At 41.0% G+C, this 144179-nt stretch overlaps 1 long non-coding RNA gene and 3 pseudogenes across 2 annotated transcripts, besides 3 other annotated features; all 4 read left to right on the top strand.

Annotated features, from left to right (window-relative positions):
* The first annotated feature begins 30987 nt into the window (after positions 1-30987).
* On the top strand, positions 30988-47172 carry ANKRD20A12P (ankyrin repeat domain 20 family member A12, pseudogene; annotated as a pseudogene). The gene is made up of 5 exons (NR_046228.1): positions 30988-31632; positions 33185-33334; positions 44275-44556; positions 45161-45374; positions 46720-47172. The product of NR_046228.1 is annotated as an ankyrin repeat domain 20 family member A12, pseudogene (transcript).
* Positions 47173-53736: 6564 nt separating this feature from the next.
* LOC124900509 (uncharacterized) lies at positions 53737-56790 on the top strand. The gene is made up of 2 exons (XR_007068487.1): positions 53737-54290; positions 54444-56790. It is a non-coding gene; the product is annotated as an uncharacterized LOC124900509 (long non-coding RNA).
* On the top strand, positions 55674-56069 carry SNX18P16 (sorting nexin 18 pseudogene 16; annotated as a pseudogene).
* Positions 81031-81530: an enhancer, noted in NCBI's record as "H3K4me1 hESC enhancer chr1:142663063-142663562 (GRCh37/hg19 assembly coordinates)". NCBI's record gives its function as "activates a minimal SCP1, AML or CMV promoter by ChIP-STARR-seq in primed H9 embryonic stem cells {active_cell/tissue: H9 hESC(primed)}" and the evidence as "EXISTENCE:reporter gene assay evidence [ECO:0000049][PMID:30033119]".
* Positions 83193-83692: an enhancer, noted in NCBI's record as "H3K4me1 hESC enhancer chr1:142660901-142661400 (GRCh37/hg19 assembly coordinates)". NCBI's record gives its function as "activates a minimal SCP1, AML or CMV promoter by ChIP-STARR-seq in naive H9 embryonic stem cells {active_cell/tissue: H9 hESC(naive)}" and the evidence as "EXISTENCE:reporter gene assay evidence [ECO:0000049][PMID:30033119]".
* Positions 83693-84194: an enhancer, noted in NCBI's record as "H3K4me1 hESC enhancer chr1:142660399-142660900 (GRCh37/hg19 assembly coordinates)". NCBI's record gives its function as "activates a minimal SCP1, AML or CMV promoter by ChIP-STARR-seq in naive H9 embryonic stem cells {active_cell/tissue: H9 hESC(naive)}" and the evidence as "EXISTENCE:reporter gene assay evidence [ECO:0000049][PMID:30033119]".
* SNX18P15 (sorting nexin 18 pseudogene 15) lies at positions 83830-84783 on the top strand (annotated as a pseudogene).

The raw sequence follows: 144179 nt of genomic DNA, 5'->3' as shown, positions 1-144179 counted from the left end.
CGTGCAGGACACTTGCTTCCCTTCTTCCTGCCCTTGGACATGAGACTCCAGGTTCTTATGCCTTTGGACTCTGGGACTTGCACCAGCGGCTTCCCCGAGGCTCTCAGGCCCTCGGCCTCATACTGAAGACTGCACTGCGGGCTTTCCTGGTTTTGAGGCTTTTGGACTTGGACTGAGCCACTACTAGCTTCTCTCTTTCCCTACCTGGCAGACAGCCTATTGTGGGACTGCCTTCTAACCGTGTGAACCAATTCTCTCTCGTAAACTCCCTTATACATATACCTGTATCTTGTTGGTTCTGTCCCTCTGGAGAACCCTGACTCATACGTTTTGTTTATTTTTTCTCCATTGCCCTTTCCTCTGCTTCTAGGCTTACCTAGACCACCACCATTCTTTCCCCCTTTCTAAAGTAAAAGTTGTTTTTTTCTCACTAAATGCATGGCATTCTGCCCGTTTTCCATGGCTTTCCTCAGCCCTGCTCTGTTTATTCTTGCTATCTTAAGAGGAAATCCCTGCCTCTTCCGTGGCTTTTCCCACTTGGTCTACATACTGGTTTCTGTTGTTCTCAGAGACACACTGAGACCTTTCACATCTCACTGTCACTTCTTGGAAGGGCTCTCTACCTCGTCTGCCTGCTGAGCAACCTCTTGGGGAGACGCGGGCCCTCTTGAGTCACTGAACTTGAGCTATTTGGTGTTGGTATGTTAATTTATCTTCTTAGACCACTTACCACTTCTTTAACTTCAAAAGAGAAGAATAAGTATTATTTTCCATGGTTGATATGAAGAGTAGAAATAACTTATACAAAATGCATTGCAGTTAAGTGATAATAAATGGCCGTGAATGCCCTTATTAATGTTATTCTATCAGTCTCGGCTCAGATACCATCTGCTCTGTAAGCTCTGCTCTGAATCATATCTGCTTCTTCTCTGGGTTCCTTGTGCTCTGTTCTTAACTACTTTAAAGCAGTAATTGTTCTGATTCTAAATAGTGATCCTTCCGAATAAAATTTTAAATTTGTAGATCTCTTCCCCCCACCCATGCCCCAGCCTAACCAGTGTTTTCTTACTTTTTTGTGTACAGGCTACATCACTGGTCTTTCATTTGTGGCTAAATAAATGTTGTGTTAGAAGAGTAAAGAGTTCCCAGTTACATGGGATCTATAGTTCTACAAAATGAATGTATACATAATCCATGTAAATATTCCACTTATTTTAAAACAATTTTTTAATTTTTAAATTAAATTTAATTTGTGCATGTGTGTGAGACCAGAGTGAGACCAGAGATGGCGGCGGTGAGGGACGGTGGTCTCACCATGTTGCCCAGGCTGGTCTTTAACTCCCCTTGAAGTGCCCCCCTCCTCACCTGGCCCCCCTCACCTTGCCTTCTCCCCCTCACTTTGCCTCCTCCCCCTCACTCCTATGCCAGTCCCTGCCATTCCCTACCCCCTCTGTTGACTGCAAGACTCAACAAGTGACTTGCTGAGCAAACCCTGCTGAGAAGAGGTCTGTTTAGGGACACAGGAGGCCAAGTACACAAAAAAGCAAAAGAACTAGCATGCCTTTTTCAATGGATGTCTATTTTACAGGGCTGGCTTCAGATTATTATTATAGCTTTAAATAAAAGGACCGTTTTGTCATCTCGGCCCATGGCCTACATTATTTCTTTACTGTCCATTGCCCTGGGCGCTTGACTAATAATTTAACAGCAATTTTTTTTTTAATTTTAAATCATGATTCATCGCATTGCTGTAAGAGTAATTAGAGGTAAATTAGGGCTTGAAACTGCCTGTAGTGGGTTACTTTCTGAGATCTTAGCATAATTATCAGGTGAGAGGGTGAAGTTTTAATTAGCGCTAAGTGGGATAGAAATTCAATGCACTGAAACTGCAGTGTCCAATTCAGTAGGCGCTAGCCACCTGTAACTATTGAGCACTTGAAATCCTGGCTAGTCCTAATTGAGATGTGTTGTGTTAAATATACTGGATTTTGTCATTGGAGTGGGAAGAACAGCGTAGAATATCTGCTTGATAATTTTTTATATTGATTACATGTTAAAATTATTACTATGATTACTATTTGGGACATACTGAGTTAAGTATATTTAAAATTAATTTCACCTTTTAATGGGGCTTACTAGTACATTTAAAATTACATATGTGGCTCACATATTTATTGGACAGCACGGCTCTAGAAGTTTAGGAAGAAATAAGAAAAATATTGAGAATAGGTAGCGACAGTAGGAAGTTTGACCTCCTGTAAGACTGATTCCAATAAAACTAATAGGTGATAGTTTTAATTGGCTTTTTCCTACTAGAAAAAGTAAGTGTACTTTACATGTCTCTTTGTTCTCCCTCTTTCCCCTTCAATTTAGTGGTTAGCGTGTATTTACTATATCAGGCTTAATATTCACTAAGCAGTGTTAAGAAGACTTAGGTAAATGATTCCCTGATGAACACACTTGATTTTCAAAGCACTTTCCTAACCCATTTTTAATTGGAATAGAGTCAAAGGTAGATGGCTTATTATTAGTCATCTCATTTAAACCTCATGGAATTTTCCTGCTAAATCTCAAAGTAAACAATTTGTTATAGGCTGTTTTGTCAAGTGCATGGAAGGGACAGCATAAGACATGTGGTACTTCATTTCAACATTGCTTGAGATGGTTTTCATTATAATCATACATTATTTGCTTCTGGTTTTCCAGAAAAGCCAGCTAAACCTGTGGTTCATTTAGATATAAATGAAATATCCTCAAAGGATTGCTCAAAGTGACTTATGCAACTTGAATATATATTTTTTTCTGTAGGGTGTTTATTCCAAATTATCTGGCCATTTGTGGCAATTTGCAGTATTTTAGAAAACACCAAATATTTTTCAAGTTAGAGATGTTTTAATAAAAACAGTCATATTGAACTGGAAGCAGCCAAATAAAATGGTCCTTTATTTCACAGTTGAGAATTTGAAATTGGAAGGTAATTAACATATGTAAGGATGATGTATTTGCTGCCTGGCTTATAGGAATGAGCCAAGGTGTTTTTTGAGGGATGTTGTTGCTGTGTATGTCCCACCTATTTTGCTTCCTTAATGAACAATGCAAGTTTGAGACAGAAATATTTGAGAACATTTTTATCAGTTGCGACATTTTGATAGTGAACATTTTATATCTTCTGTCAACTTAAAATGTTTGCATCTTCTGTCTGCTTAAAATGTTTAATTTGTTATAGCCAAATAATTTGGCTATAATTGATAATTTAATTTATCAAATTAAATTGCTTTTTTTCCCTTTAGACTTTCTTCAGTCACAACTGAATAAATCACTTAGAAGTAAGCTAGATGTAATATAATGAAATGCTTAAAAGGGCTGTGTATCTTCATATTACACTTACAGTGACTTTCTGCTGTACCCATTATATTCTACCTGCAGCTAGTTGAGGTAAAGAGAGGGCATTTAACTGTCAAGGGAACCTCTGAGGAGACTGTAGAAATCTGGAAAGTCTCTTGGGTCTTTGAGGGATTTTGGGATGCAGAGAGTGGGGCTGGGATCTCTGGCTAGGTTGGAGCCAGCCTGCATTTGTATCTTTATCTTGGAAGCAAACTTAGAATGCAGAGATAGATGTGGCCTGGATGCTGCTAACTCTAGCCAACCACTAAATCTTAAGGTGGGAGAGATGCAGGCTTTGGCTGGGTGCTAAGCTGCTGTAGCTGGTTGAATGTAGAGGTCACTATCTTTTCTGAATACTTGTAAGTAAATTAAATCATTCTCTACTCCTGTATGCCTGCCAACCAAATGGGAAATCGCTATAGAAAAGATGGTTTAAATTTTAGTCTTTGAAGTGGTTAATGCACGTTTCTGGAATCAAGATTTAATGTGGACTTGGATTGGATATTGAATATTTTTTATTTGTCTACTTTTCTCTCCTTAGGGAGCTTATAGCTTCATTGCACTGTGTGTGGCATTTGGGTCCTGTTTGGCAGCAATGACTGCCTTTCTGTTTAGTGTCTGTGTGCTATGAAGATTGCACACAGGGGTCCAGATGCATCCTGTTTTGAGAATGTTAATGGATACACCAGCTGCTGCTTTGGATTTCACCCATTGGCGGTTTCTATAAAAACTTTAGACACAGTGAGCCACTCTTCTCACGGAATGGTGGAAACCCTCCCAATTCCAATTTCCTAAACACCAGCCAAGGGCCAGCCTTGCATGCAGGCCTTTCTAAGGATGGCAGTCTCTTGCCTGTTATATGAAATCTTTTCTGCACACTTTGTATAGCCCCAACTTAATTTTTGGTGTTGTTTTAAAATTTCATTTTAATAACATAATATTATAAGATAAGGTAACTTGGTACTAATTTCTGTTGTATGATCCATTTTAAGTTGCAGCGCTGGTTACTTTTTTGACTTTCAGTGACGAACAGCTATTTGTACATAAGTTACCATAGCAATGTTAGGTAATTATAATCTGTCCTATTTATCTCATTTACCTTTCAGTAAAATTGTTAAATAAGCAAAATAAATTCTGAGTTAAAATTAGAATAAAAATTGTCTTTTATTTGGATTACATGAATAATCTAGTTTTCATATTGTGCTAAAGCCCTGCTTAGAATTATGAAATAAGATAAAATATTCAATCATTTTTATCAATATTTTCTTACCTAAGCATGCAATTAAATTTATTTATTTTATATATTTTATATACTTCAATTTGAGAAATAATGACCACGTGTTGTTACTTTGGTCTTCAATGATCTCTAATTTTTAGGGTCACCGTGTCTTGCTTAAATATATCATAGTAACAGGTTCAGTGAATATCTTTATTTTTAATTTTATTTACTTATTTTTTTTTTGAGACAGAGTTTTGCTCTTGTTGACCAGGCTGCAGTGCAATGACACAATCTTGGATCATTGCAACCTCCACCTCCCAGGTTCAAATGATTCTCCTGCCTCAGCCTCCCAGGTACCTGGAACTACAGGCATGCACCATCATGCCCGGCTAATTTTTTATATTCAGTAGAGATGAGGTTTTACCATGTTAGTCAGGCTGCTCTCGAACTCCTGACCTCAGGTGATCCACCCACCTCAGCCTCTCAAAGTGCTGGGATTACAGACATGAGCCACTGCCCCCAGCCATCTTTTTTATTTATTTATTTTAATTGTTGTTCTGGAGATCCTGGGATGCATAGACAGTGAATATCTTTTCTGTTTTTTGAGACAGAATCTCACTCTGTCTCCCAGGCTGCAGTGCAGTGGTGCCATCTTGGTTAACTGCAACCTCTGCTTTCTAGGCTCAAGCGATTCTCCTGCCTCAGCCTCCCGGGTAGCTGAAATTACAGATGCCAGCTACCATGCCCAGCTAATTTTTGTATTTTTATTAGAGATGAGGTTTTGCCATGTTGGCCAGGCTGGTCTTGAACTCCTGACCTCAGGTGATCCACCCACTTTTGCCTCCCAAAGTGCTGAGATTACAGGCATGAGCCACTGAGCCCAGCTGAATATTTTTTTTAAATCAATAACCTTATTTCTTAGAGTAGTTTTAGGTTCACAGCAAAATTGAGAGGAAGGTACAGAGATTTCTCATATATCCCATGCCTCCCACACACGCATAGCCTCCCCCATTATTAATATTTTCCACCAGAGAGTGGTCCATTTGTTACAACTGATGAACTTACATTGACACATTATAATCACTTGAAGTTCATAGTTTACATCAGGCCTCACTCTTGATGCTGTACATTCTGTGAATTTGGACAAATGTATAATGACATGACATGTATCTATTACTGTAATATTATCGACAGAACAGTTTCACCGCCCTAAAAATTCTCTGTGCTATGTCTGTTCATCTCTCCCTTTCTCCCTAGCAACTCGTGACAACCATTGATGTTTACTTGTCTTCATAGTTTTACTTTTTTCAGAAGAGTCATATAGTTGGAATAAGAAGAGTGGATATCTTTTTGAGTAGTTAAAAAATTAAAGCTCCATGGCAGTTGAATGTAGTCATTTAAGATGTTCTTTGTCCTTTTGTTTTTCTTTTGCTTCTTTATCATTGTAAAGAATGATGTATTCTGATGAGATATGATTTTACATACTTAGAAAACATGATTTTTATAGATATGTGGCACATAATAGAAAGGGTTGAGGAAAAGGACATCACGCCGTACTACACAGCACAACCTGGAGCATCTTGCTCTGTGAGGTGGGTCCAGATAGACTCTTTAGCAATGGAAGGGGACAAGTGTAAAGGGTTGTGCTTTATAAAACTGGAATCACAAAGTCTTTCATACTTACCTTCGGTTGGAAATAAGACCAGGCAGTGAATGCTATTAGGTAAATACATAAGTTCCTCACTGATCCTCTTCCTTTGAGGGATGAGGTTGACAACAGCCTGTATTATGATGACATGACTCACCTAAAAATAGATTCTGTCATGAGAGATGACAAGGGAGTTTTGCTTTATGCGAGGTGAAAAAAATTTTTTCTCCTACTAGGGAGATGGGCAAGCATTAGAACATTCTGGTAGTAAAAGGGCATTGATAATTTTCTTTCTATATATTTTTTCACATCAGATAATATTGCCCAGCAGCCTGCCATACCTCCCCAGTGTTTATTCAGCTTCTCTCTGAATGTGGATAAGCTCTTAAAGGAGTGATCTTTCCAGTGGTTCTTTCTGTGGGAGGTAAAATGGCAGGTGAATTTGGGCCTTGTTATACGTAGGCCAGAGCAAATAGCTACAACTAAGGAAACCACCCAGCACCTTACCCAGAAGAGTATTAGCCAGAGTAACACACTGATCTCTCTTGAGATCTTCTCCACTGGTGGCTGGAAAGTCTTTGCAAGGATTCCTGTTTCTGGTCTGATTCCTATGTTTTGTTAGTTTCTGGTGATAGCATGTTTTATTCTAAACTAAACAGTTTGAACTGAAGAGCTAGAGAGACTGTGTTGCGTTATAACAAAATAAGTGCAGTAACTACACCTTAACTGTGGGAGATACATTCCAAGACCCCCAGTGCATGCATGAAACCATGGATAGTACTGAATCACAAGCTGTTTTTCCCTATACATACATATCTATGACAAAGTTTAATTTATAAATTAAATTAAATCCGATGTTATCTGTAGATAAGGTGTGAGAATTGAATTGTGTCATCAGCAGGAATGATTGCTTGTTTGTTGGTGGGGAAAAACTCTCCACACATTTGGTCACAGAAGCCTTCTTTGTTGATGATTGTTGCTGTGGTGTGACAGCAGAGAAAAACGTGTCAAGTATGTCTTTCTGCACATATAGTGGATAAGGGGTACTAGTGTATACTCTGTTGTAATGGCCCCTCATATTTTGGTCCAGAAATCATGCTCTTTGACACTGTTGACTCATCACACCTGTTCTGCTAACAATACCATTTTTACTCAATCTCATAGGGTTTGGCTAGGATGACTTGTATACTGCAGTTCACTTGTAGATACCAAATTTTAATAAATGTATTCTTCTTTGCATCTAATAAATACAGAGGGAAGAGTTCTTACTGCATTAATTACCTACCAATACATATAATGAATGTTAATTCTAATAACGTCCCAGGCATGCTCCCAAAGGAATGCTTTGTAACAAAGCGTCAGTCTTATGCTTTAAAAAACCAAACCAAACCAAAACAACAACAACAACAACAACAACAAAAAACAGGATCTAAAGCATACACACAAGTGTGCACAATTTTTTTATGAAGGTAGAGTCTTACTATGTTTCCCAAGCTGGTCTCAAACTTCTGGGCTCCTCAAGTGATCCTCTTGCCTCATCCTCCCAAGTAGTTTGGATTAGAGGCATGCATCACTGTGCATTCTTATGATTTTAATATTCTGTACATTTATTATTGATTTAAAATGCATTTTACCTTTTTCTTTAATAGATGTTGGAATTTCTGATGAATCTGCAGTCAGGTAAGATTTCATAGATTTAAAAAATTATGTTAACTAAGAAAATATAGATGGAAGAAACTAATATCTGTTGAGTGTTGTATTCTGGGCTAGACATCCTAATATGTTCTATGCATTTATCATCTCATAAAGCCATCATAACATCTGTGTTCCTATAACCTACTGTTAAATAAACAACTATGGATTAGAGCTGATTAATTGCCTCATGATCCCATAGTTAACAAAGTAGCTGGCCTACAGTTTGACCATCAGCCTGCCTGCCTTCCAAATCCTTTCTCTTGCTCCTCAGCATAGATTGATAGATATCTGTGCAGCCCTTGGATCAAAGTATAGGTCTGAATCAGATCAATCGGATTCATTAATTTGATTAACTTCTAAATTAATGAGAGTTTAAATACCTTGAACTCTCATTTAAGTTTATTGTTAGAATGTGGTTAGTCCTAATAAATTTGACGATTTCAGTGGTAACTAGTATCTTATTTTTACCTTCAAAGGCTCTAGGGCAGATCTGACTTAGCTTTGGCCATAGGACTGTAAGTTTTACCAAAGCAAGTTTAGGCAAGTCTTAGAGACAAATTATTTGACTTCCCAGTTTGGTTTTCCATTTAGGCAAGTATTTCTGCTTACTTCCATAATACATTTTTTAGTCTTGTTGCTTTTTCCATGACTTTTATATAATCTTGTCTTCATTTTTTAAAACTTTCTTCTCTGTTATTCTTGGTGTTTCTTTTGTTCTATTATTTTTTCAAACTCTGCTGCCTATGTATTCCAAGTTTTCCTATAGACAGAATCAAGAGGACATAGAATTACAGAATTTTAAGGAATCTTGGAATGAATTAAAATACCTTCTAGTATTTTTATCTGCGTTGAACATTCTGGTCAAGTGATTCTCTAGATAGAGAATGTGAGGCTCAAAGAGATTAGGAAGCTTTTTTTTTTTTAGACATAGGAATTGGCAGAAATGAGATTTGAACTCATGGTAAAGCCCAGTACTCTTGCTTCTTTTTATGTCCTATTGGCGTGTGTTTTAATAATACAAACGGGAGTGAGCCTGTGGATAGAATGAGAATGGAATTAGCTGGTGAACCCAATGGAAGTAGATAAGAATGGAATGAGCAGGGGAAGTCCAAGTTTGAAGATAAACAACACTGGATTGGATAGGAGTACGGACTCTTCTACAAGAGATCAAAGTATTGGGGTTTATGACAAGTTTGATAAAGATAAATTATAAAAATGAAGGACACAAGATGTTGGCAATTATCTACAAAGGCACATTAAAATAGAAGGTTCAAGGGAGCTCTAAAAATTTTGCTGCTTTTTTTTTTTAAATCAAGGACTGACAAACTTGAAGATTTTTACTGAAAGATGCCAAAACATTTTGAGACACTGGGAAGAATGTCTACAGCAGATAGAAATGTGGTGTCATCTACTTCCATCCTGACTTACAAAGGGGTGGCTTAGAGCCCCTGGAGTACTAAGGGGCTGGAAATTGCTGAACTACATAGATGTGTGGCACAGGGCAGGTGTCTCCTCACCTCTGCCTCTTTTCACAGTTCACTGATGTCCTTCCCATGTCCAGGTGGGCTGGGTCAGGGGCATGATTAGCTGGCAAATCAGTCATGGAGTTCAGTTGGGTAGTTGGTAGTGTGTATAGCTGGTGGCAGGTGATGGAGACTCCAGTTAGCTTGTTTTTCAGGAGCAGGGATATAGAGAGCTCCTACTCCTGGTCATTTGAGGCCATTCTTTCAGGAATCTGTGCTTTCATACACTGAAGATTTGAAGATTGGAGACTTCTGTGGAACCCTGCAGAAGTAGAATCTGGAAGTGGGTGTCCATAGGAAGAAATATACTTAGATAGTACTTAGGGAAATAGAGGTACAACTATCATGACACTGTTTCTTTTCTCGCAGTCTCTCTCCTTGGGTGTCTGAGTGCCTATGAAAATTTTTAAGGGCTTGCTAGTTTATGTGGACCTGAATAAGGTAGGACCTATAGAGTGAAAATAATGGGATTTTATAATTGTTAATATTTTAATCTTTCTGGGAAAAGTATTCTCAATAAGAACATACACCTTTGCTATTTGACTTCTGTACATTTAGCTTTCATACATTTCAAATATTGTGGGGGCTTTCCTGTACCAATTTAGGGTAAAGGAAAGCAATAGGACCTTCCTAAGTTGGATCCAGGCTGAGGAATCAAGACTACCATTTTGAAGTGATGTAGATTAGTCTTTTATCCAGAGACAGATCACGGAAAAGAGACAGTGGATCTTTCTACCTTGTTTTAGGTCATCAGTTTTATTCCAGTTTAGGGAACAAAATTTATGTCATCCATTAATTGAATTTTAAGTTCAGCTTCAGGACAGATAATTTGTGAGGGCACATTATTGTCAGGCTCTGCCAATATATTGACTGTCACTATTTGTTATAAACCTCAAGGTTAGTTTTCATTGAATATTTTATAGATTTAGACAGGTGGAGGCAGAAATAGGTAACTAAAATCTATTTTTAGAACAGAGGACATATTTTAATTATATCAAGAATCATAATTTAATATATAGATCACTGACCTTTCCCCAGATTATGTTTTCCTTTTTTTGAGGGGGAAGCTGGATATAAACTGGCAGTTGAAAAAATTATAAAGAAATCAACTTGCTCATTTTCATTGTGTATTTTTGCTCTCAAGCATTTTGCATGAACTGTGTGTGGATTCATTGCCTACATTGGATGATGAAGACTTGAGTGTTGCTACTAAGGTAAAGTGGTCTCTTGTAAAATTAATCTTCTCACTCTGAGTGTAGTTTTGCATAGTATTTACTTTTCAAATTTAGCAGTGGTTTACCTATCATTGTTTTATGGTGTTAATGGAAAGCTGGTCAGAGAAAAACATACACATGGCTAGTTGATTCAAAAAATGTGTTTAACTTTGGTAACTAATAAAGATTGGTAAGTACTGTGACAGGGTGGGAGCTGAAAAATAAATGAACTGGAAAATAAGTAGTCACAGGAAAATCACATTAGGAAATGCTTTCTCCAATAGAGGAAATATGAAATTTGGTTAAACTTCATTTGGATAAATACTAATACTTTGACTTTTAAATCATACGAGTGTGACTTTCTTAATATTTATTCCTGTATAAATCTTCAGTGGATCAAATTGTTTGCAGTAATCATGGAATCCTCCTGGTAATTTTTAGTGGCAAAAATGTTCAGCACATAGCATATAGCTTTTGTTCTTGGAAACTTATCATTTTGGTGTCATATAGTTTTTAGGAGAGATTGTTTCTCTACTTATATTATTGGTTCTGTAGTGAGACTAAAAATGTATTAAAAATTGTAGAAAAATAGCTGAGTTTGGTGGTGTACACCTGTAGTCCCTGCTACTTGGGAGTTTGAGACAGTAAAATTGCTTGAACACAGGAGTTTGAGAACAGCCTGGGCAACATTGTATCTGATTTAAAAATATAAATTGTGGAAATGTAGAAATTTAAATTTATGTTCTCAAGATTTGTATTGCAAAGGGGTTTTTATGTGATTTATGAGTTGTCCATGAAGAGTTTATATAAAACACTTCATCTAATTGAATAACATGTATTTTCCTGAAAATAACCAGTTCTAGAAGCAGAGACTCTTAATACCAATATGGTAAGTCTTTATCATGATAATTTTGTCATTGTAGTTTATTTAAAATATTTACTTGGCCAGGCGTGGTGGCTCACACCTGCAATCCCAGCACTTTTGGAGGCCGAGGTGGGTAGATCACCTGAGGTCAGGAGTTCAAGATCAGCCTGGCCAACATGGTGAAACCCTGTCTCTAAAAAAAAAAAAAGCACAAAAATTATCCAGGCATGATAGTGCATGCCTGTAATCCCAGTTGCTCAGGAGACCAAGGCAGGAGAATCGCTTGAACCCAGGAGGCAAAGATTGCAGTGAGCCAAGATCGCACCATTGCACTGTAGGCTGGGTGACAGAGCAAGACTACATCTTAAAAAATAAAATAAAATAAAATAACCACTCAAAGTCCTTATATCATATTCTGAAAGTTTGAATGTCAGAAGGTTTTCTATTTAGTTTTTTAAATGATCATTGGAAGCTCCTGCATACCGTAAGCTACTGGAGGTCAGTAAACATATTTGTGTGTATCCTGGAGTACCTAGAATACAGTCTTCCATGTAAGAAGCATTTTACTTGTTGTTTTTTGAGATGGGGTTTCACTCTGTCACCCAGGCTGGAGGGCACTGGTGAGATCTTGGCTCACTCCGATCTCCATTTCCTAGGCTCAGGTGATCCTCACACCTCAGCCATCCAAGTAGTTGAAACAATAGAGCTATGTCACGATAGACTTGTGTCACCATGCTGGGCTGAGTTTTGTAGAGATAGGGTTTTGCCTAGTTGCCCAGGCTCTTCTTTAACTGTTGGGCTCAAGTGTTCTGCTCGCCTCAGCCTCTCAAAGTGCTGGGGTTACAGACATGAGACATTCAGCCTTAATAGCTGTTTAATCTGAATAAATAAACAAATGAATTTTTATATAATGGAATGTTATAAGTAATATAATAAACCTAATGTATCTAATCATTAAATATTGTATTTAAAATATTGCTTACATTGTATTATTTTTTAATATTTAAGGGTGTATAAGTTTTGACATGTTATGTTGAGAAATTATGCCATAATTAAAAAAGAAATAAAAGAGAAATAGGTCATCGGTAGCAAAGAGGGTTACAATATATTTTCTAGTATCATTCAACTGGAATCTTAACATTGAGATTTTAGATTAACATTTCTTAAGCTTTTTATTAGACCCAACTCATGTTCCATTAAATATACCGTTTCAAGCCATACATTACTCTTTATTATTGTTATTATACTTTAAGTTCTAGGGTACATGTGCACAACGTGCAGGTTTGTTAAATATGTATACATGTGCCATGTTGGTGTGCTGCACCCATTAACTCGTCATTTATATTAGGTATATCTCCTAATGCTATTCCTCCCCTCTCCCCCCACCCCATGACAGGCCCTGGTGTGTGATGTTCCCCATCCTGTGTCCAAGTGTTCTCATTGTTCAGTTCCCACCTATGAGTGAGAACATGCGGTGTTTGGTTTTCTGTCCTTGCAACAGTTTGCTCAGAATGATGGTTTCCAGCTTCATCCATGTCCCTACAAAGGACATGAACTCATCATTTTTTATGCTGCATAGTATTCCATGGTGTGTAAGTGCCACATTTTCTTAATCCAGTCTATCATTGATGGGCATATGGGTTGGTTCCAAGTCTTTGCTATTGTGAATAGTGCCACAATAAACATACATGTGCATGTGTCTTTATAGCAGCATGATTTATAATCCTTTGCATATATATCCAGTAATGGGATGGCTGGATCAAATGGTATTTCTAATTCTTGATCCTTGAGGAATCTCCACACTGTCTTCCACAATGGTTGAACTAGTTTACAGTCCCACCAACAGTGTAAAAGTGTTCCTATTTCTCCACATCCTCTCCAGCACCTGTTGTTTCCTGACTTTTTAATGATTGCCATTCTAACTGGTGTGAAATGATATCTCATAGTGGTTTCGATTTGCATTTCTCTGATGACCAGTGATGATGAGCATTTTTTCATGTGTCTGCCATACATTACTCTTTAGAATTCTGGTGATCAATTCTTTTTCTGGGTGGAAAGTTGATGGAAAGTTCCAGTTTTCTCTCTCTGTTATAATAATGTTCTTTCAGGTAATGGCAGATGACCATATTTAGCTAATTGAATGTCTTATAGTAAGAAACACTATCACAGAAGTACTTACAAAAAAGTAATTGCAGCATAAATATTAATTAGTATTATCAGAGTTATGAAAGACCGAAGGCTCTGTTATAGATCTATTTCCCCATGTACTTTATTGTACTTCATGTTTTTCATTTTCTTTCTTGGCTTAAGCTCATATTTCATTGACTAATTAGGTTTGTTTTTTGTTTGTATCTCTCTTTGTTCTCACATTTTAAATTGAAATTTTTGGGGAGGCAGGGTCTTGCTCTGTTGTCCATGCTGCAGTGTAGTTGCATGATCTTGGCTCACTGCTGTATCCACCTCTCAGGCTCAAGTGATCCTCCCACATCAGCTTCCCAAGCAGCTGGGACTACAGGCACACACCATCATGCCTGACTCCTTTTGGTATTTTTTGTGTAGAGATGTGTTCTCATTATGTTGCCCAGGCTGGTCTCCAACTCCTGAACTCAAGCAATCCACCCACCTTGGCCTTGCAAAGGGCTGAGATTACAGGTGTGAGCCACCATGCCTGGGCAACATTGAGATTGATTTAAAGAAATTGATTAGGGCTGGGTGTGGTGGTGCAAACTGCTTATCTCAACATTTTGGGAGGCAGAAGTGGAAGATTTGCTTGAGCCCAGGAGCTTGAGACCAGCCTGGGAGGTATAATGAGGCCTTGTCTCTACAAAGATAACAATAAAAACATTAGCATGACATGATGGTATGCACCTGTAGTTCCAGCTATTCAGGAAGTTGAGGTGGGAAGATTGCTTGAGGTCAGGAGTTTGAGACCACAGTGAGCCATAATCAGGCCCCTGCATTCTAGCCCTGGGTTGACAGAGTGAGACCCAGTTTCATAAAAAGAGATTGATAAGAAACTCTTGATGCAACTCATTATAATTTTAAATGGAAACTAATTCTTGATATTACCTTAGCAGTGTGTCCCCGAGAAAGTGTCAGAGCCTTTACGTGGACCTTCTCATGAAAAAGGAAACAGAATAGTCAATGGAAAAGGAAAAGGTGAGAACCGTATTTTATTTAAAAAGTCATTTGATGGAGGCCAGGCGCGGTGGCTCACGCCTGTAATTCCAGCACTTTGGGAGCCTGAGGTGGGCGGGTAATGAGGTCAGGAGATCAAGACCTTCCTGGCTAACATGGTGAAACCCCATCTCTACTAAAAACACAAAAAATTAGCCGGGCATGGTGGCGGGTGCCTGTAGTCCCAGCAACTCGGGAGGCTGAGGCAGGAGGATGGTGTGAACCTGGGAGGTGGAGCTTGCAGTGAGCGGAGATCGTGCCACTGCACTCCAGCCTGGGTGACAGAGTGAGACTCCATCTCAAAAAAAAAAAAAAGGCATTGATGGAATGTTTCTTTTAAAATATGAGCACTAATAGAGTTTAATAGCTAAAGAAAATGTCCTATTAACTGTATCATAAGTAAAAGAGAAATGAAATGGTGATAAGTGGTGTCTCTAACCAAGGGTCAGCAGTTGATTCTATTGGAAGTACCACTAAAGGAGCTGAGTTATGAGTTCCATTTTAACATACTCTTAAGACCTGAGGCAAGTCAGGAGAGAGGGAAGAGGAAATGAATAAAAGAGAAAGAAAGAATGAGGAGGGCAGAGTGTACATGGAATAAATAAAAAAAGTGGATGTATGTAATGGAGGGTAGTAAAGTCAAATTGATCTGTAGAAGAAGGAAGAACAGGGTGTTAGAAATAGGAAGGAAGATAAAGTGAGCTTCCAGTACCAAAATGTGTCATATAGTTACAGTAACATTTTCCTTCTCTTGCTGTCATTGTCGCTACTGGGGAGGCATTAAGGATTGAGGTACTTTACCATGCAGACCTGTGTTTTATCTACCATAGATGAACATCACCGTAAATGGTCAGCCATGTATGGCTATAATTTGTTTTTATAGAAAATGTTGTAACTTCATAGGATAGTATCATATTAACATAGTTGAAAATAATAGTGTTGGGTGATTTATTGGGAAGAAATTAATTAGAGAAGTTTTGCCTGATTAAAAGTTCATTAGAAACATTATGGCTTATAACGTAGTATTAAATTCAGGGACATAATAGGAAAGAAGTTGAGGCTAGGCCAAAAAGGCCAATTAGGATAAACCAATATGGAAGCACACCAGTGTAGAACAGGACATTCAAATTGTCATGAATTCGTTGAGGAGCTTCTGGAAAGTGCACATTCTGACTCAGCAGGTATTGGAGTCTGCATTTCTCATGAGCACTCAGGTGATGTTTGTGCTGGTCCTTGGACACAGCTCTGAATAGCAAGGGAATAGCCTTCCTTTAGAGAAATCTGGAAAAAGAACCACTGGAGAGCAATTTAAAAATTAACAGAATCCAGGGAAAGCTTTAATTTCCTTTTATTTCTGAGCATGATTCTAGCCACAGGGGAAGGAAAATGAGATGAAAAAAGAGAGATTACAGGTGTATACTACTGCTGAATACGGATGAAAAAAGTGGTCACAATCATCCATAAAAAGCAGTTAGGAAGGGAAGCATCAGGATGAGAGTTCTGATAATCATTTTTTCAAAGGAAGAGGGATGGTGAAAGGACACAAAAGGAGGAAAGAAAGACATTTGCTGGGGTCTTGGGAGTTAAAGCCAAGTAAACTTGAGACAACTCACTTCCAGTTGCTTCAGCATATGCCCAGTCTCACAAAAGAGGTTATTGCTGTGGAGAGTACTGGAGACAGGAGGGAGTGCTAGAGTTGGGGTAAACCACAGCAGCTCATTTCACTTGATAACTGTCAGGCCTCAGGGAGAGAAGTTTCACTGACATGAGTGAATAAGATATGATTAAGTTGCATATAGATGCTTTGGCGAAATTTTTTTGAGACAGCCAGTTCTTTGATATGATAGCTGTTTTATAAAAGTCCTTTACAGTGTAAGATAATATACCAAACTTAGTTAATTTTAGAAGTAATCATAAAATTCATTCCATGAAAACCAAAATTATCATTTTCAATAAATACTGCACTGATTTTGAAATATAAATATGTATTAATATCCAGCAAGTCTGTGGTCATTCAATGTTTTCTTTTTTGATAAATATTTTGATATCAGAAGCTTATTCGACATGGTTTATTTGATGTGTTTTATGGACCACCTTGCATGAGTGGATCAAGGAGCTCTAATTCAAGGCCAAGTGAGGGGATAGGAGAAATGTAGGTGCTGCAGTAGCCAGTAGCCCATGTGATCATGGGAAAAATGAGTAGTTTGATTAGCTGTTATTTCATAAGTGTGTATCCTAGCTGATCAATGTAGAACCCTTTCTTTGATGAGAGGTGAATCACACATTCACCTGAACTGTCATCCCAACTGCGTATTTCCTCAGTGACAAGACAAGGGGAATTTGTTTGTGCTGTGCTGGCAGCAGTGCCTCTGGTGTGTGGAGTTAAAATACTCTGTACATTCACCATCAGCTTTGACATTGATTCTCTCAGGTTTGATTTGTCCCTCTGTTTAATGGTCCCTTTTCTCCTCATCAGTCCACGTGTTCACGGTTATATCAATGCTTTTCTATTTTAAGTATAGGCATTTGAAACATAATCTCACTACTGAAATGTAAACTGTGCATTTTGGGAATCCTATATTCCTATTTTCCTCATTGTGTTTCTGTCATGTTGCTGTCCTAGGCAATGAAAATAAGAAGCCAAGAAGTAATTATTTTTATAGTCTTAAGTAATTATTTTTATAGCCAGGCCTGAGAATTCAGCTCGACAGTAACACTGCATGAATGTTTGGTTGGCCCTGTCATACTTACATATAATTGATGACATATCCCCTTTGCTTTGTAGGGCCTCCTGCAAAACATCCTTCCTTGAAGGTAATTAATTATGTATATTTTTGAATCACTAACTCCATGTTGTATAAAATATATGTGATTTATGAATCGTTTTCTTTTAAAACTCATTCAGCCTAGCACTGAAGTGGAAGATCCTGCTGTGAAAGGAGCAGTACAAAGAAAGAATGTATAGACATTGAGAGCAGGTACATTTAATAGAATACTGGAAATAAAGTACATTCAATGATTGGATGTACTCATATTATTCTTATTCCTAATTCTATTTGTTCAATATTGAACACAAGGCATTGACATAAATGTTATTGTTGGTATCTATATTTGAATAGAAACAAATTTAGAAGCATAAAAAAGATTTTAAAAATGTAAGCTTTAAGTCAGATGTTTCTGTTTTAATGTTTTGAATAGCATGAAGTTTTCAGTATAAAATTTTTATACTTGTCAGTGATTCAAAGCAGTGAATTTTGAGATTCTTAAGATATTTCCAGTGAGTTAAGTGCTAGTTGGAGTTCTGATCTTTACCTAGAGGAAAGCTTTACTTATTAAAGTGTTAGTTTCTGTTTTAACTTCAGAGGCTTGCTGCTAGTGTTATTACACTGATGATCTGAAGCCTATCAGATGTTCTAATGAGCAAGACTGTGTGTGTAGGTGTATATATAGATGTGTGTATGCGTGCGCTTGTGGCATCTTTGACTATTACAAATGACGAAAGTAATGATTCATTTATGACTGGTAGACACAGTCTTTTAAAATGGTGATTTTGAGCCTTTTTGGTGTTAAAGTTTTTAAAACATGATTGCATAGAGGCTACCAACATCATAAGTTGGTTGTTTTTCATTTCAATGTCCTTTTGAAATCTTTAACTACATTGTGATGCTCAGAAATAATATGCAGAATTTTTTGTGTCCTAAAGTGGTATGTGAGTGGTTATATACTTTATATACCTTTCTGCCACTTTCTTTGGTGTGTTTTGTATTATATTTTCCACTTGTACCCACATTGGTGTGATTATCTCTGGTTTAATTCATTTTACACTGTTCATTGTATTCCCTCATACCACTTTACCACATTTAGTTAGACTCTCCTGTTGCTGATAAATGAAGAAATAAAAAGAAAAATAATGTCAGATTAAGAGGGCTTTTCTTTAATCGGTTTGTATCTATTAGCATTTACTATATGAGAGTTTAAACCTGAAAAGTTCAGAATACAAGCATGCACCACCATATTTTATTAATGCCCTTAGAACTATGACTCATGAGCCTTTAGCCTATGAAGTTAGGACAATTCATTTCTCTGAAGAAGAATGCTGGGCTGTTCTCAGAAAAGAAAACTGAAAATAGCAAGTGATATTGTCTTATTTTACCTCTTGGACATCCTTGAATGAAACTGCTACTAAAGGGATACTTGGATCAAAATTCAGATCTAATGTTTTGAACAGTATACTTTGTGAATGTCCAGTGATCATGAGCCCTTGATGGGGAAATGACCTTTTGAGTTTCACTTTTGCATTTTTTGCTCTTTTCGTTGACTTGTCTTGAAAGCTTAAATTCGACTATTTTATTTTTACAGAAACCAGGAATATAACTTTTAAAATATATGTCTGTCCTGTCTCACGGTGTTGTGTACTCTTCAGATCTTGTATGAACATAGACTTATATGGGAACAATTAGGTTTTTTGTTTGTTTGTTTGTGTTTTTGAGACAGAGTCTTGCTCTGTCACCAAGGCTGGAGTGCAGTGGCTCAGTCTTGGCTCATTACCACCTCTGCCTCTCGGGTTCAAGCAATTCTCCTGCCTCAGTCCCTCGAGTAGCTGATACTACATGCACGTGCTACCATACCCTGCTAATTTTTCTATTTTTAGTAGAGATGGGGTTTCACCAGGTTGGCCAGGCTGCTCTTGAACTCCTGACCTCAGGTGATCTGCCCACCTCGGCTTGCCAATGTGCTGGGATTACAGGTGGGAGCCACTGTGCCAGCTACAAATAAGATTTTTAAGGCTATTATATTTTATACAATTCGTTGGTCTATGTGAATTCTGAAGGTATTCAGCATTGAGGGAAGATTATCTCAGTTTAATGAAAGCAGTTTTTAATTTAACGTATATTCATTAAACTTTTTTTTGAAGTTTTTGTCTCTAGTACACAGAAACACACAATAATGTCATGGGTATTTGACCTTAATGTGTTTATGCACAAACTTAGTTATTCAAATATTTTCTTATCCCTGAAGAATCTTAATTACTAATAAACAAATTTCTCATGGAAAACAACGTATATAACAGAGCTGGTTGAGTGATTGAAAGTAAACTGTAGTAAATACCAGAAGCTTAGAACAAGTTAAGTAAACTTGTCTGAGTTAATAGCAATTACAAGACTTTTAAAATACATTAGACCACGGGGGAGTAGTGCATTTGTGGGGTAGAGGACAACATGGTACTGCTTCAGTGAAGAAAGAACTTTTACACCTTATTACAATTTGTATTATTATTTACATTCTAATAAATAAAAACTTTATTTTCAGATATTTTACATCATGTTTCTACTAGTTGAACCATCAATAGTAAGACTTTTCAAAGATTTGGGAAGTTGTGAGTTGATGATAAATATCTGTATCACCATCAGTGATCAAAAATCAGACAGCAACTACCAGAGATTTTGGACACGCGAACTTCATAGTTAAAGAAAGGATTAATCTTGGAGCTGTGTTTCTATCAAGGAATTACACTCTTCATTACCTGTGTGAATCGCAGTTATTAGAGTAGAAAGAGAGCAAAGAAGGGAAAGAATCATAGAAAATTTTATTCTAGATTACCTCGTTTGGCTTCATGCTACCATATTTCTGACTTTTAAAAAGTCATTTTGTGGTCAAATGTACTTTGTGTTTACTCCCCTTACGCAGCCTACAACCAAACAGAATGGTTCTTAGCAAGGCATTTGTATTCTTCCCTTAAGGAAAGCAACATATAAATAACAAAGAGAATGAGAAGAAAGAGTGATTTCATTGAGGTTGGTATTTAACATAAATTTGAGTGCAGGTACCATGATTATATTTAGAATTTTGTGGCTGGATGTGAAAACCAGCTAGATGTCTATAGATTTCCTACTCAAACACAATGTGACTTTGTTTTACTTTTACATCTCTAATTTAGCAATTATTAGGTACAACTGTATGCAGTGTCACTAAAAATACCTCCCAAAGCCAAATATTAAATAATGTCTATGGCTTTCTGTTTTATAGGGTTGATTTTCCCAATATTAATGGGAACCACTGAGCATCTGCCTTGTGGTGTCTCCTCAGCTGTATTCACATATTCCATCACCTTTTCTTAATGGATAATCATGCACTATGAGTAAGGGTTTTCAGAAAAGCTGTGTCATTTAAAGATAACACAGGAGCATCAAATTTAATTCTGCTAGGACGCCTGGTCTACTGATTAACTGCAGCTAATATGAGGTCTACTTCACATCCAAGTTAAATTCAGTGCCCTTAATCAGTCATATGATGAGGTCAACAGTAATAAATTATGCAATATTTTTTCACCCACCCCTATAGTTTTAATTTCTTTTTCCCCTTATGTCTGTGTTTAACATTTTGCTTTGCAAAACATGATGATAATCTTCTAGAGTAGTGAGGAAAAGCTATAAATCCAAAGTTTCTTACCCATGCAAATGACTTGTTTGCTCTATTTTCTCATGAGATTGGTAGATCCAGGAAACAGAACTTTTAAAACAAAATCCCCATATGTTGCTGGGTGCGGTGGCTAGTGCCTATAATCCCAGCACTTTGGGAGGCTGAGGCGGGCAGATAACCTGAGGTTGAGAGTTTGAGACCAGACTGACCAACATGGAGAAACCCATCTCTACTAAAAACACAAAATTAGCTGTTCATGGTGGCACATGCCTGTAATTCCAGCTACTTGGGAGGCTGAGGCAGGAGAATCGCTTGAACCCAGGAGGCAGAGGTTGCCATGAGCTGAGATCACACCACTGCACTTCAGACTGGGCAGGAAGAGTGAAATTCCATCTCAAAAAACAAAAACAACCACAACCACAACCACAACAACCACCACAAAACACAAATGCATTTCCTTGGCACAGTAAAACTGAAACAGAAAAAGGGTAAAGTAAATACAAGTAACTGAAAGAGTTTATGTATATTATTTTACTTCTCATTTGATAAAATTTGTAAAGTAATGAGCAGAGTGTATTTCTCCAGGGACCCAGATATATACATGTATTTATTCAATAGAAATTCATTCTTATAATGGCCACTGATACCTATATCCTAAATATTTCTGAAAACATCTCCTCAGGCCTGCATCATCTTTGCAACATTGCCTTATATTTTATCTTTGTTCATTGATTTATATGCCTCAGAATTTTATGCTCCTCACAGTATTTAGAGTGAATTATCCCTAATGCAAATAGATCCGTGAACCACTCCTGAATACCTAATGTCCAAGCATCTTAAAGGTTTATATAAGGATTTCAGAAACTGACTTCTGGGTTGGGCACGGTGGCTCATGTCTGTGATCCCAGCAATTTGGGAGGCTGAGGCAAGTGGATCATTTGAGGTCAGGAGTTCAAGACCAGCCTGGCCGACAAGGTGAAACCCCATCTCTAATAAAATACAAAAATTAGCAGGTGGTAGTGGCACGCGCCTGTAATTTCAGCCACTCAGGAGGCTGAGGCAGGAGAATTACTTGAACCTGGGAGGCCGGGTTGCAGTGAGCTGAGATCATGCCACTGCCCTCCAGTCTGGGAGACAGAGTATAACCTTGTCCCAAAAAAGAAAAGAAAAGGAAACTGATTTCTGCCCAAATCTCCATCTGTATCCCTTTCCCCATCTGCCTTTTTCTCTGGAATTACTGAGCTGCTGGTAATGGCCCCCTCACCATTCCTCTTCTGCAGAGAAATACATACTCTCTTGGAGGCTTCTCTTCCTCTCTTGTTGCTGCCTGGCATGTGCTCACCCTTTCCTGCCCTCTGCCTCGCTTAATCTGGCTAACCTCACTCTCTAAGTCTCAGCTCATGGATGATCTTTAGGAAAGCCATCCCTGACAGCTTCTATTTTCCTTCCTTATTCCCCAGTGCCTAACACTTAGCAGGAACTCAATAAGTAATTATTTAGCAAAATTAAGACTGTTTATACAAAGATGATTCAAAAGATTGTCCTCTACAGTCTAGCAGCAAAGGGGGTCAACATGTAAAGACATGATGTGCAGGTCAGGTGGTAAAGAGACACTAGAAAAATTGACAAGGTACTAAGGGACCCCAACGAAGCAGACACCTGTGTGTGTGGAGAAAGATAGCTAGAATCAAGGAAGATTTCACATAGCATTCTGAGCCTTTATTTTTTCCTCTTTTTGGAGACAAGTTCTTACTCTATCACCCAGGATTGGAGTACAATGGCACGATTGAGACTCACTGAAATCTCAGACTCCTAGGCTCGAGGGATCTTCTCATCTAAGCTTCTTGAGTAGCGGGGACAACAGGAACATATCACCATACCTGTCTAATTTTTTGTAGAGTCAAGGTTACCTATGGTTCCCAGGCTGGTCTTAAACTCTTGGCCTTGAGCAATTCTCCCATTTTGGCCTTCCAAAGTGCTGAGATTACAGATGTGAGCTATTATGCCCAGCCTACTTTCTGAGTTTTAAAAGATGAAAATAAATTTTTCAGAATAGCAGGGGAAAACATTTGTGATGTAAAAAATGGGGTGCACACTAATTGAGGTATAAAGAACAATAATTTTGCAAATTATTAGTAACTGCCAACTCAATTAGAGTCTTGTTAAAAAGATACTGTTATGAAGTATAGTAAAGCATTACATTGTATATTTTGACTGTATTTCAAATTTCTGTTTTGTTTCCAACAGTTTTGTTGACTTATGTTGGGTGGAACAATTTGTGAGTGACCCTGAGATTTTGCATGGCTTGAATCTGGTGATATCTGGTGTCTCCCCAAGTGTTTTGTTGAAGTTTTGGATAATTAGAAGTATTTCTTACAGAAGTAAATATTTCAGTAAACATTGTTTCATTCAAACTCTCAAAATATAAAATACAAAGAAATGTTATTCTCTATTTATTTTTATAAAGATTATAGTCTTTATCTAACTCTTCTTAGTTCATTTGAACTAAATCAATGAATTTGTCAACAGAACAAACCTTACCAGTGGCTTAGAGGAAGAGCAAGAAAGGTGTGAAAGAAGTGAAAAGAAGCAATCACAGGTATATGAAAATTTAAGTTCTTGTTTAATATTAGTTTTTTTTTTGCTTTACTAACAAAGCATAGTACAAATGACATGACCTTTCAGACTATACCTTTAGAATCCAATAGATCATAATTTTATATTTAATTTTTAAAACATCTTAACCAGTTATGAAACTTAAGTTATTCTTACTATCTCTAGTAACTATTAGTTATTCTAGTAATTCTTAGTATCTCTAGTAACTCATAGCTGTCTTTACCCTTGGAATTGAGGCAAGAAATTTTCAGAATTATCTTGCTGTTTTATTTATATAACCTTACTCATAATACACAAGGTAACATGAAGTATTGGGTCATATTACTGAGGAATAGAAATTATGAACAGTTTAACAACAATGGCCACTGAGTTAAACTAGTGTTAAAGGAGTCATCATTGCCAGTGCTTCAAATGTTGCAGTTTTATATTGCTGGTCACCAGTGCCGAGGTTAAAGATTTATTCTGTTTTATGGTCACCAGTTGACTTCTGTGTCTGTGTTCAGGGAGTGAATGGGGTCATAAAAGTCAATGCAGTTGCCTATTAAGAGAATCCTACCTTGCAGAATGGGACCTTTGGTGTCAGGGTGTGAACAATAACTTTATTTCAACATAAATACATAGTAAGCATTACTAAAATTTAAAAAATCCAAACCCTATCACTACCGGAACTTAAAATATATTAGAAGTGGATATAAGCAGAAATTCTATCTAGATACATAACACTATCATAGTATAACATTTGAATTAGAATTTAAAATTTTGCTTCTCTTTCTTACTGGTGTTCAGTTTAGCTCTTAATAATTTAGTGTTTGCCTAGTGCTCTAGTTAATCTTCAGAAATAAACATGCACTGTAGGGGCTCACTCTTTCTGGTATGCTGAGGTAAAGTCTTTGTAAGAGAGGAAGCTTTTATAATACTACCTATCATCTTTGAATTCATTTCTGGTAGATTTTACACAAATGCATTAAGTTTAGTCCAAACAGACACTGAGAGTTCAGATTGCTGGTTCATGTTTCTGTCCTATGTTAAGCCAAGGCAAATTATTTTTCACTTTTTAGTTACAATCCCATAATTTAAGAGTAGCAACACATAGATTAAGTTTCACAGTTAAATTTTAATTATTTTCTAATATTTCTTTGTTTATACTTGATTAAAGCTAATTTTACAACATGCACTCTGACAGAAAAGACATCTGAGAAACAAAACAAGCAAATTTGTTTTCCATTTTGCACCTGCCCCCCACCAAAAAAAGTCTCAAGAACCAGAACTGGGTAAGAACAGTGATAAAGGGAATCAATCTATATATTCATGACTTTCTTTAAAATTCATTACAAACAAGTTCAAGCTGAATATTGGTAAAAGTTCTGAAAACTCCAAAATTACTGCTTGCCCTGAGGAAGAGCTCCTACATGGTAACTCTAAAGAGGGATGAACAAAAAAGGAGTGCCCTCTAGTCTGATGAATCATGTCCCTGATTGTGAGGAGAAAAATGTATCTGGAGGGTCTAGCTCTGTGGCAGTCCAGGCAGCGCCTGAACAGAGGAAGCCCATGTCAAATATCTTTTTATTCCATTCACACTCCAGGTCCCTGAAATACACTTACCAGTCATCTTCTAAGCTTCATTTAAATTAAAATAAATCAGACTATAAAAATGATAACAAACCAGACACACAGCTTGTTTCTAACACAGATGATGGAAATTTTTGTTATGATATAGAAACTGAAAAAGTAAGGAACCCAGTAATTATGATTGAAATGAAAGATGATTAAGAGTTTGACATGCAAATGGAAAAATATATAAACCCAAATACCACTAATTGGAAATTAGGCATTGGTCTCAGTCTAGAGATCCAGAAAGTCTTTTTGATTTGTGGTTTACCCACCCCAAAGAAATGAAGCATATGATTCAGATAGAAAGTCACAGTATTTCTGCTGCTACAGATACTTATAAAAACAGAAAACCAACACAGTGCTTATTCCAGAAGCCGCTGTATGACAATCCCAGTGTTAATAACTACAAAACCATGAATCTTGAATTATAAAATGCGGGTTATTCTTTGCCACATAGTGAGAGAACATCAAAAATATAGCTAGAAGACTTACAGCAAGATATTCCAAGGTCACTAACATAGCACATGTATACATATGTAACAAACCTGCACATTGTGCACATGTAACAGAACTTAAAGTATAATAATAGTAAAAAGAATGAGGTAGGCATGTTACAAGTAGAGTTCCTGGCTTTGGAGAAAGAGAAAGTCCAACTTCAAAAAGACAGAGGTTCACTTGCTGCTTCTTTTTTCTCTTTATCAATTATTTGATTTAGTCAAATTTTCTATTCAAGAAAATCTCATGTGTACAGTTACAGCGGGGTTTTCTAAATGTGTAATCATGTGTCAAAGTAGATTAGTCCTGCTATCTAAACAACGGTTCTGGAGAATGTTCTCATAATGTTTCTTCATTAATCAACCTAAGTCTCACTCTCAGTCTTCCAAGTGGCATATGAGCTGGGAAACTAATTCAGCCATATACCATGTGACCTTCTGAACCAGATCAACATAAAGAAATTGCTAAAGAAATAAGCTTTACATTCTAGATTCTTTTTTTCTGTATTCATTTAGAGATGAATTACATTTATTTAATGATAGAATGGGAATACAATGGGAGGGAAGCAATGACTGAGATGAGCCACAAAAACACGTCTAGCCTTGAGAGTTGCAATGAATATTCCCAGCCAAATGAGTCTGTTTAATGTGTTTTCATGCACGCCAGTTTATCTGCTTAGCTCAAACTGTTTGAATTTATAGTTCCATCATGGTTATTTCCAATATTTTGAAAACAAATATATACTTCCACATATTTTAAAAAATCACCACTCCAATATTTCTGTTGAATCAGACCTTACATTATGTTGTTTAATAAAGTATGGTAAGTTTTGGCATGTATGATTTTTATCATGTAAGAAAGAAGCATAATTTCTTAGCTAAAAATTTAGCCTTTGACTCTTTAGTAGAAAGTTGAGTTCTGTACATTGTGTTCTAAAGATAGACAAAAATCTAGAGATTTTCTTCTTTCAAAGTAAAAGCAGATGAGGCCTTTTTCCACGCCTTTTTCCACCCTCTGAGGTGTTAAATTGCTTTGCTCAAGTTAGACTTTTAATATATCTGACTAATTTGATAAATTTATCTGGTAATTTATGTAATTGAGCAATATGGAATTGTATCATGTTATTTGGTGCCATGAAATGCTAGGGAATGCCACCTCAAGAGCTCTGGATGAAACATTTCATATGTCTTGGTTGGTTTGACTCCCATTTTCAGTAGATAATGGGGCTAAAGTAGTTAGCTGTACCATATGTTTTCCACCTATAAACGTTTGTGGTAATTGAATGTGAAATCTGGGAAGCATCTCGTTTTCCAGAATTCTGCATTAGAAACTCAGCAGTTTCACTCTGCTTCTTGTGTTGTGGCAAACATTGGTTCCCATAGTTCAGGGAGAACTTTCACTTTTTTGATATCCCAGGATCCAAAAAAAAAAAAAAAAAAAGAGATAAAAGGCAGTGGGGAAAAGAATAGCTCAGTGCAGAAAAGGGAAAACTTCTTTACTCTTCCTGAAGGCCTACAAGGTCACATCCTCTTAATCTGGCTATTTCATGTAAAATCCAGGTGGCAATGACAGAAGATATATGTTATGCCTGTGTCTTTTTATTTCTCTGTTTCTGCCAGTCAGATAGCATAAACATTTATATCAGATAGCAAAGAGTGGATGCGAATAAAAGCACAAAATGGAGAAGAGTCCTTTTTGAAATTTTGGAAAATTATTCCATTCACTCAAACAGAAATGAGCAGACTTGACAAAAATTTCAATGATAAAATGATAAGTGTCTTATAATTATTATGTATAATGATAAAATTAAAGTAAGCACAAAATACTTTTATCATTAAAATGGTGATAGTTAACCTGAATCAAGTGAAAAAATCAGGGAAAAAGTTTTTTTATTGAATAAAATAATAATTATTATTCATATTACTTTTATTAAAGGTCAAAGAAGGAAATAATACAAACAAAAGTGAAAAAATACAACTATCAGAAAATGTATGTCATAGTACATCTTCTGCTGCTGCTGACAGATTAACCAAACAAAGAAAGGTTGGGAAAACGTATCCTCAGCAATTTCCCAAGAAACTGAAGGAAGAGCATGATAGGTAAGTAAGCCTATAGCAGTGTGTTTTTGTTTGTTTGTTTGTTTGTTTGTTTTTCTGAGATGGAGTTTCTCTCTTGTTGCCCAAGCTGGAGTGCAATGGTGTGTTCTCAGCTCACTGCAACCTATGCATACTGGGTTCAAGTGATTCTCCTGACTCAGCCTCCCTAGTAGCTGAGATTACAGACATGTGCGACCATGCCCAACTAATTTTTTGTATTTTTAGTAGAAATGAGGTTTCACCATGTTATCCAGGCTTGTCTCGAACTCCTGACCTCAGGTGTTCTGCCCACCTCGGCCTCCCAAAGTGCTGGGTTTACAGGAGTGAGCCACCGTGCCTGGCCACCTACAGCAGTATTTCTCAGCAGATAATTGTCATTGTGCTATAAACTAATTCAAAATTGGACTAATGTTCCTTATGATTAACAAGTTTTATAGTTTTACCAGGGATATTTAGCCCTGTCTGGTAATCAGAAAAATACAAATTAACATAAAATAAGATATATTTTGTAAAGTCATGCTGATATTGAAAAAGTAATTACTACCATTGAAAATGTGAGGAAAAAGGCATTCTCATACACTGTTGGTATATGAAATTGGTAAATTATTTCTGAATGGTAACTTAGTGCTGTGTATCAAAATTTCAAATAACCTGACATCCCTTTAACTCAACAACTCCACTTCTGGGACTAGATTTCACAGGAAAACATAACTTGTGTAAACATACACACACTTATTAAGGGCATTAATTATATATTACACATAATGAACAATAGCTTAATAAATATATAAAATATATGTAATAAGAAGGTGAATTGGAAGTATTAAGAAAGAATTATAAAAAGTGTGGGGTAACAGATGTTATACTCTTTAGCCTAGTTTTAGATGACAATCATCTGCAGATATAGTTTGTGTGAGACACATCTTACTCTGTAAATCATTTGGAGAGACACCTACAATATTTCATAGAGATGAAAATTTATTTCTAGTGAACTTATACGCTTGTCAATAAATAGTAACTTTAAAAATTCAGTTGATTGTAAATGACCTTTTCTAATCGGGGAGTAATTATGACTGTGTGATTTGAAAAGGTAATTTTGAACTTCTAACTATACTGAATTATTTCCAGTATCCTTTTTTATAATACATACTAGAGTGACTAGTAACAAAAACTTTAGCAGAATATTCTTTCCTTACTACTTTTCAAGTATATACATTCGTTTGAAGATGTTGAAGTGAGAAATTAAATATCTGAGAACTACAAAGGAAAAATAATCCAGAACATAGAAATTTTATTAGGATGATAAAGAGCATCTGCAGAGGTAGATCACAGGATGATCTCTTTGTTTTTTAACAAAATGAATTTTAAGATAAATGTCTTTATCTGCAGATGCATCTTAAGACAAGAAAGTGAAGAAAAAACAAATGTTAATATGCTGTACAAAAAAATAGAGAAGAATTAGAAAGGAAAGAGAAACAATATAAGAAAGAAGTTGAAGCAAAACAACTTGAACCAACTGTTCAATCACTAGAGATGAAACTGAAGACTACAAGAAATACTCCAAATCAGATAAATCAATCTTTGTTAAAAATTCTATATTTTAAACTTTATTTTATCAATGTTACTTATAATATCCTCTTGATTTAATATATAATATTTTGGTATAAAACAAACCAGAAATGTTATCTCATTTTCAAAAAATGAATGATGACACTTACAGGTACAATTATTAATATTTATTATAAATCTTGGCATCCACATAGGATATTATTTTATTACAAAGAGCTTTTGAAAACAATAATATGCCATAATATATACTTAGTGATAACCTATTGATAAAGATTTTTTTCCCAGTAAAATTGTTCCTTGTACTTCCCGCTATTTCATATTGATTACTGTACCTAATACTATAAAGAGGAAACAAATTATTGCAATCACAAATAATCTCATGATATTCTAAGAAGAGCTCTATAAATTTTATCTTATTTACCATTGGTGTTTTGAAATAAAAGTTTTCTTTCGTATTGATACATTTACACCACAGAAGTAACTGTGATCTGTCAGAGAACTAGAAGTAGAGTCAGAAGTCCTGGGGAAAATCCTGTATCTTGCTTATATTTTTAACATTTCTTTTTCAAAATTCTGGTAACTAGATGAGTTCATCAATGAATGTATATAGGAGTGACTAGTATAATGTCTAGATTTATGATTTAGTAAATGTAATTCTTACAACTGACTATAAAAGTGTTAAAAGAGTCAAATTGAAATAGAATGTTATCAGTGAAATAGAACTGTAGTAACTCTGGGAAATTTTATCTGTCCAAATACATGTGAAGTAAAGTTCTTACTATAGGGTGGTGTAAGGGTTAGATATCAAAGTGTAAATGCAATTTTTTGATATATTTTAATTTAGTCAAATTTGTTAATGCTTTAATTTATGCTTTTGAGTTTGTTGTAATTCAGGGAAATGCTTTTCTAATTCTGAAATTCTTAAAAATTCTCTGGTGTGCGTGTGTGTGTGTGTGTGTTTACTTTTATAAATTCATTGACTTTAAATAAATTTCTGAACTTTTTGGAACTTATGCTCTATAAGGTTCAAAGTTTTGCTTCAACTTTTTCTCCAGTTGGATATCCACTTACAGTAACCTTTTTAGTATATGGATGTGCAGGTTACTCTTTAACTTCGGAGGTAATCATGATATGTTATTTTATTGCATACTAGCTAAAACTTTCTTTTGTTTTATTTAGGATTTTCATAATCAGGAAGAAATGAAAGATCTGATGGATGAAAATTGCATTTTGAAGACAGATATTGCTATACTCAGACAGGAAATATGCACAATGAAAAATGACAATGTGGAAAAAGAAAATAAATATCTTAAGGACGTTAAAATTGTTAAAAAAACAAATGCTGCCCTTGAAAAGTATATAAAACTCAATGAGGAATTGATAACAAAAACAGCATTCCGGTATCAACAAGAGCTTAATGATCTCAAAGCTGAGAATACAAGGCTCAATTCCGAACTGTTGAAGGAAGAAGAAAGCAACAAAAGACTGGAAGCTGAAATTGAATCATCAGTCTAGACTGACTGCTGCTATAAGTAAACACAGTGAAAGTGTGAAAACAGAAAGAAACCTAAAACTTGCATTAGAGTGAACACAAGACGTTTCCGTACAAGTAAAAATGAGTTCTGATATTTCCGAAGTAGAAGATAAGAATGAGTTTCTTACTGAACAACTTTCTAAAATGCAAATTAAACTCAATACCTTAAAAGATAAGTTCCGTAAGAAAAGAGATACTCTCAGAAAAAAGTCATCGGCTTTAGAAACTCTCCAAACGACCTAAGCCAAACACAGCAGCAAATAAAGGAAATGAAAGAGATGTATGAAAATGCAGAAGATAAAGTGAATAATTCCACTGGAAAGTGGAGCTGTGTAGAAGAGAGGATATGTCATCTCCAACATGAAAATCCGTGCATTGAACAGCAACTAGATGATGTTCATCAGAAAGAGGATCATAAAGAGATAGTAACTAATATCCAAAGAGGCTTTATTGAGAGTGGAAAGAAAGACCTCATGCTAGAAGAGAAAAATAAGAAGCTAATGAATGAATGTGATCATTTAAAAGAAAGTCTCTTTCAATATGAGAGAGAGAAAGCAGAAAGAGTAGTAAGTATCAAGGAAGATAAATATTTTCAAACTTTTAGAAAGAAAATTTAAACATTTGGTTCTGGATACATGTTGAACTTAGTTGAATATAAAAATCAATGGATAAAAAGTGTGTTTACCATACTGTATAATTCCATTTACATGAAGCATCCAGAAAAGATAAACGTATAGGGACAAAAAGTAGACTAATGTTTGCAAAGGGCTGGGGCTGAAAGCTGGTAGTGACTGCTAATGGGAGTGAGGGATCTTGCAGTGATGGAAATGCTGTAAAGTTGGATTGTAGAGATGGCTGCACAACTCAGTAAATGGACTAAAAAATCTTTTAACTTTAAGTTAAAACAGATACATTCTATAGTATGTAAATTATATTTGAACAAAGCTGTTTTAATAAAAAAAAGGAAAACCGTGTTTACTATACCAGCTTAGAAACGTGCCTCATTTCTAGGAAATAAAAGGTAGAGGTGAGAGATGATTTACTTTGAGAAAAGACATTGTGTCACCTATGAAATTTTATTAGGGACAGAGTCATATTTTAAGGTAGATAGTTCTGTGCTGCTGAAATAATAATTTTAATGACTTTATGTTGCCACATGTTAAGACCATAATGTAAGTATAAATGGAAATGTTTACACCTGAAATGAGTATTTTCAAATTAAAATTTAATTGATTTTCTTTAACACTTAATTCTAGATTTCCCAGATGAACTGAAGTGTATTGCTGTGTCTTGTGATACCTTGCTTTAAGTAGCTTTTTATGTATTTTAGTTGGTATATCTTTGTTATTAATCATATTAATTTAACAAATCTGAAAATATGTCAAATTACATATTTTTATGACTATGTAATGTTTCAAAGGCACCTACTTGTTATAAAATCATAATTTAGGATACATGTGGTAATATTTAGCAAAACTATATTTGGTTTAGTCTTCCCACTGGTATTTATAGTTTACTTTGAATATTTATATTAATAATTAGCTCCTAATTTTTATTTCAAGGCTCAATGACTATCATTGGAATATAATTTTGTTCAGTACAAAGATACTTGTAGCTGCCTGTGATTTATGAGTAAGGCATTAGATCCCTATTTTCAGACTGAGGGGTGGCAGGCTTCACGTACAGTGGGAATGGAGTAATTACAGGAGGGAGTTGAAGGAGCTTTGAAGTCAGAGAGAGAGGTAGAGACCTGTTTACCTAGGACCTCAAAGGCCATGGGAATTTTACCTTTATTCTGAGATAGGAATCTGTTGGAAGGATTTGAACAGGTGATTGAATATGTCAGGAACTTTGAGGTTGAGTTGAGCTTCTAAGATGATTGAATGGTGGGATGAATCTGTTATGTAGGTAAGAGAAAACCAACTTGGCAGGAAGAGAACATATTGTGCATCCCTCACTGAATTCAGTAATAAATAAAAATGTGTACATGTGATTAAAAGAAGGTGAATTGATATGTGTGGTGATAATTTTCAAAGTAGGTATGTTAGAGTTAAATATTATTAACATAATTTAATAATAAGGCAATTTATAAAATCAGTAACAAAAATATTTTCTCAGGTGGTTGTGAGACAACTTCAACAAGAAGCGGCTGACAGCCTAAAAAAATTAACTATGTTAGAGTCTCCACTGGAAGGCATATCACATTATCACATTAATTTGGATGAGACACAGGTCCCAAAAAAGAAATTATTTCAAGTGGAAAGTCAAGTATGTATGGAACTTAGCATGTCAACTGTTATTCTGTAGCTAGTTGAATTACATAACATGTTTTAGGATACTAATTATGGCAGAAGCTTGATTTTTTATTTTCATTACAATGAATTATTTCCATTTTACTATCTCTATAATGTACTTATTTTTTTATATAGTGACTTTCATTCTACCATTTTGAAAAACCATTGCATATCTTTTCTCTTACAATATGTACCCTTGGAAAAGTTGAGAATTATACATCATTCCTCATAGAAAACTGACTTTTGTCCTGTTAAAACAGTATTTTTAAGTAATTTTTGTATTGCTCTGATGAGGCGGGCCAGATTAAATCAGAGAAGAATGTTTCATGGAATGTTCCAGAAAATTGTCTTATTTCTTCACTTTTGTGAGTGGACACAGAATCTGTGTCTATTTATTTCACAGATTCTAGGTTAACTTGTACAGAAAGGCCATTATACTATTCTTTTAAAAGTGCATGTTTTAGGTTAATTTACAAACTATTTGAAAAGTTAGGCATTTTCTTTATCTTTTATTTAAAATATACTATAAAACTGTGGAAATAATTAAATTTGAGATAACATGTACATCAAAAATTGAGAGTTGAGAAAATTATCTTGATCCTGCCTTTGGATTTTAAAAACAGTTTCACTGAGATATCATTCACATTTGAGAGAGTTCAACCATTTAAAATGTACAACTGAGTATCTATTAGTATATTCACAGCATTTTCATCACCCTGAAAAGCAACCCCACATCTCCTAGGCATGACTGCAGCCTTCCTCCATGTCCCTCCACCTACCTCTGTTGTAGGCAACCACCATCTATCTACTTTTGTCTCCATATGTTTGCCTGTTCTGCTTATTTCATATACATAGAGTTATACAATACATAGTCCTCTGTGACTGGCTTTTTCACTTAGCATAATGTTTTCAGAATTCACTTAGCATAATGTTTTAGCACACATTGGTAGTTTATTTCTTCTTATAGTTAAATGATGTTCTATTCCATGGCTATACTGGTTTTCCATTCATTCATCAGTTGATGGACCTTTAAGTTAGTTTCCACTTTTTAGCTCTTATGAAAAATGCTGCTGTGAACATTCACTTACAGGTTATTATGTGGACATGGGTTTTTATTTCTCTGCCATTGGACCTTATCCTCAGAGTTAATTGGGCAGATTTCAGCACTTATCTTGCTCATGCTATTCTTTCTACCTTCTCAGTTTCTGTTCATCTAGCCTCATTCACTCAGACGTGGCAGACAATTTATTGTTTTCATGAAGCTTTCTCTGACTGTTCTCTCATTGACCTTATGTGTTAGCAATCATTGTCTAGTCTGTGCAGAAAAACTTAGTTCTTAATTTTACATGGCTTTTTTATGGAAGATAATTTTCTCTCATTATAAATTTGCTTAATGGGGGAATAATATATAATATGTATGCCACCTATCCTTGCATACATTGAAAATATTTTAGCTTAGAAGTTTGTAGCATACAATTCAATACTTTATACCATACCAATTATTTCTTCTTTGAGACCTTGACACAGTAAGGTTTATATTCTAAGTGTGTTTTTAGCAATTAAATATTAAATCTAAACCAATTAGTCTAATACAGGAGACTTGTTAAATCACATGTTTATGTTTTTCTCTCTATGAAAAAGAATCTAAATTGGCCTTTTTTCACTATGCAGCAGAACTGTATTTCTGGACTGCTCCCAGTTTGTCAGCTGAACAGTTCTGGGTGCAGCTTGTCCGATGATGGATAGCACAGCCCCTCAATCTGAGTGCTCAGCAGAGTGCTTGTGAAGGCAGCACCACAGCAACAGTTGCTCAGAGGGAACGGATTCAGGAGCCTTGATTTAGCAATAGAGTCCAGGGTTTTCAGCTCAGTGTCTTTAGCCTGTCTCTGCTGGTCATGTCAGTTATGTACTATTCAATCCAGGAGGTGCTGTTTACATTGTAGTACATACATAGTCATTGCCTAATGAGTCATACAGAGAGAAAAGTAAGTTATAAATTATGTCCCCCATTTGCTGCAACTCTCAGTGGTAAGAATGATTCAGTGCAGCTATAGGAGAGTACTTCCATTGGCATGCCACCTGCCTAAAATACACAATTTTGTTAAGATATACAATAAAATTATTATGCTAATAGCAAATATTTTATGTAGCTCACTGTGTTCCACGTAGTCTTCTAAGTGTTTCATGTTAGTCCCCAGTTAAACACCTGGTTTTGGAAGGCTGAAGCAGGAGGATCGTTTGAGCCCATGAGTTTGAGACCAGCCAGAGCAATATAGTGAGACCCTGTCTCAAAAAAAAAAAAAAAAAAAAAAAAAAAATTAAACACTTATCTGAGGCATGGTGGTGCACGCCTGTAGTCCCAGCTACATTGGGAGGCTGTGGTAGGAGGGTCGTTTGAGCTTGGAATATTGAGGCTGTAGTGAACAGTGATCAAGCCACTGCACTCCAGGCTGGGTAACAGAGGGAGACTCTGTCTCATAAATAAAAAGTTTTGTATAGATTCCCATAGAAGTGAGTTAGACATCAGTCATAGAATTATTAGCCACTTTGATGTCTACCTTGGGAGTAAAACATATAATGGGCAGCGTTAAACCATCTCAATCAATAGCCTCCAACTTCTCGAGAAGGTTCTTATTTCATGAATTTCTAAACAAGCGATTACCTGGATTAAGACATTTGGTGGACACCATTTTGAGATGAAGAATCTTGAGTGAGAAGAAGGGAGATCTCTACTTACTGAAGCTTCCCAATGACATAGTTAAGTGTCCCCCAAAAGAAACTTTAGAACAAGACTTTCATCATGCCATATCTCTACGGAAAAGGAATTTCTTTAAAAGAAAACAAAGGCAAACAATTGATAATATGATTCTCATGGGAAAGTTTTCATCATAAAAGAAAAAGAGGGCTGGGTGCCATGGTTCACGTCTGTAATCCCAACACTTTGGGAGGCTGAGGTGCGTGGATTACCTGAGGTCAGCAGTTCAAAAACAGCCTGGCCAACATGGTGAAACCCTGTCTCTACTGAAAATAGAAAAATTAGCCAGGTGTGGTGGTGTGCACCTGTAGTCCCAGCTACTTGGGATGCCGAGGTAGGAGAATCACTTGAACCCAGGAGGTGGAAGTTGCAGTAAGCCGAGATGGTGCCACTGCACTCCAGCCTGGATGACACAGTGTGACTCCATCTCAAAAAAAAGAAAAAAAGAAAAACAAAAAAGGGACAAAGTATACTGGTCCAAAAAAGAAGAAAGCAAGAAAAAAAGGACAAAGTATACTGGTTAGTATCATAACAGTGAGATAGTACCCCTTTGAGATTAGAAAATAACAGTATACTCAAAGTAACATTAATGAGAACCAACATAAAATAGACAACATTCACTATATCTACAAAAGTAATCTGCACCAATTAGCAATGTATGAGCATGTGGTTGAGAATATTTTCTATAATATGTGTACTAGAAGGAAGAGACCTCAAGAAAATGGTCAGAGCTGGAAATGTAGATTAGGGAATCTAGGTCAAAGTTTTGAGATTTTAGGAGTCCTGAGAGAATTTAAAAAGAGAAATAGCCACCAGGCATGGTGGCCACACCTGTAATCCCAGCACTTTGGGAGGCCAAGGCAGGAAGATCATGAGGTCAGGAGTTCAAGACCAGTCTGGCCAACAAGTTTCTTATATAGGTAAACGTGTTCCATGATGGTTTGCTGCACCTATCAATCCATCACCTAGATATTAAGCCCTGTGGGCATTAGTTATTGATCTTGATGCTCTCCCTCCTGACCCCAACAGGCCCCAGTGTTTGTTGTTCCCCTCCCCGAGTCCATGTGTTCTTATCGTTCAGCTCCCACTTATAGGTGAGAAGATGCAGTGTTTGGTTTTTTCTTCCTGCATTAGTTTGCTGAAGATATCAGCTTCGGGTTCATCCATATCCCTGCAAAGAGCATGATCTCATTCATTTTTATGGCTCCATAGTATTCCATGGTGTATATATACCACATTTTCTTTATCCCATTATCACTGATAATGTCCATCTGGGTTGATTACATGTCTTTACTATTGTGAATAGTGCTGCAGTGAACATGCAAATGCATGTATCTTTATAGAATAATTTATATTCCAAAGTATGGTAATTTTAAATCAGTTTTGGTATTAAAAATCATGCATTTTGGAAAATATTGATAATGGAAAAATCCAAATTCTGCCAAAATATGTTGAGAAAATAGAGGGTAAATATATCTTTTCAAACTTTAAATGCCTCAGGCTCTTAGTTAATCTTCCCCAGATCTGGGAAGACCTAGAAGGGGAGAGATTGGGCTACCTTAATGAGGGCCATTTCAATCTCTTGGCCCTGCAGCAGCCATTTCAAAATACGTCAAAAAATATATTTGGGGGTAAAATATTTTGATTTCCTTCAGCTTCTTCTCTCTGTGATGCTGCACCAGAATCAGATTAGAAAGGAAGCCACATTATAAGTGTTAATAAAACCCATCTGATGAGATTTGATAGTTTGAAGGGTGTGTTTCCCAGACCTTTAGATAGAAATTGGGGCCAAGGAAAACAAGGTGTTATTCCTCTATATAAATCTGTCAGTGCTTTAAGCAGTGAAAGAAAGATTTTTCATTGAATTTTACAGACTTGATACTAATGAAAAGGATAGCTTGTAAAATATAAATCTCTTTTTCTATAAAAAGGACATGTTGTTGATTCTCTTAGACCTTGAACCCTGGCCAGTGATTTGAAACCAAGCAGTACCTATCTGCAGATCTCTAGTACCAAATTAATTTGGGGTGGGGGGTAACAGGTTTATTGAGAAATAATGAACACGCCATGCAATTCACTCATTTAAAGTATAGAATTCATTAACTTTAGTATTTTCAGAGAGCTATGCCATCATCATTACAATTAATTTTAGAACATTTTCATCACCCTAAAAACAAACCCCACGTCATTTAGCCATCTTCACTAGCTTTCCCTTCCTCCCTCAGCCCTAGGGAACCACCCACCTTCTTTGTATAGATTTGCCTATAAGCCTCTGAAATAAAAAGCAAGTGGTCTGCTGGGACTGGCTTATTTCACTTAGCATAATTTTTCATGCTGCATCTGTGCTGTAGCAGGTATTGATGCCGGGTTTTTGCTCCTTAGTTCAGCTACATCTGGGTTCTTCTCTCGTGACCAGGAAAAATTAAGCATGCAGACACATTGAGGAGGGCAGAATTTATTATGTGAAAGGACAGCTCTCAGCAAAGAGAGGGGTCCTGCAAAGAGGTTTCCACCTCACAATTGAATACCAGGATCACATGAGCTGAAGCGGCCAGGCTCCTCCTCTGCATAAGGCGTGAATTCCTGGTGACTCCACCCCATCCCCCCACTGCATGTGGGCCTCCGGTCTGCTGTGGGCATGTCCAGGCAAGACAAGTCCAGGTTCCCTTATCTGCACATAACATCTGGTGTAAACACTTGTGGGGCTGGTTGGAGATTCTCCGGGGACCCTTCCGTATCTGCCTAGGCATTTTGCTGTCTCCTCCTAATACGGTATCTGTACTTAATTTCTTCTTATTGCTGAGTAATATTCCATTGTATGGATACATCAAACATTTTATTTATCCATTCGCCAGGTGATGGACCTTTGGGTTCTCTCCCACCCAAAGGTGACAGACGTTCTGGTTCTTTCCACCTTTTGACTACTATTAATAATGCTGCTGTAAACATTTATGTATGAGTTTTTGTGTTTGCGTATGTTTTTATTTTTCTGGAGTATATACTTATGACTGGAATTTCTGTGTCATATGGTAACTTCATGCTTAACCCTTTAAGGAGCTGCCAGTTTGTTTTCCAAAGTGGCTGCATCACTTTACATTCCCAGCAGCATTAGATAAAGGTTTTAATTTCTTTACATTTTTCCTAACACTCTTTTTTCTTGAACAAAGATTTTATCCTGTGGTGTGAAGTGATACCACATGTGGTTTTGATTTACATTTTCCTAATGACTAATTACATTAAGCATCTATTAATGTGCTTATCCATCTTTATATCTTCTTTGCAGATATATCTATTCAAAATCTTTGCCCATTTTTTAAAATTGGCTTATCTTGTTATTTATTAATTGCAAGAGTTATTTATATTTCCTATATATGTAAGTCCCTTATCAGATACACGCTTTTCAAATACTTTCTTCTACTTGGCGTCTTACCTTTTCACTTCTTCATACTGTCTTCTGAGGCACAGCAGTTTTCAATTTTGAAGTCCATTGAATCCATTTTTCCTTTGGAGTCATAGCTAAGAAAACACTGGCAAATGCAGTCACAAAGATTTATGCCAGTGTTTTCTTCTGAGGGTTTTATAGTTTTAGCTTTTACAGTTAACTATTTTATTTTGAGTTAATTATTAAATAAGATATTTGGTCGAACTTTATTTATTTTTTGCTTATGGATACCCAGTTGTCCCAGCACCATTTGTTGAAAAGACTATTCTTTTCCCATTTTGTTCTTTTGTTAAGCTTGTATAAAATCAATTGACTGTAAAAGTGCAGGCTTATTTTTAGATTGTCAATTCTTAGCTTGTTTATGTCTATTCTTATGTCAAGGCCCAATCGAATTGAATGAGAAGTTTTTTTCAATCATGTTGCATATTACCAGTTATCTTATGTCATAATAAAAATTAAATTTAGTGGAATGTCTGTAACTTCACCTTTTGTGTCACAAAGGAGTCTCTGGCCAGCTTATACCTTACTTCCTCTAAGACATGATCAGACGCCAGGCTTACAAGACACACTTAATTTCTTTTTTTCTCCATTCAAGCCTTTAGTCTCTTTTCCATTACCTCCCACTATAGTTATATTTTCAGTAAGTTTTGGTTACAGGATCTGCTGACATAGTCTAATATTCAGTGCATTATGTTTTACTAACTCATTATAATTCATAGAACCTTCCATAGATGTTTACCATCTAGGAAGGAGAAGTTTAAGTCTGAGCCACCAGCTTTCCTCAGTGGAAATCAAGTGAAGTCATCATCTTGCAGTTTACAGACCCTCTTTTCTCCTGGTAGCTGGTTCTCTTGGGTAGCACTGTGGCTAATCCTTTTCTTAGTGCAGATCTTGCATTCTCAGAAACCACAGTTCCCTGTATTGACCTCCTTTTACTGAAACAGAGATGCACAGCTCTGCTTTCTAGCTCAGTAGAGGATTCTTGGAATAAAACGTTTAATTCATTCCAAGAAAAAGTCTTAGGAGTGCAGCACTTCAAAATCAGGTAACGTTCAGGCAATTTATCAGAGACACATAGTAGATTAGTATTTTGAGTTTCAAAATTTCAGAGCCAAGTTGTGTGCTATAGAGAAGCATTGTGGCATAACATAGAGATGGGATGGTTTTTACTTCTCCATACAAACAAGCTTGGAGTAAGGTAAAGGAGAAATTGCATTTGTGTCTTAACACTCAAAACACACTATGCTTATTTTACTTCTGTGAAGAATAAAAATCATTCCATAATATTCTCCTTATTTCCTCATTTAGAAAAGAAAATGAAAATTGAATACTAGGTTGATTAATAAATACTCAAAACTTCTTCTTTTAGAATTTTAGTTAATTGAAATCAGGTAAATGTCTGATTTTGCCTATGTCACCCAGTATTTCTAGTTGTTTTTCAAATCATACATCTTCTTGCTTCCCAGTCTTACTTCCTAACTTGAGGGGAAATTGTAAGAAGACACCCTTGCCTTGTTATCAGAGTTCATAATTGAAGTTGTTTTAGGAAAATTCCTCCTCAGCAGCTTATGTCTCTCTCCTGGTTATCTACTGCTTCTCAATAATGTTTGACATCAATAAATATCAACCTTTATTAGATCCTGCTTTAAAGGAGACTCTTTTCTGCTGCATAAGTTATGTTTCCTGTTGTCTCTTTTTAAAACTTATTTTCCTAACAATTACCCAGAGTCTTGTGGCTTGAAAGAAAAACATTTATTTTGTTCATGAACCTGTGGTTGGGGAAAAACTTGGCCAAGACAGCTTGTCTCTGCTCCCTTCAGCTTCCCTAGGAACAGCTGATCAGTTGGGGAAATGGAATCCTCTGAAGCTTTGGTCACCCACTTGTTTGATGGTTGATGCTGGCCATCGGCTGTAAACTTGGTTGGGACAGGCAGCATGAACACTGACACAGGCACTTTCAGGCTCTCTTTGTGGCCTGATGGCTCTCACAATTGGGGCAGGGTTCCAAGGGAAAACAGTCTGAGATAGGGAAGCCACATGGTATCCCTTTCACTACATTCTACTCATTAGAAGGAAGTCAGTAAGGCTGGCCCATATTCTGTTTTTTAAATGGGATGAATGTAGCTTCTCTTTTGTTTTAATTGACACATATATACATAATTGTGGGCTATAGAGTGATATTTTTATACATGTATATAGTGTGTAATGATCAATCTAACTAGCACATTTACTACTTCAACCATTTTTCATTTCTTTGAATTGTGAACATTCAAAATTTTCTGGCTTTTTAAAAATATACAATAAGTCATAGTTAACCATATTCACCCTACAATGCCACAGAACACCAGAACTCACTCCTCTTATCTAACTGTAATTCTGTATCCATTAACCAGCCTCCCCTCCCCTACTTCTGTGAGCTTTTTTTTTGTTAAGAGACGGGGTCTTGCTAGTATAGTCTGGACTCTGGGCAACTGTAGTCACCCAGACTGGAGACAGTGGTTTGATCATAGTTCACTACAGCTTCAAACTCTTGGGCCCATCTGATCCTCACACCTCAGTCTCCTGAGCAGCTGGCATTATGGGCATGCACCATTGCACATGTCTGATTTTTGACTTTGTAGAGATATCTCCCTATGTTGCCCAGGGAGCTCTGGAACTTTTGGCCTCAAATGATTCTCTTGCCTTGGTCTTACAAAGAGCTAGGAAATTACAGGCATCAGCCATATTGCCCAGCCTTCAATTTTCCTTTAGCTCCCTTACATGAGTAAGAATGTGCAGTATTTATCTTTCTGTGTCTGCACTTAACATCCGTCAGACTGATCCACGTGGCCACGAATAACAGGATTTAATTCCTTTATACGGTGAATAGTATTCCACTGTGTTTGTGTGCCACAGTTTTTCGTCCATTCATTTGGTGATGGACATGTAGGTTGATTCCATACACAAGCTGTTGTGGATAGTGCTACAGTAAACATATGAGGACAGATATCCTTTTGATCTATTGTTTTCTTTTCTATTGCCTGAATACCCGGTAGTGGGGTTGCTGGATCCCTCGGCAGTCCCATTATTAGTTTTTTTGAGAAAACCTCCTGTTATTCTCTATTGCGGCTGCACTAATTTACCTTCCCACCAACAGCATGTAAGAGTTTACTGTTCTCTGGAGCCTCACCAGCATTTGTTATTTTTTTGTATTTTCAATGACAGCAATTTATTCAAATTGAAGCAAGATTATATCACATTGTAGATTTGATTTGTATTTCCCTGAGGATTAGTGATACTGAGCATTTTAAAATTTATTTATTGGCTATTTGTATTTCTTTTTCTAAAAAAAAGTATAGTTAGATATTTTGCCCAATTTTAAACTCAGATTTTTTTTACTGTGAAGTTGTTTGAGTTTTTTTGTATATTTTGTATATTAGTCCCTTATTAGGTGAATAGCTTGACAATATTTTCTCCTATTCTACAGGTTTTCTCTTCGCTCAGTTGTTTGCTGGACAGAAGCTCTTTAGCTTAATGTAGTGTCTTTTGTCTATGATTTGTTGTTTGCCTATGCTTCTGATGTCTTACCCATAAAAATCTTTGTGCAGACTAATGTCCTCAAGCATTTTCCCTATATTTACTAAGAGTAGTTTGATAATTTTGGGCCTTACATTTCAGTCTTCAATCGATTCTGAGTTTATGTTGTTATATGGTGTTACATAGGAAGCTAGTATCATTCTTCTCCATATGGATATTTAGTTTTCCCAGTGTCATTCATTTGAAGAGGCTGTCCTTTCCCCAGCGTATGTTCTTGGCATGTTCGTCCAAAATCAGTTGGCTGGAAATATGTGGATTTATTTCTGGGTGCCGTATTCTATGGTCTTTACCCCAAGAATCATTACTTCTTAAAATGCAATTCAAATTAGCATGAAACATTTGCAGTTTAAGGAAAGGCTTATAGCATCAGAATCCTTAATCATAGATTTCATTATTTTGTGGATTTTTTTTTGAGATAGGGTCTTTGTCTGTCATCCAGGCAGAAGTGCAGTGATAATAATTCACTGCAGCCCTGAACTCTGGGTACAAGCCATCCTTTTGCCTCAGTATCCCAACTAGCTGGGTCTACAGGCATGAGCCACCATGCCCGGGTAATTAAAAATTTTTTTTTTTGTAGAGAGGGGGGTCTCACTATGTTGCTCTTACTGATCTCAAATTCCTGGCCTCAAGTGATCTTTCTGCCACAGCTTTTTAAAGTGCTAGGATTACAGGCATGAGCCACCATGCCTAATATAGAGTGTAATATCATTTTCAAAGTCTTATTCCTAGACCCATTTATTGACTTTGGCCTAAATAACTCAATATGATATCTCTGAAACTTTTTTTGACATATTGTGGGGAATAATAATGAAGGAAGGGGGTTAGACACTTTTTACTAGGAGATAACTTTGTGCCATTTAAGGAGGAACAAAAATGAATTATCAGAAAAATAAAAGTAAAATGAAGTACAAAAATTCTGTGGCAAAGATGGTGATAGTAAAGAATATATTTTTATGACTCATGGTAGCTTTAACTTTGTTCTTAAAATTCTGAGTAATTTAAGGGTTCACATTTGAAGAATCTGCTGCATTACAGATAACATTTTATTGCAAGTAAATGCATTTCAAAATTTGCTATTGGTTTTGTATTAGATTATTCTCAGCCTACTTCATTATCAAGCTATACTATTTTATTCATGCAGTTTGATGATCTTATGGTGGAGAAGGAAGCTGTATCTTCAAAATGTGTCAATTTGGCTAAAGAGAATCAAGTTTTTCAACAGAAGTTATTATCTATGAAAAAAGTACAACAGGAATGTGAAAAACTTGAGGAGGATAAAAAGATGTTGGAAGAAGAAATATTAAATCTTAAGACACATATGGAAAACAGTATGGTAGAACTTAGTAAACTACAAGAATATAAATCAGAGCTAGATGAAAGGGCAATGCAGGCAGTAGAAAAATTAGAAGAAATCCATTTACAGGTGAGTTGTTTAAATCAGGTAAGTTTACTTGTAATGTGCTTTCATTTATTTCACTGCAAATTATATTTTGGATATATATATATATATATATATATAGTGTTTCCTCTGCCTCTCTTGTAGCAATCTGCTTTGTAGAGTTCTAGAAAAAAATGGTATCTGTTTTTTCTTTTAAATATTTAAATTTCCATTATTATTATAACAAAATCAATCTTTCAGAGTAATGATTCTCATTATGGAGTCATTTGATGATTAAGACCAGTTGGCATAGGAAAAAATTGTGATTTAGAAATTATGTGATAATTATGAATTGGTCTTAAGCTACAGTGTTCATTGATCACTTTTTAAAACTATGAATGGATGCTATTACTTTTTATATGACCAGATTACATTAATACTAGCATAATTATGATTTCAAATTTTTACAAATCAGACTTAATTCTGAATTCAGTTATTAGTTTTGATATTGCTGAAATATTTTAAACTTCATCCTCTTTTTTAACATATTCAAAAATGCTCTTTGAATCACTGACTCAAAATGAAAGGCAACAAACATAATAATTAGGTTATAATTGTTTTAAAAGTGTATTCTTTTCCTCTGTTTTAGGAACAAGCACAATATAAAAAACAATTAGAGCAGTTAAACAAGGATATAATACAGCTTCACTAAATAAGAAGGAACTCACACTTAAAGATGTGGAATGTAAATTCTACAAAATGAAAACTGCTTATGAAGAGGTTACAACTGAGTTAGAAGAATATAAGGAAGGCTTTGCAGCAGCATTGAAAGCTAACAGTTCCATGTCAAAAAAATTAACTAAGTAAGTCAAAACATACACTCATAGAAAATGAATTAAGCTCATTAATTTGTTTCAAAAGCATAATTTTTAGTGAGATGGCTTCAGGAGATTAGAAGGAAGTGAATGCTAATTTGACAATGTAATTTTGAAAAATAATGTTAGTAAATAATTTTACCTTTAAAATGTTAGTCAAAGATAGTTTTTGTCTCTCCTCTCATTTTTTTTTTTTTTTTTTGCTTTTGTATGGCTTTTTTTCCTGAAAAGTCTCATGTAATTAACCTGATCTATTAGTTTTTTTCACTAAGTATTTTTGAAGTTTTATAATTAATGAAGTGATCTTGTTATAAAATTACTTGTCAGAATTTCCCTAAATAGAAATATTAATGTGTTTAATTTACTTTTCAGTGGATCACAACCTAAATGTAAAGTGGTACTGCTACTCTGGGCACAATTGTTTTTGATTGTGATCTTTAGTATTATCACCAGAGGGTGCCTCAAGAAAGACTATTTGTGTAACATATTCAAGATGTTACAGAAAGGCACCCTTGTGAAATAGGGAATAATTATCACAGGAATTTAAAGAAGTGTAATTCACAAAGCGGTTAAAAAATAACACCTTGTTCAGCCTGAAGCGGTGTGTGGAAGGCAGAAAGAACATGCCCCCACCTCCAGGGCCTTGGTCACAGTGTTGGGGGCTAATTGCCTTCAGAGATGCTTTAGTTCTTTTTGATCACCAACCAGACAATCTAGTTCTCCCCTAGGAGTTGTTGCTCTGAATTATTCCTCAGTGCCAAATGTTTAATTGGTCCTAGATAATGGGTGAAATGTACAAGAGTGAAATCTAAAACTGGTTTACTAAACACAAGTATTCCTAGATTTTTTTTCGTTCATTTTAGTTTTCTTAACCTACATTAAGGAGTACAACATGATGTTTTGATATAATTATTTCTAGTGAAGTGGTTCTTATAATCAAGCAAATCAATATATTCATTTTCCCACATTATTACCCTTTAAATACAAGTATTTCTAATGGAATCTTCAGAATCTTACAAGTAGAGCCATTTTAGAAGGCAGGAAGTTTTACCTGTTGAGCCATACATCACTGATAGCCATTTCTCTTCCCTGTCTACTTTGTTTGAACTGCTTGTTCAGTAGAAATCACCTTAGAAACAATGGTGCTTCTTTAGAACGATTTTAAAATTATAATTCCTTACAACAGGTATGCTCTTACACATCTTCTCTGTGAAAACACTATTTAGTGGGTAATTTGGTTTACTCTCAGGGTAAGTTTTTAAAAACTGCAAGTCATTAAGAATCATTTAAGGAAAAATGAAATATTAAGCATTTGTCTTTGCTATCTTTACAGATCGAATAAGAAAATAGCAATGATCAGTATCAGCTCTTTATGGAGAAAGAGCAGGTGAAATATTTTCTCAGCACTCTTCCTACAAGGCGAGGTCGAGAGTCACCTTGTGTTGAAAATCTTACTAGTATAGGACTCAACAGAAAATATATTCCCCAAATGCCCGTAAGAATTCCTACTTCAAACCTCAGACTTCAAATAACTGCCAGAACTACTTGACTGATGTTAGTTATATGACCGTTTCTCTTTAGGGTTTCATTTGTCTAGCGTAATTCTTGTTTATAATTTGGTGAAACACTGAGTTGTTCTGTTGACTTTTGCATGTGAAGTAAAGATCATAATTAGCTGTGTTAACACAGAAAGGAAATGGGAACTTTACATTTTTTAATTCCCTGGAGCTCTCATTTTCAAGAGATATCCATTTGCTAACTTTATTCAATAAATGTGACTAAACTGACACGTTTGAAATGTCTTTAAAAGCTGCATTTAAGTTAGGTTTTAGAAATTGCATGTTATTGCCTGATAACTGATGATATACTTTGAGATGCTTTGGCTTACTCTCTAATTGATTGTAGTTTAGCTGTGGTTCATACCACATTTTTTTTTCTTTTTTTTGAGGCAGTGTCTCACTCTGTCACCCAGGCTGGAGTGTCTTGGTGCCATCTCCACTCACTGCAACCTCCACCTCCCGGGTTCAAGTGATTCTCCTGCCTCAGCCTCCTGAGTAGCTGAGACTACAAGCACCCACCATTACACCCAGCTAATGTTTGCATTTTTAGTAGAGACAGGGTTTCACCATATTGGCCAGGCTCTTCTTGAACTCCTGACTTTGTGATCTGCCTGCCTGAGCCTCTCAAAGTGCTGGGATTACAGGCATGAGCCACCGCACCCAGCCCATGCCACTTTTAAAGTTTCTTTGCACCAGCCAGGTGTGGTGGCTCATGCCTGTAATCCCAGCACTTTGGGAGGCTGAGGCAGGTGTATCACGAGGTCAGGAGTTCAAGATCAGCCTGGCCAAGGTGGTGAAACCCCATCTCTACTAAAAGTACAAAAAAAATATTAGCCTGGTGTGGTGGTGGGCACCTGTAATCCCAGCTACTAGGAAGGCTGAGGCAGAGAATTGCTTGAACCTGGGAGACGGAGGTTGCAGGAGCTGAGATTGCACCACTGCACTCCAGCCTGGGTGACAGGGCAAGACTCCATCTTGAAAATAAAAAAAAAAATCAAAAAAAGTTTATTTGCACCATCTCAATTCTTCCCACCCATAATCACAACTGAATGATTGGCATCCAAACACTTTGCCACATATGGATGTTTATTATTTAGTAGAATCCAAAATAATTGCATTTTATGAATTAAATAAAACACTAAAATGTTCATTTCCCTTTTTATGTTAAAAGTTTTGTGCTTGGCCAGGCATGGTGGCTCACACTTGTAATCCCAAAATTTGGGGAGGCCGAGGCAGATGAATCACCTGACGTCAGGAGTTTGAGACCAGCCTGGCCAACATGATGAAACCTGTCTCTAGTAAAAATACAAAAATTAGCAAGGCGTGTTGGCAGGCATGTGTAATCTCAGATACTCAGGGGGCTGAGGCAGGAGAATCACTTGAACCCAGGAGACAGAGGTTGCAGTAAGCCAAGATCATACCACTGCACTATAGCCTTGGTGATGGAGACTCTGTCTCAAAACAAAACAAAAAAATGTTTGTGCTTTCCTTACATAAGAGTACATCTTCTGACTATAAAAATCCTGGAAGAAAACCTAGGAAATACTCTTCTGGATATCATATTTGTCAATTAATTTATGGCTAAGTCCTCAAAAGCAATTGCAAGAATAACAAAAATTGACAAGTGTGATCTAATTTAGCTAAATAGCTTCTGCACAGCATGAGAAACTATCGCGGGATTAAACAGACAGCCTAAAAGAATGGAAGAAAATATTCACAAAGTATGGATATAGCAAACGCCTATTATCCAGAAACCATAAGAGACCTAAACAAATCAACAAGCAAAAAATAAATAAGACCATTAAAAATGGGCAAAGGACATGAACAGACAGTTCTCAAAATAACACACGTAAGTGGCCAACAAACATTAACAAATGCTTACCATTGCTAATCATCAGAAAAATGCCAAACAAAACATCAATGAGATACCATTTCACACCAGTCACAATGACTTTTGTTAAAAACAAATAATAAATAAAAACTTAAAAAAAGGGTGTTGGGGAGGCTGTGGAGAAAAGGGAACACAACCCGTTTGTGGCAATGTAAATTAATTCAGCTACTATGGAGAGCAGTTTGGAAATTAAGAACTAAGAATGACTGTTGGATGCAGCAACCCCATTACTATACTAGGGGTATACCGAAAGGACAATAAATCATTGTAACAAAAAGATGAATACACATGTATGTTCATTGCAGCACTATTCACAATAGCAAAGACGTGGAGTCAATCCAGGTACATCCAAGGTAGATTGAAAATCCAAGGTAGATTGGAAAATTCCATATGTACCATGGAATACTATGCAGCCATGAAAAGAACAAAATCACGTCATTTGCAGCAACATGAATACAGCTGGAATCCACTCTCCTAAACAAACCAACGCAGAAACAGAAACCAAATATCTCATGTTTTCACTCATGTGGGAGCTACATATTGGGTGCACATTGTCATAAAGGTGGGAATAATAGACACTGGGAAATAAGAATGGGGAGGGACAGAGTGGGCCAGGGTTGAAAAACTACTTCTTGGGTCCTATGCTCACAACCTGTGTGATGGGTTTAATTGTACTGCAAACCTCGGTATCCCTCAATATGCCTTTGGAAGAAACTTACAGAGGTACCACGTTAATTTAGAATACAAACTAGAAAAAAAAAGAAAAGTTTCCTATAAGTGGAGAACAGAAATTTCTTTTTAAGATAAAATTTATTGAAGTAAAAAATGGATTAAACTTTTATAAAGGGCAGAGTTTTCTGAGAATTTCAAAGCAATGCATTCATTGCAAAAGATGGCTTTAGTTACTTAATCTTTTTTTTTTTTTTTTTTTTTTTTTTTTTTTGTGAGACAGGGTCTCACTCTGTCACCAGGCTGGAGTGCAGTGGTGCAGTCTTGGCTCACTGCAACCTCCACCTCCTGGCTTCAAGCAATTCTCCTGCCTTAGTATCCCAAGTAGCTGGGACTACAGGTGCACATCACCACGCCCAGCTAATTTTTGTATTTTTAGTAGAGATGGGGTTTCCCCATGTTGGTCAGGATGGTCACGATCTCCTGACCTTGTGATCTGCTTGCTTTGGCCTCCCCAAGTGCTGGGATTACAGGTATGAGCCACCATGCCTGGCCATTGTTTAACCTTTGTACTAATAAAACACTACCTTTCTAAAATCATGTATATGCAATAGATCAATATTAACTGCATTTTTGTCAGATTACTCTAAACCGCATTACACATATACATCCTCTGTTATCTAAACTTAAAATAAGTAGAAATTTTATTTTATTTATGTGATTATTTTTCTATTTAAGCAAACTTCAAGTTATGTCTAGTCACTAAAAATACTAAAGGCCACATTTTGTAAGTGATACATGATTTTCATTATAATGTTTCTTGTTTAATTTAGACATTATTATTATTTTTACTTACTTTAGATGGGGCTGGACTGTGTAGAATAAATAATTAGAGAAACAAAGAGAAGTACGTTGACAAAATTTATTAATTAAATTTAGGTTTATTTTAGAAATAAAGTGTAAATAGCAAATGGCATTCCTTTTCATTCTTGGGTTAGTAGATACTACATCAATATTTTTTTTCTTACACACATCTAATGAAAGATGTGAAAACAAAAACTTTCACAGAGAAGACTGTACTTATGCACCATAAATTCATCATGTTCCAAAGCTTAAACAGTTCCCAAGAAGTCTGTGCATCTCTTTTTCACTGGCTCTACACTTTCTTAAGTTTTGCCATCCTCATGGAACTGTCAGCCAGCACACTGAAACGATTCTCAGAAAACAAAAGCATCATCAAGTTCTCAGGGTTTTGGTAGAGATTGAAGGCCAACAGACCTAAGACTCATTCAGAAATACTTAGCTGAGCAATAACCCTTCATAAGCAGTCACTTGACAGGTGACATTTTAAATCTCCTCTAATTTACTGTGTCATTGGCTTACACTTGTTCTCAGGAAAAGTTCCAAATTTTTCACCATGAAATAAAAACACCCATGTCAATGTAATTCTTGCCAAGTTACTCAGCCTTGTTTCTCACCACTTATTGCACTCTGCCCTTTGCTGTAGCACCAAACTGGATGGAGTGGAACTCTGCAGGGCTCTTCCTCACCTCAGGCTCTTTGCCTTTGCCTCTTTCCTCTATCTGGGAAGCTTTTCCTTGTCCTTCAGGCATCAACCTATGTTATCTCCTCCACCAGAAAGCCCATGATATTGACATAAAAGTGGGTAGATGTCCTTTCTCTGTGTTCCAGTAGTGCCCTGCTGTATACCTGTCATGGTATCTATGACTCTATATGGACATTTCCTGCCTGTCTGTTTTTTAGGTTATAGCTTATGACTGTTGAGAGGTGGACCATGCCATCTTCATCTTGTAATTCCAGTGCTGGTTCTAGTACCTTAGCATGTGGCTGTTGATTACATGAATGAAGACTGAAAAAGCTCTGATATTTAAACACAGTTAGAATTAATGCCATGTGTAAATTATTAAATAGTAATTTTGTGTTGTATATGTACATACATATTTCTCACTTATTAACTCTGATAAAGTTCTCAAGTCTTTAGTTTTTAAACTCACACTTAGTTAACTGAAGTGTTTTAGGTAAAGAACAAAATTCTTTATTTTTCTTTCCAGCTGTTGCTGTATTGGACACTTGCTCCCATCTACTTTCTTCTCTAGAATCCACGGGTAAGCCACATCTAATGAAGAGAATATTTAACCATAAAGTCTTAAGGAAAAATTCTATGATGATTTAAAAGATTATAAAACTTTATTACTGGGCTATTTACACATTTTAATTGTTTCTCATGAAATATATAACATTCCAATGTTTACTGAAGTAGGATATTTTTGTATCATATGTATGATTATAATTTATAGGGTATTTTAAATGATGTTTTTTGGCCTCCTTAAGTTTTAAGTGGATCTTGCAAATGAAAACCAGTATTATTGAGTTTGACATATTCAAATTGCCCAAATGTCAGCTGTTTAAACAACCAAGTCATCATTGATACTTTAGTAAAGGTTAGTAAAGGTCATCGAAGGCTTATTTGCATTTTACAGTTTTTATTACTTAGGAGAGTTAAGTAGTACCTGCAAGGTTTGTCCATGCTAATGTTACAATTTTCTTTTTGTAGTTCAACCGTATTTTGTATGGAGATACTTTGAGGCTCTGTAAATATCTGGTTACTCCTCAGAACCCACTAGATTTAGCATTTCATGGATGACTTGTGTTTGAACAATTATTACTATGATAGTTACCAGATGATTATTTTCTTATTCTCCTCTTTGTTCTACATGGAGAAATAAAACCAATAAATAAGGGAGAAGGAAAGCTCATGATTCTGATGCTCCAATTCCCCAAGATTAGGCCAGTAGTAGACATTCCAAGCTGACTTTATGTCTCTTTGATTTGTCTCCATTACTCCGTCGGCACTTTTTTACTTTCTGGCAGAAGATGTTCTAAGCTCAGCTTGTATTTTCTCTGCGCCAGCTCTGGAATGAGTAATTTTTTTTAGAAGCAGAGGTGGAGCCACTGAGGAAGCACAGGTGAGCCCTCCCCAGTGTGTACTCACTGGTCCCCAACAGAAGAACCACTGCCACATCCACTGAAGTACCAAGAAACTAGCAAAGGGCCTTCTGCCTGTCTGGGGAGAGTCCTCATGTGGTCCCTGGCTGTCTCAGAGGTTCTGGATTAGTCTTCCTGTAGCCTCTGTGTTGTGTCTTTAGATCGGGGCTCTGTGGGAAGGGCCCTGAGAGACCCAACAGCACAGCGTGCCTTATCTGCCAAAAGTCCCTCCCTTCCTCACACTCTGACACTCAGGAATAGGGTAGATGGTGTGTCCAGGCAGTGTCAGGCCACCTCACTTTCTCCTTTGAGACGGGCCCAGAGTGCCTTTGGGGTGAGTGTGGATCTCGGAACCTGGAGCCTGAGGCCAACTGTCTCTCCCTGTGTCTTGGAGGAAAGGCCACGTCCCAAAAAAACCCCCAGGGCCTGACCTCTGGGCACACATGCAGGGAGGGAGGGTCTATGAGCTGAGGGGGACATTGTAATGAGACTTTGAACCCCATTGCTCCGGGGCCTGGTCAGTGGACCATGGTCAGAGATGACCTGGTCATCAGGACCTGGTCATTTGGGACCTGATCAGCAGGGGCCTGGTTAGTGGCGGCCTCCTCAGTAAAGGCCTCATCAATGGGGACCTGGTGACCTAGTCATTGGAAGCCTGGTCAGTGGGGGGACCTAGTCAGTGGTGGCTTTATTAGTGGGGCCTGATCTGTTGGAACATAAACAATGAAAAACTGGTTGGTGGGGCATACACAATATATCACGGGCCTGGTCAGTGTGGGGCCTTAGTGGCTTGGAGCCTGGTCAGTGAGGGCCTGGTCAGAGGGGGCTCAGTCAGCTGGGTACTCGTTCATGGAGAATTGTTCAGTGGGGGGTCGGTTGAGCAGCAACCTGGTAAATTGTGGTCTTGTCAGTGGGAACCCTGTCTTGTCAATGGGGACCAGGTCAGTGGAAAATTGGTCAGTGGGGTCTGGCCCATGAGGCCTATTAAGTGTGGGCCTGGTTAGGAAGACATGGTCAGTGGGGACTTGATCAGTGGGACCTGGTCAATGGAGGAGTGGTCATTAGGGGTCTCATCACTCATCACTGGGAACCTGGTCAGGGGCAGTTTGTCAGTACCTGGCCTGCTGGCCACTATGTGACCTCAGGCAGGGGGGTTGTCTGTGGAGCCTCCTTGCCTCCATCTGCAGGGAAAGTGAGTCGGGGCACCCTGGAGGGTGGCTGGAAAGAGAAGGTGAGAAGATGTGTTGAATCCAATACTGCTTGGCAGACCTACAACTTTACAAATGACCTGTGTTCCACCTAGAGAGGGTGCCAGCCCTCTCAGCATTATGCAGTGCCCCTCCTCTGTCTGCATCCCCAGGACCACCATGGGTGGGGAGGGCAGAGATTGGGGAGCACCTATAGAGGCTCTAATGCTCTAAGGTGACAGTGATGAGGACCTGGGTGCACCCATGAGTGGAGAAGCTAGGCCTGTCCAGAGAAGCAAGACAAACACACACATACACACACACACACAGGCACACATGCATACACAAATACATTGCATACACACATGTCAGTTCAGGGGATAGAGGACACTGACTCTGGGCCCTGTTGACCCAAGCAGACTCCCATGGTGGTGGGTTGTGTCACCCCACAATGTCACTGTTGCTGAGTCCCCATCACCTCTGTGTTGTGGAGCAGTTAGAGACACACAGCAGTGTCTGTGAGTAGCTCTGCGTGAAGGACCATTTTCTAGATGAGAGGCACATCTCAACACAGCTCACTGATCAGATTCAGGTGAGTGGGACCTGCTCTTTTCTCTTCCTCCTGGCTTGGGAAAAGTCACTATCAGGTGGATGGTTTTGGTCTCTGGGCAGCTACTGAGGGTAATCCCTGAACACTCACCAGCTGCCTGTTATGTGCTGACAGTCATCTCATTCATCCTCGCAGCAATTCCATTCTGCATCTTTTCTGATCACCTCCGTGACCACACAGGACAACCCCATCAGGGCCCTGTCACCAGGCCCAGTCTAGCTCCATGATAACCAAGACACAGGTCCAGAGACAATCGTCCTACATTGTGCCTGCATCTGACCCCCCTTGGTAGGTAGTGACCAGCACAACATGGAAGAAGCCAGGGCAGCATGCAGCCAGCTGCTCTGCAGCCCCAAATGGCTCCTGGGCCTTGGAAGTCATTCATAAAGGGGAAGCTGGTCACTTTGAGGTCCCTGAAGGGAAGGGTGAACGTGCATCCCAACAGCCCTGGCAGCCAGCAGCATGCCATACATATTCTCACCCAACGTGTGTGACAGAGGTCCCCTCCTGGGGCACAAGCCCCATACCTAAAGCATCCTGTCCCAGTCGGACCTCATCCTGAGCCCTGGGAGGGGAGGGGCACCATGGGCCCCCCTGCAGCAGCCAGGATTACCACCCAGGGGACTCGGCCTTCTGTGGCCCTGGCCAGACTTAGAATTTGGCCCAAGACAACCTTACTCGGAGCAGCTTCTCAGTACCTGGGGCCTGTGCATGCCAGGCAAGGCCAAGCTGGCTCAAAGAGCAACCAGCCACCTCTGCAAGGGTGTGCCAGGAGCAGGTGGAGCAGTCACCAACCTCACCCACTCAAGGAAATAGGGATGGCCAGTTTCCCACAGTCTGAGTGACCACCACCTGACAGCTGATGGAGTGGAGGCCTGAGGAAAAGCAGATGGCACTGGGGCTCCACCTCCAGGGCAGAATAACTGATTTACCCTGACTGGCAGGGAGTGACGTTGGTGGCTGGTCCACTGGCTCCTGGCACACCATTGCAGAGGTGGGTGGTTGCTCTTTGAGCCAGCTTGGCTTTGCCTGGCATGCACAGGCCTCAGTGCAACAAATGTGCTGCAAATGGAGCCACAGAGAGGAAATGAGCAGCAGGCTCAGAACTGGGGTGTGTGCCGCCTTTGGGGCTCCAGTCCAAGCATCGGGGCTTCTACAGCACTGTGGGCTTCTCGGGTGCCAAGAGGCAGACCACAGGCCATCTTGAGGAGGACTCTGGTAAGAGCTTCCTTGTGTATGTGGATGATGTCCAGAATGTTGGCCTGGTGTCCCTGAGACAGCACTAACAGGTCCATGACTGGGTCCAGATCCTGCCTGGGCTGATGGGCAAAGAGCTCACTGACAGTGTGGAAGCATCTATTTTGAAGTAGGATCTATGTTCAAGTGCAGAAAGGGCCCAATCTTGTAGATGAACCACACAGCCAGCTTCTGGATGCAGGTGCAGTGCCACATTGTTTGTCACTTCCTGATGTGCCCCACCAGCACTGAAGAGATAGCCTGGAGACAGGGCAAGAGGAAGGCTGAGAAGGATGAGATGGTGAGTGCCAGATTCTTCCTGGCCCTGAGCCCACCCCCAGTGTGACACTCAACTTTTAGGAGTGGGAGAGCAAGATTGACGGCTTCAAGTGCTTCACCAAGAAGATGGACAACAGGGCACTCAGCTCAACTTCACAGCCAATGAGTGGTGGCAGGCTTTGAGAAAGAGCATCAGAAGCCTGACAGTTCTTCTTCAGCCTCAGCCAGGCCTTGGAGCTGGACCAGGCCATCCACTTCAGTATAGATGCCTTCCACTCTGTCAGTGAGCTCTTTGCCAGTCAGTCCAGGAAGGACCTGGACCCAGCCATGGACCTGTTAGTGCTGTCTCAGGGACACCAGACCAACACCCTGGACATCATCCACATACACAAGGAAGCTCTTACCAAAGTCATGGAGAGCAGACAACATGTGGCAGAAGGGAAGACACAGGTGCAGAAGAAGGTGCAGAGGCTGATGACGTCAGAATCACAGGAACAGGATTTCTTTGGCCACTTTGGCTGAAATTCACCACTTCCATCCAATTCCAGTGAGAGACATGGACTCACAGATGCAGCATTTCTTGCAACAAGAGATACTACTTTTTCAAAAAGTCACCCAGGAATTGATAGTGTTGAATGACTCAATACTCGATCGTGGACGGTTTCCAGTTCAAGGATACTTTCTACAGCAGAATAATAACACTAGCAAAGAGCTAGTACAAGGATGGTTTTGTGCTCAACTGAAATCCAGTTGAATACAGAATTGTATAGGAAACAGTTAATATGGTGATAGAATAGAAACAGTAGCAATCGTGAACTAAATCATACTATGAATGCCTAAACTACTGCTGTAACTTTTGGAAAAATGATAATACCACTTTATTGCTTTTTGAAGTATGAATATTTTAGTGTATATGCTCTAGACTTCAAACTCTATAAAGAGTCTCAAAGAAGTTGGCTGGATAAAACCTGCTGTGGATGTCTTTATATTCAAAGATTGATGATGCAATTTGAATATGTGTCCCCACCGAATCTCATGTTGAATTATATTTCCTAATGTGGAAGGTGGATCCTGGTATAATGTGATTGAATTATGAAGGCAAATTTCTCATGAATGGTTCAGCACCATCCCCTTGTACCATCCTCACAATAATGAGTGACTTCTCATGAGATGTAGTCACTGAAATCTCTATATCACCTCCCCACTCTCCGTGTTTTCCCCTTGCCATGTGAGACAATTGATTCTTTCTTTGCCTTCCATGATTATTGAAAGATTTCTGAGGCCTAGAAGCAGAAGCACTGTGCTTAGAACCATGAGCCAATTAAACCTCTTTTTCAAAATAAATCATACAGGAAATGGCAAATGAGGACTGGAGCTTTGCTATAAAGATACCTGGAAATGTGGAAGCAGCTTTGGAACCAGGTAATGGATGGAGGTTGGAAGAGTTTGGAGGGCTCAAAAGAAGACAGATGAGAAAACTTTTGGACCATCTTAGAGTCTGGTTCAATGGTTGTGACAAAAATCCTGACAGAAACATGGACAGTGAAGGCCAGGCTGAGGAGGTCTCAGAGAGAAATAAGAAGCTTTCTGGAAAATGTCTTCCTTTTGGAAATGGAAAGCTTACACAATGCCTGCTTTTTATTTCAGAGACTCATAGGCAAAAGAGACTGTAGCCTTGACCCAGATGAGACTTTGGACTTTGTAACTTTGAGTTAATCCTGAAATGAGTTAAGACTTTGGGAGACTGCTGGCAAGGCATGTTTGTATTTTGCAATGTGAGAAGGACATGAGATTCATCGGGTCAAGGACAGAATAATACGGTTTTTGTCTATGTCCCTACCAAAACTCATGTGGAATTATATTTTGTAATGTTACAGGCAAGGTCTAGGTGGAAAAAGATTTAGTCATAAAATGGTGCAGGTAGATACTTCACGAATGATAAAGAACCATCACCTTGATGCTATCCTCCTGATAATGAGTGAGTTTCCATGAGATCTGGTTGTTTAACAGATCTCATCCTCCTGCTCCTGCTTTAGGAGACATCTCATTGTCCCTTGGCTTTCTGATATAATGAGGAGGCTTCCTGATTCCTCACAGAAACAGAAGACACTATACTTCCTTCACAGCTTGCAGAACCATGAGTCAATTACACCTCTTTTATTTACAATAATACAGAAAAGTAGAACTGCAGAGAGGAGCTGTGAAATGCCTTCAAGGCCTTTTTCCCTTTGTTTTGGCTATTAGCACAGGGCTTCTTTATATGCAAATTTCTGAAATCTTCTTGAATGTTCCCCTTAAATGGGATTTTTGTTATTGCTACATAGCCAACCTGCTATACAGATTTCTGAAAAAGTAGAAGCAGGCTCAGTAGTGGGTAGCAAACAAAGATTGGAAGGGTTTGGAGGGATTAGATTATGACAGGGAGTGGGAGGGAGTGATTTAATCATGGATGGGTGGGGGTGGATGTGGAAGGGAAAAAGGGGTGGGTAGGGTGCGAGGGAGTAGACTGACTGTACGGTGGTGGGAGGGTGGTGGGTAGTAGGAAGGGGTAGTAGCCTGCTGCAGAGGCAGAGTCTCATGGAAAATCCCTACTAGGGAAGCGCACCTGTGGCTTTGCAGGTTTGAGCCCCAATGGCTGCTCTCATGGACTGGACTAGTGTTGAGTGCCTGTAGCTTTTCCACACGGAGGGTGCAAGCTGTTGGTGGGTCTATGTATCTGGGGTCTGGAGGGTGGTGGCCCCCTGCATGGGGGCTCCAAGTCCATATTTTCCTTCTGCACTGCCCTAGTAGAGGTTTCCCAAGAATGCTTCATCTGCAGCAGGCTTCTGCCTGGAAACAGTGGGAGGTGGGGGTGGGAGGCAGATCCTTCACCAATGGTTAGGCAACGTCTTCTTGATGCTCTCTTCATGATAGTGTGTTCTCATGAGATCTGGTTATATAACAGGGGGTGGCACCTCTTTCCTCTCTCAGTCTTTCTTCTACCCCTGCCATTTGAAACATCTCATTGCCCCTTGGCCTTCTGGTATGATTGGAAGGCTTCCTGATCTGATCCTCCCAGAAGCAGAAGCCACTGTGCTTCCTTTACAGCCTGCTGGACCGTGAGCCAATTAAACCTCTTTTCTTTATGATCATGCAGAAAATTAGTACTATGAAGTGGAGCCATGAAATGCCTTCAAGGCCCTTTCCCCTTTGTCTTGGCAACCAGCACTCAGCTTCTTTTCATGCAAATATCTGAATCCTTCATGAACTTTCCCCCTGAAAATGGACTTTTCTGTTTTACCACATTGCCAGGCTGTGATAAAGATAGCTGACAATGTAGAACCAGGTTCAGAAGTGGGTAAAAGACAGAGGTCAGAAGAGTTGGGAAAGCTTAGAAGACAGCAAGATGAGGAAAATATTGGACCACTATAGAGAATTGTTAAATACTTGTGATAGGAAGGCTGACAAAAGTGTAAACACTGAAGTCCAGACCTAAAAGTTCTCAGATGAAAATGAGGAATTTCCTATGAACAAGAGACAAGATTACATTTGATTGGCCTTAGCAAAGAAGCTGGCTGCATGGGGACCCTGCCCTGGAGATCTGTGAAACTATGAACTTGGGGGTGATGATTTAGGATGTATCTGGTGAAATGAACTTCTAGGCAGCATAGCACAAGAGGTGTCCTGCCTACATTGAACAGCTTGTGTTCTTATGGGTGACCTAAGAAGTGACTTCAAGTTGGAACTTCAAGTGGAGATCTAAAGTTTGGAAAATGTGGAGCCTGGCTAAGTGGTCAAAAAGAAAAGCCGATTTTGAGGGGGAAAATTCAAGAAGGCTTAGGGTATTTGTATAAAAAGGAACCCAGTGCAAAACGCCAAGACAGTGGGAAACCGGCCTTGAAAGCATTTTAGAGATGTCTGCAGCAGCCCTTGCTGTCACAGGCCCTGGGGCCTAGGAGAAAAGAATGGTTTCCTAGGCCAGTCCCATGGCTCTGCTGCTGTGCTCAACCGCAGGACACTGCTGTCGGCATCCGTGCAGCTCCAGCACCAGCCATGGCTGAAAGATGCACAGGTACAGCTTGGGTCATTGCTTCAGAGGTGCCTCAAAGTCTTGATGGTTTCCATATAGTGTTAAGCCAGTAGGTGCACAGAGAAAGAGATTAGAGGATTGGAAACTCCCGTCTAGACTCCAGAAGATGTACAGAAAATCCTGGATGTTCAGGAAGAAGCTTTTCCAAGAGGCAGAGCTTCATGGGGAACCTCTACTAGAGGAGCAAAGAAGGGACCTATAGGGTTGAAGCCCCCACACAGGGAGGCATCATTCTCTAAACCCCAGATTCATGGACCCATAAACAGCTTGCACCCTCAGTGTGGAAAAGCTATGGGCACTCAACAACAGCCCTGTCCATGAGAGACATCCGCGGAAGCTGAACGCTGCAAAGCCACAGGTGCAGATCTGCCCAAGGCCTTGGGAGCTCAGCCCTCACAGCCCTGTGCTATGGATATGGGACAAGGATTCAAAAATGGTGATTTTGGAGCTGTAGCATTAAGTGACTGGCCTGCTGGGTTTTGGACACTTATGTATCCTGTGAGTCACCCACTGCCTGTACAATCATTGTACCTTGGAAGTAGTAAACTTGCTTTACAATTCACTGGCTCATGGGCAGGAGGGACTGTAGACTTGTCTCAGATAAGACTCTGGGCTTTGTGCATTTGAGTAAATGCTGGAATGAGTTAAGATTTGAGAGACTCTAGGGAAGACATCATTACATTTTGCAATGTGAGAAAGACATGAACTTTGGGGGACCAGAGATAGAATAATAGGTTTTGGCTCTCTGTCTCTACCAAAGCTCATGTGGAATGTTAATGCAAAATGTTAAAGGTGGGGGCTGATGGAAGGTGATTTAATCATGGTGGAGAGTGGAGGTTGGATGGTTGGGGGCACCGGGAGGGTGGGGGGGATTCTGGGGTGGAGAGGGTTGGAGGGAATCGGGGGTGGGGAGGGTTGGAGGGGATTGTGGTGGGGTTGGGGGTGAAAGGCAGGGGTGGGGGTGGATCCTTCACAAATGGTTAAACACCATCTCCTTAATGCTGTCCTTCTGATAGTGAGTTCTCTTCATGATTTTGGAGCTGTGAGATTGAATGAACACTGACGTACTGGATTTTGGATGTCCATTGGGCCTGTGGTCCCATTTGTGTTATTTTTCTTGGAAATTTCTTCCCTTTGGATTGAGAAAGTTTACCCAGTACCTGTACCATCATTGTACCTTGAAAGAAACAAACACCCTTTTAACTTCAGGGACTCATAGGCAGAAGAGACTGCAGCCTTGTCTCAGATAAGACTTAAAACTTTTTACATTTGAGTTAATGCAGGAAGGAGTTAAGCCTTTTGGAAACCTTTGAAAAGGCATGATTGTATTTTATTCTGTGAAAAGGATATGATATTTGGGGGGTCAAGGTCAGCATAATATGATTTGGCTGTGTGCCCCTGGAAAAACTCATGTGGAATTGTAATCCCAAATTTTGGAGATGGGGCCTGGTGGGAGATTATTTAATCATGGATGGGAGGGGTAGGGGTGGAAGAAAAAATGGGGTGGGTAGGGTGGGGAAGAGTAGGCTGGCTGTAGGGCCGTGGGAGGGTGATGGATAGTAGGAAGGGGGAGTAGCCTGCTGCAGAGGCCGAGGCTCATGGAAAACTTCTACCAGGGCAGTGCACCTGTGGCTTTGCAGGCTTTAGCCCCCATGGCTGCTCTCATGGGCTGGGCTGGTGTTGAGAGCCTATCACTTTTCCATACTGAGGGTGTGAACTGTTGGTAGGTCTATGAATCTGGGGTCTCGAGGATGGTGGCCTCCTGCATAGTCAGTCAAAGCCCTTATTTTCCTTCTGCACTGCCATAGTACAGGATTCCCAAGAGCCTCTGCCTCTGCAGCAGGCTTCTGTCTGGAACACTAGGAGGTGGAGCTGTGTTGGGGGGCGGATCCTTCACCAATGGTTAAGCACCATCTTCTTGATGCTGACATAGTGATAGTGAGTTCTCATGAGATCTGATTATATAACGGTGTGGCACCTCTTTCCTCTCTCAGCCTTGCTCCTACTCCTGCCGTATGAAATATTTCATTGCTGTTTTCCTGTTGGTATGATTGGGAGTCTTGCTGAGTCCTCCCAGAAGCAGAAGCCACTATGCTTTCTTTACAGCCTGCAGAACCATGAGCCAATTAAACCCCTTTTCATTATGATCATACAGAAAATAAAGTACTGCGAAGTGGAGCTATGAAATATCTTCAATGACATTTCCCCATCGTCTTGGCTATTAGCACTGGACTTCTTTTTAATGCAAATATTTGAAGACTTCTTGAAGTTTCCCCCTGAAAATGGACTTCTTTTTCTTCTACATTGTCAGGCTGCAACAAAGATAGCTGAAAATGTAAAGCAGGTTCAGAAGTGGGTAACAGCCAGAGGTTGGAGAGTTTGGAGAGCTTGAAAGAAGACAGGAAGATGAAAGAAATTTTGGACCATCGTAGGCACTTGTTGAATAGTTGTGATTAAAAGGCTGGCAGAAGGATGGACAGTGAAGGCCAGGCTTACAAGGTCTCAGATGAAAATGAGGAAATTACTGGGAACAGGAGCCAAGGTTACTTATGTTTTGCTGTAGCAAAGAACATGGCTGCAGCGCGACCTTGCCCTCGAGATCTGTGAAACTTTGAACTTGAGGGTGATGATTTAGTGCATATCTGGTGGAATGAACTTCTAGGCAGCATAGCACAAGGGGGATCCTGTCTGCATCAAACAGCCCGTGTTCTTGTGTGACCAAGGTTATGTGTGACTGAGGAAATGACCTCAAGTTGGAATTTATATTTAAATGACAAGCAGAGCTCAAAAGTTTAGAACCATTTGCAGCCTGGCCAAGTGGTCAAAAAGAAAAGCTGATTTTCAGGGGGAAAATTCATGAAGGCTCCAGAAATTTGCATAAAATGGAGGCCAGTGCTAATAGCCAAGACAATGGGGGGAAAAAGCCTTGGAGGCATTTCAGAGATGGTTGCAGCAGCCCTTGGTGTCACAGACCCTGGGGCCTAGGAGAGAAGAATGGTTTCTGGGGCCAGCCCCATGGCCCTGCTGCTGTGTGCAGCCTCAGGACACTGCTGCCTGCATCCCAGCAGCCGCAGCTCCTGCTCCGACCTTGGCTGAAAGATGCACTGGTACAGATTGCATCACTGCTTCAGAGGGTACAAGCTATAAGGCTTCACGGCTTCCACATAGTCTTAAGCCAGCAAGTCCATAGAGCACTAGCCCAGAGGCTTCAGAGCCTTCATATAGATTTTGGAAGATGTATGAAAATGCCTGGGTGTCCAGACAGAAGGCTGCCAAAAAAGCAGAGCCTCCTGGGAAACCTCTACTAGGGCAGTGCAGAAGGAAAATAGGGGGTTGGAGCCCCCACACTGGAGGCCACCATATGCAGACCCCAGATTCATAGACCCACCAAGAGCTTTGTACACTCTGTGGGTAAAAACTACAGGCACTCAACACCAGCACAGCCCATGAGGGCAGCTGTGGGGACTGAAAACTACAAAGCCACAGGTGCAGACCAGCCCAAGGCCTTGGGAGTCCAGCCCTCATGCCCTTGTGCCCTGGATGTGGGACAAGGATTAAAAAAGGATGACTTTGGAGCTGTAAGTTTGAGTAACTGGCCTTCTGGGTTTTGGATTTTCCTGGGACCTGTAAGTCCCATTTGTGTTTCGTTGTTCTCTCTGGCAAAAATCTTCCTTTAGGGTGGGAATTCTTACTCAATGCCTGGACAATCATACCTTGGAAATAGTTAACTTGCTTTGTATTTCAGAGGCTCAGGAACAGAAGGGACTGCATCTTTGTCTCAGATGAGACTTTGGGCTTCAGATATTGAAGTAAATGCTGGAATGAGTTAAGACCTTGGAGGTCTTAGCCAAGACGATGGGGAAAAGTCATTGAAGGCATTTCATAGCTTCACTTCACAGTACTAATTTTCTGTATGATCATAACAAAAAGGGGTTTAATCGGCTGATGGTTCTGCAGGCTGTAAAAAAAAAGCATAGTGGCTTGGGGAATTGTAAGTAAGGCATCACTGTATTTTGCAAAATGAGAAGGACATGAGATTTGGGGAGGCAGGGACAGAATAATAAGATTCGGCTGTGTGTCGCTATGGAAACTCATGTGGAATTGTAATCAGAAATGTTAAAATTGGGGCCAGGTGGAAGGTGATTTAATCATGGAGGGCACTGGGTGTTGGAAGGTGGAGACTGGGGAGGATGGGTGGATTATGCTGGGGGTGAGGGGTGAAAAGTGGGGGTGGGGGGATGATCCCTCACAAATAGTTAAACACCATCTCCTTAATCCTTTCCTCATGATGGTGAGTTCTCGTGATGGTTTTGGAGCTGTGAGATTTAATGGATACTGGTCTCCTGGGTTTTGGACTTGCATTGGCCCTGTGATCCCATTTGTGTTATTTTCCTGGCAAACCTCTACCCTTTGGATGGAGAAAACTTACCCAATGCCTGTACCATCATTGTACCTTGAAAGAAAAGAACTCCCTTTTAAATTCAGGGACTTGTATGCAAAAGGGACTGTAGCCTTTTCTCAGGTGAGACGTGGAACTTTTTACATTCGAGTTAATGCTGAAATGACTTAAGACTTTTGGCAACTTTTGAAAAGGCATGATTGTATTTTACTCTGTGAGAAGGATATGATATTTGGGGGATCAGGGTCAGAATAATATGGTTTAGCTGTGTGTCCCTACCTAAACTCACATGTAATTGTAATCCCGAATGTTGCAGGTGGGGACTGGTGAGAGGTGATTTATTCATGGATGGGAGAGGGGTGGGGTTGGAAGTAAAAACAGGTGGGTAAGGTGGGGAGGAGTAGGCTGGCTGTAGGGTGGTGTGTAGCAGGAAGGGAGTAGCCTGCCACAGAGGCAGAGGCTCATGGAAAACCTCTACTAAGGCAGTGCACCTGTGGTTTTGCACCTGTGGCTTTGCAGGGTTTAGCACCTGCTGCTGCTCTCATGGGCTGGGCTGGTGTTGAGTACCTGAAGCTTTTCCATACTGGGGGTGTGAGCTGTTGGTGGGTCCATGACTCTTGGGTCTGGAGGATGGTGGCATGGGGGCTCCAAGCCCATATTTTCCTTCTGTACTGCCCTAGTAGAGGTTTTTCAAGGGGATCTGTCTCTGCCTCAGGCTTCTGCTTGGAAACAGTGGGTGGTGGATATGGGGAGGTGGGCGGATCCTTCACCAACAGTTAAGCACAATTTTCTTGATGCTGATCTCCTGATAGTGAGCTCTCATGAGATATAGTTGTATAACAGGATGTCTCACCTCTTTCCTCTCTCTGTCTTGCTTCTACTCCTGCCATATGAAATATTTCATTGCCGCTTGGCCTTCTGGTATAATTGGGAGGCTTTCTGAGTCCTCCTACAAGCAGAAACCACTATGCTTTCTTTACAGCCTGAAGAACTGTGAGTCAATTAGACCTCTTTTCTTTATGTAGATACAGAAAATTAATGCTGTGAAGTGAAGTTATGAAATGACTTCTAGGCGCTTCCCCCATTCTCTTGGCTATTAGCGCTGAGCTTTTTTCAATGCAAATATTGGAAGCCATCTTGATGTTTCCCCTGATAATAGACTTTTCTTCTTTTACCATATCGCCAGGCTGCAACAAAGATAGATGACAGTGTAGAAGCAGGTTCCAAATTGGGTAATGGCCAGAGGTTAGAGAGTTTGGAGAGCTTGGAAGAAGATAACAAGATGAGGGAAAGTTTGGACCATTGCAGAGACTTGTTAAATAGTTATGATTAAAAGGCTGACAGAAGGATGGACACTGAAGGCCAGGCTTGTAAGGTCTCAGATGAAAATGAGAAACTTACTGGGAAAAGGAGCCAAGGGTTTTTTCTTTTGCCTTAGCAAAGTAATTGGCTACACAGTGACCATTCCCTGGAGATCTGTGAAACTGAACTTTAGGGTGATGATTTAGGGTGTATCTGGTGGAATGAACTTCTAAGCAGCAAAGCTGAAGAGTTGTCCGGCCTACGTCGAAAAGCCTGTGCTCCTATGTGTGATGAAAGAAATTACCATAAGTTGGAACTTATATTTAAATGAGAAGCAGAGCTTCAACATTTGGAAAATTTGTAATCTGGACAAATGGTCAAAAAGAAAAGCTGACTTTCAGGGGGAAAATCAAGAAGCCTTCGGATATTTGCATAAAAAGGAGCCCCGTGCTAATAATTCAAGACAATGGGAAAAAGGCCTTGAAGGCGTTTCAGAGACCTTTGTAGCAGCCCTTGCTGTCACTGGCCCTGGGGTTTAGGAGAAAAGAATAGTTTCCTGGCCCAGCCCCATGGCTCCACTGCTGTGTGCAGCCTCAGGACACTGCTGCCTGCATCCCTGCAGCTCCTTTTCCAGCTCCAGCCATGGATGAAAGATGCACAGGTACAGCTTGCGTCACTGTTTCAGAGGATGCAAGCTCCAAGCCTTGGTGGCTTCTACATAGTGTTAAGCCAGCAGGTGCATAAAGCACAGGACTAGAAGCTTCAGAGCCTTGGTCTGGACTCCAGAGGATATATCAGAAATCCTGAGTGTCTAACCAGAAGCTTTTCCAAGAGGGAGAGCCTCATGGTAAACCTCTACTCGGGCAGTAGAAAAGGAAAGTATAGGGTTGGAGTCCCCATACAGGGAGGCACCATTTTCCAGACCCCAGTATCATAGACCCACCAGCTGCTTGCACCCTTAGTGTTGAAAAGCTACAGGCACTCAACACCAGCCTAGCCAATGAGGGCAGCTGTAGGGGGAAGATTCTGCAATGCCACATGTGCAGAGCTGCCCAAGGCCTTGGGATCCCAGCCATCACAAAACCCTGTGCTCTGGATGTGGACATAGATTCCAAAAAGATGATTTGGAGCTGTATGATGGAATGCCTGGCCTGCTGGGTTTTTGACTTGCAGGGGGTTTGTAAGTCCCATCTGTGTTTTGTGCTTCTTTCTGGGAAATTTCTACTTTTTGGCTTGGAATGCTTACCCAATGCCTGTACAATCATTGTAACTTGGAAGTGGTTAACTTGCTTTGTATTTCAGAGGCTCAGGGCAGAAAATATGGCAGCCTTGTCTCAGAGGAGACTTTGGCCTTTGGACATTTGAGTAAATGCTGGGATGAGTTAAGATTTGGGGGACTCTAGGGAAGGCCTCATTGCATTTTGCAATGTGAGAAAGACATGAACTTTGGGGGACCAGGGACAGAATAATATGTTTTGGCTCTGTGTCTCTACCAAAACTCATGTAGAATTTTAATGGGAAATGTTAAAGGTGGGGGCTGGTGGAAGGTGAGTTAATCATGGTGAAGGGTGGAGGTTAGATGGTTGGGGGTGGGGAGGGTTGGGGGGATTAAGGGGTGGGGAGGGTTGGGGGCGATTGTGGTGGGGTTGGGGGTGAAAGGCAGGGGTAGGGGGTAGATCCTTCACAAATGGACATTTGAGTAAATGCTGGAATGAGTTCAGACATTGGGGGACTGTAGAGAATGCATCATTGTATTTTGCAGTATGAGAAGGATGTGAGATTGGGGGGCCAAAGGGAGAATAATACGATTTGGCTCTGTGTCCCTACCAAAACTCATGTGGAATTATAATGGGGAATGTTAAGTGTGGGGCTTCGTAGAAGGTGATTTAATCATGGTAGAGAATGGGGGTTGGAAGGGGGATGTGGGAGAATGGAGGTTCATGGTGTGGGTGAGGGTGAAACATGGGGATGGGTGGCAGATCCTTCACAAATGGTTAAATACTATCTCCTTAATGCAGTCTGTGTGATAGTGAGTTCTCGTGATAAATGAATGCTGTCCTGCTGGGTTTTGGAGTCGGATTGGGCCTGTGTCCCATTTGTGTTATTTTTCTGGGATAACCTTCCCTTTGGTTTAAGAAAGCCTACCCAATGCCTGTGCCATCATTGTAACTTGAAAGAAAAGAATTGTCTTTTACATTCAGGGAGTCATAGGCAGAAGGGATTGCAGCCTTGTCTTGGATGAGACTTGAACTTACTACATTTGAGTTACTGCTGGAATGAGTTAAGACTTTTTGAAACTTTTGAAAAGGCATGTTTGTATTTTTCTGTGTGAGAAGGACATGAGATGTGGGGGTGTCAGGGTCAGGATAATATGGTTTGGCTGTGTTTCCCTACAAAAACTCATGGGGAATTGTATTCCTGACAGTTATAGGTTGGGCCTGGTGGGAGGTGATTTAATCACAAAGGGGAGGTTGGTAGCGGTGGAAGGGAAAACAAATGCGTAGGATGGGGAGGAGTAGGCTGGCAGTAGGGTGGTGAGAGTTTCATGGGCAGTAGTAAGGGGGAGTAGCCTGCTGCAGAGGCAAAGCCTCAAGGAAAACCTCCACCAGGGCAGGGCACCTATGGCTTTGCAGGGTGTAGCCCCCATGGCTGCCCTCATAGGCTGGGCTGTTGCTTGAGTGCCTGTAGCTTTTCCATACTGAGAGTGCAAGCTGTTGGTGAGTCTATGAATCTGGGGTCTGAGGATGGTAACCTCCTGTGTGGGGCCTCCAAGCCCATATACTTTTTCTGCTCTGCCCTATTAGAGGTTTTCCTAGTGGCTCTGCCTCTTCCTCAGGCTTCTGCCTGGAAACAGTGAGGGGTGTGGGTGGTAGGGGGCAGAACTTTCACCAATGGTTAAGCAACATCTTCTTGATACTGACCTTGTGATAGTGAGTTCTCAGGAAATCTGGTTGTATAACAGGGTTATACAACGTGTGGCACCTTTTTCCTCTCTGTTTTGTTTCTACTTCTGCCATATAAAACATCCCATTGCTGCTTGGTCTTCTGGTATGATTGGGAGGCTTCCTGAGTCCTCCCAGAAGCAGAAGCCTCTATGATTTATTTAAAGCTTGTAGAACCATGAGCCAGTTCAACCTCTTTTCTTTCTGATTATACAGAAAAATAATGCTATAAAGTGGAACTATGAAATGCCTTCAAGGCCTTTTTCCTATTCTCTTGGCAATCAGCACTCAGCTTCTTTTCAGGCAAATGTCTGAAGCCTGCATTAATTTTTCTCCTGAAATGGACTTTTCTTCTTTTACCACATTGCCAGGCTGTGACAAACGTAGCTGAAAATGTAGAAGCAGGTTGAGAAGTGTGTAATGGCCAGAGGTTGGAGAGTTTGGAGGTCTTGGAAGAAGACAGGAAGATGAGGAAAAGTGTGGAACAGTGTAGAGACTTGTTAAATAGTTATAATTAAAAAGGTGACAGAAGGATGGACAGTGATCACCAGGCTTAGAATGTCTCACATGAAAATGAGGAGCTTGCTGGGAACAGGAGTCAAGGTCACTTTTGTTTTTTCCTTAGCAAAGAATGTTGCTGCATGATGCCCCTAACCTGGAGACCTGTGAAATTTTGAACATCAGGGTGATAATTTAGAGTGTATTTGGTGGAATGAAATTTTAGGCAGCAAAGCTTAAGAGGTTTCCTGTCTGTGTCGAACAGCCTGTGGTCCTATATGTGACCAAAGAAATGACCTCAAGGTGAAACTTGTATTTAAATGAGAAGGAGAGCTTAAAAGTTTGGATAATTTGAAGCCTGGCCAAGTGGCCAAAAAGAAAAGCTGATTATCAGTGGGAAAGTTAAAAAAGTCTTCAGAAATGTGCATAAAAAGGAGTTCAGTGCTAATAGCCAATACAATGTTAAAAAGGTCTTGAAGGCATTTCAGAGACTTTTGCAGCAGCCCTTGCTATCACAGGCCCTGAGGCCTGGGAGAAAAGAATGGTTTCCTTCTCCAGCCCCATGGCCCCGCTGCTATGTCCAACCTCAGGACACTGCTGGCTGCATTCCTGAAGCTCCAGCTCCAGCCTTGGCTGAAAGATGCACAGGTACACCTTGCATCACTGCTTCAGGGGTGCAAGCTTCAAGGCTTGGTGGCTTCCACATAGTGTTAAGCCAGCAGCTGCACACAGCACAAAACTAGACGCTTGCAAGCCTTTGTCTAGACTCCAGAGTATGTACGGAAAAACTGGGTGTTCACACAGAATCTTTTCCAAGAGGCAGAGCCTCATGGGAAACTTTTACTAGGGCAGTACAGAAGGAGAATTTAGGGCTGGAGTCCCTAAATATGGAGGCACCATTCTCCAGACTCCAGATTCATAGACTCACCAACAGCTGGCACCCTTAGTATGGAAATGCTACAGGCACTCAACATCAGCCCAGCCCATGAGGGCAGCTGTGGGGTATAGACCCTGCACAGCCACAGGCGCAGAGCTGCCCAAGGCCTTGGAAGCCCAGGCATCACACACCTGTGCTCTAGATGTGAGATGTAGATTCAGAAAAGATGATTTGGAGCTGCAGGATTCAATGACTGGCCTGCTGGGTTTTTGACTTGCATGGGGTCTGTAAGTCCTTGTACATTTCAGTAAATGCTGGAATGAGTTAAGTCATTGGGGGACAGTAGAGAAGTCATCAGTGTATTTTGCAGTGTGACAAGGATACAAGATTTGGGGAGCAAGAGCCAGAATAATATGATTTGATTCTGTGTCCCTACCAATGCTCATGTGGAATTGTAGTGGGGAATGTTAAAGGTGGGACCTGGTGGGAGGTGATTTAATCATGGAGAAGAGTGGGTGTTGGAGGTAGGGGTGTGGGGAGAATGGGAGAGATTATTTTGTGGGTGGGAGTGAAAGGTGAAGGTGGGGGGCAGATTCTTCACAAATGAGTAAACACTATCTCCTTAATGCTGTCCGCACGACAGTGAGTTCTCTTGATGATTTTGGAGCTGTGAGATTGAGTGAATACTGTCCTGCTGGGTTTTGGACTTGCATTTGTGTTATTTTTCTGAGCAACTTCTTCCCTTTGGATTGAGAAACCTTACCCAATGCCTGTTCTACCTTGAAGGAAAAGAAATCCCTTTTAAATTCAGGGACTCATTGGCAGAAGGAACTGTAACCTTGTCTCAGATGAGATTTTGAAATTTTTACATTCGGAATGAGTTAAGACTTTTGGAAACTTTTGAAAAGGCATGATTGTGTTTTGCTCTGTGAGAAGGACATGAGGTTCTGGGGAATCAGGGTCAGAATAATATGGGTTGGCTGTGTGTCCCTATAAAACTCACGTGTCATCCTTAATGTTGGAGGTGGGCCAGGTGGGAGGTGACTTAATCTTGGATGGGAGGGGGTTGGGGTGGAAGGAAAAGGAGGGATAGTGTGGGGAGGAGTAGGTTGTCAGTAGGGTGGTGGGAGGGTGGGAGCAACCTGCTGCAGAGGCAGAGGCTCATGGGAAACCTCTACTAGGAGAGTGCACCTGTGGCTTTGCAGGGTGTAGCCCCCATGGCTGCTCTCATGGGCTGGGTTGGTGTTGAGTGCCTGTAGCTTTTCCATACTCAGAATGTGAGCTGTTGGTGGGCTTATTAATCTGGAGTCTGGAGGATCATGGCCTCTTGTGTGGGGGCTCAAAGCCTATATTTTCCTTCTGCACTGCCATAGTGGAAGTTTCATAAGAGGTTCTGCCTCTGCAGGAGGCTTCTGCCTGGAAGCAGTGGCCAGTGGTGTGGTTGGAGAATCCTTCACCATTGGTTAGTCTTCTTGATGCTGATCTCCTGATAGTGAGTTCTCATGTGATCTGGTTGTCTAACAGGATGTCACACCTCTTTCCCCTCTCTGTCTTTCTCCTACTCCTGCCATATGAAACATCTCATTGCCTCTTGGTCTTCTGATATGGTTAGGAGGGGCCTGATCAGTGTGGGCCTGCTCAGGGGACCTAGTCAGTTGGGACTTGTCAGTGAGGCCTATTTAGTGGGGGGTGGTCAGCAGGGGTCTGCTTAGAGCGGGTCTCATTAGAGGGATCTAGTAGTGCATGTCTTGTTGAGTGGGTTGATAGTGGTAGACAAATGTTTGGTGTCTGGTCAGTGCCAACCTGGGCTGTGGGACTTGGTCAGTGGAGACCTTGGGACCTAGTCAGCAGAGACGCTTGTCAGTGGGGCCCTGGTCAGGGCAGGCTGGTCCGTGGAACTTAATCAGTGGGGGCCTGGTCAGAGAGGACTTGATCATTGGTGGCTTTTGTAGCACTGGTCTACGGGGTGACCTGGTCAGCGGGGATCTGAGCAGTGCGTGCCTGTTCAGTGGGGCGTAGTCATTAGGGCCCCAGTCAGGGGCATCTTGTCACCTCAGTCCTGGTTAGCAGGGGCCTGGTCACTGGCTGCCTATTCCCTGCAGGCCTGGTCAGTGGGGCTTCGTCTGTGGGACCAGACAATGGGGTCATGATCGGTGGAACCTGATCAGTGAGGCCTTGTCAGTAAGGACCTCGTCAGTGAGGCCTTGTCAGTAAGGTCCTCGTCAGTGGAGTCCTGGACATTGTGGGCCTGGCAGCGGGAATCTAGTTAGTGAGGCCTGGTGATGGGGCTCTAATCAGTGAGGGTGTGGTCAGGGAGGAAGTGATATGCTGGAACTTGTCACCAGGGACCTGGTCAGTGGGGGCTGCTGAGTACTGCTGGGAGATGTCAGGGGAAATGCATGTTATCGAGGAACCTGTGGACAGCTGGGGTGGCCCAGTGGTGTTCAATGGCCCAGTCAAAAGTGGACAAAGCAGGTGTTTGGATGGACCTAGGAGATCTTGCTCAGAGATTCTGACAGGACAAAGGTAAAGGAAGGGCCAGAGTGGTGGGAGAGATAGTCACAGTCTATGGTCTGCACAGGATGGAGGAGGCCAGGGAACAGGCAGGGTGGGCAGCTTGGTTTCAGGGAGAGGCAGGTGCATGCTGGGAGGTCAGACCCTATGAGGGTTGTGGGGGCGTCAGGTGGTGTGGGCTCCAGGTGCACCCTCAGCGCACTGGGCAGGTCTTGGCCCAGGCTCCCTGGACCTTGGCTGGGTGATGTGGTCACTTGCTGGGAGACTGTTGTCAGGTGCTGGCCACCCACTCTGGGTAGCACTGTCCCATCTCAGGACTGGACTTCCTCAGATACTGCAGAGGGCACAGCCTCCAGCCCAGGAGGGGAAGCCCCTTGGTGCAGCCTGAGCTCTCCATGGGCCTGGAGCATCCCCTGCCAGCCCTGCACTCCCTCTTCTCCCTGGTCCCGCTTTTCCAGGGTCAGCCAGTGGGGAGGCCCCGTCCTCACTTCCCTATGTGTCTCCTGGGCTGAAACTTGCAGTGCATTGGGACAGGCATGAGGCTTCCCTAAGGCCCATTTAGGGAGAGGACTGGCTCCCAGCCTGGCACAGGTCCTCAGGTCTGCCTTGGTTGCCTTAGAATGAGATGTATCAGTCAGTGCCCTGAAGGTAAAGGTAGGAGACTGTCCCTGCTGTTGGGAGGCTGGTCTAGGGATGGAGGACTTCACAGGTCCTCCCAGTCTGTCAGGCCTGGGCAGCACTGTCCTGTTTTAGGACTCAGAAAGTCCAGTTCTGGGATGGGACGGCGCTGCCCAGGGAGGGTGGCCAGGGTCTGAGAGCAGTCCCCCAGGGAGTGACCACATCACCCAGCCGGGGTCCAGGGAGCCTGGCCTGAGACCTGCCCTGTGCACTGAGGGTGCACATGGAGCCAACTCCACCTGATGCCCCCACAGCCCTCACAGGTCCTGACCTCCCAGCATGCACCTGCCTCTCCCTGAATTCCAGCTGTCCACCCTGCCTGTTCCCTCAGTTCCTCCATCCTGTCCAGCAGGATGGGATGGGCAGGGGGACAGCCTGTGTGCACATTTCATGGCAAGCAGGAGTGACACACCATCCCTGAGAGGCGCCTTGGTTCCTCCAAAACCTGGCCCCAGAACTCTGTCCTTGGGGTGGTTTTACCAAACCCCAAACCCAGAACTGTGGCTGTGGCTCAGGGGTCAGCACCCGCTAGTTCTACAATGTTGCCAAGGACTTTGATTGTACAATGTTCTTCTTTTCAATAGTCATTCCAAATATTGTGAGATGCACTGTTTCAGGAAGCCCCTTGCCCTCCTAAAAGCCACCCTACTTCTCTCTAAGGAGAATGGCCCAGTCCTCTCCCGAGTTCACACATGGTAGGCGATAGCATTGCTTTTGTGTAAATTACGTAATGCAAATTTTTTTAAATCTTTGCCTTAATACTTTTAAATTTTGTTTTATTTTGAATGACTAGCCTTCATGGCCCCACTTTTTTGTATCCCAACTTGGAATGTATGAAGGGTTTTGGTCTCCCTGAGAGTGGCTCGAGGCAGCCAGGGCTTACCTGTACTCTGACTTGAGAAAAGTTGGATAAAAGTGTTCACCTTAAAAAAAATTGAATGACGAAGCATTAACAAAAACAGTATTTCAGTACAGTGGACAGCTTAGCATTTTGACAATTGGGAATAAAATGCTCATTTCTGAACTGTACAATGTAAGACCCAAAAACAAAACACTGGAAATGGAAATTCAATTATGTCATTATAGACTGGCTACTGCTCTACATGACTGTGACCAACGTCAGATAGTTGAAAGAGATTTCTTTCCAGAGAACAAGACATGAACAGGTTTATTTACAGTAAACAATGAATTCTCATATATCTAACCTAAAATATAGCAGATTCTTTCCGAACAAGTCTAATGTAGACAGTAAAATTAACAGGCTAAAAATTAAACTCCATCAAACAAGATGAACTCTGAGAGAATAGATGGGGCAGGCCGCCATCTTTCCTGTTCAGGCAACTTAGTCATTCCAGCCTGAGGGCTTTGGAGAGTATAAACCGACAAGGGGCAGAAGAGATCCCACAGCACAGCATAGCTGCTTTACCAAATCATGGCCAGAATGCTTCTGTAAGCAGGCCCCCGACCCTGTTGCACATCATTGTACAGGACCTCCCAAATGGGGCCTCCAGCTACCGCCACCAGCATTCCTTGGCCAATAGAAATTTGAAGTGTTCATGGGACAGAGCTCCCAGAGAGAGGGGTAGGCCACCACCTTTGCTGTTTGGGTGACTAGCCGTTCTGGTTTGCGGGCTTTGGAAAGCCCAAGGTGACAAGGGGTGGAAGAGGAACCTCAGCGGAGCACGGCCACACTACGAAAACGTGGCCAGACTCTTGTTTAAGTCAGTCCCCGACCACATTTCTAATCAGCAGGTGAAGCCTTTCAACCAAGGTCTCCAGCTGCCTTCACTGCTGTTCTCTGGCCGACAGAGGTTTCAGGCCTCCCTGAGTCAGAGCTCCCAGGGGGAGGACCAGACTGTTGTCTTTGCTGTTGGGGCAACTCAGCCATTTCAGCATTAGGGCTTCAGAGTGTCTGAGGCAACCAGGAGCGGAAGTGAACACCCAGCATAGCACAGCTGCTCTAGAAAAACGTGCCCAGACTTTTTTTTTTTTAACTCAGTGCCTGTTTTTGTTCCTCCTGACTAGATAAGACTTCTCAACTTGTCTCCAGTCACATCTTATAGGTGCGTTCATACTGGCAACAAGTTCGTACCTCAGTGGCACAGAGCTCCCAGAGGAAGGGGCAGGCTATCATCTTCCCTGGAAAATACAAGGCAGTTAGGGACTGGAGGGGACCCCCAGCATACCACAGCAGCCTGACAGAAAAGTGGCCAGACAGTCTACTTGATGGGCAGGTCCTACTGACCTGGGTCTCCAGCCAGTCCACCATTGGAACTATCCAGCCAGTAGCAACTCAGCAATTCCCTGGACAGAGCTTCCAGGAGCAAACGAAATTCTCTCTGTCATTGCCTCCGCAGTGAAACTGCCCTTGCTACCCTCAGAATATCAAGGGAGCAAAGACCCTAAGTGCCATATTGACACCTCCAATAAGCTGCGGTTGACCCAATGAACAAGCCAGTCCATCTCCCACGGGTACCACACACCCCCCACTGCTCATCACCAGAGAGGGAACACTGGCTTGGCCTCAGAACACAGACCCTCCATCCTGGGCTGATTACGCTAAGTGATTGCTAACTCACATCTCTATGGGATGGAGCACCCAGGAGACAAGCAGAGTGGTGGAGCAGCAAGTCAGGTGATGTGGAGCCCAGAGGGCAGGGACAGCTATCTCTCTAGGCTCCACGTGCCCTTGTGAGACACTTTATCCCAGCACTTTAGGAATGCTAAGTTCAGATCAGCCCCATCTCATGTTCAGGATTGCCCAGCAGAGACCAGGTCCCAGAGTTCCCCTCCTCAAAAAGGGGACTTGCTTAAAAAAGAAGCCTGACCATGTTTGTGTAAAGCAGCTATGCTGTGCCGGGGGTTCACTTTTGAGAGAGTTCTCCTCTGAGACCTGATCTCTGCTGGGCAGTCTTGCACATGAGATGGGGCTGGTCTGATATCAGCACTCCTTTGTCTGCTTGCCTCTCCCAGGACCCCAGCCTGGCCACATCTGCATACAGGGCACTCTCGGATGCCCACAGCATAGCTTCCGTGCTAGTGGACTGTACCTGATCAGTGGAGAGCTGCAGCAAGGTGGCCCCAACAGCCACGCACCAGCCTGCACATTACCTCTCCATACTGCAGCCCTTTATATGGAAACTTCCTACATCACTTTGCTGTGTGTGTTTCCACATGTGGGTTTTGCTGTACTTGCCCTGACAGCACAGGGGAGTGCAGGACACACCCCAACCCACACCAACTGCCATTGAAGACAGAGCCTTGGTGGGCACAGAACCAAGAACCCCACCCCTGCCAGCACCTAACCCTTGAGCTAATGCTGTGCAGAGAAAAAGGGACCTTCTTATACCCTGAGTGACCACTGTTGCTTTGAGGGGCACAGAGAAGGCACCATGGCCTGTACTGGCCAGCAGCCCACCCTGAACCAACACTACCTCCAGTGCAACACACACACAGCAGGGGACCCCTGGCCCACACCCCAGCTGTCTTGCCTCCACCACTGGGTGAACGCCCGCAGGGAGGCAGGGACTTTTGCATCCACTAGCATTCTGCCACAGTTGCCACACTTTTGTCCCCTCAGTGCAGTGGACTCCAAACCTCCAAGAGCCAGAGAACAAAGTTGGGACCCAAGACAAGTTCCCCAGAGTTAAAGCACACAGTCCAGGAATTGGAAGCTGCACATTGGCCCCCCTAAAATCCTCCAAAAACAAAGCCAGTTGGTTGAATCCACCTTATCCCACAATGAAACCCTCAAGATCATCAAATACAATAAAACAAAAATACCCTGTCCGAAGGTCAGCAACCTCAAAGATGGAAGGTGGATAAGCCCATAAAGATGAGAAAGAATCTGTGCGAGAACACTGAAAACTCCAAAAGTCAGCATGCTTTCTTTCCTCCAAATGACTGTATCAACTCTCCAGCAAGTGTTCAGAACTGGGCTGAGGCTGAGATGTCTGGAATGATACAAGCAGGGTTCAGGATATGCGTAGGAACAAAGTTCACTGAGTGAAAGACGTATGTTGTCATGCAATACAAGTGAGCTAAAAATCATTGTAACACATTGTAGGAGCTAACAGACAAAATAGCAAGTATAAAGAAGACACAACCGACCTAATAGAGCTGAAAAGCACACTACAAGAATTTTCATAATGCAGTCACATAGTGATTATGTGTGATTGCATTATGAAAATTATTGTAGTGTGTGTGGGCACCTGAGATTGCCCTGTAAGCAGGTGTGGCCAGGCTGGGGTCCTGGGAGAGGCAAGCAGACTAAGGAGGGCTGAGGTCAAACCAGCTCCATCTCATGTGCAAGACCACCCAGCAGAATAGACCAAGCAGAGGAAAGAATCCCAGAGCTTGAAAACTGGCTTTCTGAAATAAAACAGGCAGACAAGAATGGGGGAAAAAAGAAGGAAAATGAATGAACAAAACATCCAAGAAATATGAGATTATATAAACGACCAAATCTATGACTGATTAGTGTACGTGAAAGAGATGAGGAGAATGGAACCAACTTGGAAAACATACTTCAGAATATCATTCATGAGAATATCCCCAACCTATCCAGACAGGCCAACATTCCAATTCAGGAAATCCAGAGAACCTCAGTAAGATAAGCCGCGAGAAGATCATCCCCAAGACATATAATCATCAGATTCTCCAAGGTCAAAATGAAAGAAATAATGTTAAAGGCAGCTAGGGAGAAAGGCAACGTCACCTGCAAAGGGAATTCCATCAGACTTAGCAGACTTCTCAGCTGAAACCCTACAAGCCAGAAAAGATATTCAACTTCTTAAAGAAAAGAAATTTCACGTAGTATGGCAGAGACAGATATACCATATAATAACATGGTGTTATTATAAATGGTTAAAAGAAAAAGAAATTTCAACCCAGAATTTCATGTCCAGCAAAATTAAGCATCATAAGTGAAGGAGAAACAAGATCCTTTTCAGACAAGCAAATGCTGAGAGAATTCATTATCACCAGATCTACCTTACAAGAGCTCCTGAATGAGGCACTAAATATGGAAAGAAAAGACCATCACCAGCCACTACAAAAATGCACCGAAGTACACAGACCAGTAATGCTAAAAACCAACCACATACACAAGTCTGCAAAATAACTAGCTGACAGCATGACGACAGGATCTAATCCACACATACCATTACTAACCTTAAATGGAAATGGGCTAAATGCTCCGATTGAAAGACACAGGGGGCAAGCTGGATAAAGAACCAAGACCCATTTGAGTATGCTGTCTCCAAGAAACCCATCTCACATGCAGTGCCATACATAGGCTCAAAATGAAGGAATGGTGAAAAATCTTTCAAGCAAATGGAAAACAGAAGAAATCAGGTGTTACACTCCCAGTTTCGACAAAACGTATATACCAATAAAGATAAAAAAAGACAGAGAAGGTCATTACAAAGGTGGTCCTGACCTTTGATAAATCTCATTATTGATTGATACCAACCTGGGCTATCTTTATTGCCCAAACCAACAGGATAATTTGCTGAGGTTGTGGAGCTTCTCCCCTGCAAAGAGTCCCTGATCTCCCAAAATCTGGTTGAGATCTAAGTTTGATTTTTCTGTACAACTCCTTTTCTGAAGTTTTACTCATTTCCAACAAGGAAGGCAAGTTTTCCTGCTTCTGTGGTGATGGAGAGCAGGCACCTCCTTTCCTGAGTTTCAGCTTGCTTCTGACAGGGAAGGTGAGTGTAAGTTGTTTCCAGCTTCTAACATGGCAGAGAACGATCACCAGCCTGAGCCTTGTTTCCAGGTAAGTAGCTGAATTAGAGTTTTGTCTTAAAATTTTTCCTTAATGACTAAAATTTAAGATTACTCACCAGCTGCTTTTAATTTCTGCTTTTAGTTTCTCCTTACCATTAGAACACTCAGTAATCATATGAATTGTGCATTTGTTGTTTTGCTTAACTCTTTTTGTTTGTTTATGCTTGGGGCTTTATTGTTGTTGTTTCACTTTTCTCCCTTCTCTTCCTGACTTGGTCAAATCCAAAGGAATTTTCCAAATTGTGGGGAGCAAGCCCTCTGAATTGGCTAAAACTCCTATGGCTGCAAACAAACAAACAAACAAATAAACAACAACAAAAAACATTCCAGTTAGCAGAAATTATTTTTTAAAACTTTTTTTTTTTTACATAAGTGGTCTCATCTACATAACAAGGCCACCCTTTTGCTAGTCAAGGCTAAACTGAAGGAGTAGTGGTGGTGACCCAATGTGAAGATTGTGCCCTGTTCACTACAGAAACCTGAGTTTGGTTCCTAAGTCTAGTTCTTCCTGTTTGATATTTGTGTTACTTTTAAAGCGTCAGCAGTTTGTCCCAGCTATGATGTGGTAATAAAAGATTCAAAAGGATTTTCTTCACAAGTTCTATGATTAAAAGCTTAATTAAAAGCAAATTTCTTTTTTTTTTAATTGTACTTTAAGTTCTGGGGTACATGTGCAGAACATGCAGGTTACATAGGTATACACATGCCATGGTGGCTTGCTGCATCCATCAACCCATGATCTACATTAGTTATTTCTCCTAATGCCATCCCTCTCCTAGCCCCCCACCCTGACAGGCCCTAGTGTGTGATGTTCCCCTTCCTGTGTCCATGTGTTCCCATTGTTCAACTCCCAGTTATGAATGAGAACATGTGGTGTTTGGTTTTCTGTTCTTCTGTTAGTTAGCTGAAAATGATGGTTTCCAGCTTCGTTCATGTCCCAGCAAATGACGTGAATTCATCCCTTTTTATGGCTGCATAGTATTTCGTGGTGTATATATGCCACATTTTCTTTATCCAGTCTATCATTGGTGGGCATTTGGGTTGGTTCCAAGTCTTTGCTGTTGTGAACAGTGCCACAATAAACAGACAGGTGCATGTGTCTTTATATTAGTATGATTTATAATTTTAGGGGTATATACCCAGTAATGGGATTGCTGGGTCAAATGATATTTCTGGTTGCAGATCCTTGAGGAATTGTCACACTGTCTTCCACAATGGTTGAAGTAATTTATATTCCCACCAACTGTGTAAAAGCTTTCCTATTTCTCCACATCCTCTCTAGCATCTGTTCTTTCCTGATTTTTTAACGATGACCATTCTAAGTGGTCTGAGATTGTATCTCATTGTGGTTTTGATTTCCATTTCTCTAATGACCAGTGATGATGTGCTTTGCTTCACATGTTCGTTGGCTGTATAAATGTCTTCTTTGGTAAGTGTCTGTTCATACCCTTTGCTCACTTTTTGATGGTTTTTTTTTCTTGTAAATTTGTTCTTTGTAGATTCTGCATATTAGCCCTTTGTCAGATGGATAGATTGCAACAATGTTCTCCCATTCTGTGGGTTGCCTGTTCACTCTGATAATAGTTTCTTTTGCGCTGCAGATACTCTTAAGTTTAGTTAGATCCCATTTGTAAATTTTGGTTTTTGTAGCCATTGCTTTTGGTGTTCTAGTGATGAAGACTCTTCCCATGGCTATGTCCTGAATGGTATTGCCTAACACAAGGACATTTCTGTGCCTGACTGCTATACCACCCAAAGTAATTTATAGACTCATTGCTGTCCCCATCAAGTTACCATTACTTTCTTCACAGAATTAGAAAAACTACTTTAAATTTCATATGGAACCAAAAAAGAGCCCACATAGCCAAGACAATCCTAAGCAAAAACAGCAAAGCTAGAGGCATCACAGTACCTGACTTCAAATTATTCTACAAGGCTACAGTAACCAAAACAGCATGGGGCTGGTAACAAATCAGATCTATAGACCAATGGAACAGAACAGAGCCCTCAGAAATGACACCACACATCTAAAAGCATCTGATCTTTGACAAACCTGACAAAAACAAGCAATGGGAAAGGATACCCTATTTAATAAATGGTGTTGGGAAAACTGGCTAGCCAAATGCAGAAAACTGAAACTGGGCCACAACCACACACCTTAAACAAAAATTAAGTAAGATGGATGAAAGAGTTAGAAGTAAGACCTAAAACCATAAAAAATCTAGAAGAAAACCTAGGCCACCAACCTCAGGGGAAATGACCTGTAGTGAAATGCATGGTACAAACAAGCATTCCCTGCTTCCTTGAGTGGGCGACGTTGATGGCTAGTCCAATCACTTCAGGCACACCCTTGCAAACGCGGCTGGTTGCTTTTTGAGCCAGCTTGGCCTTGCCCGGCATACACAAGCCTCAATGCAACAACTTTGCTAAAAATGGAGCCACACAGAGGAAATGAGCAGCAAGCTCAGAAGCAGGGTGTGCACTGCCTTTGGGGCTCCAGTCCATGCCTCAGGGCTTGTATGGGACTGCAGGATTCTTGGTTGCCAAGAGGTAGACCATAGACCAGCCGAGGAGGACTTTATGTTCAAGGGCAGAAAGCAGCCAGGTTTACCACCCAGGGGACTCGGCCTTCTGTGGCCCCGGCCAGACTTAGAATTTGGCTCAAAGTAGGACCAGCTCACTCGGAGTAGTGTGTCAGTAGCTGGGGCCTGTACATGCTAGGCAAGGCTAAGCTGGCTCAAAGAGCAACCAGCCACCACTGCAAGGGTGCTCCTGGATGAGGTGGAGCAGCCAGCAACTTCAGCTACACAAGGAAGCAGGGATGGCCAGGTTCCCACAGCATGAGTGGCCACCGCCTGATGGCTGATCAAGCAGAGGCCTGAGGAAAAGCAGATGGCAGTTGGGCCCTACCTCTAGGGTAGAAGAACTGATGTACCCTGACCGGTAGTGAGTGAGGTTGGTGGTGGGTCCACCGGCTCCTGGCACACCCTTGCAGAGGAGGCTGTTTGCTCTTTAAGGCAGCTTGGCCTTGCCTGGCATGCATAGGCCCCAGGTACCGACACGCTGCTCCCAGTGAACTTGTTCTGCCTTGGACCAAATTCTAAGTGGCTTGGAGTTTGCCCAGCATGCCCAAGCCTCAGTGTAATAACTGTGCAACAAATGGAGCCACATAGCCGAAACGAGCAGCAGGCTCAGAAGCAGGGTGTGCCCTGCCTTTGGGGCTCCAGTCGATGCCTCAGGGCTCCTATGGCACTGCGGGTTTCTTGGTTGCCTAGCTGCAGACCACAGGCTGTCTTGAGGAGGACTTTATGTTCAAGTGCAGAAAGTAGTCAGGATTACCATCCAGGGGACTCTGCCTTCTGTGGTCCTCTCCAGACTTAGAATTTGGCCCAAGGCAGGACAAGCTGGCTCGGAGCAGAGTGTCAGTACCTGGGGCCTATGCATGCCAGGCAAGGCCAAGCTGGCTCAGAGCAACCAGCCACCTCTGCAAGGCTGTGCCTGTAGCAGGCGGACAAGCCAGCAACCTCACCCGCTCAAGGAAGCCCGGATGGCCAGGTTCCAACAGCATGAGTAGCTGCCACCTGATGCCTGATGGAGCAGAGGCCTGAGGAAAAGCAGGTGGCATATTTAACTCTTTAATCCATCTTAAGTTAATTTTTGTATGAAGCAGATGGCACCAGTCCATGCCTCAGGGCTCATATGGCACTGCGGGCCACAGAAGGGCGAGTACCCAGGGTGGTAATCCTGCCTGCTTTCTGCACTTGAACATAAAGTCCTCTTCAAGACGGCCTGTGGTCTGCCTCTTGGCCCCACCTTTAGGGTAGAAGAACTGATGTACCACGTCTGGCAGTGAGTGAGGTTGGCGGCTGGACCATCTGCGCCTGGCACACCCTTGCAGAGGTGGCTGCTTGCTCTTTGAGCCAGCTTGGCCTTGCCTGGCATGCACAAGCCTCACTGCAACAAGTGTGCTACAAATGGAGCCATATAGAGGAAATGATCAGCAGGCTCAGGAACGGGGCGTGCACTGCCTTTGTGGCTCCAGTCCATGCCTCAGGGCTCATATGGCACTGTAGGCTTCTTGGTCGCCAAGAGGCAGAACACAGGCTGTCTTGAGGAGGACTTTATGTTCAAGTGCAGAAAGCAGCCAAGATTAGCACCCAAGGGACTGGGCCTTCTGTGGCCCTGGCCAGATTTAGAATTTGACCCAAGGCAGGACAAGCTTACTCGGAGCAGAGTGTCAGTACCTGGGGCCTATGCATGTCAGACAAGGCCAAGCTGGCTCAGAGCAACTAGCCACCTCTACAAGGCTGTGCCTGTAGCAGGCAGACAAGCCAGCAACCTCAGCTACTCAAGGAAGGAGGGATGGCCATGTTCCCACAGCCTGTGTGGTTGCCGCCTATGACTGATAGAGCAGAGGCCTGAGGAAAAGCATATGGCACTGGGGCCCTACCTCTAGGGTAGAAGAACTGATGTAACCTTACCAGCAGCGAGTGACGTTGGTGGCCGGTCCACCGGCTCCTGGCACAACCTTGCAGAGGTGGCTGGTTACTTTTTGAGCCAGCTTGGCCTTGCCCGGCATGCTCAAGTCTGTGCAACAACTGTGACACAAATGGAGCCACACAGAGAAAATGAGCAGCAGACTCAGGAGCAGGGTGTGTGCTTCCTTGGGGGCTCCAGTCCATGCCTGAGGGTTCATATGGCACTGCGGGCTTCTTGGTTGCAAAGAGGTAGACCACAGGCCATCTTCAGGAGGTCTTTATGTGGAAGTGCAGAAAGCAGCCAGGATTACCACCCGTGGGACTCGGCCTTTTGTGGCCCTGGCCTGACAGAATTTGGTCCAAAGCAGGACAAGCTCACTCGGAGCAACATGTCGGTACCTGGGGCCTGTGCATGCCAGGCAAGGCCAAGCTGGCTCAAAGAGCACCCAGAGCATCCATTCTGGTGGATGAGCCAACCACATGGCCAGCTTCTGGGTGTGGGCACAGTGCCACATCTTCCATCACTTTCTGATGTATCCCACCAGCACTGAAGAGACAGCCTGGAGAGAGTGCAAGAGGAAGGCTGAGAAGGATGAGATAGTGAGTGCCGGCTTCTTTCTGACCCTCAGTACAACCCCAGGTGGTGACCATCAACCTTTAGGGGTGGGAGAGCAAGACTGATGGCTTCAAATGCTTCCCCAAGAAGATGGACACAGGCCACTCAGCTCAACCTCACAGCCAATGAGTTGACAAGCAAGCAGATGACAGTGACAGGCTTTTAGAAAGAGCATCAGAAGATGGCCAGTTTTTCTTCAGCCTCAGCCAGGCCTTGGAACTTGACTAGGCCATCCACTTCACCAGAGATGCCTTCAAGAACATCAGTAAGCTCCTTGCCAATCAGTCCAGGAAGGACCTGGACCCAGCCAGGGACCTGTTAGTGCTGTCTCAGGGACACCAGACCAACATCCTGGACATCATCCTCATACACAAGGAAGCTCTTACCAAAGTCACGGAGAACAGGCAACATGTGGCAGAAGGGAAGACAGAGGTGCAGAGGCTGATGGTGTCATTATCACAGGAACAGGATTTCTTTGGCCACTTTGGCTGAAATTCACCACTTCCATCCAATTCACTCGAGTGAGAGACTTGAAATCACAGATGGAGCATTTCTTGCAACAAGAGATACTATTTTTTCAAAAAGTCACCTAAAATTTGATAGTGTTGAATGACTAGCTATTCGATTGTGGACTTTTTCCAGTTCACGGGTACTTTCTACAGCAGAATGATAACAGTATCAAAGAGCTAGTGCCAGCTATCGGTGGTAGTACAAGGATGACTTTGTGCTCAACTGAAACCCAGCTGAATATAGAATTGTGTAGGAAAGGGTTAATATGGTGATAGAATAGAAAGAGTGGCAAATGAACTAAATCATACTATGAATGCCTACACTACCATTATAACTTTTTGAAGAATGATAATACCACTTACTTTATTGCCTTTTGAAGTAGGGATATTTTAGTGGATATGCTATAGACCTGAAACCCTATAAAGAATCCCAAAGAAGTTGGCTGGATAAAGCCTGCTATGGATGTCTTTATACTCAAAGACTGATGAGGCAATTCGAATATGTGTCCCCACCAAATCTCATGTTGAGTTATGCTTCCTAATGTTGGAGGTGGATCCTCGTATAAGGTGATTGAATCATGAAGGCGAATTTCTCATGAGTGGTTCAGCACCATCCCCTTGGTACTGTCCTCACAATTATGAGTGAATTCTCGTGAGATCTGGCCACTGAAAACTCTATATCACTCCCTACTCTCCGTGATTTCCTCTTGCCATGTGAGACAATTCACTCTTTCATTACCTTGCACAATGATTGAAAGATTTCTGAGGCCCCCCAGAAGCAGAAGCACTAAGCTGCCTGTCCACTCTGCAGAACCATGAGCCAATTAAACCTCTTTTTCAAAATAAATCTTACCAAAAATGGCAAATGAGGACTGCAGCATTGCTATAAAGATACCTGAAAATGTGGAAGCAACTTCGGAACTCGGTAATGGGTAGAGGTTGGAAGAGTTTGGAGGGCTCCAAAGAAGACAGATAGATGAGAGCATTTTTGGACCATCTTAGAGACTGGTTAAATGGCTGTGACAAGAATGCTGACAAAAACATGGACAGTGAAGGCCAGGCTGAGAGGGCCTCAGATAAAAATAAGAAGCTTTCTGGAAAATGTCTCCCTTTTGGATATGGAAAGCTTACAAAATGCCTGTACCATCATTGTACCTTAGACGCAGTGAACTTGCTTTTTATTTCAGAGACTCGTAGGCAAAAGAGAATGTAGCCTTGACCCAGATGAGACTTTGGACTTTGTAACTATGAGTTAATGCTGAAATGAGTTAAGACTTTGTGAGACTGCTGGCAGGGCATGACTGTATTTTGCAGTGTGAGAAGGACATGAGATTTGTGGGGTCAGGGACAGAATAATACGGTTTTTCTCTATGCCCCTTCCAAAACTCATGTGAAAGTACACTCCCTAATGTTAGAGTCGGGGCCTAGGTGGAAAAAGCTTTAATCATAAAGGGGTGGGAGTGGATCCTTCACAAATGGCAAAGCAGCAAGCCGTTAATGCCATCCTCCTGATAGTGAGTGAGTTCTCATGAGATCTAGTAGTTTAAAAGGCTGTGGAACCTCTTTCCTCTCTCTGTCTTGTTCCAACTTTTGCCATATGAAACTTGTCATTGCCCCTTGGATTTCCGGTGTGGTTAGGAGGGGCCTGATCAGTGTGGGCCTGGTCAGTGGACCTAGGTCAGTGAGGACTATTTAGTGGGATCGTGGTCAGCAGAGGTCTGCTTAGAGAGGGTCTCATTAGTGGGGTCTAGTAGTGGGGGTTTTGGTGAGTGGGGACCTATTGGCTTCCAGTTGTTTGGTGTCTGGTCAGTGCAAACCTGGGCTGTGGGGCTTGATCAGTGGAGACCTGGTCAGCTGGGGCTCAGTGCTGGTCTGGTCAGCATGGGCTGGGGCACTGGTGACCAGGTCAAGGGGTGCTATTCAGTGGAGGACTGGGCACATGGGACCTAGTCAGCAGACCCTGGTGGGTGTGTCCTCATCAGTGAGGCCCTTGTCAGTGGGACCTAATCCGTAGCGTCCTGGTCAGAGAGGACTTGGTCAGTGGTGACTTTTGTAGCACTGGTCTACAGGGTGACCTGGTCAGCAGGGATCTCAGCATTTGGTGCTGGTTCAGTGGGGTCTACTCACTAGGGTCCCAGTCAGGGGCATCTGGTGACCTTAGGCCTGGTTATTAGGGGCCTGATCAGTGACAACCTGTTCCCTGGAGGCCTGGTCAGTGGGGCCTCATCTTTGGGGCCAGGGAATGAGGTCATGATCAGTGGAACCTGATCAGTGAGGCCTTATCAATAATCACCTAGTCAGTGAGGACTTGTCAGTAAGGACTTGGTCCGTGAGGCCTTGTCAGTGAGGCCTTGTCAGTAAGGTCCTGGTCAGTGGAGTCCTTGTCATTGTGTGCCTGGCAGTGGGGGCCTTGTTAGTGGGGCCTGGTCATGAGGGTCTAATCAGTGAGGGTGCTGTCAGGGAGGACCTGATGTGCGTGGTCTGGTCAGCAGGGACCTGGTCAATGTGGGCTGCTGAGCACTGCTTGGATAAGCCAGGTGCAATGTGCATTATTGAAGGCCCTGTGGACAGCTGGGATAGCCCAGTGATGCCCAAGGGCCTAGTCAAAAGTGGACAAAGCACGTGTTTGGATGGACTTGGGAGATCCTGCTCAGAGATTCTGACAGGACAAAGGTAAAGGAAAGACCAGAGTGGCTGGAGAGATGGTCACAGTCTATGGGCTGCACAGGATGGAGGGGGCCAGGGAACAGGCAGGGTGGGCAGTTGGGGTTCAGAGAGAGGCAGGTGCATGCTGGGAGGTCAGACCCTGTGAGGGCTTTGGGGGCGTCAGGTTGGGTAGGCTCCAGGCACTCTCACTCACATAGGATTCCAGAACACTGCTACAAGGCTCTGAGTGTTTGTCCCTCACATAGGATTCCAGAACACTGCTGCCATTGTCTGAATGTTTGTCCCCCACATAGGATTCCAGAACACTGCTGCGAGAGTCTGAATGTATGTCCCTCACATATGATTCTAGAACATTGATGCTAGGGTCTGTATGTTTGCCCTTAACATATGATTTCAAAACACTGCTCCTGGATTCTGAATGTTTGTCCTTCACATAGGAATACAGAATACTGCTGCTGGAGTCTGAATGTGTGTCACTCACATAGAATTCCAGAACACTGCTGCGAGGATCTGAATGTTTGACCCTCACATGGGATTCCAGAACACTGCTGCTAGGGTCTAAATGTCTGTCCCTCACATAGGTTTCCAGCACAATGTTATGAGGTTCTGAATGTTTGTCCCTAACATAGGATTCCAGAGCACTCCTGCTGTGCTCTGAATGCTTCTCCCTCACATAGGATTCCAGAACACTGCTACGAGGGTCTGAATGCTTATCCCTCATATAGGATTCCAGAACACTCCTGCTGTGGTCTGAATGTTTGTTCCTCACATAAGATTCCAGAACACTCCTGCCATGGTCTGAATATTTGTCCCTCACATAGGATTCCAGAACATTCATGCTGGGGTCTCAATGTTTCCCTTAACATAGGATTTCAGAACACTGCTCTTGGGGTCTGAATGTTTGTCCCTCACACAGAATTCTGGAACACTGCTACAAGGGTCTGAATGTTTGTCCTTCACATACCATTCTAGAACACTGCTGCCGTGGTCTGAATATGTCCCTCACATAGGATTCCAGAACACTGCTACTAGGTTCTGAATGTTTTTCCCACACCTAGGATTCCAGAACACTTCTGCTGGTGTCTGAATGGTTGTCCCTCACATATGATTCCAGGACACTGCTACGAGAGTCTTAATGTTTGTCCTTCACATAGGATTCCAGAACACTGCTTCCGTGGTCTGAATGTTTGCCCCTCACATGGGATTCCAGAACACTGCTGCGAGGGTCTAAATGTCTCTCCCTCATATAAGATTCCAGGACACTGCTACGAGGTTCTGAATGTTTGTCCCTCACATAGGATTCCAGAGCACTCCTGCTGTGTTCTGAATATTTGTCCCTCACATAGGATTCCAGAACACTGCTAAGAGGGTCTGAATGTTTGTCCCTCACATAGGACTCCAGAACACTGCCAAGAGGGTCTGAATGTTTGTCCCTCACATAGTATTCCAGAACACTCCTGCTTTGGTCTAAATGTTTGTTCCTCACATAGGATTCGAGAACACTCCTGCTGTGGTCTGAATGTTTGTCCCTTACCTAGGATTCGAGAACATTCACACTGGGATGTAAATGCTTGCCCTGAACATAGGATTTCAGAACACTGCTCCTGGGGTCTGAAAGTTTGTCCCTCACATAGGATTCCAGAACTCTCCTGCTGTGGTCTGAAAGTTTGTACCACACATAGGATTCCAGAACACTGCTGCTGTGGTCGGAATGTTTGTCACATAGATTTCCAGAACACTGCGGCTGGGTTCTGAATGTTTGTCCCTCACATAGGATTACAGAACACTGCTACGAGGGTCTGATTGTTGGTCCCTCACATAGGATTCCTGAACACTGCTGCTGGGCTCTGAATGTTTGTCCCTCACATTGGATTGCAGAACACTACTGCTATGGCCTGAAAGTTTGTCCATCACATAGGATTCCAGAAAGCTCCTGCTGTGGTCTGAATGTTTCTCTGTCACATAGGATTCCAGAACACCGCGGCTGGGGTCTGAATGTCCCTGACATAGGATTCCAGAACATTGCTATGAGGGTCTGAATGGTTGCCTTTCACATAGCATTCCAGAACACTGCTACGAGGGTCTGAATGTTGGTCCCTCACACAGGATTCCAGAACCCTCCTGCTGGGGTCTGAAAGTTTGTCCCTCCCAAAGGATTCCAGAACACTGCTATGAGGGTCTGAATATTTGTCCCTCACATAGGATTCCAGAACACTCCTGCTGTGGTCTGAATGGTTGTCCCTCACATAGGATTCCAGAACACTTCTGCTGTGGTACGAATGTTTGTGTCTCACGTAGGATTCAAGAACACTGCTACGAGGGTCTCAATGTTTGTCCCTCACACAAGATTCCAGAACACTGCTTCTGGGGTCTGAATGCTTGTCCCTCACATATGATTACAGAACACTATTGCTGGGGTGTGAATGTTTGTCCCTCACATAGGATTCCAGACCACTGCTACTGGGGTCTCAATATCTGTCCCTCAAAAAGGATTCCAGAACACTGCTACGAGGGTCTGAATTTTTGTCCCTCACTTAAGACTGCAGAACACTGCTTCGAGGGTCTAAATGTCTGTCCTTCACATAGGACTCCAGAATACTGCTACGAGGGTCTGAAAGTTTGCCCCTCACATAGGATTCCAGAAGACTGCTGCTGGGGTCTGAATGTCTGTCCCTCACATCGGATTCCAGAACACTGCTGCTGGGGTTTGAATGTCTGTCCCTCACATAGAATTCCAGAAGACTGCTGGGAGGGTCTGAATGTTTGTCCCTCACATAGGATTCCAGAACACTGCTACAAGGTTCTGAATGTTTGTCCCTCACATAGGATTCCCGAGCACTCCTGCTGTGGTCTGAAAGTTTTTCCCTCACATAGGATTCCAGAACACTGCTACGAGGGTCTGAATGTTTGTCCTTCACATAGGATTCCAGAACACTCCTTCTGGGGTCTGAATGTTTGTCCCTCACATAGGATTGCAGAATACTCCTGCTATGGTCTTAATGCTTGTCCCTCACATAGGATTCCAGAACATTCATGTTGGGGTCTGAGTTTTAGCCCTTATCATAGGATTTCAGAACAGTGCTCTTGGGGTTTGAATGTTTGTCCTTCACATAGGATTTAAGAACACTCCTGCTGTGGTCTGAAAGTTTGTCCTTCACATAGGATTCCAGAACACTCCTGCTGTGGTTTGAATGTTTGTCCCTCACATAGGATTCCTGAGCACTGCTGCCGTGGTCTGAATGTTTTCCCCTCACATAGGATTCTAGAACACTGTTGCTGGGGTGTGAATGTTTGCCCCTAAAATAGGATTCCAGACCACTGCTGCTGGTTTCTCAATGTCTGTCCCTCAAAAAGGATTCCAGAATACTGCTACGAGGGTCTGAATGTTTGTCTCTCACTTAAGACTCCAGAACACTGTTTCGAGGGTCTAAATGTCTGTCCTTCACATAGGATTCCAGAACACTGTTAGGAGGGTCTCAATGTTTTCCCTTCACATAGCATTCCAGAACACTGCTATGAGGGTCTGAATGTTTGCCCCTCACATAGGATTCCAGAACACTGCTGCTGGGGTCTGAACGTCTGTCCCTCACATAGGATTCTAGAACACTGCTGTTGGGGTTTGAATGTCTGTCCCTCACATAGAATTCCAGAACACTGCTGCGAGTGTCTGAATGTTTGTCCCGCAGATGGGATTCTAGAACACTGCTGCGAGGGTCTAAATGTCTGTCCCTGACATAACATTTCAGCACACTGCTATGAGGTTTTGAAATGTTTGTCCCTCACATAGGATTACAGAGCACTCCTGCTGTGGTCTGAATGTTTGTCCCTCACATAGGATTCCAGAACACTGCTGCTGGGCTCTGAATGTTTGTCCCTCACATAGGATTCCAGAACACTGCTACGAGGTTCTGAATTTTTGTCCCTCATATAGGATTCCAGAACACTGTTACAAGGGTTTGAAAGTTTGTCCCTCACATAGGATTCCACAACACTACTGCTGGGGTCTGAATGTTTGTCCCTCACATAGGATTCTAGAACACTCCAGCTGGCTTCTGAGTGTTTGTCCCTCACATAGGATTCCTGAAGACTGCTGCTGTCGCTATATTCATTGCGAGTGTCTGAATGTTTGACCTTCACCAAACACCAAATATCCTGGCCCTTTAGTCTTGAACTTTCCAGCCTCCAGATCTGTGAGCAATAATCTCTGTTGTTTATGAATTACTCAGTCTAAAGTATTTTGTTATAGTAGCCTAAAGAGACTAAGAGAGCATCACCTGCCCTGTCACCTCATCACCGCATTACTGAAGCTATACTAACAACAGTCACTTTTAGTGGGTGCTTCATGCATGAGAATAAAGGGAAAAAATTGCAAGGCATACTAAAATCCAAAAAAAGAAAAAACTACAATTTGTGTCAACAGAGCAAGCTTCAGAAGCAGACAAAGATATGATTTTGGAATTTTTTTTAAACCTCTGGAGACTATGCTAAGGACCTAACGAATGAAGTAGACAGCATTCAAGTGTAGATGGGTAATGTAATCAGAAAGACAGACATCGTAAGAACCTTCAACATAATGTAGTGATAAAAAATGTGGTAAATAACTGAAGAATACCTCTGATGGCTTATTAGTAGACTGGACTCAGCCGAGTAAAGAATCTCTGAGCTTGAGGATTTATCATCAGAAATTTCGAAAACTAAAGAAAAGACACACTGAAAAGAACAGAAGATGATATCCAAGACTGTGGGACAACTACAAAAGGTGAAACAGAGTAATGAGAATACCAGGAGGAGAAGAAATAGAAGAAAGTTCTGCAACAACCATGTCTGAGAACTTCCAGTGTTAATGTCAGACACCAAACCAAAGATCCAGGAAGCTCTGAGAACACCAGGCAGAATAAATGCCAACAACCTACACTTGGACATATAATTTTCAAACTATATGAAATAAAAGATAAAGGAAAACTCTGAAAGAAACCAGAAGTGGGGCAGAAAACACCTTACCTACAGAGACACAAAGATAAGAACTGCATTCAACATTGCAGAAACTGTGAAAGCAAGACAGTGAAATGAAAAATTCAAAATGTTGACAGAAAAAAACCCACCAACCTAAGTTTCTGTACCCACTGAAACCACCCTTCAAAAGTGAAGGAGAATTAAGGCCTTCCTCAGAAAAATAAAAATTCAAGAAACTTGTTGCCAGGAGACCTGTCTTGCAAGAAATGTTAAATGAAATTCTTTAGAGGGAAACAAAAGATATATAACTGAAACCTGGATCAACATTTTTTTAAAAAGAGCATTAAAGAAAGAATTGTGGTACAATAAAAACCTATGTATTTATTCTTAATTGATCTGACCAAGAAGTTCATAGACAATAACAAATACACACAGATAGATTATGTATGCTTATACACAAGTGAAATGAGTAACACTAATACAAGGAATGGAATGGAAGGATGGGAGGGAGGAATTGTGGTACAATAAAAACATGTATTTATTCATAATTGATTTGACCAATAAGTTTGTAGATAATAATAAATACACACAAATAGATTATGTATGCTTATACACAAGTGAAATAAGGAACAATAATACAAGGAATGGAATGGAAGGATGGGAGGGAGGAATCAGGTGTTTTCTTTGTTAAGCAGGTAGTCACCCGTTAAGTGGGATAGTGTTATTTGAAAGTGGACTTGAATTGGTTGTAAATGTTACTGAGGAATTAGGTGTTTTGTTTGTTGAGCAGGTAGTCTTATTTGTGGGATAGTGGGATAGTGTTATTTGAAAGTGGACTTGAATTTGTTGTAAATGTATATTGCAAATTCTGTGGCAACTGGTTAAAAAAAAAGTTTTAAAAAGAGAAGTACGTGCTAAGAAAGACAGGAGTCATCTAAAATCATCAATGAAAACTGCAAAAGGCAGAAAAAGAGTGGTAGAAAAAAGAATGAAGACTGAGGAGAATGAATAGAAAACAGTAACAAATATAGTAGATATTAATCCAATGATATCAATAATCATTTTGAATGTTAATGGTATGAATGTACCAATTCAAAGATAGAGATTGTCAGAGTCTATCAAAAGACAGACACATCTTGTTTCACTGCACTTTGCTTTATTGTGTTTTGTGACCATGTGTTTTACATATTGAAGGTTTGTGGCCACCCTGCAATAAGCAGGTCTCACTGGCACAATTGTTCCTACAGCACGTGCTCACTTCATGTCTCTGTGTCACATTTCGGTTATTCTCACAGTATTTTAAGCTTTTTATTATTGAATCTGTTGTGGTGATCTGTAAGGAGTGATCCTTAATGCTACTGTTGTCATTGTTTTGGGAACCACAAATCACACCAGGATAAGACAGCAAACAATTGACAAATGCGTTTGTTCTGACTGCCCCACCAATGGGACATTTCTCTTTCTCTCACTTTTTCTCAGGCTTCTTTTTATTAATATTAAAATGTGGCCAATTAATAACCCTACAATAGCCTCTATATGTTCAAGCGAAAGAAGAGTTGCATGTCTGTCACTTTAAACCAAAAGGAAGAAATAATTAAGCTTAGTGAGGAAGGCATGCTGTAAGCAAGACAGGTCAGTAGCTAGAACTCATGCAACAAACACTTAGCCAAGTTGTGAATGCAAAGGAAGTGTTCTGGAAAGAAATTTAAAGTACTACTCCAGTGAACACATGAATGATAAAAAGCTAAACAATCTTGCTGCTGTTATGAAGAAAGTTTAATTGGTCTAGATAGAAGATAAAAAAAAAAAAACAGAAAACATTCCATTAAGCCCAAGCCTAACTCTCTTTTTACTTATTTTTCTTTGTTTTTGAGACAGAGTTTCATTCTTCTTGCCCAAGCTGTAGTGCAATGGTGTGATCTTGGCTCATCACAACCTCTGCCTCCCAATTTCAAGCCATTCTCCTGCCTCAGCATCCCGAGTAGCTGGGATTACAGTCATGCACCACCACGCCTGGCTAATTTTTTGTATTTTTAGTAGAGACAGGGTTTCTCCACGTTGGTCAGGCTGGTGTTGAACTCCCGACCTCAGGTGATCTGCCTGCCTCGGCCTCCCAAAGTGCTAGGATTACAGGTGTGACAGCCACCGCACCCGGCCTCTCTTCAATTCTATGAAGACTTAGGTGAGGCAGCTGCAGAAGAAAAGTCTGAAGCTAGAAGAGCTTGTTTCTTGAGGTTTAAGGAAAAAAGTCATCTCCATAACATAAAAGCACAAGATAAAGCAGCAAGTACTGATGGAAAAGCTGCAGAAAGCTATCTAGAAGGTAACTGATTAAGATGGCTACACTAAACAGATTTGCAATGGAGACAAAACAGCCCTCTACTAGAAGGAGATGCCATCCAGGATGTTCCCAGCTAGAGTGGAGTTGATGCCTGGATTTAAGGCTTCAAAGGACACGCTGACTCTTTTGTTAAGGCCTAATGCAGTTGGTGATGTTAACTTGAAACCAATGATGATTTACTATTCTGAAAATCCAAGGGCCCTGAAGAATTATGATAAAACACAGCTCTGCCTATACTCTACAAATGGGAACAAAGCCTGGATGACAGACTATCGGTTTACAAATATGGTTTACTGAATATCTTAAGCCCACTGTTGACACCTACTGCTCAAGAAATAAGATTCCTTTCAAAGTATTACCACTCACTGACAATGCCCCTGGACTCAAGGGCTTTTACAGAGATGTATAAAGAGCTGAACATTGTTTTCATGCCTACTAACCCAACATTCATTCTGGTGCCCTTGGATCAAAGAATAATTTCAACTTTCAAGTCTTATCACTTAAAAAATATATTTCATAAAGCTATAACTTCTCTAGAAAGTGATTCCTTTGATGGATATGGGCAAAATAATTGAAAACCTACTGGAAAGGATTCACCATTCTAGATGCCATTGAGAACATTCATGATTTAAAAAAGAAGATCAAAATAGCAACATTAGGAGAAGTTGGGGCCGGGCATGGTGGCTCACACTTGTAATCCCAGCACGTTGGGAGGCCAAGGCAAGTGGATCACGAGGTCAGGAATTTGAGACCAGCCTGGCCAACATAGTGAAATCCTGTCTGTACTAAAAACACACAAAAAAATTAGCTGGGTCTGGTCGGGGGTGACTGTAATCCCAAACACTTGGGAGGCTGAGGCAGGAGAATTGCTTGAACCCGGGAGGTGGAGGTTGCAGTGAGCTGAGATCGCATCACTGCACTCCAGCCCAGGCAAGATTTCATCTCAAAAAAAAAAAAAAAAAAGAGAGAGAGAGAAGTTGGGAAGATTATTCCAACCCTCACAGATGACACAGGGGTTCACGACTTCTGTGGAGGAAGTAACTGCAGATATGGTGGAAATAACAAGAGCACTAGAATCAGAGACAGAGCCTGAAGATCTGGCGAGACTGCAGCAGTCTCCAGAGAAAACGTGAGTGGATGAGTTGCTTCCACGGATGAGCAAAGAAAGTGGTTTCTTGAGATGAAATCTACTCGTGGTGAAGACAGTGTAAACAATGTTGAGATGACAACAGATTTAGAATAAACTTAGTTGGTACAGCAGAAGGAGGGCTTGACAGAATTGAACCCAACGGTTTACAATAATACATAAACTTAGTTGGTACAGCAGTACGAAGGTTTGACAGCATTGAATCCAATTTTGAAAGTTCTACTGTGGGTAAAAAGCTATCAAACAACATCGTATGCTACAGATAATTCTTTTGTGAAAGGGAGAGTCAATTGACACAGCAAACTTCAATGGTGTCTTATTTTAAGAAATAGCCACAGCCACCCCAACGCTCAGCAACCACCACCTTACATTAAGGCAAGACCCTCCATCAGCAAGAAGACTGAAACTTGGCCAGGTGCAGTGGCTCACAACTGTCATCCCAACTCCTTGGGAGGCCAAGGTGGGTGGATTGCTTGAGCCCAGAACATCAAAGCAACATGGCAAAACCCCATCTCTACAAAAAAAAAATACAAAAATTAGCTGGACATGGTTGCATGCACCTGTAGTCCCAGCTAGTCAGGAGTCTGAGGTGGGGGTTTGATTGAGCATGAGGTTGAGGCTGCAATTACTCCAGCCTGAGCCACAGAGTAAAACCCTGTCACACACACAAAAAAAGATTGCAGCTTTCTGAAGGCTCAGATGACTGTTAGCACATGTTAACAATAAAGTATTTGTAAATTAAAGTGTGCACACTTTGTAGACATATGCTATTGCACACTTTATACAGCACAATATAAACATACTTTTACATGCACTGGGAAACCAAAAGAGATTGTATAACTCACTTTATTGTAGTGGTCTGGAACCGAACCCAGATATATCTCTGATGCATGGCCGTCCTGTATTGTACACTTAAAAAAAAAACTTAAGAGGATATATTTTAGGTGAAATGGTCATCTCATTTTTTTTTTGAGATAGATTCTCACTCTGTTGCCCAGGCTGGAGTGCAGTGGCACGATCTAGGCTCACTGCAAGCTCTGCCTCCCGAGTTCACACCATTATCCTGCCTCTGTCTCCCGAGTAGCTGGGACTACAGGTGCCCGCCATCATGCCCGGCTAATTTTCTGTATTTTTAGTAGAAACGGGGTTTCACTGTGTTAGCCAGGATGGTCTTGATCTCCTGACCTCATGATCCACCTGCCTTGGCCTCCCAAAGTGCTGGGATTACAGGCGTGAGCCACCACTCCCGGTCTCATTTTTTAAAAAGGGTGAGAATGAGAAATATATGGGGAGTGATGGTCAAGTTTACGGCATTATTTGTTGTGATGAGACCTGGGGCGAATACTTATCTCTATACTCATTAAGATGTATATATTCGGTGTCACACACCTGTAATCCCAGCACTTTGGGAGGCCGAGGCAGGTGGATCATCTGAGGTCAGGAGCTCGAGATCAGCCTGGCCAACATGATGAAATCCTGTCTCTACTAAAAAAATACAATAATTAGCCGGGCATGGGGGCGCACGCCTGTGATCCCAGCTACTCAGGAGGCTGAGGCAGGAGAATTGTTTGAACCCGGGAGGCGGAGGTTGCAGCTAGCTGAGATCGTGTCACTGCACTCCAGCCTGGGCAACAAAAGTAAAACCTCCGTAACACACACACACACACACACACACACACACACACACACACACACACACGGTATATATTAAATATGTGTAATTTTTGTATGTCAACCACACCTTAGTTTTATTTTGTTTTATTTTTTTTTTTTGAGACAGAGTCTCGCTCTGTCACCCAGGCTGGAGTCCAGTGGCGCAATCTCGGCTCACTGCAAGCTCCACCTCCCAGGTGCACACCATTCTCCTGCCTCAACCTCCGGAGTAGCTGGAACTACAGGCACCCACCACCACGCCCAACTAATTTTTTGTATTTTTAGTAGAGATGGCGTTTCACCGTGTTAGCCGGGATGGTATCGATCTCCTGACGTGATCTGCCTGCCTCAGCTTCCCAAAGTGCTGCGATTATAGTTGTGAGCCACCGCGCCCAGACAATTTTTATTTTTTTGAGACAGAGTCTCACTCTGTCACCCAGACTGGAGTGCAGTGGCACTATCTTGGCTCACTGCAACCTCTGCCTCCCATGTTCAAGCAATTCTCCTGCCTCAGTCTCCCGAGTAGCTGGGAATACAGATGCATGCTATCATGCCTGGCTAATTTTTTGATTTTTAATAGAGATGAGGTTTCACCATGTTGGCCAGGCTGGTCTCAAACTCCTGACCTCATGTGATCTGCCCACCTCAGCCTCCCAAAGTGCTGGGATTACAGATGTAAGCCACTGCACCCGGCAATTTTTAAATATATATAATTAAAAATTAATAAAAAACAGGTATTTGCAAGTTTCCGTTTTGTTATATGCTTATTATTCTTTATCTTTATGTCAGGTTCCTGTGTCAATACACTTAGGAGATCATAGTTTCTAAATTGAAATACAAATAAATATGTCTGAAATTTTTCTTTTTTCTTTTTTTTTGAGACGGACTCTCATTCTGTCACCCAGGCTGGAGTGCAGTGGTGCAATCTCAGCTCACTGCAACCTCCGCCTCCCAGATTCAGGTGATTCTCCTGCCTCAGCCTCCAGAGTAGCTGGGATTACAGGCACCCACCACAACACCCAGCTAACTTTTATATATTTTTTTCTATTTTTAGTAAAGACAGGGTTTCACCATGTTGGCCAGGCTGGTCTCCAACTCCTGACCTCAGATGATCCTCCCGCCTCGGCCTCCTCAAGTGCTGGGATTACAGGTGTGAGACACTGTGCCTGGCCTGGAATTTTTTTCTAAAATTTACATTTCTGAGTTAAGAATGCTTAAAATATTATAAAAACAGAAGCACAATTCATTATGGGTTTCATTAATTACCTTTATTAAAAACAACACAATTATATTGCAATAGGACAAAAAATGTTTAAGCAAATGAAAACCATGACATACCCAAACTCAGGAGGAGGCAACAAAGGCAGTGCTAAAGGGAAGCTTACAGCTGCAGATGCTTAAATTAAAAATAAGAAAGATCTCAAACCCATGCTAAAGGGAAGCTTATAGCTGCAGGTGCTTAAATTAAAAAGAAGAAAGATCTCAAATCAATAACCTAACATTACACCTGAAGGGGGGAAAAAAAAAAACTAATGACAAACCAAGCAAAAGGAAGAAAATAACAGATTAGAGCAGAGATAAGCAGAATAAGACCAGAAAAAAAGGAAAAAAAACACCGAGTTTGTTTTTTTTAAAGATCAATAAAAATTTTAAAACTCACAGCTATATTAAGAAAAAAAGAGAAATCTCAAATGCTAAAATCTTAAATAAAAGAGGTGACAGTACAACAGATGTCACAAAAATGAAAAAGATTACAAGAGACTAATGTGAGCAACCATATGCCACAAAACTGGGCAACCTAGAATAAATTTATAAATTCCTAGAAACACAAACCGCCATACTGCATCAGGGAGAAATAAAAAATCCAAAGAGACCTGTAACTAGTAAGAAGATTCAACCAGTAATCAAAAACCCCCCAAAAAAGAAAATTCCAGGTCCAGATAACTTCACTGGAAAAATTTACCAAACATTTCAAGAAGAATTAATGCCAATCCTCTGCAAAATATTCCAAAAATGTTCAAAAACCAGAAGGGGACATTCCAATCCATTCTATCAGGTCAACGTTTATCTGGTTCCAGAGCCAGATGAACACTTTTTGTAATAAAAACACTCAAAGAATTAGTAATATATGGAAACTCCTCAATAAATAAAGATTATACATGAAAGCCTCACAGCTAACATCATACTCAATGGTGAAAAACTAAAATCTTTTCCTCTAGGATCAGGAATAAGATAGCAACATTTCTTCCTGCCACTTCTATTCATCACAGTACTGGAATTTCTACTCAGAATAATTAGGCAAGAGAAAGTAATAAAAAGGATGCAAATTGGAAAGGAAAAAGTACAAAATTTTGTTCACAGACAACAGGATGTAATGTGTAAAAATCCTGAAATTCCACAAAATACTGGTAGAATAATGAAATTCAACAAAGTTTCAGGATACAGTAACACACACAAGTCAGTTGCATTTCTATAAACTAACAATGAACAATCTGCAAATAAAATTTTAAAAAGAGGCCAGGTGCAGTGGCTCACACTTGTAATCCCAGCACTTTGGGAGGCCAAGGTGGGTGGACCACCTGAGGTCAGGAGTTCGTGACCAGCTGGGCCAACCTCATCTCTAATATAAATAGTAAAACTCTATCTCTATTAAAAATACAAAAATTAGCTGGGCGTAGTGGCAGACACCTGTAGTCACAGCTACTTGGGAGGCTGAGGCAGGAGAATTGCTTGAACTTGGAAGGTGGAGGTTGCAGTCAGCTGAGATTGTGCCACTGCACTCCAGCTTAGGAAACAGAGTGAGATGCGGTCTCAAAAAAAAAGAAAGAAAGGAAAGAAAGAGAGAGGAAGAAAAGAAAAGAAAAGAGAAAACAAAAGAAAAGAAATTTTTAAAAAGAATGATATTTGGCCAGGTGCGGTGGTTCATGCCTGCAATCCCAGCAGTTTGGGAGGCCAAAGTGGGCAGATCACCTGAGGTCACAAGTTCAAGACTAGCCTGGTCAACATGGAGAAACCCTGTCTCTACTAAAGATATCAAAAAATTAGCCTGGCATGGTGGCGCGCACCTGTGATCCCAGGTACTTGAGAGGCTGAGGTTGGAGAATCGCTTGAATAGGGAAGGTGCAGGTTGCAGTGACCTGAGATAGTGCCACTGTACTCCAGCCTGGGAGACAGAGCAAGACTCCATCTCAAAAAAAAAAAAAAAAAGAATTACATTTACAACAACATTATGAAAATTAGAAATAAGCTTAACCAAGAGGGCAAAAGATTTGAACACAGAAAACTACAAAACACTGTTAAAAGAAATTAAACACAAATAAATGAAAAGAAAAGCTGGGTTTACAGATTAAAAGATTTCATCTTGGAATGATGTCAACGCTACTCGAAGTGACCTAGATTCAATACAATCCTTATAAAGATTCCAATGACATTTTTGATAAACAGAAAATCCTATCCTAAAATTCATATGGAATCTATGGGGCCCATGAATAGGCAAATCAGTCTTGAAACAAAACAAAATTAAAGGTCTCAAAACAATTACAAAACTACAATAAGCCAAAAAAAAAATATGTGGTCATGGCAAAAAGACACTCTTGACCCACTTATGGACCAACACAACGGAGACCTCAGAAACCAACCCTGGCATATATGGTCCAGTGATCTTCCACAAGGATGCCAAGACCACTCAATGGCGAAGGACACTTTCTTCAACAAATGGTGTTGGGAAAATTGTATATCTACATGCAAAACAATGAAGTTGGACTCTTACCTTACACCATGTTAAAATTAATTCAAAGTGAATTATAAACCTAAATGTAAAACTAGAACTATCAAACTCCTAGGGAAAACAAATTTGGAAAATGCCTTATGACGTTGAATTTGTCAATAATTTTTAGGATATGACATTAAAATCTCAGGCAGTAAAAGCAAAAATATATCAAACCTAAAAACTTCTGTTCCTCAAAGGTCACAACCAACAGGGTAAAAGGCAAACTGTAGAATAAAAGAAAATACCAGTTGAGTGTCCCTTATTTGAAATGCTTGGGATGTATTTCAGATTTTGTAATATTTGCATTATTCTTACTGGTTGAACATCTCGAATTCAAACACCCGAGTCTGAGATGCTCCAATAAGCATTTCCTTTGAGTGTCATGTTGGCACTCAAAAAGTTTCAGACTTTGGAGCATTTGGGATTTCAGATTTTTGGATCAGAGACATTCAACCTATAGTAGCTCATCATGTATCTCATAAGAAGTGAACATTCAGAATACGTAAAGAACTCCTACAGAGAGACTACCAGAAGCAGAGAGGAGCAAACACATTTTCACACTAGGGCACCTCCTATCTCTCCTGGATTCTAATTAGGGCAGAGTAAGTGCTAGTTCTCTGCCAACCCAGGATTAGGCCCTGCAACTGCAGTGAAAATAATCACAGAAGAAAACTAAGAAATAAAAAATGGAGAAAGTGAGACATCAAACTAGAATTACTAGAAACCCCCAGGAAGAAGGAAAAAAAAAAACCCAAGAAAACAGAAAAACAATCAAACGAGTTAATTAAACCTTGTGGTGCGACCCGAAGATCAGGGTTTCCTAAAGGAGTGGAAATTTATTGACTTGAAGAGTATTTATTGATTACTGATTTGAAGAGGAAGAAAAACCATGAATGGTCTAAAGCAAAAGCCTAGTGTCTGAAGAAGTCAGTAGGGTGAAAACAAGAGCTGGCCAGAATGTCCACAGATGGTGACAAGTTTGCAAAGCCTTTACTAGACTACTTGTGAGGTTAACTAGAGGCCAAGGAGCCAATACTGCCCCTGTCCTTACAGAGAGACCCTACACAGTATTCCCAGATATACATGGAAGGACAACATCTTATCAGCTCCTCTCTGTGCAGATGTGGTTATCATTCCAAATAATGAGCTCCAGCCCCAAGACCGTTCCATCCTCAATTGCTTTGAGTGGGCAATGTAGGCTCTCCACACACGAGCTACATGTAGGTTCCTTGGGTACCCAGATGGGAGCCGTGAAACACAAACCCTCCATGGTCAGGTCCGTATCTGTTTCCTGCCTTTTTCCCAGCAATCCCCAGGCCTCAGCAGCAGTGGTCTACGTCTGCTGATTCTCATTCAGAATCTAAACTTAGAAACAATTAGAACCTAGACCCCAATTCTACCTGAAAGTAACAGAATAACATAATCTATACCCTGCAGCATGACTGTTTGCCCAACGTAATGAGGATGAACTGAGAGATAATGAATGATCATGACCCTGGCCCAAGTAACAAGAATGAACTGTGAAATAAATGAATGGTCATGACCAAAAAACTCCGCTACAACACAACAACAAAATAAATTGATTAAAAAATGGACAAAGAACATTTATCCAAAGATGCAAAGATGATATACAAATAGCCAACAGATACATGAGATATATGAGAAGATGTGTAACATCACTAGTCATTAGAGAAATGCAAATAGAAACCACAATGGGACATCACTTCAAACCCAACAGAAAGTAACAAGTGCAGGTGAAACTGAAACCCTTGAACACTGTTGGTGGAAATATGAACTGGCTCCTCAAAAAAAATAAAATAAAATGACCATATGATCCAGCCATCCAACTTCTACAGAGACAAAATAACTAGTAGCAGGACCTCAAACAGATATGTTCACACCTATGTGTTCACAGGAGCATTACACAGCCACAAGGTGGAAGAAACCAAAACGTCCATCCGGGAATAGATGGATAAACAAAAGGAGATATATATATAGATAGAGAAATATATATATATATATATATGAAGAAATATTATTCAGCCATAGAAAGGAAGAAAATCCTGACACATCTGACACATAACATGGAACCTACTTACAAAACAACAAATATTATATAACCCTAGGTATATAAGCCAAATTTTTAGAAACACAAAGTAGAATAGTACTTGCCAGGAGGTGGAAGGAAGGGGAAATAAATAGTTCTTGAATGGGTATAGACTTTTCCAGGATAAAAAAAAAAAATCTAGAAATCTGCTACACAACACTGCAAATATTCTTAACTCTACAAAACTCTATACTTACAACTGGTTATGATGGTAAATTTTAAGGTATGTGTTTGTTACCAAAATTCGAAATAATAAATTATTTATAAAAAATGATCCTTTTGACACAGGTTCTTACTCTGTTGCCCTGGCAGGAGTGCAATGGCATGATCACAGCTCATTGCAGCCTCAACCTCCCAGGCTCAAGCAATCCTCCCACCTCAGCCTCCCGAATAGTTGGGACTACAGGTGCACATCAAGATGTCAGTCTAAATTTTGGTTTGGTTTTTTTGTAGAGAGGGTTTTGCCATGTTGCCCAGGCTGGTCTCAAACTCCTGGGCTCAAGCAATCCACCTCCCTTGGACTCCCACAGAGCTGAGATTACGAGCATAAGCCAACATGCCCAGCCTATAAAAAATTATTTCAAAAAGCCAAAAGATTAATCAAACTGGAATATTTAGAAATATTTAACCCAAAAGAAGTTAGGAAAGAATATATAGAAGATCAAAAGACAGATGAAGGCCAGGCATGGTGGCTCATGCCTGTAATCTGAACAATTTGGGAGGCCAAGGTGGGTAGGTTGCTTGAGCTCAGGAGTTCAAGACCAGCCTGTGCAACATGGCAAAACCCTATCTCTACAAAAAATATAAAAATTAACCAGGTGTGGTGCCATGCACGTGTAGTCCCAGCTACTCAGGGGGCTCAAGCGAGGATTGGTTGGACCTGGGAGGCAGAGTTTGCAGTGAGCCAAGATTGCACCACTGCACTACAGTCTGGGTGACAGAGCAAGACCCTGTCTTAAAAATAATAAACAAACAAATAGAAAATAACTAGAAAAATGGCAGACCTAAATCCAACCTTAGCAATGATTAGTTACAATGTAACTGGACAAATACTCTACTTAAGACAGAGACTGCCAGACCTGAGAGGAAGGCAAGACCCAACAATATGGCATCCACAGAGACACAATTTAAACACAAAGACACAAACAAAGTATGAGAAAAAATATGCTATGCAGACACTAATCGTAAAAATATGCTATTCAGACACTAATCAGAAAAAGCTTCAACAGAGATGTTAACACTAGATGAAAGAGGCTTCAGAACAAAATATATCACCAGAAATAAACAGGGTAATTTAATAAAAATAAAAGAATCAGAGACGATGATGTTACAATTATAAATTGTGCCTCAAAGTGCACACAAAGTACACACACACACACACACAGAGCCTCAACGTATGTGAATCAAAAACAACAGAACAAAAGCAGGAAATTGACAATTCAAAATTATAGCTGGTGAATTAATACTGCTCTCTCAGTAACTGATGGAACAACCAGATAAAAATATAGGAAAAATACGGATCTAAATGACAAAATCCTGACCCAAATGGTACTTGGCAGTACCAAGATAGACTCTATGTCGATCGATTGAGAAAAGGTTCAAGCCTGAAATAGTATACAAAGTATGTTGTCTGAACACTTGAAATTAAATTAGAAACCAACAACAAATTGATATCCAGAAAAGCCTCAAATGTCTGAAAGCCAAGTAATAAACTTTGAAATACCCTGTGAGTCAAAAAAGTATTCACAAGGGGAACTGGAATGTATTTGGAACAAACTTGTTATAAAAATCTCATTTCTGGTAGACTAAAGGTGACAAATTCTTTCCTGCTCCTGTCTCTGTGAGAACCAATTCCCCTTAAACCTTGCCCAGACTACTGACTTGTTTGGCCAACAGAAGGTGACAAAGGTGGTATTTGGGGACTTCAGAAGCCAGGCTGAGAAAACAGAACACTTATCCAGGAGAAAGCCAGTCACCAGGCAGGAAATCCCACTCCCCTGAGACCTCATGATGGAAACCACATGGCCAGTCCATGACTAGCTACACGCATTGACATCCCCCACTGAGCCTCCAGCAACACCGACTCCCAACAACTAGTGAGCCTCCAGCAACATCCACTCCCAACCACTAGTGGGCCACCCTGCACACCACCCCACTGTGCTTTCACACAATCCAGCTTGGCTGCAAATGTGTGTGAGATGAGCTGGCCACCAAGACTCTCTAAGCCAAACAACAAGTAATAATGAGTTGTTTTAAGCTGCCAACTTTTGGGGATGGTTTCTTCAGAACAGATAACTGGAACAGAATATGGCAGCTGGAAATGAGCTGCTGTGGTAATCAGAAGCTACAATATGTGCCACGACTGTGAGGCTGACCTGTAACTGGGCCTCAAGGAGACCATTCATGCAACCTGGAAGGGCATCAAGACTCTTGGTCAGGGCCTGAAGGACGGTGAGAAAATGTCATTGGAAACTGGAGAAAAGGCCTGAGAGTTACGTGTTGAGGGACTGTGGGAAAACTACGACCACAACATGGAAACTGAAAGGGCACTGCATCATCTCAGGGATCTGCCTAAGGAGACATCTGGGAAGAACATGGAAAGTGCTACCAGCCTCCCCTAACTGTCATTGAATAAATATGACAGGAGAGGGACATGATCTAAAGAAGGAGGTTCAGTTTTCAAACAGAATTTAGAGAAAATATAAAGAAATAATTTCTTGTCTCAAAAGGCCAAAGTAAAAAAAAAAAAAAAAGAAAAGAAAAGAAAAGGAAAAAAAAATGAAAAAGAAGCCATTGAATACCCTATTGACCATAAGAAAAAGGCAGGGAAAGTTGGTCAACAGCAACCCAGACACTGAAGGAAAAAGAACATGGAGAATGACAAAAGCCCAGAGGGAGGAGTAAAAGGACACAAACACCATTCTCAGGGACCGGGACTGGGCGCCGTTCTCAGGGACCAGGACTGGGCACTAATCACAGAACTGTAACAGGCGCCCCATGGGAATGACCAACTGTTAAACGGGGCCTGCAGGGCAGCACCTCCCTCCTGCCTCCCACCAACAGCTTCTAAAGGGAAATGTCGACTGTTTTCACAGCAGTCCCCTCACTGTGGCTGTGTGTGTCGGGCGCAGATGACAGGCCACCACAACCTGATTCAGTCCCCACTGTGGCTGTGTGTGGGGGGTCAGATGACAGGCTACCACAACCTGATTCAGTCCCCACTGTGGCTGTGTGTCGGGGGTCAAATGACAGACCACCACAACCTGATTCAGTCCTCACTGTGTCTGTGTGTGTGGGTGCAGATGACAGGCCACCACAACCTGATTCAGGATTCAGTTGGGCTACCAGCCAGTGCCATAAGGAAAACCATTCTGGGGCTCTTGAGAGGGGCAAAGCATAATTTCCATGTGGGAGAAACGTTAATAGTTTGTGGCCAGAGGACAAGCTGTGGTTTATGAAAGACTGCTGCAGGTTCCTACTATGCTTCTCATCAAGAGGTGGAATCTAATCACCTTCCCACCTGGAATCATGGCTGATCTCAGTGATGAGTACGACTGGACAGTGTGGCAGGAGAGATGCTCTGGGACTTCTGAGGGATGATCATGAGAGACCTTACAGCTTCTGCCTGGGCCTCTTGGACACACACCCTGGGAGAAGCCAGACAAACCTGACTACCTGACTGCCAGACTGGGAGGAAGTCCGTGCTGGCCACAAAGAGAGGGCTGGGTGCCTGCTCCATGTCCCCAGCCACTAGAGTCCTTCTGGGTGCCTGCTTCACGTCCCCAGCCACTAGAGTCCTTACAGATGAGACCAGGGAGATCATGAAGCAACAAACCCACACCACCCTGTCCAGTGTCTTGACAAAGAAAATTGTGACATGTAAAAAGAATAAATTCCTGGTTTAAGCCAGTAAGGTTACTGGTACATTGTTACATCTCAGATAATTAAAACCTTGAAAAACTCATGAGAGATCACAAGTAGAACCTTGATCTGAAACATGGCATGTGGCGATTTATATTGAGTATTAGGTTAAAAATGCAAGAAAGGAGCATAGTTAATATTTTACGTTAAAGCTAAAACTATAATTGCCTACTTAACATTTTCAGTAATTAGGTTGTCACTTTTTGTTCTTAACCAAGAAATCAATTAGTTTTAGTCCATAAACAGTTAGAACTGATATACACATCCGTTTTTCCTTACTCATTTTAAACAGCTATCTGAAATAGGAAGCGTAATATAATCTTTAAAGAATCTGAAAACATGACAGAAATGTTTAAACTATAAAAACATATTGTATATGTTAGCATATTGTATACATTGCATATTAACATAAGCTAGAATCATTGACATAAATTTATATAGACAAAAGGTAGAAAATATGACAATGTTCTTCTTGTTTTTTGTCTTTGCATATTTCTTTATTGGCGCTTGTCAAACGTGACCCACTAACTCCTGAATGCTTTCTCTCTCCCCATGGATTCCTAAGGATGTCACCACAGTTTTGGCCAGATGTACAGGTCACAGGGGACTGAATCTCATCACCCCACAAACATACCATTCAGGTTTTGCCAAGAATGACACTGTAAATATAACAAAGCTTTCGTGCTTGTTAGTGAACACCAACTCAGCTCCTCTCCTGTATTCAGAAATCAGGATGAGATGAAAACAACGAGCAGGCCAGGCACGGTGGCTCACGCCTGTAATCCCAGCACTTTGGGAGGCTGAGGCGGGTGGATCACCTGAGGTCAGGAGTTCGAGACCACCCTGATCAAAACATAGAAACCCCATCTCTACTAAAAATACAATATTAGCCGGGCGTGGTGGCAAATGCCTGTAATACCAGCTACTCAGGAGCTGAGGCAGGAGAATTGCTTGAACCCGGGAGGTGGAGGCTGCAGCGAGCCAAGATCACACCACTGCGCTCTAGCCTGGGCAACAAGAGTGAAACTCTGTCTCAAAAGAAAAAAAATTAAAAATAAAAGAACAAGGAAACAAAAGTAACAAAGCTTGACACCAGATGAGCCTGAATCTAACCAAGAAAAGCCCAGAAGAAATCCCATTTTGGGTCACTGGCTGCATGGTAGTAATACCATATACATAAGGGAAGAGAGGAGGATGTGGCTTTCACTTTGAATTTTTTGAGCTTAAGGTAACTTTTGTGTAGCTACAAAGAAGCATTCAACAGAGAGCTAAACTTATGATGGAAAGACTGAAGGGGTCCAAGCTGTAGAGAAACAGGACTGCAAACCACAAAGGGCTGAATCAGTCAAGGAGAACTGCAGGGCGGGATGAACAGGGACCAACGGAACATTTGGATAAGCTGTTGAGAAGAAAGGAGAATTCAGAGAAAAAGAACTGTCAGTGAGGTCATAATAGGAACTGTTACAGTGAACTAAATATGGCCTGGGAAGGACTCTGTACTTCTAGATTTGAGTCCCTGTGGACAAACTGCAACCTAACTTAATAGGTAGAAAGACTGAAAACCTAACTTAGGAGTATGCGCCTGTAACTATAGCTGAGTCCTGACCAATCCCAACAGCCAAACTTCTGCCACTCACACACTGCTGAGTGTTCAGCTGTGTTCAAATAAGGCAAATGCTGAGCACTGTAACCAGTCCAGTTGCTTCTGGACCTCACTGCTGAGAACTGTAACAGACTCAGGTGCTTCTGGACCTCACTCCTCACTTCAGACTTCTGTACATCACGTTCCCTTTATTGTCTATAAATCTTCCACCATGTAGCTGTGCTGGAGTCTCACCAAATCTGCTGTGATTCTGGGGGCTGCCTGATTCGTGAATCATTCATTGCTCAATTAAGTTCCTTTAAATTTAATTCAGCTGAAGATTTTCTTTTAATAGATGGTATCAGAAGTGGGATCTGTGGTAGCAGGACTGCTAGGGCCTCCGGAGTTATAGTGTGGTGAGCAGTGTTGCTAGGGCTTCTAATGACCCCCAGGAGTGCTGAGGTACAAGAAAGGCACCTGCAAGGACTGCTCTGTGATGGCAGCAGTGGCCCACGTGGAGAAGTTGCTACGGAGACACTGGCTGCTGTGGGGAGGAGTGGCTGGGGCTGTGCGCTCCTCGAAGCTGGTGGGAGCCAGGAACGGGGGGGGGAGCCCCACCCCTTCTAAATTGGTAGGCAGGAGCCCCGCCCTCCCAGGCACAGCTGCAGCCATCCAGCCATGACTGCAAACCCGGGCATCTTTGCACTCTCAGAGGCCCAGCAAGCCCCCCTGCCCCGCAGGCTCAGTTGTACCTGGTCCCACCACCTGGCGTCTCCGCTCCCAGAGCCCACTCCAACTTCGGATCCAAGTTGAGGCTGAACCCGGGTACAGTCGCAACCCAGCCCAGTTTGTGCAAGCTCAGGGCAGTGCTGACATGCCAGCCCCCTGCCACCTCAGCCCCCTCCAGACTTTGGGCACTGACGAGCACAGGAGGGAGGTTGAGGTGGGGCTAAGGGTGGCTCAGCACTGGCCTGAAGGCACTCCTCAGCTCGAACAGCCTGGGCATCGTGTGCACAGCTAACCACCGTGCGTCTCTCTCAGCTGCTGAGAGCTGAACAGACGTTGGGATGACCTGCCTGCAGAAAGGAGCTACCCACTGCAGGTCTCCTCTGAGCTGTACTGTTGCTCAATAAAGCACCTCTTCACCTTGCTCACCTTCTACTTGCCCACATACCTCATTCTTCCTGGACTCAGGACAAGAACTCGGGACCTGCCAACTAGCAGGGCTGAAAGAGTTGCAACATAAACAGGGCTGAAACGCACCCCTTGCTTGCCAAATTGCAGGCAAGAAGAAGAGAAGAGAGAAGGAGAGAAGAGCTGTGGCCCTTCAGGGAGCCCAGACCTAGGAGCTCCCCAAGCCAGGGCTGTGACACCTTCTTTGGGGCTCTGCAGTTCCTGCATCTCTAAGCTTCTGGGCACCACTGCATTCCCTGATACCCACAGTGGAAGCTGTTTGCAGTCGGCCTGGTCCAGCTGCAGCCTCACAGGGAGCTGGCACCTGTGCCGGTGCCTGGAGCTGCCCACACCACTGCAGCTGGCATGCTTGGCTGTGTGCAGTGGCCAGATCCCATGCTCGCTTGCTCACACACCCTTCACTGCTCTGTACCCAGCTCACCCTTGGCAGGTGTGGGATCCAGACCACTAGCATGAGCCGAGTGGACAGAACGAACCCAGTGGGCTCGAGCAAAACACAGGTAAATGTGCCACCAGCCAGAGGTTTCAGGCAGAAAATTGATGCCTCAGGATTCTGTAACACTTGTGCCCTTTGACCTCTCAGAGCAGCTGGGGATCGTGGTAAATTCTCTCTCGGATTTCAGAGCTCCATGGATTTGTGTTTTGAGCTCTGAGTTTCTTTGAGCAAATTTCTGTTCCAAACTGCTATCCAGCCATGACTGGCTGGATGTTTTAGAAGTTATGACAGAAACGGGACCGGGTCCAGGATCAGATTTGATCCAGTAGTTAACTGGCTTGAATCCAGTTCCAGTTAGAGGCCCCCTACATCTGAATGGGTCAGAAGGAAAGTGGTAGCAAATGATAATATTGGAGGGTTGTAAAATTTGGCTTTTCAAAATTCACAGGGATTTTTGTGTTCTACCCCTTTGTTTCATTTTCCTCGCATGCTTAGGTAGGAAAAAAAAATCATTGGCTAAGTCAATCAAGGGAACCTGGGAGTAAAGCCAATATATTAGGTAAAAATAGGATCCTTAATTTCTGGAAAACTAAGTTCCTTCTGGCTAATTCATTAGGCCTGGGAAGCAGCAAAGTCTTACAGAAATGGCAAAATCTTACTAAAGATAACTTACAGTGGAACATTCCAAATGAATAATGCCATGAAGTGCATTTAAAAATGATGGCTCCCAAATTAGTCTCACTTAGGGATGCCTATTAATATGCAGAAGCTTCTAAAAAGATTTAGAGATGGCACGGCCTATCTGGGAGCAAGTTTGAGTCTTACCAGTTTGACACTGTGTGCTAAGCAAAGTGGCTCGTGTCTATGTTTTGTCACATGTATTTTGCTCTGAGCAGAATGAAAAATGTTAATTTGGTTACTCCAAGCAACCCCTTGGGCAGCATCTTGCAAAGCTGAGTGGATTCTTCCTGTGGCTCCATGATTTCCATTGTGATGCAGCTTGGCCCCCAGAGCTATAATGTGGTGAGGAGGGTGACAGAGCAAGACGCTATCTTTAAAAAAAAACATGGCCAGGGGCAGTGGCTCACGCCTGTAATCCCAACACTTGGGGAGGCCGAGACAGGTGGATCACCTGAGGTCAGGAGTTCAGGGCCAGCCAGACCAACAAGGAAAAACCCTGTCTCTACTAAAAACACAAAATTAGCTGGGCATGGTGGGGCATGCCTCTAATCCCAGCTACTCAGGAGGCTGGGGCGGGAGAATCGCTTGAACCTGGGAGGCAGGGGATTGCAGTAAACCGAGATCGCACCATTGCACTCCAGCCTGGGCAACGAGAGGGAAAATCCATCTCAAAAAAAAAAAAAAGAATAATAGATTTGCCTATAAGGTTTTATGAAAAAGTGGGTGACATTTGGCTTTCTCTCTTTAAAGAAGATTTTCAGAAAATATTAAAAAATAATGGGAGGAGGAGCCAAGATGGCCGAATAGGAACAGCTCCACTCTACAGCTCCCAGCATGAACGACGCAGAAGATGGGTGATTTCTGCATTTCCATTTGAGGTACTGGGTTCATCTCACTAGGGAGTGCCAGACAGTGGGTGCAGGACAGTGGGTGAAGTGCACTGTGCACTAGCCGAAGCAGGGCAAGGCATTGCCTCACTCGGGAAGCACAAGAGGTCAGGGAGTTAGTTCCCTTTCCTGGTCAAGGAACGGGGTGAGAGATGGCACCTGGAAAATTGGGCCACTCCCACCCTAATACTGTGCTTTTCTGATGGGCTTAGGAAACGGCGCACCAGGAGATTACATCCTGCACATGGCTCGGAGGGTCCTACGCCCATGGGATCTTGCTAATTGCTAACACAGCAGTCTGAGATCAAACTGCAAGGCGGCAGCGAGGCTGGGGGAAGGGCACCGGCCATTGCCCAGGCTCTCTTAGGTAAACAAAGCAGCCAGGAATCTCAAACTGGGTGGAGCCCACCACAGCTCAAGGAGGCCTGCCTGCCTCTGCAGGCTTCACCTCTGGGGGCAGGGCACAGACAAACAAAAAGACAGCAGTAACCTCTGCAGACTTAAATGTCCCTGTCTGACAGCTTTGAGGAGAGCAGTGGATCTCTCAGCACGCAGCTGGAGATCTGAGAATGGGCAGACTGCCTCCTCAAGTGGGTCCCAGACCCCTGACCCCTGAGCAGCCTAACTGGGAGGAACCCCCCCCCAGTAGGGGCAGACTAACACCTCACACGACCGGGTACTCCTCTGAGACAAAACTTCCAGAGGAACGATCAGACAGCAGCATTCGCAGATCACGAAAATCCATGGTTTTGCAGACACCACTGCTGATACCCAGGCAAACAGAGTCTGGAATGGGTCTCTAGCAAACTCCAACAGACCTTAAGCTGAGGGTACTGTCTGTTAGAAGGAAAACTAACAAACAGAAAGGACATCCACACCAAAAACCCATCTGTACATCACCATCATCAAAGGCCAAAAGTAGATAAAACCACAAAGATGGGGTGAAAACAGAGCAGAAAAACTGGAAACTCTAAAAAGCAGAAAACCTCTCCTCCTCCAAAGGAATGCAGTTCCTCACCAGCAATGGAACAAAGCTGGACAGAGAATGACTTTGACGAGCTGAGAGAAGAAGGCTTCCGACGATCAAACTACTCCGAGCTACAGGGAAAAATTCAAACCAAAGGCAAAGAAGTTGAAAACTTTGAAAAAACTTTAGACGAATGTATAACTAGAATAACCAATATAGAGAAGTGCTTAAAGGAGCTGATGGAGCTGAAAGCCAAGGCTGGAGAACTACATGAAGAATGCAGAAGCCTCAGGAGCTGATGCGATCAACTGGAAGAAAGGGTATCAGTGATGGAAGATGAAATGAATGAAATGAAGTGAGAAGGGAAGTTTAGAGAAAAAAGAATAAAAAGAAATGAACAAAGCCTCCAAGAAATATGTGACTATGTGAAAAGACCAAATCTGCATCTGATTGGTGTACCTGAAAGTGACAGGGAGAATGGAACCAAGTTGGAAAACACTCTGCAGGATATTATCCAAGAGAACTTCCCCAATCTAGCAAAGCAGGGCAACATTCAGATTCAGGAAATACAGAGAACACCACAAAGATACTCCTCGAGAACAGCAACTCCAAGACACATCATTGTCAGATTCACCAAAGTTGAAATGAAGGAAAAAATGTTAAGGGCAGCCAGAGAGAAAGGTCGGGTTACCCACAAAGGGAAGCCCATCAGACTAACTGCTGATCTCTTGGCAGAAACTCTACAAGCCAGAAGAGAGTGGGGGCAAATATTCAACATTTTTAAAGAAAAGAATTTTCAACCCAGAATTTCATATCCAGCCAAACTAAGCTTCATAAGTGAAGGAGAAATAAAATACTTTACAGACAACCAAATGCTGAGAGATTTTGTCATCACCAGGCCTGCCCTAAAAGAGCTCCTGAAGGAAGCACTAAACATGCAAAGGCACAATCGGTACAAACCACTGCAAAAACATGACAAATTGTAAAGACCATCAAGACTAGGAAGAAACTGCATCAACTAACGAGCAAAATAACCAGCTAACATCATAATGACAGGATCAAATTCACACATAACAATATTAACTTTAAATGTAAATGGACTAAATGCTCCAATTAAAAGACACACACTGGCTAATTGGATAAAGAGTCAAGACCCATCAGTGTGCTGTATTCAGGAAACCCATGTCTCGTGCAGAGACACACATAGGCTCAAAATAAAAGGATGGAGAAAGATCTACCAAGCAAATGGAAAACAAAAAAAGGCAGGGGTTGCAATCCTAGACTCTGATGAAACAGACTTTAAACCAACAAACATCAAAAGAGACAAAGAAGACCATTACATAATGGTAAAGGGATCAATTCAACAAGATGAGCTAACTATCCTAAATATATATGCACCCAATACAGGAGCATCCAGATTCATAAAGCCAGTCCTGAGTGACCTACAAAGAGACTTAGACTCCCACACAATAATAATGGGAGACTTTAACACCCCACTGCCAACATTAGACAGATCAATGAGACAGAAAGTTCACAAGGATACCAAGGAATTGAACTCAGCTCTGCACCAAGCGGACCTAATAGACATCTACAGAACTCTCCACCCCAAATCAACAGAATATACCTTTTTTTCAGCACAACACCACACCTATTCCAAAATTGACCACATACTTGGAAGTAAAGGCCTCTTCAGCAAAAGTAAAAGAACAGAAATTATAACAAACTGTCTCTCAGACCACAGTGAAATCAAACTAGAACTCGGGATTAAGAAACTCACTAAAAACTGCTCAACTACATGGAAACTGAACAACCTGCTCCTGAATGACTACTGGGTACATAACGAAATGAAGGCAGAAATAAAGATGTTCTTTGAAACCAATGAAAACAAAGACACAACATACCAGAATCTCTGGGACACATTCAAAGCAGTGTGTAGAGGGAAATTTATAGCACTAAATGCCCACAAGGGAAAGCAGGAAAGATCCAAAATTGACACCCTAACATCACAATTAAAACAACTAGAAAAGCAAGAGCAAACACGTTCAAAAGCTAGCAGAGGCAAGAAATAACTAAAATCAGAGCAGAACTGAAGGAAATAGCAACAAAAAAACCCTTCAAAAAATTAATGAATCCAGGAGGTGGTTTTTTGAAAGGATCAACAAAATTGATAGACTGCTAACAGGACTAATAAAGAAAAAAAGAGAGAAGAATCAAATAGACACAATAAAAAATGATAAAGGGGATATCACCACTGATCCCTCAGAAATACAAACTACCATCAGAGAATACTACAAACACCTCTACGCAAATAAACTAGAAAATCTAGAAGAAATGGATAAATTCCTTGACACATACACTCTCCCAAGACTAAACCAGGAAGAAGTTGAATCTCTGAATAGACCAATAACAGGAGCTGAAATGGTGGCAATAATCAATAGCCTACCAACCAAAAAAAGTCCTGGACCAGATGGATTCACAACCAAATTCTACCAGAGGTACAAGGAGGAACTGGTACTATTCCCTCTGAAACTATTCCAATCAATAGAAGAAGAAGGAATCCTCCCTAACTCATTTTATGAGGCCAGCATCATCCTGATACCAAAGCCGGGAAGAGACACAACCAAAAAAGAGAATTTTAGACGAATATCCTTCATGAACATTGATGCAAAAATCCTCAATAAAATACTGGCAAACCGAATCCAGCAGCACATCAAAAAGCTTATCCACCATGATCAAGTGGGTTTCATCCCTGGGATGCAAGGCTGGTTCAATATACACAAATCAATAAATGTAATCCAGCATATAAACAGAACCAAAGACAAAAACCATATGATTATCTCAATAGATGCAGAAAAGGCCTTTGACAAAATTCAACAATGCTTCATGCTAAAAACTCTCAATAAATTAGGTATTGATGGGACGTATCTCAAAATAATAAGAACTATCTTTGACAAACCCACAGCCAATATCATACTGAATGGGCAGAAACTGGAAGCATTCCCTTTGAAAACGGGTACAAGATAGGGATGCCATCTCTCACCACTCCTATTCAACATAGTGTTGGAAGTTCTGGCCAGGGCAATCAGGAAGGAGAAGGAAATAAAGGGTATTCAATTAGGAAAAGAGGAAGTCAGATTGTCCCTGTTTGCAGATGACATGATTGTATATCTAGAAAACCCCATTGTCTCAGCCCAAAATCTCCTTAAGCTAAGTAACCTCAGCAAAGTCTCAGGATGCAAAATCAATGTACAAAAATCACAAGCATTCTTATACACCAATAACAGACAAACAGAGAACCAAATCATGAGTGAACTCACATTCGCAATAGCTTCAAAGAGAATAAAATACTTAGGAATCCAATTTACAAGGGACGTGAAGGACCTCTTCAAGGAGAACTACAAACCACTGCTCAATGAAATAAAAGAGGATACAAACAAATGGAAGAACATTCCATGCTCATGGATAGGAAGAATCAATATCATGAAAATGGCCATACTGCCCAAGGTAATTTATAGATTCAATGCCATCCCCATCAAACTACCAATGACTTTCTTCACAGAATTGGAAAAAACTACTTTAAAGTTCATATGGAACCAAAAAAGAGCCTGCATCACCAAGTCAATCCTAAGCCAAAAGAACAAAGCTGGAGGCATCACGCTACCTGACTTCCAACTATATTACAAGGCTACAGTAACCAAAACAGCATGGTACTTGTACCAAAACAGAGATATAGACCAATGGAACAGAACAGAGCCCTCCGAAATAATGCCACATATGTACAACTATCTGATCTTTGACAAACCTGACAAAAAGAAGCAGTGGATTCCCTATTTAATAAATGGTGCTGGGAAAACTGGCTAGCCATATGTAGAAAGCTGAAACTGGATCCCTTCCTTACACCTTATACAAAAATTAATTCAAGATGGATTAAAGACTTAAATGTTAGACTTAAAACCATAAAAACCCTAGAAGAAAACCTAGGCATTACCATTCAGGACATAGGCATGGGCAAGGACTTCATGTCTAAAACACCAGAAGCAATGGCAACAAAAGCCAAAATTGACAAATGGGATCTAATTAAACTAAAGAGCTTCTGCATAGCAAAAGAAACTGTCATCAGAGTGAACAGGCAACCTACAAAATGGGAAAAAGTTTTCGCAACCTACTCATCTGACAACGGGATAATATCCAGAATCTACAATGAACTTAAACAAATTTACAAGAAAAAAACAAACAACCCCATCAAAAAGTGGGCAATGGATATGAACAGACACTTCTCAAAAGAAGACATTTATGCAGCCAAAGGACACATGAAAAAATGCTCATCATCACTGGCCATCAGAGAAATGTACATCAAAACCACAATGAGATACCATCTCACACCAGTTAGAATGGCAATCATTAAAAAGTCAGGAAACAACAGGTGCTGGAGAGGATGTGGAGAAATAGGAACACTGTTGGTGGGACTGTAAACTAGTTCAACGATAGTGGAAGTCAGTGTGGTGATTCCTCAGGTATCTGGAACTACAAATACCATTTGACCCAGCCATCCCATTAGTGGGTATATAACCAAAGGACTATAAATCATGCTGCTATAAAGACACATGCACACGTATGTTTATTGTGGCACTATTCACAATAGCAAAGACTGGGAACCAACCCAAATGTCCAACAACGTTAGACTGGATTGAGAAATTGTGGCACATATACACCATGGAATACTATGCAGCCATAAAAAATGATGAGTTCATGTCCTTTGTAGGGACATGGATGAAATTGGAAATCATCATTCTCAGTAAACTATCACAAGGACAAAAAACCAAACACTGCATGTTCTCACTCATAGATGGGAATTGAACAATGAGAACACATGGACACAGGAAGGGGAACATCACACTCTGGGGACTGTTGTGAGGTGGGGGAAGGGGGGAGGGATACCATTAGAAGATGTAACTAATGCTAAATGACGAGTTAATGGGTGCAGCACACCAGACTGGCACATGTATACATATGTAACTAACCGGCACATTGTGCACATAAACCCTAAAGCTTAAAGTATAATAATAATAATAATAATAATAATAATAATAATAAATAAAATAAAATAAAAAAATGAAAAATTTGTTTGCCTTGTAAATAAACTACCAAAAAAAAAAAAAGGAAAAACAAGAGGCAGATCGTTTGTGAAGATAAGTCTTCCCCCTATCAATGAGTAAAGATTTTTGCCCTTTAAAAATTTTTTAAGTCATGATTTTAGGTAAATGAATGACTTATGGTGACGTGGAATTCTATTTCATAACATCAAGTGTTTAAACCTTTAATATATTTAATAGGCTTCCCAAAATCAAATTTCAACTTCAAAATTGTCTTTTCTGACCTCTAACTTTGGGATACTACAGAGGCCCCTGAAGCACCCAAAAGAGAGGTAAACAGGACTATTTAACATGTTAAGTCACATGGGTAGCACTGTCAAAATAAAAAATAATGTTGAACCTTCTTCAGGTTATATTTAGTGTATGTCATCAATCCATTCTAAAATTGTATAGGATTTCTAAAATTCTTGATTTTTTTTTTTTTTTTTTCTGAGATGGAGTCTTGCTCTGTCACCCAGGCTGGAGTACAGTGGTGCAATCTTGGCTCACTGCAACCTCCACCTCCCAGGTTCATGCCATTCTCCTGCCTCAGCCTCCCAAGTAGCTGGGACTACAGGCACCTACCACCATGCCAGGCTAATTTTTGTATTTTTAGTAAAGACGGATTTCACTGTGTTAGCCAGGATGATCTCCATCTCCTGACCTCGTGATCCTTCCACCTCGGCCTCCCATAGTGCTGGGATTACAGGCATGAGCCACCACATCCACCCTAATTATGGTTATTAAGTTATTGTAGACCACAAAAATAACCAAATTTCCTTGTCAATTGTCTTTAACTATAACTATTTAAAGTCATTTCCACAGTTAATTGCTTAATGGTGATGCAGTTTCTAAAAACTTCACAAGCATGCAAAATTCTAGAATATGGTGTCTCTTAGAAGATTCATGAAAGAATGAAAAGGACCCTAAAAAACACTTGTGAACACAGATTTCTAATAACTTTAATATCATGGGTAAAAATTCCCCATAAGTTCCAAGATACCCCAAGAATTGGACTGGTTAAGAATTCTCAAAAGTTAGGCTGGGTGCAGCAGCTCACGTCGGCAATCCCAGCACTTTGGGAGGCCAAGGCCAGTGGATCACTTGAGGTCAGGAGTTTGAGACCAGCCTGGCCAACGGTGAAAGCCCACCTCTACTAAAAATACAGAAATTAGCCAGGTGTGGTGGTATGTGCCTGTAATCCCAGCTACTCTGGAGGCTGAGGCAAGAGAATTGCTTGAACCCAGGAGGTGGAGGTTGCAGTGAGCCAAGATTGTGCCACTGCACTCCAACCTAGGTAACACAGTGAGACTCTGTCTCAAAAAAAAAAAAATCCCAAAATTTTAATAAAAAGACCAACTGGTTTATAAAACTTCTAACCCAAGTAAAACAAAAATTGTATACCAAGGAAATATTTTGCCACATTTGCATGCTAAATCACCAATATTGAAATTGTTTAGATATATAATTTAAATAAACTCCATGGTCTAAGTCAAATTACCTATAACTACTCATGAGTTACCAGTGCCATGCACCTAATTTGGAGAAACAGCTGGTATTCAAGAGGATGTAAGTCTAATGTTAATTAAGCACACACTTATGAAGAACCAGGATGGCCACCTTATCCTTCTTAAGTCCTTAAAACTTTTGTTATTAAAAGTTCTGCATTCCATAACTCATCATGGAAAGAGAAAATGATCCAAATTAAATATATTGGTGTGGTGATTTCTAAACTGCTAAAATAGTTTATAACCAATGTTTGGTTTGTCAAACCTATATTCCTAGGAAAACAATCAAAACTTCAGGTACATTTGATTACCTGATGGGCCATTTAAACATTTTATAAAGGGATTTCATTCAGTTGTCATTTTCAGTGCATGCTTTCTGATTGTATAAAAGCTCTTCCATGCGAGAGAGTTGATGTTAAAACAGTACATTATTACCCTGAAGTGTATTTTCACCAGGTAAAGAAAGCCTTTTATGGTTCACTGGGGACAGTCAACCCCTTCACAATCTAGAATCTGATGACTGGATCTTCTGAGAACATCAGAGAAGGACTGCCCTTGCCATCCACATGACAGCAAAACTTTAAAAACTTAAACTTTGGGTTCATAGTTTCACAACTCAGAAGGGTCCCTCCACACTTGGAACCATATACCCATTGGAACCCTTAAGGTAAAGCTAACAAGGACAGTTCCCCCCAGAAGAAGATGGCATCCTTAATGTGAACAGCTTTTCCCAAGATCACAGATCAAGACTTCTCTACTATCATGAGACTCTTATCTTAAGTATCTGTGCAGCTGCTAACACTTACAGCATGTGGAGAAAACATGGGGTATTATAAAAATTTGGTTGTAGGGAATTAACAAAAAACCCACTTAGTTAAGCAAGTAAACTCTTTATCTAATTCATTCTTTAATCTATTTTATTTTAGGTGGTTTGATTTATGGGGACCCTGAGTAAGGAGCATATACCAAATTCTTGGTATTATCCCAGTAGTCATAAGAGTCTCCCTGGTGCACTGTACTTACTCAGATGTTTTACGAGTTTGCATGCAGGCATCTCTAAAATGTCAAATGGTATCTCTTCAACTGGAATGACAAGAGATTTTAAAAAAATGTGCAACCATAAGGACACTGTAACCTATGAGTGACCTGCGAAACCAGAGACCCAAAACAATGGGAGTGATGTGCTTAAACTGGAACCCAAAACAATGGGAGTGACATGCTAAACCAGAAACCCAAAACAATGGGAGTGACTTGCTAAAACTGGAACCCAAAACAATGGGAGTGACGTGCTAAAACCGGAAATGAAAACAATGGGAGTGATGTGCTTAAATAGGAACCCAAAACAATGGGAGTGACGTGCTAAAACCAGAACCCAAAACATGGGAGTGATGTGCTAAAACCGGAACCCAAAACAATGGGAGTGACGTGCTAAACCAGAAACACAAAACAGTGGGAATGATGTGCTAAAACCGGAACCCAAAACAATGGTAACTAAGAGTGATGCTAAGGCCCTATATTTTGGTCACACTCTCAACGAAGTGAGAACTTGACTGAAAAGGAGGATTTTTTTTTTCTAAGACAGAGTCTTGGTGTGTCCCACAGAGTGGAGTGCAGTGGCACGATCTCAGCTCACTGTAAGCTCCGCCTCCCGGGTTCAGGCCATTCTCCTGCCTCAGCCTCCTGAGTAGCTGGGAATACAGGCACCTGCCACCACGCTTGGCTAATTTTTTGTATTTTTAGTAGAGACAGGGTTTCACCATATTAGCAAGGATGGTCTCAATCTCCTGACCTCGTGATCTGCCCACCTCAGCCTCCCAAAGTGCTAGGATTACAGGTGTGAGCCACCGTGCCCAGCCAAAAGGAGGAATTTTTTAAGCAAAACTATGGGAGGCCATTGTTTTGAACTAAGCTCATGCAATAGGTCCCAACAGACCAAACCAAACCAAAATGGAGTCACTCATGCTAAATGTAACATAATCAAACTAAGACTTTAAGGAAACATATAAATCCTAGAACAAACCAGGTTTTGTTTTTCTCCTATAAACAGGATGTTCCAGCATAAGAAGATACCTTCTACTCAAGTCCTTGTTCCACCTTTTCAAATCTCACTGGTCTATTTCCCAGTGGGTTTCTAAACCAAGTAAGTACATTTGCAATGGTAATAGTGACACCAGTGACTGAAGTTTTGGCCAATCTCTCAAAATTGAGAAAATAACCAAAGGGAAGGCATTGTTAAAGTGAACTAAGTATGGCCTGAGAAGGACTCCATAATTCTATATATGAGTACTTGTGGATGAACTGCAACCTACCTTAATAGGTATACAAGAATGAAAAAATAACTTGAGAGTATGCACCTGGAACAACAGCTACATCTTGGCCAATCCCAATGGCCAAACTTCAACAACTCAGGCACTGCCAAATGTTCAAACTGTGTTCAAACAAGGCAAACGCTGAGTTGTTTCTGTACCTCACTTCCGATTTCGGTATGCCATTTCCCTTTTGTCTATAAATCTTCTTCCACCACATGACTGCGCTGGAGTCTCTGTGAATCTGCTGTGATTCTGGGGACTGTCCGATTTGTGAATCGTTTATTGCTCAATTAAACTCCTTTAAAGTTTTTCTTTTAACAGAACTAACACAGAAGAATTTCCAGATCATGAACAGATGTTTTGTAATACCCAACGTTGTATTAACATGAATAGATGTTCCTTAGATAGCTAACCTTGTTTTTAATATGAATAGACTCTCCCTTAGCTGAGAAAACCAGACAAATTCCATTTGGCTCCTTCATTTACAAAACATCAAGGGCTTCTTACCCACCCCTTTTCCTCAAGGACTTTAACTTGTGCAAGCTGATTTTCAACATATCAAAGAGTGCAATTAACTGATAAAGTGCTGAGACAAGAGATGTCCGCAGTTCCCAGCAAATTACTCAGAGATAGTATCATAAAGCCCCCACATTTGTCCGGCAGATAATGCCCAGAGCCCCCTCACCTATCACTTTTTGGTGAATTTAAAGCCCCTGCACCTGGAACAGTTTGTTTTCCTGTAACCATCTGTCTTTTTAACTTTTTTGTCTGTTTATTTCTTCTGTAAAGTTGCTGCAGCTAGAATCCCCCCTCCCCTCTCTAAACCAAATTATAAAAGAAAATCTAGTCCCTTCTTCGGGGCCGAGAGAATTTCGTGCGTTAGCCGTCTCTCAGTCACCGGCTAATAAAGGACTCCTGAATTCGTCTCAAAGTGTGGCGTTTCTCTCTCACTCAGGTACGACAGTTTCAACTATGGTAGAAGACTCGAGTAAGGCAAATACAGTCCCCCTAAATTTGACTATTATTTAGGTTAATGGTGAGTTTAGAAGAAATAAGTTAAGACTACACAGAGTGGGCTAAAGTGCAAATAAACACTGGAAATATTTCCCAGAAAATATGACTTTGAACAGGCTGCTGCACACCCTGCATGTAGAGACAAAGTAAGAAAAAGTGTGGAGAGTTATTTAAGGACCTATGGTTAACTCAGTCCTCAAGATGTTCTGGGTTTCATCCATGAATCAAGGAGGACCTCCCAAAAGCTGTTTGGGACCACACTCTTTGAGCAAGGAGCATATCTTACGATGGAAGCTGTGCTTTAGCGGCAGATGACCATTTCCACTGCAAAACACACTGTGCTTTAGCGGAAGATGACCGTTTCCACTGTACAACACTACAAGTGGTTACTGCCAGGCCGGTGTGAAATATGTTCCAGCACATAATCTATGTCACCAATGAAGGTGGTGGTTCGGACTTGGTGCACGCAAGCTTTCCTGTCCCACAAGAACACAGCATGTTCTCTTCTCGGGTTCCACTCCAATCACGTAACAAATATGACTGCCTTTTTTGTCTCGGCATCAGAAAGATCAGAGGAAAATTTGCACCCAACTTAGACAACTCTAAGCTCTTATAACCTGCCTATATCTACAGGTCAGCTTTATCTTATTTATGTATATTTCCTTCAACCTGAGTTTTACTTATTTCTACTTTTCCTTTTTAATTCACAGACACCCAAAAACTCAGAAAATACAATGTAAAACAAAGTGAAGAACAAATAAACAACTCACCAGAGATTTATTCGTTTCCTGTTGCTCTTGGAAACACCCAGAGGACACTGGAAACATAGCTGGGATAGAAGGCAAATGACGTGGATTAAGCAGAGAACTGGTGTGGTGTAGTCCCAGATTCTTCTGCCCAACACTCTAGACACATTACCTGGGAAAGCTCTCCTCCCTCCTGAAAAAGAAAAACTTCCCCATGGGAGAAGAGTCCTTCACGCCTCATTAGGGGCATCAAAGACTCAAGTTAAGATAAGATACATCTACAAGTACATTAATTGGTAGACATTAGATGCACAATTTATTTTTGAATAAAAATATGTATTACCTATTAATTTAGTAACAATATGATCTAAAGATATAATCTAATAATTTAATGCAAAGAAACATTATAAGTTCACTAAAATAAATGTTATAGAAATATACTAGGCTGTATTAACTATTTTCCTATTTATATGTAGATTCCACAAATAACTTCATATGAGTGTTCCCATGACAGTACATCTTGCTTTTCTATATCTGAACATCATGGAAAGTGCATCTTGCAAACCAGCAATTTTGGCCTACAATTACATTTTTTAAAATGTACATAATATGTATTTCCTACAGTACACCATTGTACTCATGTTTCCCAATAACAGCTTTCCTTCTATGCAAGCCCTCATATTATGCTCTGATAATAAATTGGGCTTTTCCATCTGACTTGTCCAGTGAATGGACAATGGAAAATGTGATGCAAATATCCATTGGTTCTTGCCATTTTGGACACAGTCAAATTGTGAAGAGGTCTGGAGCTACCCTGTTGGAGACACAGGGCCTAGCCAAGAGTCACCACAAACCACCAGATTGTGAAGGAAACTATCTTAAACCAACCAGGCTCAGTAAAGGCACCAGGTGACTAAGGACTTTTTGTGATCCAGGCAACACAAATATATCAACTACCCAGCTGAACCCACCACACCAAAATGCAGATCCACAGAACTTCAAACAAATAAAATGGTGTTTGTTTTTTATAAGCCAGTAAGGTTTAATTAGTTCCTTAAACAGCAAGTATTAACTGTTACACCTAAGTGAACAGAATTCACTTCTGTGTTTTTAACAAAATTACGTAGGGGGAGAAAATCTTAAATTACAAATCAAATACAATCAATAGAACTTCGCAATCTAATGCTAAATTTGGGGATGGACTAGGTTTAATATATCTCAGACGCTGGGAAAAACGAGCTAAGGTTGAAGGAATGGGACTGTGTTTGGAGAGTATTTTAATCTTCTCAAGTATGACAGGTCACTCCTGTACCCCGGACCACACTTTCAGACCCCTTCAAATAAGGAATATTTCCTAGGTCCTTGCCTGTTCTTCTCAGCGGAATACACCTCAACCTTCTGAAAGTTCGTCCAAACCTTCTACTATCACCTAGTCTTTGCAAATCTTGTGCATTCTAGGGAGTAGAATTAATATTTCCTGAGCGAGGAAAACTGGGATCCTCACCTGTGACCTTTTTTCCTCCTCTGAAGCACCAGTGAGAGGTTAGACCAGACAGCTGTTCTTTCAAGTGCGCTTCTTATTCATAGGGAACCCTCTCTTTCAAACTTTGTAACACACAGTTAAGACTGAAGTACCCTTAAGGCTGAAGACCATCATCCATTATGCCATCTCCCTCGCGGAATCAGTGAGTTCTTCCCTGGAAACTAGGTCTCGTATAAACTTCTGTAAATGCAACCCAGGAGGACTAGGCAGGTCACACAGTGAAGGAGGGAACCAGAAACTTCACTTGCTAAAGAGACACCAGGAAACCCAACTAATACAAACGCCAAGTTTAAGACTAGAGGCGCACGCATTTCGCACTACTCCTCTGGGAATGGGGAACGTCTCCCGAGAACTGTGTGTTAGCACTGGGAGAGATGGGCAAACTGAGCGTCATGCGGGTTGGTAACCGGGTCCCTCAGCGGCAGGACAGGAGCGCGGCCTGCAGACTCCGGGCCCAGGGCCACCGGCCTCGCCTACCCGCTCCTGCGCCTCTAGAACCCGCTTCACTGCCGGGACCCCACGCCTGTCCTCCCAGCCCCCGCCAGGGTCCGCTGCCCGCACCTGCACTTCAGGCCCTGCCCGCCCGCGATGCGCCCACGCGTCTGCTCCCACAACTAGGGGACACTGGTCCGGCCCCCCGGGATCCCCCGAGGCCCACGGGTTCCTCTTCGCCCTCGCACCGACCCGCAGGGACATAGAACCAAGCCCCAAGCCGGCCCCGCTACAAGACCGCCTCTGGGTGACGCACTTCCGGATGAAAATGGCGGAGTGGGCCGGGCGGCGCATGCGCAGAGAGAAAAGCTGGTTCCCAAAGTCCTTGATGGTAACATCGTTGGAAAGTGACACTACATTTCTCATGAGGTTCTGTGGTGCCCGGTTAGGAACCCACGCCGGACATTCTGTTTAGTCCAGCAGTTGAGTCCAGTTACCCAGAGACCCGGACTTAATGGATCAGGACTGGTCCCTACCCAGGTGACACAGATATGGCATTCTGGTTCTTTATTAAATCCTGATTTCACAGCCTGGGACATTGTGAAAATAATGGAGAAATTTCAATAGAGGCCAATTGGTCTATGCTATTAATGAGTAACTTTTTTTTTTTTTTTTTTGAGACGGAGTCTCACTCTGTCGCCCAGGCTGGAGTGCAATGGTGCGATCTCGGCTCACTGCAACCACCGCTTCCCGGGTTCAAGCGATTCTCCTGCCTCAGCCTCCTGAGTAGTTGGGATTACAGGCGCGCCACCACGCTTGCCTAGTTTTTGTATTTTTAGTAGAGACGGGTTTTCACCATGTTCGTCAGGCTGGTCTCCAACTCCTGACCTCGTGATCCGCCCTCCTCGGCCTCCCAAAGTGCTGGAATTACAGGCGTGAGCCACTGCGCCCAGCCCTCAAGTCTATTTTTTATAGATGCATTCGAAAGTGTGAAAAAAATCATGTCTCTATTTTACTTTAAAATTTTAAAAACACACCTAATGAATATGGTAATTCTCTTCCAATCCGTTATCTTTTCTCTCACTTAACTAATTTGTGAGCCTTCAATTTACACATTTAGAAAATATTTTCTAGTGTTAACAGCGTCATAAGACAGGTGCACTCCATAATCTTTGTGACAACTTACACTTCCAGTGTCTGATAAATATTTGCCCGTAAACTCCCACGTTTCATCTATCCATCAATCAAATCTCCCTATCTTTATTTATTTATTGTGAGAAAGACCTGAAATTTGTCTTTCCTTCCCTGATTTCTGCCACAAACTAGGCAAGGCGTTCTGCCTAGGGTTTTCTCAGAACCCCGGCTACCACCGAGGTTCCTAACAGGGAAACGCAGGCTTGAATGCTCAGGGTTGATGTGAGAGTGAGTGTGAAACGGGGGTGGGGTGAAAGGGCAGTGAACTTTGTAGGTGGGTAGATGGGGGTGTGAAGGGCTTTCAGGTAAGAGGCACGCATGAAACTGGGAGAGACAGCGAAATCACTTCAGGCCTCAGATCACCAGAAGATGCTCCCACCAGTGCCATGACAGTTTGCCAATGCCATGGCAGCACGGGAAGTCCCCAACCCTTGCCATGGAAACAGCTGGAAGTTACTACCCATTTCTAGCTATTTCTGAATAACCCTCCCCTTAATTAGCATGCCATTAAAAGTGAAATATAAAAATGACTGCAAGCCACCCCTAGGCTGCTACTCTGGGAGCACAACCCACGGAGGGCTCCCTGCCCTGCAGGAGCAGAAGCAGGGCTGTAACACCGCCAGTGCCTCTGTAGAGCTGCTTTCTTCCACCACAGGCTTGCTTTTGGATTCCTTCCTGAGCGATGCCAAGAACCTGCCCTTCCTCAGTGTGACTCTTGCCTAAAACCTATCCCTGGTATTCTCTTTTCCTAAGCATGACCTGACTTGTTCTTTCATCTCCTCTGATCTTGCAATTGGTCCTCAGTGACTCTATTCCGCAGATCCAGAAAACTCAACCTTAATCTTCCCAGAGCCCTGTTTTCTCCAATATTGGAATCTCTAGCCTTGTTTTCTCAGAAGCCTAGATTACAGGCCTCTCTCTTGAACACCTATTGGTAAGGTATCTGGGGACCCTTTGAATACACGATGACTGGCAGGGGTTACATAGGGGAAATCAGTGCCTGACAATTCGCCTTCCAGGATATGGATTGTCATTCCCTCTCTTTGTGGTCCTCAGTCTCTTATACATAAAAGTAGAGATTGTAATACTCATTTGACTTGCAGATACCTCACCCTGAACCCACCTAATATTATGTAAAAGCCAAGAATGCAACCCCTTTCCTCACCCCATGAAGGTAAAGTCCTCAGAGCCAAGGAGAGAAGGCTCAGGGATGGTACCTGGGTGTTTCCAACACTAACCATGTTTTTAGTGTTCAAGTTTAAGCTTCTTATGTTAAAGTTACCCCAGCTTTAATTCTATTGTAACAAGATTTATTTTGTAATTCCATTTTTGGATTCTTGATTTCTTGGTAAAGAAATACAGTTATTTTTGTATACCAATCTTACATAGTGTTACATTCCTAAATTTGTTAATGAGTCCTAACACTTTTTAGTAAATTTCTTATGATTTTCTAAATGCAAGATCATGTCATCTGTACATAAAGATAACTGTACTTCTTCCTTTTCAATCTAGATGCCGTTTATTTATTTATATTGCCAAGTTGTCCCAGCTACCAGTTATCAAGTAAAAGGGTCTCACTGCCCAGAGCACTAGAAGCCGGTACCACGACACTGAGTTTTTGAGAAAAGAAAAACTTTAAAGTCAAACCAAACCCTATGGGATACAGGCCGGGCGAAGTGGCTCATACCTGTAATCCCAGCACTTTGGGAGGCCGAGTCGGGCGGATCACGAGGTCAGGAGATCGAGACCATCCTGGCTAACACGGTGAAACCCTGTCTCTACTAAAAATACAAAAAACAAAAATTAGCCGGGCATGGTGGCGGGCACCTGTAGTCCCAGCTACTCGGGAGGCTCAGGCGGGAGAATGGCATGAACCCAGAAGGCAGAGCTTGTAGTAAGCCAAGATTGAGCCACTGCACTCCAGCCTGGGCAACAGAGAGAGATTCTGTCTCAAAAAAAAAAAAAGACAAAAACAAAAAAACAAAAAACAAACCATGGGATACAGCAAAAACAGTACTAAGGAGTAAGTTTATAGCAAAAAGCATCTACATCAAAAAAAGTAGAAAAACTTCAAATAAACAACCTAATAATGCATCTTAAATAATTAGAAAAGCAAGAGCAAACCAAAACCAAAATTAGTAGAAGGAAACATAGCAAAGATCAGAGCAGAAATAAATGAAATTGAAATTTAAAAATATAAAATATCAATGAAATGAAAAGTTAATATTTTTTAAAAGATCAGCAAAATCAACAAACATTTAGCCAGACTAAGAGAAAAGAGAGAAGACTCAAATACATAAAACCAGAGATTAAAAAGGAGACACTACAACAGATACTGCAGAAATTCAAAGAATCATTAGAAACTACTATGACCAACTATATTCCAATAAATTGAAAAACCTGCAAGTAATGGCCAGGCACCGTGGCCCATGCCTGTAATCCCAACACTTTGAGAGGACAAGGCAGGTGATCATCTGAGGTCAGGAGTTCAAGACCAGCCTGGCCAACATGGTGAAACCCCATCTCTACTAAAAATACAAAAATTAGTCAGGCATGGTGGTGTGCACCTCTACTCCCAGCTACTCCTGAGGCTGAGGCAGGAGAATCACTTGAACCTGGGAGGCAGAAGTTGCAGTGAGCTGAGATTGTATCAAGCTCCATCCTGGGTGACAGAGCAAGACTCCATCTCAAAAAAAAAAACAAAACAAAACAAAAACAAAAACAAAAAAACCCACAATAAACCAAAAACAACCAAAAAACAAACCTAGAAGAAATGGATAAATGAGATTGAACCCATAATAAAACATCTCCTAGCAAAGAAAAGCCTGGATCCAATGGCTTCACTGATTAATTTTACCAAACATCGAAGGAAGACTTACTATCAATCCTACTCAAACTATTCCAAAAAACAAAGAAGGCTGTAGTATTTCCATACTCATTCTATGAAAAAGACCATTCATCATGTCTAAGTGGGATTTACCTCAAGAATGCCAACATGGTTCAACATATGCAAATCAATCAATGTGACACATCATATCAACAGAATGAAGGACAAAAACCATATGGTAATTTCAACTGATGCTGAAAAGCATTTAATAAAATCCAACATCCCTGTGATAAAAATAAACCCTAAAAAAAAGCTAGATTTAGAAGGAACATACCACAACACAATAAAAACCATATGCAACAGACCAACAGCCAGTATCATCCTGAACAGAGATAACCTGAAAGCCTTTCTTCTAAGATCTGGAACAAGGCAAGAATGTCCACTTCCAACACTGTTACTCAACATAGTACTGGAAGTCCTAGCTAAAGCAATCCAGAAAAGTGAAAAACAATAAAGGGCATCCAAATTGAAAGAAGTAAAATTATTATTGTTTTCTTGTTTGCAGTTGATTTGATCTTATATTTGGAAGAACCTAAGGACTCCACCAAAAAGCTATTAGAACTGATTAACAAATTCAGAGTCACACGATACAAAATCAAAATACAAAACTCAGTAGCATTTCTAAATGCCAAAAATGAACAATCTAAAGCAGAAAATAAAGTACATACTCCCATTTACAATAGCTACAAATAAAATAAAAAATCTAGGAATAAATGTAACAAAAGAAGTGAAAGATCTCTACGATGAAAACTATAGAACACCAATGAAAAAAAATTAAAGAAGACACCAAAAAAATGGAAAGATAGTCCATGTTCATTGAATGGAAGAGTAAATATTGTTAAAATACACATACTTCACAAAGCAATCTACAGATTCAATGCAATCCCTATTGAAATACTAATAACATTCTTCACAGAAACAGAAAAAAAAATACTAAAATTTATATGAAATCATAAAAGACCCAGAATACCCAAAGCCATCCTTAGCAAAAAGAACAAAACTGGAAGAATCACATCACCTGACGTTAAATTATACTACAGGGCAATTGTAAACAAAGCAGCATGATACTGGCATAAAACAGACACATAGACCAATGGAACAGAATAGAGAACCCAGAAATAAATCCTTACATTTACAAATAACTCACTTTCAATGAAGATTCCAAGAATATACATGGGGGAGAGGACAGTCTCTTCAACAAATTGTGCTGGGAAAACTAGATATTCATTGGCAGAATAATTTTTTTTTTTGAGATGGAGTCTAGCTCTGTTGCTCAGGCTGCAGTGCAGTGGCACGATCTGGGCTCACTGCAAGCTCCACCTCCCTGGTTCACACCATTCTCCTCCTCAGCCTCCCAAGTAGCTGGGAGTACAGGTGCCCCCACCACACCCAGCTAATTTTTTTTTTGTATTTTTAGTAGAGACGGAGTTTCACTGTGTTAGCCAGGATTGTCTCGATATCCTGCCCTCATGATCTGCCCACCTCAGCCTCCCAAAGTCATTGGCAGAATAATTAAACTAGAACCCTGTCTTGCGTTATATACAAAAATCAAATCCAAATGGGTTAAAGACTTAAATCAAGGACAAGAAACTAGTGAAAGAAAACATTAGGGAAACTCTCCAGAAAATTGGTCTGGGCAAAGATTTCTTGAGTAATACCCCAAAAGCCCAGGCAACCAAAGCAGAAATGAACAAATGGTATCACATGAAGTTCAAAAGTTTCTGCATAGTAAAGAAAACAATGGACAAAGTGAAAAGACAATCCACAGAATGGAAGAAAATATTTGCAAACTATATATCTGACAAGGGATTAATAACCAGAATATATAAGGAGTTCAAACAACTCTATAAGAAAAAAAACTAATAATCCAATTATTTAAATGGGCAAAAAACCTGAACAGACATTTCTCAAAAGAAGGCACACAGGTCAGGCGCGGTGGCTCTCACCTGTAATTCCAGCATTTTGGGGAGCCAAGACAGGTGGACCACTTGAGCCCAGGAGTTCAAGACCAACCTGAAAAACATAGCAAATAATTTTAAAAACAATCTGGGCATGGTGATGCATGCCTGTGGTCCTAGCTACTCAGGAGGCTGAGGTGGGAGGATTGCTTGAACCCTGGTAGTCAAAACTACAGTAAGCCATCATCATACCACTGCACTCCAGCCTGGGTGACAGAGTGAGACCCTGTCTCAAAAAATGAGAAAAAACAAAAAAGAAGATATATAAATGTCAAATAGGTATATGAAACGGTGCTCAATATCATTGATCATCAGAGCATTTCAAATCAAAACTACAATAAGATATCATCTTACCCCCATTAAAATGGCTTTTATGCAAAAGAGAGGCAATAACAAATGCTTGCAAGAATGTGGGGAAAAGAGAACCCTCTTACTCTGTTGGTGGGAATGTAAATTAGTACATTCACTATGGAGAACAATATGGAGGTCCCTCAAAAAATTAAAAATAGAACTATCATATGATACAGCAATCCTGCAATGCAGCAACCCAGCAATGCTGGGTATATACCCAAGGGAGGGAAAATTAGTATATCAAAGAGTTATCTGCATTCCCATATTTATTTCAGCACTATTCATAATAGCCAAGATTTGGAAGCAACCTAAGTGTGCATCAACAGATGAAGGGATAAAGAAAATGTAGTACATGTACACAATGGAGTACTCTTCGGCCATGAAAAAGAATAAGATTCTGTCATTTGCAACAACGTGGATGGAACTAGGGGACATTATGTTAAGTACAATGAGCCAGGCACAGAAAGACTTTGCATGTTCTCACACATTTGTGGGAGCTAAAAATTAAAACAATTGAACTCATCAAGATAGAGAGTAGACTGAGAGTTTCCAGAGGTTGGGAAGAGTAGCGGTGTTACGGGATCTTTGGAGTGTCACTTTTCTGGACAGAAAACTCTATGGCTGGTGGCACCTTTACCTGAGTTTTGCTTGGGCCCCGCCCACTCAGCCTGGCAGGCTGTGCTCAGCTCATGCTACCAGGTTGGATCCCATGTTTGCCAAGGGAGACTGCGCGGAGTGGCAAGGGGCGTGTGAGCAAGCATGGGGTCTGGCCACTGTGCAGTCAGACTTCCTGGCTGCTGCAGTGGGGCAGGTAACTCCAGGTGCCAACATGAGTACCAGCTCTCCACAAGTCTGTGGCTGGACCACGGGCACCGCAAGCAGCTTCCACAGCTGGCACACTGGGAACACAGTGGCACCCAGAAGCTTGGAGATACCAGGAACCACAGGGCCCCAAAGAGGGAATCACAGCCCTGGCTCGGGGAGCTCCCAGGTCTGGGCTTCCCAAAGGGTCACAGCTCTTCTTTCCTTCTCTTTGCCCACAATGTGGCTAGCAAGGGGCATGTCTCAGCCCTTTTGTGTTACAGCTCTTTCAGCCTCTTCCCTAGGATTTGTCATAATTAATTCTCATATTGTCTTATTTTTTTACATGTGTTTCAACTTCAGAAGATGCATGGATCTAAACACAACATGATGTGTTAGCTAGCTGCCATATGAATTTCTCCCTGTTTCACCACTATGTAGCCTAAAGTTATTCAATCATCCATGACTATCCTGGCTAAAGAGTCTAAAGATCTTTGTTTGGTAGCTATGGCTTCAGCTAGTTCATTTGCTAAGTTACCTAGAGTGGTTGGTTGACAGATTTCTAATTATACGTTCATGAGAGGTTACTCCCCACCATTGCAAGTGACTTCTGCCAAACATAGGCCAAAATTCATCTCCTTGGTGTGCAGGTATGGTTTGTCTAATCCTGGAAAGTAATTTCGATGAATTACTTCAGTGTTCAGAAACATTGGAGTTATAAATAGAAAGAGGAAGAGTCACATAACCTAATAGACAATTACTTCTCATATGCCAGCGGTCAACACATTCATAAGCCCATGGGTGGTTGATCCAGGGACCACACAGTGTCCCTGACAGATTCTGAAAGTTAAGGCTTTGGTTTACTGGTAACAGAGACAGGTTAAAGTACATGTCTTCAGTCTTGAGTAGAGTGTAATCAGTCTCATTTTTTTTTTAATGAGACAAACATCAGGTAAAGACCTTGACAAGAAGGAAGAGAAATCCCGAGATTCTATAATCATAATAATCGAATTGTAATTGCTAGTTTAAGTAGTCCTTCAAAAAATACATCTCATTCTTGACAGGATAAGAGAAGTTTTTAAAAATATATTATATTCAGATTCACTAGGGAACACTTGGAGCCAGGAAATAATTCAGGATTCAGCCCAAATTATAGGCAAATAATAAAAACTCTAAAACAATGATCAGGGTTGGAATCTAATAGCATATGTCATAGTTTTCTTTTGGAACACAAATTTTCTCTAGTCCATCATATTATCAAAGACAAATCATAGTAGGACCAATTTTGTATGCAAAATAAGTTTTAGTCTTATCATACCTGGCCTGATTATTTCCATAAAGTGCAGCAAGAATATTTATTGGCCATACAGGCTTCTTAAAATTGGCTTTGTTGGAAATTTGAAATAAGGAATCTTAGACTTTTAAGAGCCTTGACGCTAGCCAAGTCAAAGATTTGCATCAGACTGTGTCTGTAATACTTTTTTAACCTACTTTTTAAAATTATACTTTAAGTTCTGGGGTACATGTGCCGAAAGTGCAGGTTTGTTACATAGGTATATATATTCTGTGGTGGTTTGCTGCACTCATCAACCCATTACCTATATTAGACATTTCTCCTAATGCTATTCCTCCCCCTTCCCCCACCCCCCAACAGGCCCCAGTGGGTGATGTTCCCCTCCCTGTGTCCATGTGTTCTCATTGTTCAACTCCCACTTATGAGTGAGAACATGTGGTGTTTGGTTTTCTGTTCTTGTGTTAGTTTGCCGAGAATGATGGTTTCCAGCTTCTTCCATGTCCCTGCAAAGGACATGAACTCATCCTTTTTTATGGCTGCATAGTATTCCATGGTGTATATGTGCCACATTTTCTTTATTCAGTCTATCATTGATGGGCATTTGGGTTGGTTCCAAGTCTTTGTTATTGTGAACAGTCCTGCAATAAACATACATGTGCATGTGTCTTTATAGTAGAATGATTTATAATCCTTTGGGTATATACCCAGTAATGGGATTGCTGGGCCAAATGGTATTTCTAGTTCTAGATCCTTGAGGAATAGCCACACTGTCTTCCACAATGGTTGAACTAATTTACACTCCCACCAACAGTGTAAAAGCCTTCCTATTTCTCCACACCCTCTCCAGTACCTGTTGTTTCCTGACTCTTTAATGATCGCCACTCTAACTGGCATGAGATGGTATCTCATTGTGGTTTTGATTTGCATTTCTCTAATGACTAGTGAAGTTGAGCTTTTTTTTTTCATAAGTTTGTTGGTTGCATAATTGTCCTCTTTTGAGAAGTGTCTGTTCACATCCTTCGCCCACTTTTCAATGGGGTTGTTTTATCTTGTAAATTTGTTTAAGTTCTTTGTAGAGTCTGGATATTAGCCCTTTGTCAGATGGATAGATTGCAAAAATTTTCTCCCATTTTGTAGGTTGCCCATTCATTCTGATAGTTTCTTTTTCTGTCCAGAAGCTCTTTAGTTTAATTAGGTCCCATTTGTCAATTTTGGCTTTTGTTGCCTTTGTTTTTGGTGTTTTAGTCAGGAAGTCTTTGCCCATGCTTATGTCCTGAATGGTATTGCGTAGGTTTTCCTCTACGGTTTTTATGGCTTTAGGTCTTATGTTTAAGTCTTTAACCCATCTTGAGTTAATTTTTGTATAAGGTGTAAGGAAAGGATCCAGTTTCAGCTTTCTGCCTATGGCTAGCCAGTTTTCCCAACACCATTTATTAAATAGGGAATCCTTTCCCCAGTGATTGTTTTTCTGAGGTTTGTCAAAGATCAGATGGTTGTAGATGTGTGGTGTTAATTCTGAGGCCTCTGTTCTGTTCCTTTGATCTATATATTTGTTTTGGTAACAGCACCATGCTGTTTTGGTTACTGTAGCTTGTAGTATAATTTGAAGTCAGGTACCATGATGCTTCCAGCTTTGTTCTTTTTGGTTAGGATTGTCTTGGCTATTTGGGCTCTTTTTTGATTCCATATGAAATTTAAAGTATATTTTTCCAATTCCGTGGAGAAAGTCAATGGTAGTTTAATGGGGATAGCAGTGAATCTATAAATTACTTTGGGCAGTATGTCCACTTTCATGATACTGATTCTTCCTATCTATGAGCATGGAATGATTTTCCATTTGTTTGTGTCCTCTCTTATTTCCTTGAGGAGTGGTTTGTAGTTCTCCTTGAAGAGGTCCTTCACATCCTTGTCAGTTGCATTCCTAGGTATTTCATTCTTTTTATAGCAATGGTGAATGGGAGTTCACTCACAGTTTGGCTCTCTGTTTGTCTGTTATTGCTGTATAGGAATGCTTGTGATTTTTGCACATTGATTTTGTATCCTGAAACTTTGCTGAAGTTGCTTATCAGCTTAAGGAGATTTTGGGCGGAGATGATGGGGTTTTCTAAATATACAATCATGTCATCTGCAAACAGAGACCGTTTGACTTCCTCTTTTCCTAATTGAATACCCTTTATTTCTTTCTCTTGCCTGATTGCCCTGGCCAGAACTTCCAATACTATGTTGAATAGGAGTAGTGAGAGAGGGCATCCTTGTCTTGTGCTGATTTTCAAAGGGAATGCTTCCAGTTTTTGCACATTCAGTATGTTGTTGGCTGTGGGCTTGTCATAAATAGCACTTACTATTTTGAGATATGTTCCATCAATACCAGTTTATTGAGAGTTTTTAGCATGAAGGGCTGTTGAATTTTGTCAAAGGCCCTTTCTGCATCTATTGAGATAATCATGCAGTTTTTGTCATTTGTTCCCTTTATGTGATGGATTACATTTATTGATTTGCATATGTTGAACCATCCTTGCATCCCAGGGGTGAAGCTGACTTGATCATGGTGGACAAGCTTTTTGATGTGCTGCTGGATTCAGTTTTCCAGTATTTTATCCAGGATTTCTGCATCGATGCTCATCAGGGATATTGGCCTAAAATTTTCTTTTTTTGTTGTGTCCCTGTGAGGTTTTGGTATCAAGGTGATGCTGACCTCATAAAATGAGTTAGGGAGGATTCTCTCTTTTTCTGTTGTTTGGAATAGTTTCAGAAGGAATGGTACCAGCTCCTCTTTGTACCTCTCATAGAATTCGGCTGTGAATCCATCTGGTCCTGGAATTTTTTTGGTTGGTAGGCTATAATTAATGCCTCATTTTCAGAACTTGTTATTGGTCTATTCAGGAATTTCACTTCTTCCTGGTTTAGTCTTTGTAGTATTCTCTGATGATAATTTGTATTTCTGTGGGATCAGTGGTGATATCCCCTTAATCATGTTTTATTGCATCTATTTGATTCTTCTCTCTTTTCTTCTTTATTAGTCTGGCTAGTGGTCTGTTTTGTTGATCTTTTCAAAAAACCAGCTCCTGGATTCATTGATTTTTTGAAGGGTTTTTCGTGTCTCTATCTCCTTCAATTCTGCTCTGATCTTATTTGTGTCTTGTCTCCTGTTAGCTTTTGAATTTGTTCTTGCTTCTCTAGTTCTTTTAATTTTGATGTTAAGGTGTCAATTTTAGATCTTTCCTGCTTTCTCTTGTGGACATTTAGTGCTATAAATTTTCCCTCTACACACTGCTTTAAATGTGTCCCAGAGATTCTGGGACGTTGTGTCTTTGTTTTCATTGGATTGAAGAACATCTTTATTTCTGCCTTCATTTAGTTATTTACCCAGTAGTCATTCAGGAGCAGGTCACCCAGTTTCCATGTAGTTGTGAGGTTTTGAGTGAGTTTCTAAATCCTGCATACTAATTTGAATGCATTGTGGTCTGAGAGACTCTTTGTTATGATTTCAATTCTTTTGCATTTCCTGAGGAGAGTTTTACTTCCAATTATGTGGTCAATTTTAGAATAAGTGCAACGTGGTGCTGAGAAGAAGGTATATTCTGTTGATTTGCGGTGGAGAGTTCTGTAGAGATCTTTTAGGTCCACTTGGTCCAGAACTGAGTTCAAGTCCTGGATATTATTGTTAATTTTCTGTCTCATTGATCTAATATTGACAGTGGAGTGTTAAAGTCTCCCACTATTATTGTGTGGGAGTTTAAGTCTCTTTGTAGGTCTTTAAGAACTTGCTTTATGAATGTGAGTGCTCCTGTATTGGGTGCATATATGTCTAGGATAGTTAGCTCTTCTTGTTGCATTGATCCCTTTACCATTATGTAACGCCTTCTTTGTCTCTTTTGATCTTTGTTGGCTTAAGATCTGTTTTATCAGAAGCTAGGATTGCAACCCCTGCCTTTTGTTGCTTTCCACTTGCTTGGTAAATGTTCCTCCATCCCTTTATTTTGAGCCTATGTGTATGAGATGGGTCTCCTGAGTACAGCACATTGATGGGTCTTGACTCTTTATCCAATTTGCCAGTCTGTGTCTTTCAATTGGGGGCATTTAGCTCATTTACATTTAAGGTTAATATTGTTATGTATGAATTTGATCCTGTCATTAAGATACTAGCTGGTTATTTTGCTCATTAGTTGATGCAATTTTTTCATAGTGTCAATGGTCTTTATAATTTGGTATGTTTTTGCAGTGGCTGTTACCAGTTGTTCCTTTCCGTGTTTAGTGCTTCCTTCAGAAGCTCTTGTAAGGCAGGCCTGGTGGTGACAATATCTCTCAGCATTTGCTTGTAAAGGATTTTATTTCTCCTTCAATTATGAAGCTTAGTTTGGCTGGATATGAAATTCTGGCTTGAAAATTCTTTTCTTTAGGAATGTTGTATATTGGCCCCCACTGTCTTCTGGCTTGTAGGCTTTCTGCCAAGAGATCCACTGTTAGTCTGATGGGCTTCCCTTTGTGGGTAACTCAACCTTTCTCTCTGGCTGCCCTTAATATTTTTTCCTTCATTTCAACCTTGGTGAATCTGATGATTTTGTGTCTTGGGGTTGCTCTTCTTCAGGAGTATCTTAGTGGTGTTCTCTGTATTTCCTGAATTTGAATGTTGGCCTGTCTTGCTAGGTTGGGGAAGTTCTCCTGGATAATATAGTTGAGAGTGTTTTCCAACTTGGTTCCATTCTCTCTGTCACTTTCAAGTACACGAATCAAACATAGATTCAGTCTTTTAACATAGTCCTCTATTTCTTGGAGGCTTTGTTCATTTCTTTCACTCTTTTTTCTCTAATCTTGTCTTCTTGCTTTATTTCATTGAGTTGATCTTCAATCTCTGATATCCTTTCTCCTGCTTGATTGATTCAGCTATTGATACTTGTGTATGCTTCATTAAGTTCTTGTGCTCGGTTTTTCAGCTCCATCAGGTCATTTATATTCTTCTCTAAACCGGTTATTCTAGTTTACAATTCGTCCTACCTTTTTTTTTCAGGCTCTTAGCTTCCTTGCATTGGGTTAGAACATGCTCCTTTAGCTCGGAGGAGTTTGTTATTACCCGCCTTCTGAAGCCTACTTCTGTCAATTCATCAAACTCATTGTCTGTCCAGTTTTGTTCCCTTGCTGGTGGGGAGTTGTGATCTTCTGGAGGAGAAGAGGCATTCTGGCTTTTGGAGTTTTCAGCCTTTTTGCACTGGTTTCTCCCCATCTTTGTGGATTTATTTACCTTTGTTCTTTGATGTTGGTGATGTTGAGACTATTCCTTTCTGTTTGTTAGTTTTCCTTCTAACAGTCAGGTCCCTCTGCTGCAGGTTTGCTCGAGATGCTGGAGGTCCACTCCAGACCCTGTTTGCATGGGTATCACCAGTGGAGGCTGTTGGAAATGCATGAACCACCTGCCTTCTGTGTTGATCTCATTGGGTGCTGCAGGCCGGAGCTGTTCCTATTCAGACATCTTGCCAGCCCTCCTGTAATACTTTTATGAATTGGTGTAGTCCTCTCTTCTCAAGCTCCCCAAATAACTTAAGGTTCCTGGGCCCGTCAGAAATTGACATTCTTTACTTCTTACCACAAGGACAGCAACTTTCTAAAGGACCCTTGTAGACAGGACACCAAGCCAGTCATTCTAAGGGGCTTTGTATTGGTGCTATAGAGTCAACCTCAATTCCTTAAAGTGGTCTGGTTGTATCTGCCGTTCGAGTTAAAGCCTTGATAAAACAAAGTGTCTCCAATTGAATCCTGTTACCAAAAACAGATTCTTATTGAAATTATGCAAATAATTATATTGCCATAATTTAGGAATGCTCACGAATGGCTTCTGAATTCTGGAGAAATCAGTTAGAGAGACAGATAAATGGCTCAAATTTTTGTTCACAATGTAGTTTATCTAATGTATGGTAAGTTAAAAATAGCTGAAAAGAAAAAAATTCTTGACTTTGGAAAACAAAACGTAAAGAGAATCAACAATGTTTCCTATGGAAGGGCCATGAATAAAATCTTTTCCTTCTTTTATAAGTTCAGTCCCATGTAACTAAATCTTGTTCTGCTTGATTTCAAATAGCAATTCTCATTCAGTTTTTTGTGTTTTGCTTGATTTCAATTGGAAATTCTCATTCAGCTTTTTAGAGTCCTGGAAGATTTTCCTAGTCCAACAGAATGATCCCCAAAGTTATCTGAGACCATATTTAAGAGAACTTGTCAGAGTCCTTTCCATTAAAAGTAATTTAGATGATAGCTGATTGTAAAGGCTTTTTTTTTTTTTTGAGACATTGTCTGGCTCTATCACTCAGGATAGAGTGCAGTGGCATGATCTTGGCTCACCGCAATCTCTCCCTGCTAAACTCAAGCCATCCTCCTACCTCAGCCTCCAAAGTAGCTGGGACCATAGGCATGCACCATCATGCTGGCTAATTTTTGTATTTTTGTAGAGACAGGGTTTTACCATGTTGCCCAGGATGCTTTCAACTTCTGAGTTCAAGCAATTCACCCACCTCGGCCTTGCAAAGTGCTGGGATTTTTACACGCATGAGCCACCATGCCCTGCACCATGCCCAGCACCGTGCCCTGCACAGCCTCCAGCAGCATGCCTGGCCTGTAAAGGGTTTTAGAGAAGAACTTTAAACAATCACCGTGGATGAAAAAAACTTAGAATATCCTTTGGTTAAAATCCAGTGGAAGTTCTCAACTGGAGAGAAAATTTAGTTATTTCTATTATATGTCGCATTTTAAGATAAAAGCCAGAATCATGACTGACGGCAACACATCAGATCCATCAGACTTCCACAAATTTTGTATAATCTTTAGAATATTTATATTAATAATATATCTATACATATACAACTTTACAGAATATTTAACATCATCAAAATTATGACTGATACCATATTAGATTTTTATAATTTATATAACATTTAAAATATTTATATTAATAATATACCTATAAATGTAACCAAAAGAAGATTTAGACCAGGCACAGTGGCTCATGCCTGTAATTCCAACACTTTGGGAGGCCAAGTTGGACAGATCATCAGAGGTCAGGACTTCAACACCAGCCTCGCCAACATGGAGAAATCTTGTCTCTACTAAAAATACAAAATTAGCCGGGCATGGTGGCATGTGTCTGTAGTCCCAGCTACTTGGGAGGTTGAGGCAGGAGAATCGCTTGAACCTTGGGGCAGAGGTTGCAGTGAACCTAGATCACGCCACTGCACTCCAGCCTGGGTGACAAAGCAAGATTCTGTCTCAGAGAAAAAAAAAAGAAGATTTAGACTCATCTTTTGGCAATGCTTCCCATACAAAGTTATCAACTAAATTTTAGCAAAGATGTAAAAAAATTGAAAACATTTGACCAAAACAGAATGACAGTTTATTGTTTTTTATTTTATTATATATTTGAGACAGGGTCTCACCCTATTGCCCAGGCTGGAGTGCAGTGGTGAAATCATGGCTCAATGCAGCCTCAACCTCCCAGGCTCAGGTGATCATCCACCTTAGTCTCCCAAGTAGCCAGGACTATGAGCACTTGCTACCACACCTAGCTAGCTTTTGTATTTTTAGTAGAGATGGGGTTTTGCCATTTTGCCCAGGCTGGACTTGAACTCCTGGGCTCAAGTGATCCACCCACCTTGGCCTCCCAAAGGGCTGGAATTACAGACATGAGCCGCTGCACACAGCCACATGTCATTTTTAAATAACAGTCATTCATTTAATTAGCAAGACAACCAAAAGATATCAAAAGCAACATAGAAGGTTACATGGATGTGAAAACTGAAAACCCTCAGTTTTCCCAAGTAATTAAAAAAAAATAAAGGCAACACATGGATTACCTTGATAAAACCTAAAATCTTTATTACAGGCCAGTCATTTAAAGGGTAAAACTCCTGTGGCATAACTGTGTCTTCTTACGGGAAGCTAATTTAAATCACTTGGAAGTCAATTCCGATGATAAGGAGACTTGAATTTAATTAGACATAGAAAGAGTGTGTCCAGGGTCATGAGTGAGCATAATATTACAAAGGAATGTAAACAGGAAAACCAGAGCATAGAGCAGTGGGGATCCATAGCTCACAATGATAGCATGGAAGTTTCCTGGTTACATGAAGTAATTAAGACATATTTAAAAGCCAAGAGTACAAAATTAGACCTGATGAAAAATCTGAAGGAGTTATCATCGCAGCCAAGCAGGAAACCCAAACCTTTTATTCCTTCTCAAGAAGGAACAGGAGACAATGATGTGATCTGTGAGTCATGTGTAACATGAAAGTACAGGAAAAGTTGAACTTCTGATATACAAATCTGAAAAGTTTTTATAGTAACAGATTTCAGGATTAAAAGTCAATATTTATTACCTCTTATTATGAGCAAATAAATACCTTAAGAAAACCTTGTTGTTTTAACCAAAATTTTTAGTTTTTTATCATTATGTTTTTAATATTACAGCTAATTTAAATAAACTTTATAAACAATCTATCTGATCTCAATCAGTTTTGACCTCGATGTAAGATTTACATAAACTTTTAATAACCTTGTATAATTTTTTCATCTTTCCCAACTTTTTATACACATTTAGTTTTATCTATCTTTTTTATTCCTTCAATTTAAAAAAATCCTTAAAAATCTCTAAGCGAATTTACTTTTTCTGAAACAAAAACCGGTATACATTTTGCATACAGAATTGTTTCTCTTGTATCTAGTAGTCTTAATCACATATATCTACCAAGATATTAACACTTAGTAATCCTTATTTTAAGAAAAAACCTAGGAAGCAAGAAATCTTGAATTGTCATATAGCAGTATCTTACATATGAGAATAATTTCATAATTTAGAATTATGTGTTCCTAAAACATATTTTTTAAGATGGATTTTCGCTCTTGTTGCCCAGGCTGGAGTGCAATGGTGTTATCTAAGCTCACTGCAACCTCCGTCCCCCAGGTTCAAGCAATTCTCCTGCCTCAGCCTCCCAAGTAGCTGGGATTACAGGAACCCACCACCACACCTGGCTAATTTTTTGTATTTTTTAGTAGAGATGGGGTTTCACTATGTTGATCAGGCTGGTCTTGAGCTCCTGACCTCGGGTGAGCCACCAACCTTGGCCTCCCAAAGTGCAGGGATTACAGGCGTGAGCCACAGTGCCTGGGCTAAAACATAAGTTTTAAATTGGAAATAACCCAGATATTTAATGAGTATCTATTATTTAATTTAACATAACTAAAATTTCAAAAATAGGCTGGGCATGGTGGCTCACACCTGTAATCCCAACACTTTAGGAGGCCAAGGCAGGAGTATCATGAGACCAGCCTGAGCAAAATAGTGAGATGCTGACTCTACAAAAAAAAATAAAAGTTAGCTGATCATGGTGGTGCATGCCTGTAATTAACAGCTTCTTGGGAGGCTGAGGTGGGAGGATCCCTTGAGCACAGGAGGTCAAGGTTGCAGTGAGCTGTGATCATGCCACTGCACTTCAGCCTGGGTGACAGAGACACTGTCTCAAAAAAATTTCAAAAATACATTAAGATGTCTTGTATAGACATTTATCCATTTACATTTACTTATTTTTGACAGTTTATCTAGAGTATTTGTGAGAACTGAGGTATTAGACAAAGCTAGTCATCATTTCTAGGTTTTTTTCTTGTTAACCATGTTATAGCCTGTGAATATCAGGTGTTCACGTAAGTGAGGACTTCAAAGTTAAATACATGGGTATTTTACCAATAACTCAGAAAATTCCATTATTTTTGTTCAACAAACCGTATTAAATTGGTCTTATGTATTTAAAAAATCACATAAACAAATATTCTTTTTTTCCTGTGTTTATAGTTTTATAACCTTCATGCCAAACCCTAGCACCTTAAAATATCTAGCAAATGTAAATATAAAACACAGTCAAAAATGTATGCCGACAATTCTGAAGACATTTCTATTTTTATTTTATCAATACTTTTTAAATTATTTGTATTTATAAAAGAACTATCTTTTATCTGGGCACAATGGTTCATGCCTGTATCCCAGCACTTTGAGAGGCTGAGGCAAGAGGATCACTTGAGCTCAGGAGTTTGAGACCAGCCTGGGCAACATAGTGAGACCTAATCTCTACTAAGAATCAGATAAAAAATTGCCAGGCATGGTAGTGCATGCCTATTGTACCAGCTACTAGAGAGGATAAGGCAGGAGGATTGCTTGAGCCTGGGAGTTTGAGAT

The sequence above is a fragment of the Homo sapiens genome, assembly GCF_000001405.40.
Source record: "Homo sapiens chromosome 4 unlocalized genomic scaffold, GRCh38.p14 Primary Assembly HSCHR4_RANDOM_CTG4".
NCBI classification, from domain to species: domain Eukaryota; kingdom Metazoa; phylum Chordata; class Mammalia; order Primates; family Hominidae; genus Homo; species Homo sapiens.
The sequence above is the reverse complement of the archived record's forward strand: the minus strand, read 5'-3'. Positions and strand labels throughout refer to the sequence as shown.